Source organism: Pholis gunnellus (genome assembly GCF_910591455.1).
Source record: "Pholis gunnellus genome assembly, chromosome: 17".
Lineage (NCBI taxonomy): Eukaryota > Metazoa > Chordata > Actinopteri > Perciformes > Pholidae > Pholis > Pholis gunnellus.
In genome coordinates this window covers 737,087-864,633 of record NC_136544.1, presented here as the reverse complement: position 1 = coordinate 864,633, position 127,547 = coordinate 737,087, and the positions used below count along the sequence as shown (strand labels likewise).

Below are 127,547 nucleotides of genomic sequence, written 5' to 3'. Positions count from 1 at the left end.
CCAGTGTATAATCTAATCTGATCTCCTTCTCCTTAACTTGCCACATTGATATTATCAAAATCGATATGATGCATACATGTCTTTATCTTCCGGGCTATTCCTCGGACCCTTCAAGTATACTTTTAATAAGAAATAGTGTCTCCTGGAGTTGAAGAGAATTCATGCCGTCTCTGTTTTTCTATTGTGATAAATTATAATTAATTTATGTTCATGTTTATATTCTTTTTTATTTGTTTTGTTTTTTTACCAGCAGTTTCTTGAAGTCAGGGTTGGTAATGTTCTTCAAATTTTCTTTTTCTTTTTCATTTATGACAAAATTGTCATGGGAGGTCAAGATGAGGACCCAAATGCAAGACCACAGGAGACAGAGTCTGGCAAAACAGATTTTATTTCACCAGTATTTTAAGGAGGATGTGTGGAGCCCGTGGTCCGACACAGGTAGCCAAATCGACGATGTGTGTCCCGTGGCACGACACCGGAGGGCAGGCAGATCGACGGTGTGAGATCCCGTGGTTCGACACCGGAGGCAGGCAGATCGACGGTGTGAGGTCCCGTGGTTCGACACCGGAGGCCAGGTAGAACAGCGAATATTCTACAACGTAGTGGAGAGGAAGGAAGTTAGTCCAGGGAAACATCAACCGATAAATCACGGAACAGAGGTAAGACTACCGAGGCAGAAGACGAAACGGACTGACAACCCAGGCCTGCAGGGCCAGGGTTGATAAGCAGCCAGGCGGTGATCAGTGGAATCAGGATCAGCTGGTAACGATCCAGATTGTCCGCAGCTGGGTGCCAATCAGGGGTGTGGCCATGGAAATTGTCTGGAGGCAGGTCCAAGAAAACAAACACCGAGCACATGGCGTACAATAACAAACAGGGGAATGACAGACACATGAGGAGAGGAGATTGGGGGAAAACAGAGGTTAACACACAATGGTTCAGACAGGAATCCTGACAAAAATTTGTCAATACATCAGCAATCAATGAGTCAAATGCTCCGACAAATAATCTGGTATCTGTGGCTGCTGCAGGACTGTAATCATTTCATTTGGCACAAATAACAGCCATGTTTGTTTACGTCCATTATCATCATTTTTGGGGGAGTGGCTTTGGAGGGAGACCTGAAGTGATGCTAACTTGGCAACTTTCTTGCTAGATTTAGCAACTTTCGTAGCTAGTGCTTCTACTTTCATTGCAAAATTGTTGGCAACACTGGGCTGTTGTTTTTTTTCTTGGTTGGATAATTTTAAAAATCTAGCGTGCTCTTGCTAGTTTCTCCAGATAACCAACCTTGCCTTTAAAGGAACAGTATGTACGATTTAGAGACATCTAGTGGTGAAGTTGCAGATTGCAGCCAAATAAATACCGCTCAGCTCACCCCTCCCTTTCTAAGCATGTCGGAGGACGACAGTGAACTTCAGGAAGGGAGAGGTATCTTCAGGCTTTTATTACTGAGCTACTGTCTCAATACTCAAAACAATTGCTTTAATTATATACATTTTTTTTTATAATTTAGGTATTACTAGATATTGTTTTTAGAGCACAGCAAAGTCACTATGTATATATATATATAGTACTTAATATATCACTGTAAACCAATCTCAAATGTCAATAAAATTAATAAGATTAAGTTTATAAAAAATGAAGAACACAGTCATTCCTCCATCCTCTGTCCTCCTTCCTGTATTAAATTTGAATTCAATTCAATTTATTTACTCTGTAAACATCTCCTCTCTGGATAATTTAGTCATTAAATATATGGCATTTGTTGCATTATGTTAATTTCCCATTACTTTTAAATGTTTTTCTAAATATTTTTGCATCACAATTTGTCCAAACCTCACCAAATATAACTGTATTAAGTTATGTTTGAAGATGTACATTTATTTTGTACTGTTTTTATCCTAATTACTTGCCAAATTACAGTTGTATTGTGTGAAGAATTTAAGTATTAAAAGCATTATTTAGTAGAATTAATAACACCCCTAGTGGTGAATAGAAGTTTCACAATGATAAGAATGTAAATTATGTTAAGAGTCACAATATATTTACTTATGGAATGTATGATAGGTTTACAGGATGTTTACTTATAGAAGATATATATGTTTGCAATAAGTTTACTTGTAGAAGTCTTAAACATAATCATTGGAAGTATTGAACCAAAGTATAGTCACATATAGGTATGGGGGTTCTGAGCCATGAGGCAGAGAAAGCAGGGGAGATCGGCTCTTCACGACCATATAAGGGAATAGGTTGAGGGCCAGAGACGTCAAAGTGGTCGCAGAGGAACTGGACAGATGACCAGGACTTATCAGAAGTCCAAGCGGAGCAATGACGGATCGATACAAGGAGAGAACAACACGACTACAGCCAATCACTGATTGACCCGGACATCTGTTTCCAACGTTTTGGGACAGCTTTGACACTTTCCGACTTTCAGGAGGTATATAGAGCAATGTTTTAGGGAGTTTTCTTCAGACCATATCTCCCCTCGTTTTTCAGCACCCGGCTAGACCGGACCTGTGAGTGAGGTGGATGCATGTGGTCTCTGCTCTCGAGAACATACTATCGATAGTGTATTTTAGCTTATATTTGTCATCATCAGTTTACAGTTGTTATCATTTAATTAAATTCTGTTTTGAATTTGGACCGGATCAAATTGCTTTTTGATGCGCCTGCGCAGTAAGAAGTAAACACGGCAGCGGCCTTACGATTCCTCCAGAAACTTCAGCCTCAACAATTGCCATTTAAAACAGTTGCCACTAGGCAGGTCAAGATACCAGACATTTTGTAGTTGATAACAATACCAGAGAAATTCCACGATTTTCAATGCCCCTTTCGATACCACGGTAAAAAACTAAAACAGAAAAATAAATCCCACGTACTTCAACAGACACTCCTTTATGGTTGTTTCGGACCAAGGGATCCACATAGTTGATCTTGCCTGCCTTCCGGTGTCGGTCCACGGGAAACCACACCGTGGATCCTGCCTTCTGTCCAGTGTAAATAAAGTCTGTTCTGTACCTGAATCCTGTCTTATGGTCTTGCTATTGGGTCCGGTCCTGAACTCCCTTGACAGCAATAGCAGAAGATCACCTCCGGGAACCAGGGACAGAATTGAGGGGAACTAATTACCCAGGACCCAAACTTTGGGAGGGTCCTCAAAAAGTCTGGAATTTAAGATTTGTTTTCATCTGCAATTGTGAAGAAAAACATTTGCAAATTAGCATTATACGTACACTATTAGTTAGCTAAATAGACAAAACAGACTATCCCGAAACCAATAATAGAGCCTTAAAGAGTCCTTCTCTCTCTCAAAGGTGTACATGGTTTAGTCCACTCCAGTGGTATTGTGGACAAATATAGTTTGTCTCTAAATACGGTAATTGTGCTGATGCTGAGGGCTTCAGGTGAACTGTGAAGCATGGGCGGCATGAAAAAAAATATATCAGCAAATGCCCCAAAACGGCATGTTTTCGATCACGTGGCAATTTCCTCGGAGTAATTTATTTTCCTCTGTGATGTAGAGGTCAGTGTAGATCTTACTAATCAAAGTCTGCTTTCCAGATTTAGTGGCTTGCTCAAACAAATGCTGAAACTTCTTCCCCAGGTTGGATTTGACTTTCCGCTGGCAATCAATGAGAGTCTCTGAATGAATGTGCAAGAGATTGTATTGATTAAAATGTGCTATTGTTATTGCAGCAAAGCTAACATTTCCAGATAGACAGAAACCAGGACAGGAGCTTTAGGCGGAAGGGCCAATGGCCCCTTGGGCCTCTTCTTTCGGCACCCCTCTGACCCACATCTTTAATGGAGAGGGCTTGATCTCAACTCAAAAACATTTATCTGCACCTTTATTCCTATCTACAATCATTTATATAATGAGTTAAGACATTTCCAATATGTATGGCAACTGACAAAAGCCAAAAGGCATGGTGAAATATTTGGTCTGGAGCTCTGCAAACAAAATTCTATCTCAATATTAACCATTCAGCTTATTGCTGTTGAGCAGAGTAGCAGTCTGACAAAATACTGAAAGACTCATTTGTCATTTCTGATAGCAGACTGTCACGCAACCAATTTAATCCTTTAACCCTACATTAACAGATATTTTTGGGCACTTGGCTGTTCATCAGTGTTCAGTATATTCACCTTTTGTGTTGATACTGTGAACCTGTTAGCAAAACGTTGCTTATTTACACACCCAGCAGTTATTGATCAACTATAGCATTCATTCATGAGTTTCTTATTATCTGACTAAGTCCAATATTCATCCTCCTTCTAGCTCTGCAATAGTTGGGCCATGTGTATTGACTGGAGGCAGATTGCATTCCCAAACATTTGTCCTAAAAATGGGTAATACTATATCTTAACCATGGTCACAGGTGTTGTTCATCACACTGCAGTGTCAGATTTAACTCTGTTTCTATCTTTTTATGCATCCATTTATTTTCTGTTTTTTTCCCTTTATTGTTTTACTTACCTTTGGATGTTGAGCTGATGTTTGATAATCGCTGCACCAAGTCATTCTTTTTGATCAACTTCAAAACCTTAATGGTCACCTCCACTGCATTTTTGTCGTAGGTCTCTATGGTCTCTATGATGATTTGGTCTGCCAAATCCTCCAATGTTGCCAGCAGCTCTAGATGTCTTGCCATGGTTTCTTCTTGCTGAAATACCATTACACCCATAGAAATAGAATTGGATTAAAACAGGCATTGTTTCTATTGTCTTTTGACTTCAAAGAAAAGGGCCAAGGTTGGAGCATTAGACCCAGCGCTACCACTGGCCACCAGCCCGCTGTTTGGCTCATTTTCTGTAACCAGTGTAGCATTGAAGCATGGTAGAATAAGCAAGCTAACTAACTAGCCAGCTGTCTGCTAGCTAGCTGGCTTGCTAATTCAACCATTTTTTAAGGATCATCTGGTGATTGCAATGTGCTTTCCTCCACTGTCACAAGTGTGTGGATAAAGCATTAAGTTGTTAAACGTTACTACTTCCCTGCTTGTTTTAGTCGTTACTGCAAACCCTCACATCAGTTAGTCCACAACTTGTCATTGAGTCGGCTTAGTTCATACGGAAGCTCGCTAAAACTCTCGCGATGGCAACAGAACACATTAAAAGGGCCACTTTGACCATCCTGCTACGGAATGTCTGATCTACTCCTATTCTATTTCCATGATTACACACTGGTAACAATTTACAGTGAGGGTGCATTTATTAACATCCATTAAAAACTGAAACATGTTATGTAGTGTTAAACAGTTGAATGTGTTAGTTATACTCCCAAGTTTGGCACACAAGGTAACACTTAATAATACACACATAATATAAACTAAACTTGTTTTATTCATGATGTGTGTATTTGTTTAAAGGGGTAGTCTAGTGATTTAGTGCTGTACCTCCATAACATAGGGATTCTCAAAAGAGACAAATCACATGCTCAGATCAGAGCATGTTCTAACTTTTAGTCTCTAGCATGGGCGAAGCTCTAAAACACTGGATGACACGTTTCCCATAATGCAACTTCGTATTGTCGTTCATAAAAAAGAGCAAAAGTAGACTGAAGTTCCTCTTTAAGTTGTATGAATGATACTTTGTTATTATGGCAATTGTATAGTTAATTAAACAAATTATATATTTGAAATAAATATCCTCTCTCACACATGATGTATTTACGAGCTATTCTTCATGATCGGATTATTGACTGAGTGGACCTTTGAGTATTGAATACTGACCGCCTGCAGGCTTGAATGGAGGCTCTGACAGGTTTGTAGCTTGCTCCTTTGTGGTGGATGGCAGCTGTAGTCAGCTTGGAATAACAAAAGGTTGGCATGGATCAAACACAGAAAGCATCAAAACAGCTACAAAACAGGACCATAGAACAACTAATGTGTATGCTGGGTTTCTATTTGAACATGTTTAAATGCTTTAATGTTCAAAAAACACATAATTCTTCTCATACCGTCTTTCTGAAACACTCCACTAGTGCCTGTCTCTCTCAGACCCCAGATATCCAAATGTATAGACTGACAACATTTATTTTTCAGAATAAGTCCCCTTTAAGTATTCAAATATAAATCCATGTCTAATCGTAATTATCAAACCATTTAATTAATATAAGGGGTCATCATACATCTACATCGACTGTTATCCACATTATCCGATCTAGAACTGAAAATATGCCCTAAATATATTTCAATAAAAGAAACCACAGTGTTAAATTAGTTCTAAAAGAATGCAATTAACTGTAAAATGTTGTGCACATTTCCTTTCCATGTTAAAGATAACCCGCTGCCACACTGATTGGAAGTAGACTAGAGCGAGAGAGAGAGTCAAGTTTATCTAAAGCCACTCGTCACTGTGACAGCCTCCAAATGCCTTGCAGACCGACATTATGCAACAGTTCCAGTGTTTTTACATCAGCTGGTGTAATAGACAGCAGCAAGAGGGGCCGAGTGGCTCAGCTGTCCATTGTTTTGTTCATTTTGGATTTCTAAGATAATGAAAACACAAAGAGTCTGCCTTTTTAGTCAAATACAGAACTAAGTTCAGTTGTTGCTTTCGATACATTATTATGGGAAAAAATATTGTTTATAGCTGCTTTAAAATTAAAAGGTCCACCCCAAATTGAACAAAACCTGAGCAAAAATGACCCTGACCTGATTAACAAAGTTACCGAGGGATTGGTTACGACCCCTTAAAGGAATAGTGTGGAGTTTTAGTTTAGAGGGTATGGTTTACATTTTGGTTCATATTTATTCTCATTATCTACCCAAGACCTTCCTCGTTGCCAGTGTTTTGGTATATTTTGTAAAAAGAATATAAAATAATAAGTTTAATGAAATCTTAAGTAAAGAGGTAAAGATTAAACACCAAAGTATGGTTTACATTTTGTACTACGTTCCACACTTGGCACACGAGAAGTTTCAGTTGGTTGCAATATGAAACCTCTACGCTAGATGTCACCAAATCCTACACACTGCACCTTTAAGTGACTATTAAGCATATTTAGAAGTTGAAAATGTGTACAGCCTAGTTGCGTAACCAATCTCCAGTCAGTCCAGATACGTGGTACATTTAGAGTCAAATGAGAGAAGTTTCTGGGAGAGGTTTATTCGCGGTTAAATCGCTTATTTCAGGCTAAAAAGTCGGCTTTCACGACAGCCGGATATCAACGGATTAGTGTGTGTGCAATAGGCGGTGGAGGACTGGAAGTACTCCAGGATGGACCTGCTTTAAAGGGCCTGGAGGAGGAACCCTGTGTGGTTGGGAACCTCGCTCGGTTATAAGGAGCAGCTTTAGGACCCTGGCCCTTAACACCCTCAATTTAAAATGCCAATCTGACCCCAATTGCTTCACTAAAACACAACAGGTAATGTCTAAGCCCTGTTATCACATGCAACACCAAGCATGATAAACCAGCAGAGAAGCAAAACAATCTCAGTCAACCAAGTAAGTAAATCACATAATACTGAATAACACCATTTTAACCTTAGCTTGTAGCAGGTCTGTTATTCAAATGTATATCCAATCATTTACTACTGTCAGCCTTTCCCAGGGGAAGAGCTCTCTTACCTTTAGGAGACTACAAAGACATCCTCAGAGACGAGCAATTCATTGCAATGGGACGTTAAACACAGGGTTACCAGTGGAAGCATGGAGACGTAATAAAAAGGTAAACAAAGAGGACGGCAGAGAAGAGAAAAAGAGAAGAGGAACCTGAAAGTTCCCCATATGCAGTTAGTTCCTCAGGGCTCAATGGGTTTTTCATAAGCATCATCAACTTTTCTTTTTTTAAACCAAACATGATGATTGTGCCGTCCTCACTAAAAGATGTTGCAGGAATCGTATTTTTCAGCTAAACAGACAGATTGACATCATGTTCTCCAAGGAACAGACAGGATGTTGTGTTTGGCAGCATTTAATGAAGGAAAATATGTCATTTGTAAAACTGAAAAAGAGCATAAAATTACAAAAACTAAGTGCCTTTGTAAATACTAAATAATATCTTAAAAGATTACTGGCATAAACCAAAGTGGTGTCTTGTATGTAGATCAAAGCGTTCAGCAGCTTCTTCATGTGTGAGTCAAAGATCTGAGACTTGAGATGAATCCTCATCCTTAAGTTCTACTGTTACCATTTAGTTTGGATACAACTTGTTGTATTTCTTAATTCAACCACAAGATGGCACCATGATATGTGAAGCACACACAGGTGACACATTAATGCAGGTGGTACACATTATGGTTTGATCACCAGTGATGGGATTCTATTATAGGATGCCTTGTTATGTGTGAACCTGTTTGGAAATGTATATAAAGTGGTTTGTAACTTAGGGTTCTTGCTCGTCCTCTGAAGAAGACACATGTGGAAACATTGTGCTTTTGATTCAGCTCAATGTTGATGAAATAAATAGAGATTGATGAAGTGAACAGGTGTGTGTGTGTGTGTGTGTGTGTGTGTGTGTGTGTGTGTGTGTGTGTGTGTGTGTGTGTGTGTGTGTGTGTGTGTGTGTGTGTGTGTGCTGTCCTCCTTCAGCCAGAGAAGAGCTCCAGCAGCAGTTTGATGAGGTTGAGTTGTTTCTTTGTTTAATATTCATAAGGCTTTATGAAACTTTAAGGGTTATAAAGAATTAAAAGTGGTGGAAATAATGTTTCAGAAGTTCAGCGTTCATGATGCTTTATACCTCCATGACAAAGTGACAACGATGTTTGAAAGAATAATCTGTTATTTCTTGCAAGACAAAAGACAAGAGAGCAAGAAGAGGACAAGAACAGAGACTACAGACCAGTTAACATCATTCAGTCAGTGGATGAGAGAACAGCTTCATGTTGAGTTGTGGGTTTCATTTTCCAACAGCAACAAATGAACCGCCCTCAGTTTCAGCACAGTCATATGTTCTGATGACCAAGGGGGCTCCTACATGGCCGTCAGTGATGCGTCTGTTGTGAACACGGATCCACAATGAGAAAGGTTCCACAGTGGGGTTCCTCTGAGAGAGAGAGGACCCCTTCTCTCCAATGGAGCAGGGCCCGAATACAGGACTGTGTCACAAGCAGCCTCACACTCAGGTGAAAGGAGTTGAACCCTCGTTTCTCCTCCAGTTGACCTGTTGCTGAGGCTGGAGATGGCTCTTCTACTAATTCACTGTGAACCCACGGGACTGAACATAAGCCTGCACCACCTTTGTCTCCTGGATTACTTTGATTTAAACCGAGGGCACAGATTACCCAGTCATCCAGATGTGGCAGATTTTTTGACATGCTCCATCTGAAGTGGGGCTAACGCAGCCGAGTAAAGTTAATCGGTGCCAGTGAAACAGGAAAACTTGGCGCTGGAAAGCAAAGTGGAAAATGGTCTGTGCTCTGGGCAAACCGGGGAATATGCATCTTTAAAATCGAGGGACCGCTCTCCTGCATCTCATTAAACAGAATGACTGTTCTGAGATAATTGCTTGATGATAATTTGCTTTTACATTCATTCATTCGTTAGATTATTTTGTGTCATGTGTTGTAAAGGAAGTGGAATGGCTTTACAAATGCGACAGGATTCTCTAAAGGAATATTGTAAATCAAACGTTTCAATAAATGAATTGTATTGTATAAAATGGCCACATTTGTCCATCAAATCAACACCGTATACAACTTTATTTCCCAAACCACTCACTTGTTTAAATAAGGTCTTCAATAGAGTGTATGGGCTCAATTATTCCACAAGGTGGAGCCATGTGGTGTGAAATTATGGCTGAAGATCATTTTCCAGTAGTGCAATATCATTTTATGTAAATCTGACCGCTTAAAAAGGCAGTTTTCAAATCTAAAACTCACACCTCAGCAAAAAATCCAACTCTCTGGAATAAATATTTCAGTATATGAAACCATAATAAACCAGGTTGTGCCAAATAAGCTTTTATCCAGTTGAAATTGTAATCAATGGCCCAACATTGTTAGTCTTTAATTATTTGAGATCTTTTGAGGTAACAGGTTTTGTTTTTCCATATGAATTGAAAGTAACCGAGTTCACCTTTTCAATCATTTGAGGAGAAACATGAAGAGAATGATATGGATCAATTCATTTAGTTGTACCTCCTACTTCTGAATTCTGTCCAGAATAGAAAGATCAGTGCTGCTGATGAAGACATTTTCTCATTGTACCTATTTTGTCCTCTATATTTATTTGCTCTCTTTTATTTCTATTTCATTGTTAGACATAGGAATTTGTATTTCAGTTAACAGGAATGGATTCCTCAACACAAGGATAAAGTGGTAACAGGTAAAACATTATTCTTTTTATTATAAAAAATATATACACTACCATTCAAAAGTTTGGGGTCACCCAGACAATTTCGTGTCAATTTTCAGTTTCTTCGCAATTTCTCGCATGGAATAGCTTCATTTCTAAGAACAAGAATAGACGGCGAGTTTCACATGAAAGTTCTCTTTTTCTGTCCATGTTGAGAGTATTATCCAACCCACAAATGTGATGCTCCAGATACTCAACTAGCTCAAAGGAAGGCCAGTTTTATAGCTTCTCTCACCAGCAGAACTATCAATTAGTCTTCTAAGGCGATTAGAACACTGGAGTGATAGTTGCTGGAAATGGGCCTCTATACTCCTATGTAGATATTTCATTAAAAACCAGACGTTTCCACCTAGAATAGTCATTAACCACATTAACAATGTATAGAGTGTATTTCTGATTCATTTAATGTTATCTTCATTGAAAGAAACAGTGCTTTTCTTTGAGAAATAAGGACATTTCTAAGTGACCCCAAACTTTTGAACAGCAGTGTATACACATTTTTTTTTTTTGCTCTAGGTCCACAATTTTTTTCCTGACAGATCAGAAACCTATATTCCCAAGGCAGTATGCGAATATTATTGTAGCGACCCTGTACAGCGAGAGCTGGTAGTAGAGGGGTCAGGCTGTCACTCCCCTCTCTCTGGCCAATCACGGGACGCACTGTACACGTTAGTCAAGGTGCGTGCCTGTGATTGGTCGAGCAGAGGAGAGGAGGGGGTTACCTGTTCTGCGTCGGGAGCTAGTCAAGGTCGTTAGACCGGAACCAACGAAGAAGAGTGTTGTTGAAGACTGTAAAAGACTGATAATGTTGGCTGGAGTTGCTCGGCACTAGTGTTGACAGTTTGTGTTAATAGACCTCTTGTAAGGACTTCACTCTGTCTCCGACTCGTAAGTGGAAGATTACATTATTAACATTGTTGAAATGATTAGCAATAAATATACATTAATATGCAAATATCAACAATCATCAAAAACAATATTATAATATATAATATTATTATTTTTTAAACGTATTAGTTTTATAACACAATTTATTTTTGGCGAAATAATGCCGCTCTCAAAGCATCTGACCAGTTACACCAGCATGAAACTTACGACATTCACACCAGCATAAGCAGCGCTTTTGTTTATTGCTAACTAGCAAAAGTTAGCATGCTAACATTCTTCACTAAAATCGGATTTGCATCGTCATTGTGTGCATGTTGCCACGCTGTCATTGGCTTTTAGCTTGTCCCCGAGGACAGCCGCTCACTATCGTCTTGTCACAGTGTCGGTTGTCATGGTGCTTACTGATGTTGTGGGTTTTGTGGTCATCCTTGATTGCGACTTGAAGACACATCTGCTTGGTCAGTTGCGATCCACAGCACCATAGAAGCAAAGTGAAGATTTTACGTTACAACTTCACCTACTTCCAAGGTCCAATGAGGAAGGCGAAAAGTCTGAGGTTAAAACACCGGCATCACTCGTGCACAGAACGACTTTATCGTCAGACCAACGCATTCCGGCATGAGGCCTTCATCGGGGTCATCCACACGTTGTTCTGTATACAAGTGTTGCTGGAGTTTTTGACCTCTTCGTGATCCACAACACCGCCAACACCCTTAGATAGAACCTGGTATCAAGTCTCACCGTCTGAGCATTGCCCAGAGTAGTGAGTTGAAAGAACTCGTCCCCGACTGCATCCTTCTACACTTTTGTAGACAGTGCTCCTACATTTTATAGTGAGCAGCACCAGCAAATATGGCAAACACACATACACTTCATGTGTATATCAAGTGAAACACCAGGCGGAAATCCAACAACAATAAAATCTGAAATTACACTGCTGTATAATCTTTAATTGAAAAAGGGCTCGAAAATTATATTACCTAATAATAATCTTTGATCTGTAATAAAACCATTTCCTTCATTGGCTAGCTACAATTTCCATTGGAGTTCTGCTCATGATGACCCCATATATCTCCATGTCAAATATAATGTAATCTTACTGTACAATTTTTGAGAAAATTAGCTCAAATGCCATTTTGATATAATTTCCCTATATTTTACATTTTATTAAGACAAATCCTTAAGAGGTTATATCAACGTTTCACTGGATTGTTCATGATGACCCTCACTATGCCCATGTATAATTTAATGAGGTATTACTGTACAATTCTTGAGAAAATGTAAGTCAGTCAGCTCAAATGACATTTTGATATTCATAATGTCCCCATATTTGAAAGGTTATAAAAACAATTCCAGAAAAGGTTATATCAAACTTTCACTGGATTGTGGTTGATGAGGACCCCTACTATGTCAAATTCCATGAGATGTTCCTGTACAATCTTTGAGAAAATGAAAGGAAAAATCAGCTCAAATTACATTCATTTTCAGAATTTCCCTATATGACCGGTTATAAATACACATCCTTAAGAGATTACAAGAAACTTTCCTGCCAACAGAATTGCTGTCATATATTGTGCAGTTAAGCCTTGATAAAGACATGCCAATGCTTTACTTGGACCATGACTACGACAGTGTTAGTATGAGGCTCTACAAATCTGTTGCGTACTTAAAAAGTAACAATCCCAAAACAATCAGTCATTGGTTAGGATTGTTCCAATTGAAACAAATTTCTGGCGATTGATAAGATGACAAATGTCCTCTTGTTGGCATTTTATGTTACATGAAGGTATCGAAAACCAGGTATTAGACGGGCCCGGTGCTAAATTATTAGACTGAGATTGAGAAGCCTCACCGATACTGGTGTTTTTCCATTGGCAATTTTTTAAGTTTTGGTGTAACCTATCATCACCAAAACACTCAAAATTAATATATGTATTTTACTTATACTTTTCTTATATTTATATTACTATATAAAAATGGATTTATTGAATCTGCTGTCCGAAGTGTCTCATCCACCAGCTCCATGTTTACACAATCACAGCACTCAAAGCCTTTGTGTTCGTACAAAAATGTTCAAACAGAATCCGTCTGTCTGTAGTTTACCTCTTTATCTTAGTTTGTGCTTGTAAACTTGTGTGCTGGCTGAGACGAAGCAGACAGGAGCACAGCAGACAGGACTGACTGATACTGTCTGTGTCTCTTCTTTCATCTTCACTCAAGAATGTGATTTATTTTATTGACGTTTTAGATTTGGTTTCCAGTGAGATATTAACGACTTTATGTGATGACTCTGCAGTTGTAAACATGACTGTTGCTGCTCTAGAAACCAGGTTTAGTTATAACTAAATTATAAATTCTTCTAATCCTGTTATGAATTCATCCGTTTTTAAAATTGTATGCGTTATTAAAAGCAATAATTTACACATGAAAGAGAACAGAGTACTGATAAGAGTAGCTCCCGGTAGTAATACAATCCTAAAGATACCTCTCCGTACCTGAAGTTCACCGACACACTTGGAAAGGCGGAGCTGAGGGGTATTTGGCAGCGTGCAATCTGCAACTTCACCACTAGTTGTCACTAGATCTTACACACTGGACCTTTAAACGTGCTCCTATATTTTGTGCTGATGCTTCTAAAACTTTCAGTGACCCAAATAGAATTTATGAGTGAAACTTTTGAAACTACATTAAGCCCAGGCACTGGTTTTATACTCCGACAGTGGTTCTAAATCTACTGCTAGTTCTATTTTATTTGATTATAGCTACCACTTGTTACTGCATAATTAATGGCTTATTAATTTAAAGAACTAGAGCAACTGGCTCTGACGAATCAATACGATTTTGAGCTGAAGCCTCACTCATCTAACGTAATCAGGTGGACCAAAGGTGACACAGGAATAGATTTTCACTCCTGTTCCATCCCACTCCCACAAAAAAATCTCCCAATCCCATGACAGGGTTAAAAAAAAAAAAAATATTGTCCTGTCCCAATACCGGAAAAAGGAATCCCGTCCCATGTTTATTCATATTAGAACCGCATATTTATACATTAGAAACTAGAGATGCACCAATTTCCTGGCCGACTCTGATTTTCTTTACATACACCATTTTGGCAACTTTTCTTTAATGAAAAAAATCTATTGTATGTTTGGAATTTATGAATATTGAGTAAATAGTATATATATATATATATATATATATATATATATATATATATATATATATATATATATATATATATATATATATATATATATATATATATATATATAGATAGTATAGTCAACTATCTAAAACTGTTTTTATGTATTTATTGTTACAAAACTATGAGTCAGGATCTATTTACATGAATGTAAAGGTGTATTATATTTTATTAAAGGGGCATAGCACCTAGCTTAAGAACTCCAATATGTCACTTCCTTGTCTCCCAAAATGTACGTTCCCAAATTAAAACGGAGCTGCATCGTGAATCATTTTGTTGTAATTCAAGTTTGCTTTTGACTTATAACTTTCAAATGAGTCTGTGGAAGTGTACGGAGAGTCAGGGGTTTTCATCCAGGACACCGCTGTTTGTGTCCCGTGTGAATCAAGTACTTTTGTTGCCTAAACATAACCAAGTATTTTTGTAGCGTTTCTTATTTATTCTGTTTAACCACGTGTTTCCCATTTTTTTTTACTATTTGGAATGGAATAAAATATGTTTCTCCATCTGACTGCGCACGGAGCAAGAGATCCCTGTACTGTCCACAGAAGAGATGTAGAAGGATAATGTTGTTGTGAGGCGGGAGGCCTCGTTCCTGTTCCTATGAAAGTTCCTCAGAGTAGCAAAAATAAATTAACTTCCAAATATAAAATTACAGATCTTCTCGTGAGCTCCCACATCTATGGTCTCAGAGAGCATAGAGCGCACTAGCGTTTCCAGTCGGCAACCTCCGGTTCTGAAGAGTGAAGCCGATTCAGAAGTGTCTTAAAACTTGCATTCTCTCTACTGACCATCAGGGGGCGACTCCTCTGGTTGTATAGAAGTCTATGAGAAAATGACTCTACTTCTCTCTTGATTTATTACCTCAGTAAACATTGTAAACATGAGTTTATGGTCTCAATCTCTAGTTTCAAGTCTTCTTCAATACAGCATGATGTTCATTTAGTAAATGATGGTCCATTTAGAGTCAAACAGACCATAAAGCAGGGTATGCTTTAGGGCGGGGCTACTATGATTGACAGATCACACATCAGAGCCGTATACAGCGTCTCTACGTCACTCCTCCACATTCCAAATATGGTTGCGAAAAAACATGGCGATGGCCGTAAACCAAGGCGACGGCGAATACGCCGAACTCGAGGCTTCAAAACGGCAGTCCACAAACCAATGGGTGACATCACGACGACTACGTCCATTTCTTATATAGTCTATGGTTCAGCCTCGTTCTCATCGTCTATGCTTTTTATTCACATGAAGGAAGGAAAATAAATGGATTTGCTATTAATGCATTTTGCAACTCTTATGCCATAACGATGTAATTAAGGGCTATTCAATTTGATTTAGCTAAATAAAAATTAATGCAATTCTTTTGATGGACCCGAAAGTTGAAATTCCACCGTTTGGCCACTGTATAAATTTTGCCTCAAAGCCCAGGACTTTTTTTTTTTTTAAACACTGGCAATAATCATTGTGCGGCATGTAACACTGACAGAAACAGCCTCTGCTGTATAAGTGACTGATCCGATTCATTGGTGCATCTACTAAAGTATTGTTGCATTGATCCCTGTTGCCCCTGCTGCCGCTGACTTTTTTTTCCCCCAGTCATGTGATGAATAGTAAAGTTGACTCCCATTTTGCCGGAAAAAAGTCAGCCTACATGTACAACGTTAGGGCAGAAAGCGAGTTTGTTTAAAACCGTGTCAGTATTGAGGACAGAGAAGACTCTCTGAGTGTCTCGGAGCAGAAGAGCCGACAGTGACAGTAAGGTGTTATTACTGGAACACAGAAATGACAGAACAGGACACACAGGCTTCCTCACACTTTTCCATGATAAAAAGTCAAAAAAAAGTGAATACCGCTATTCGACTACACAGCAAATAATTCAATGACAACAAAAAGAAAAAAGGGGACACGATGGCTATAGGCTAGTAAACATCTGGTGTGTGTCCGCAGTCTATTCGACAAATTAAAAAGTACTACAACACCTGATTCCAGGATGGTTTTGGAACATCTCCACCACATTTAATTTGCTTTCTCTTTTTTTTTCTTTTTTCATCGTTTGTTTTTTGTGAAAGAAAAAAAAACGAAACAAAATAAAAAGGTAACAAAAAAAGGTTAATCCTACAATGAGACTTATTTTTTTTTTTCTCAGCTCTCTTAAAACTTTTCTAACTCGTAATATTTTCAAGTCCAATAGTTGTGACACTGGAAGCAATGCATACGTGTGTCAGTCCTTCTCTCTCCGCGACTGATAAAAGGAGGAAGAGGGTGTCGGGGGCGTGATATGTCGGAGGTCATACATGGTGAACAGACAAGTGTTGGTGGGGGGGGGGGGGGGGCCTCCCACGCCTCGACGTTGAAGTCTCTTCGTCTTGGAGGTCGGGGGGGGGGGGGGTGTAAACTGGGACGCTGCCAATCCAGCACAGCTTCACTCACTCCGGTGGCCGGCTGGCTGCCACGTGGGGATCATTGGTCCTTACCGGTTTGTTGTCAGAATCTTCTCCCCCTCAGACTGTGCCGGAGCTATCTGGCCGGGGAGGAGCTGCTGATATGTCCACTCGGATAAAAAAAAAAAGACAAGAAAAACTGGGCGTTTTGGGCGAAGAGAACTGTGCAACGGGAGCAGCAGGTTTACAGCTCTAGCTTAAAATAAGACGCAGTTTCTTTTTGGAGAGTTTGTCCCACTGGTCACCTTCCGTGTTGAAATTCTCTCTCAAGCTCTCGCAACTGGCACTTTTTTTGTATGCACAACTAAAAGGCAACAACAAGAAAAGCTCCTCGACTCGGGAGCTCTTGGTGTGGCCTTTCAGAACGGCTATGCACACTTCCCTTTTAGACGCGATCGTACGTGATACGACCTGCTTGAAGCCTTAAACCTACCGCGAAAGTGAGAGACTGAGAACCTGGAGCCCATTTTAAGGTGCTTGTTTGCCATCAAAACCCAAAGTGAATTTCAGAGTCTAGTACAGATGTACCTCGGTGCTCATAGTCGAGCTATGACGAAAAATACACCTTCCGACAACTCTTTTTATTCATTTCTCTTAAGAGCAGATTAAAAATGTCCGCTGGCTTTTCGGTCAGTTTTAGAGGGTGCTCAAACCAGCAGACAAGACACCGTGTTAGTGAAAAAACCTCCGGCACACTGGTCCGTAAACTTATGTTTAAAGTTGAATTTTTTACATTTTATTAGTTTTTATGTTAAGTTTAACTAAGACAGGTGTGTTTTTTAACTTTAGCTTGTCTCCTGCTTCTGGCCTTTGAGCTAGGCTAACCACATCGCAGGAATGCGTAAGATGTGCGAGCCCAGTTAAAGCTGCGCTGATCAATATTTGGATTTTTAACGACTGATCGATTGTGTAGTGTGAAAGGTGTCAACCGACTGCTTTTTACGTGTGGACAAACATTAAATCGTGCAGCTTATGTTTTCAAACGAGGTTAACTATCATCTGACGTGTTGTGCGCTAACATGCTAGCACGGAGCCCACTTCCTGTCGGTTGTAGCGTACGCCGAGGTGTAAGCAGAGGACTGGAACCTAAAAATCTACAGCAGACGAGACGAATGCAGCGCTATATCTCTTTGCTCAGCACGGAAGGTGACCGGTGTGCCGTTCTCCCAAAACTTGATGCTTGCATCCACACCACTGCTTGAAAGTGGAACGTCACTTGTTTTGTACAAGTCACAAAAAATAAAACAGCATATTTTCCGTACTCTTTTGGGTGCTCTGGCTTCAGTTTTCTGATATCTCCTCCTAAAACCCAAATGCATATCGAGGTGAAAGAAAAATCACTTGTGATTTGTCTCGCATGAGTCCGTCTCTTGAGGAAAGTGCGGCGGGGCCCTTGAGGACTGGATCAGATATGAGAAGCCTACATGGCAGCCCGGAGACGAGCATTGATGATGTCGATGACGATGATAATGGCGCCCTGCTGTACAAATGAAACGCTTTAGTGTAGATCTGGTGTGGAGAACTGTAGCAACGGACTGGTGCTGGGATCTGGCAGCGAGTTGAGTCTCAGGGTACAAAGGGGTTTGAAGAAACACTTCAGAGGTCATTATGACACCAAAAAAAAGAAAACGTTCAAAAAACGATCAAGGAGGGGAAGTGGAGGGACTGAGATACATGTTGAAGGGAAGAGGGGATAGATCATAACAGCTGTGCATCTCAGCTGTGCACGAGTTGAAGTCTCAATGGATCCGAGGAGGGAGGGGTTATGAGGTTTCGTCTGTCAGCGAGACAAAAGAGTCTGGACGGATACGAGAGCGTTCGACCGTTCATATAGTGATGGACTGAACAAAGTAGAATGAGGGGAACGAACAATGGGAGGCAGTGCCAGCACAGCACTGGTTTTGGTATATCGGTTTTGGCTGCGGTCGGTGCGTCGGTCAGGGCTGGAGGGTCGGGGGGGCTGGGAATCTCTTGTCATGCGGGGGCGGGGTGGTCGAAGGGGTCTCTGTGAGGTCCTCGCCTTAACTGCCGTAATGCATGGTGTTGCTGGGGATGACCATCGGCGAGGCCATGGAGATTGCAGCGCCCCCCATGGTGAACTGGTTGGTGACGGGATAGTAAGTACCGCTGCTGCTGGGACCCGACTGGCCCGTGGTGGCTCCTGGGGGAGGACAAACAAAGCATGATGGCGTTTCCAACTGGAGATGGTCCATTTCTGTGAGGCAGCCTGGTGCGTTTCTCTACTCTGGTGTTTGTTTAAATAAAGTGTTAGAGGACGTACCCTGGACAATTCCTGTGCTCATGATGGAGCCCATCCTGGAGTGGGTGTGGTTTACAATTCCGGTGTTCACTGTGACCAATCAGAGAGGGGAGAGCACAGTTAATGATACGTGCAGCGCTTCAACACATTTTAGCTTCCTGTTTTTAGCTACAAAACAAAATGGTGGGAGCCCTTAAGAGCCCCTCACAAAACACAAGAGTAGTTCAGCCAATCAGACGGCAGAGAGGCTGTCGAAAACACCTTCACGTGTAAGTGTGGTCGCTGCGGGAAACATTTGAAAAAGCTGAAACACTGTCGGAGCTGTTCAAATGGGAAGTGGGAACTGAAGCCCTGAAAGGAGTTGAAGTGTAGGGGGTAAAGTGTGAGTGGGAGGTGTCAGTTGAAGTGAAAGTGCTGAGGGAAAGAACTGCCAGTTCAAGTGAATAAACTGAAAGATGGTGTCAGTGTTGCCCGGTGTACCGATACTAGGTCTCAATACCCAAAGCAAACACCTTTAATCGTTGGTGAGAGAACATCCGACTGGCCAGGATTACTTCCGTTGTGCATCCTGTTACATTGCTAAATGCCACTCTTACAAACCATTAATGTTTGTGCATATTCCCAGGGATACGGTGGATTCCTTAAGTATGCAATTCCATTTCCTCAATGGATAGTTTAAGTAATCTTTCTTTATTCCATCCAGGCATTAAAACCCTTCTTCTCACCAGACACCACCGTCTTTCTGATGACCGTGAAATGGAAAGAAAGGAAAAGCAGCCCATCGAGAGTAACAAACACTTGTAACTGTTAATGTGACCGGCAAAAAAAGTAATAATTCAGAAGTATCAGACCGGCCGCCGACCGATTGGTGCATCTCTAGCAGCGAGATATTTAGGCAGGGTATTGTATCAAAGTCGTAATTTCTGGTATCGTAAGAACACTGGTTAGGAGTGCATTCAGTGTGACCAGTGAAAATTAGAAGAACTGATGTCGGGTTTTTTTTTTGTCATTCAAAAAGGCCAAAACCTGAGACAAAGATTTGAAGTGTGATTTGAAGTGTTAGCATTAAAATGGGTTGAAATGTCAGCCGAAGGGCAAGAGTAAGAGATGAAAGAGGTTGAAATGTCATTAAAAGTTAAAAGGGAGGAAGCATATACTGCAAGAGGTATTTGTGGAAAAATGTAATTATCAAATTATAAACACCGTCAAATACTGAGTTACACAAACGCATTGTTAAACTGTTGATTAGTAAAATTACACATTTGACATTTATCAATCTGAGACTAAACATCAAGTAGAAAAGGTTTTGAAACACTGCGCCGCTTCACTTGTCATGAGCTCACATATGTCGCCACATTTCTACAGAACAGAGGTGGGGGAAAATGTTTGGTTAGCCATTGTTTTCTCCATGATACATACAGTGCTGCAGAGCTGACTGGAGACCAGAACACTTCTGTTCAAACCGCCGGTCTGCAACGTCATGCTGCGCTGCAGACCCTCTCTCAGTCGCTCTGCGCTGTGCTGTGCTCCCCACTACGTTAAGTACCATGAGATGTTGAGAAGTCGGGGGGAGTGCGATTCGTACCAAGGGGGATGAGGTTGTTGTGAGACACCGCCGGGCCGCTGCCAATGACTGTGCTGAGGTCATAAGCTGCAGGCATCCCTAGAGGGGGAGACACAAAAAACAAAACAATCAACACGTACTACAAAGAAGTCATCAGATTCAGCGTTATCAGTAATTACAGCTCTTCTTAGTGCAGGGCCTGGTGACACCATGTGACTTGGGAGAGGGGGAGCGAGAGGGAGGGGCAGACCTTGCAGAGTTTCAGAATCCATGCGGAGGGATGGGACGGCAACCGCTGGTTTGCAACATGGCAAACATGGTTATTAATGTTTCAAAATTCAGATTTAGAATACATTGTGTTTTGCATTTGTCCGTATGACCTGTAGATTGTTTGCAGTGTTACTTTAAAGTTACCGTGAGGAACTTTAATGCTGATGCCTCTGTATGACCTACATGAGTAAACGAGACCATCAGCGAGAAACCTATTTCTCTCTCATTATTCTGCTCTTCATCGAAATGATGCAGGTTCACCAGAAACTCTTCAAGCTCAGACTCCAGCGGAGCCAGCGACACGCCCGCCACGGACGGACCCAGATCCAGCTTTGCTACAGTCTTGGACCTGCAATTGGAGCTCCAGAGGGGAACCAGAACCAGGACTGAGCGGAGCAGACTGTCAGACCCTGCTGCAGTAAAACCAGAGGTCTAAAGAGAGCCTGGTGCTTGGAGACACCAAACCTTTTTGTCCCACAGCAGTGCAACAGTGTAGCTTTTTGAATCATGTCATTAGAAAATGTTGTCATTTGGGAAAACAAGGCAGAACCTAAAGCTGAGGCCTTACAGGTTTTCACAAGTTCAGGTTATGGGGAGCTCCAGGTTATGGGTTAAGACATATAAGAATAAAGCGTGCTGTAAATAAGTAATACTCTCAGTCAATCAAGTAATTAATACATTTTTCTCAAATCAGTTTTAGTAGTTTTGGGCCACTTGTGGGGACATAAATTATTTGGGAAGATCTTAAACATGCAGAACACAAGCTTTTCCTCTGTGTGGAGAAAACCTTGGTAGACTGTGGACTACAGGCCGATCCACAGCTACGGACACGGATTCCAACTCAAGGTGACCACTAGTATCAGTTAAGATCTGAGTGTGTTGATATCTGAGCTTCCCTCTGATTTGTTGACATGCGCCTATTAGTTGATGTTGTTGTTTACTAGTGTACAAGTTATCTGTTTGGAAAATGTATTACTCCGTACCCCGGTAAGGTGAACTAACTGTAGAGTCCTTTGACATTCCCAGATTCTAAACGTGTCGAATCGCTCTTAAATTTGCATATTTATTGTGTTAATTAGTGTCAAAATTGACACACAAAAATGCAAGAGCAGTGAACGGTATCCGTGAGCAGAAAAGCCTCCCAACCTCGCCTTATGGCTCCTGTCCTTTGAATGGTCACTCTGAATACTGACCATGAGCTTTGATTGGCTGTGTGACCACTGACAAAGTCAACTCTGTGACCCTCACTGGCAACTAAAAGCTAACTAGCTGAGTTATAACATAGCATGACCAGTGGGCCGGCAAACTACATTTAACTTGATTGCACATGCTGATTTTGTAAGTTTGTCCACTGACAAAGAAAGGAACGGTCTATAATTGTATTGGTAGGTACACACACATATATATATATATATATATATATATATATATATATATATATACACACACACACACACACACACACACACACACACACACGGAAAGTATTCAGACGCCTTTACATTTTTCACTCTTTGTTTCATTGCAGCCATTTGCTAAAATCTAAAAAGTTCATTTTATTTCTCATTAATGTACACTCAGCACCCCATCTTGACAGAAAAAAACAGAAATGTAGAAATCTTTGCAAATTTATTAAAAAAGAAAAACTGAAATATCACATGGTCATAAGTATTGGAAACAAAGAGTGAAACATTTAAAGGGGTCTGAATACTTTCCGTACCCACTGTGTGTGTGTGTGTGTGTGTGTGTGTGTGGCCACATACACACTTTATTAGGCACACCTGTTCAATTGCTTGTTAACAGAAATAGCTAATCAGCCAATCACATGGCAGCAACTCAATGCATTTAGGCCTCTAGACGTGGTGAAGAGGACTTGCTGAAGTTCAAAGCGAGCATCAGAATGGGGAAGAAGGGGATTGAAGTGACTTTGAATGCGCCATGGTTGTTGGTGCCACACGGGCTGGTCTGAGTATTTCAAAAACTGCTGATCTGGGATTTTCAAGCACAACCATCTCTAGGGTTTACAGAGAACGGTCCGAAAAAGAGAAGATATCCAGTGACCGAAAGTTGTTTGGACGAAGATGCCTTGTTGATGTCAGAGGTCAGAGCAGAATGGGCAGAGTGGTTGGAGATGATAGAAAGGCAACAGTAACTCAAATAACCACTCGTTACAACCAAGGTATGCAGAACACACAACATGTGGAACCTTGAAGCAGACGGGCTACAGCAGCAGAAGACCACACCGGGGGCCACTCCTGTCAACTAACAACAGGAAACTGAGGCTACAATTCACACAGCCTCACCAACATGTGACAATAGAAGATTGAAAAACGTTGCCTGGTCTGATGAGTCTCGATTTCAGCTGGGACATTCAGAGCTAGGGTCACAATTTGGCATCCAATAGAGCACCTTTGGGATGCGGTGGAATGGGAGATTCGCATCACGGATGTGCAGCCGACAAATTCTCGGTTCGGTTCAATACGAGACAGTGGAGCCACGGTTCGGTACGTTTTCAATACAGCAAAAAAGCAGAAATGCCAAATCCTCGCTGGTGACACTCAAGAGGGCGTGTCTGAAGCGGTGTGTAGTTCGTGACATCCGACCATCTGTTGTCAGAGCAACAGCGGGAGCTTCGGACATTTGATTCTCAATAACATTAAGCATGTTCGTACAGCCTGGTTTTCTGCTCCAGAGTAGGGTCTCATATCCGCGGCTATAAATATCGCTGTGGCGATTGCTTTAGCCCCGTTTGAATCAGTAGGGAACAGCTGCCTAAGCCGGGGTGCCTCTTATAAACACATGGAGGATCGCCGTCATCTACCAGTGTTTAGGTGTGTTCACCTGATACAGCCATCCCCTGATTCATGTTGTAGGCCGTGCCCGTGTTCCACATGTTCTCAGACGGGGAGGTGTAGTGTGAGCCAGGAGGGGGGTTGGGGGTGGTGCCTGTGTACCTGCGAATACAGACACACACACGTTTAACATGGGAGAGGCGGACAGTGCTCCCCGTCTTACATGTCAAACGGTGCCATCCGGATCCAGGTGTGTTGCTGGGGTCAAGAGACCAACTCACCTGAAAAAGGGGTTCTTCAAGTCCAGGAGGTTGCTGGACTTTGATCCGGTCTGGTCCACCTGGGCAACAATACTGATGTCGTAGCTTTGTCTGTTGAGAGGGAGATCATTGAGAGCATGACATGAGGAGAAGCGTACCACTCTCGTGTCTGTACAGTAATCATGATGCTACAGCTAGCAGACGATTTCTAAGTAAAAGGTTTATCCCCAGAAATCACGCAGCGTTTATGACATGCATTACTTCTGTCTGCTACTTTTGCATACGCAAAGCAAGAGCACATCCTGAAGTGTGATTCAATGGATTGCGCTGTTCTGTGGCTTATGACTGGCCAGAGTTGTCAAATACCACTCTTACAAACCATTGATGTCTGTGCATATTCCCGGGGAAAATGTTATTTCATGAATGGATAGTTAGGTTGCTGGACTGTTTGGAAGACAGAACACCAAATTGGTAAGTAAGTTAAAGTAACAGATGTATTTTCCTCCCTGTCTGCCCGTCTGTACGGTGGACAAAGAGCTGATAGTGTTGAGTCATATATTCCACAGATAACTTTTGTGGGGAGAAATAAAGTGAAAGCGGGTCAGATGTGTATACCACTTGTCTGCTTGCTGTAAAATCAGCTGCTCCCGGGGCCGCAAACTTAAAGCCCACATTTTCTAACCCTATGGCCGGAATAATGCATTGAATGTTTTTACATGGAGTGGAGAATTACTTTCTAATTAAAATATCCCAAACCATCGAAATAATGAATATCTTTTATTTTACTTAAAGTCTGTCTGGCATTGAATGGCCCCCGCCTCTGCTGGTCTCGAAGGGGCGCCTTTAACAGTTATTTAGATTATTATCAGGAGTTCAACACATGCACGCAGATATTTTCAGCAAAAGTGGCCATCATGGCAACGATGCAAAGCGGTTATGTTGGCCGACGTCCCCCACCTGGTCACTAACCGGACCCCAGCTCCACAGACGAATAGTTTGAAAATCGTCCCACTGGATGCCCAAAAACCACAACATGAAGCGTCTGACATGTAGGAGTAAGAGGTGGACCGACATGCTGCAGAGGACTACGTTCAGAAGCGTCCTACCTCTTGTTGGCCATCAGCATGGCAGTGCCGGACAGCGTGTCGCCAGCCTTGGTGAAGAGGGGGGACTGCAGCAGACAGCGCACCTGGTACCAGTGGGTGAGGGGCTCCGTGGGTGCTGTGGACAGCCATACTGTCATCCTGCAGAGATACGGCGCAAGGTCAAGACGACTGTGTGGAGCTAACTCAAGGCGTTTCTTTAGATTCAAGCCACTCATGCGTTTAACAGTAACTGGCGGACTTACGATGATCCCATAAACGCCACATCAAACCAGAAAGCCAGACCGTGCACCAGGCCTGAGTGCATCATGTGGAACTTAAAAGGAATCTCTATCCTGGGACCCAAAAGAAATGGCAGAAAGAGACATTAATTACATTGGGTACAAGTATACATTTTGCACACACAAGCATTTCTACACACACACACACACACACACACCTGTAGAGATCCTCTTCTTTGGCCTCCAGGAAGTTGACTGTGTATTTGACCGACTTGGCCATCAGAATACGGATATCAAATGTGTCCTGTGGAGGAGAGCACAAAAACAAATCCAGATCCGCACGACTCAAGTCCAACACTGTCACACGGCCAGTGTAAAAAAAACCTGTGTGTGTGCGTGGTGTATGACGTACCACAATAGGCTGGCGGAAATACTCGTCCACTGCTGCTCCCCGCAGGGCAGAGAGGTCTACACCATGGAAGGAGGGCTGGTACCTGAGGGCCAAAGAAGGAAGTCACGTTACATTTTTAAATTGGTCCCACTGATCACAATAAAAATATTGAAAATAACGACAAGTTAAGTTGGCAGTGAAGACCAATCAGTGGTCTGCAGCAGTTTATTTATCAATGGAAACACGGAAATAACCGTTCTAATGTGTAATGAACTGAACCGCTTTGTGGAAACATGACTTTTGACAGTTATTTTGATTGTTCTGCAATCAAACTGTGGCCCCTCTATCCCACCCTCTTCCCCTCCTCACCAGAAGTTGGCCTTGGTGAACTGCTCCATGTAGAGCTGCTCATCTGTGAAGGGGGCCAGGTGGACGTCACCGATGGTGGGGAACATTTTACCTGAAACACACAACCACCGAGGAGGCCAGTCAAAAACAAGACTGATGTACTGGCAGCAATTTACGACACATGAGAATTAAATGTTCTAAACTGACATTGAACCATGGACTCATATGTACTTGTGTATACTCACTGTGGCCTCACATATACTTGTGTACTTACTTTGGACTTATCATGTTAATTAATCCAATGATATCTGAAACAGCCGGCAGAATTGCAGTGCTTTCCAAAGGTGTTTCTGCTGCTCCTTTACTAACTTTCACCGCCCATCCAACCATTTACCACATCATTTCCCATGTGCCATTCTTCTGTACCCAAAACCTGCTCACCATTGGGTTTGAGGAACTTCTTGGCATGCAGGTAGCTCTCCAGCATGCGCTCATTGAACAGCATGTAGCCCATGGGCTCTGAGATGATGATGTCCACCTGCTCGGGGAGCGTCACCTCCTCCACCTTCCCCGGGATGACAATCACGCGATCACCCAGACGGTTACTGTTCACCAGCACCTGTGAGGCAGAGCACAACTTTATACAAGGATCTGAAATCCTGCCTCAGAATAGAGCGACCCATCAACCAGGTCATTGAAAACATATCAGATTCAGGGAACTGATGTCAGCATTAATCGGTGTGTGTGTGTGTGTGTGTGTGTGTGTGTGTGTGTGTGTGTGTGTGTGTGTGTGTGTGTGTGTGTGTGTGTGTGTGTGTGTGTGTGTGTGTGTGTGTGTGTGTGTGTACCTCAGCGTGCTGTGCCATGGTGCTGGCCTCCACAGCGTAGACCTTCCTGGCCCCAGCTTGGGCTGCAAAGAAAGAGAGGATCCCCGAGCCACAGCCAACATCCAGCACCACCTGTGAGAAAAGAGAACAGGATAAATTACAGGCATATTGTGCCAATGTGCCCTCTGTATGACTTGATACCAACTTCTAACACTAATAACGGTCCGGCCACAAAAATACCTCCGTTAATTAAACCAGTGCTCTACTTTATAACAGCGGTGGTTATGTCCAAGCAAGCAACGTTCGCCTACACTCTGTAGCATCCAGGACTGGCTTTCACACACAGAAGAGACACTTTACAGTTCAGGTTCCAGTCGTAAAAAGGGATTCAAGTATCTTGTGACCTCAGTAATGTAGTCGGGTAATGAAAGGCTCTTGGAAGTAACGCTCAGTTATTACTGCAAGTAGTAAGCTAGTTAGCCAGACATGCTAACATTTGCAGTTAGAAGAGATAAACTGTTTAATTCATTCCTTACACTTTTGCTCTTGTTTTGTGTTTTGGAAAGGCAAAAAAAAAAAAAAAAATGAAAGGGACACCACCATGTGAGGTCTCTAAAGCCATGTGCCTTGTTACAGTTGCTAAACTATGACAGGACAATAATTGTTCGTTAGAGGGAGGAGATTAGCAGAGTAAATTGTTTAAGACTAATAAGTATTTGTCAAGTTTAAGCTGCTCTTTAGCACTCGTTAATGTCGGTCATATTTTAGTCCGTCTGAAGATTAAAACTGTAAAATCAGTGACTAACTCTGAATCTACGTATAATTAAATGATGAATCTGTCATCTGTACGGTGGTGTAAGGATACCTTATCCTTGAAGTCGGTGTGGTTCTGGAGAATAGCCCGTTGGTAAGTCCCTGTCCGAACGTAGTCCTGCATCATGTTCTGTTGCTGAGAGAGGTAGCCATAAAACTGCAGAGAGACAGAAAGCCATTATCGTCTATATGAAGTCAATGTCGTATGAGTCGACACAGTGAGGACAGACGAACGCATCACATTTCAACACGTAAAATACAAGGCTGCAGTCAAAAACTAGGACCAAGTGATTTTCAAACATGCTCTAAAGGAAGAAAAACACATTATCCTCTAAGTCTTTAAGTATTTGATTGACAGCTGGATCTGGAGGGACCCAGAGACGCAACGTCAGCAAACCTGTTCTGGGAACTGTAACTTATACACCAAAGACATTAGTAGTGGTGTTGAAGATTAACACTTACATCCCCTGGACAACAACTTCCAGTTACACAACTCGTCTCTTCAAATACACACGACACTTTAATAACACACTTGTTTTAACATACTCGGTATTCGTTTGTTTGTCATGTTTTGTTGTAAATATTTCTATTTTGAAATGATGTCTTTTACTATTGCACTGTTCATTGTCAGTTAGACAAATGATATGCACAGACAGCAAACGTCTTTATGACACCGACAGGAAATATAAACTCAAAGGTTGTGTAGGTGGTAGAGAGTCCTTTTTTATTTTTTGAGTATGAATGGTTTGCAAAATAAGTCATGTTTGGTACATGAAATGGCTTAGCCAGACGGACAACTGAAAGGGCAGAAAGAGACAAAGATCCTGCAGAGCAACAGTTGAATGAGAATAGAAGAAATTCCCGGTCAGTGGTAAAAGGAAGTGAAAGCTCAGCATCGAAATGTGTTCACATTTAAACAAGTTCCTGTTACAGTGTTTCCAATAATGCAGTCTATGACAAGCAGAAACATTAGCAAGTGTTAATACTTTGCCACAATAGACAATGAAGGCTAGAATAGAGTTAGCACTACTGAATAGCAGCTGAACAGACAAATCAGTTTAAACCTCTTTAATCTAAGTAGACTGCACAGGGACCCAAAACAAAACGACCACCCAAAATATTTAAAGCCCCAATGCAAGCATCGTTGTGTTTCAATAATGATTGACGCTCACTTCTGCTTTTATGAACGAGAAAAAAAACTGAAAAATCTAAAGGGATTTGGGGGGAAATGGTTATGACAGTATTCTCCCCAGGCTTCTTCTCTTGGGGCAGTGTCTCTTTCTTCATTTGGAGTTCTAATTAGCACCCTTCATTTACAGAGAACATCTGTACACTGTGCAAGAGTTGTGTTCCAGCTAGACATTTCCAATGCTTCATGGACCTGAATTAGGGACACCTTTTAAAATAAAAAAAATGTATTTTAAAGAATGTTAAAAATAATTTATCCTGATAAAGAACAAAGCCAGCAAGGGGGTAATTAATAAGGTTTGTCATTAAATGACAAAAATGAATCATTCTCATGTGTCAGTCTGCTGTATGTACTTCTTGGGAGCCTCTCACCTGGAAGTACTGTACAGCAGAGGAGTCCTCTGTTCTGTCACTGAAGACTGAGCGCTCATTGACGTGCCCACGACTGTTCTTCAGGAGGTTATAAAAGGACTGAAAGTCTGCAGCGGGACAGAAACACACACGTATAAGAACAATGCACTTTACACTGGACCCTACATTACACAACAGCATGCATACAATGCAGTCATAACAGTTATGTTGAATGTTTGAAGTTTATGTTTGAGCTGAAAGGTTACTTCAGTTCCTTTTCACGAAGCCCAGCGTTAACGTTGCTGCGTTCACACCAAACACGATTAGCGCGACGTGAATCGCCCTGCACGCGCCGAAGAGGGGGCGTGGCTTTTCGCCCTGAAAGCCGTCCGCAATCAACCGTGGAAAAAATAACCTCTATTTCTGCTTAGTACGTGTTGTGAAAGTCCCAGATATCACGGGGAACTAAACGCCATCATGTGTGACTGGGTTCATAACATAGTCCGGAGGAGCTCCGTGGATTTCATCGAGCTGTATTCACTGTGTCTAGCAAGCAACACGTCGGCTGTTTACTACAGCTGTATGAACACAAAATAAACTGATTTAGCTGTGATTTAACGGCAATAAACCGACAAAAAGGGACTCCGAAATAACTACACAACGATGCCCATTTGTACTTGTTTTCTCAATGGAGCTCGGATCGATCAGTGCTATTCTATGCTAACATTGTAGCAGCTCCATCAACACTCACAATAACATCATCTAGACGTAAATACGGCAGCGTCTATTCATTGTTTGCACCATATTTGAGGGGATGTACGGCATGTTTCTGTTTTAGATATTGGTTAAGGTCGTCTACTCAATCAGGGATATTGAGAACAGGTTGTTTCATTACTGCAGCTGACCTTTGTACTGTTTTTCATGTTCGTATTTTCAAAGAGAAAAATATTTTTAGATGAGGATTAATGGAAGACAGTGTCTTGGGTAATGTTGCCTGAGTCGAAAATTCCCAATTAAAGAGCTGCTAACGTTAGCTTCTGATAACATCCAGGACCAGTGAGAGAGGAAATACAACACAGTGGAAGTGGTTCTGTTTAAACGTAACCTGTAAATCCACAAACTAATGTAGTTAACACACCTGCTACTGTAAGTAGTAAACTATGGGCATACTAATGTTGGCACCTTATGTTAGAGCAGATAAACCAACCGTTTAATCATTTCTTTACACAGATTTGCTTTTTATAAAAAAACAAGTACTGTCTCTGTTACTACAGCTCTAGAGATTCAACATTATAGTAGCACATGGTAAGTGTACCCAGTGTGTGGGAAGCACAGACTTACTGCTTACATAACGTTGACATGTTGGCACTCTCTGGGGTTATAAACAGAGAAAACTAAACCAATCCACCATTTTCACACGGTGGCCATAGCTATGTAACCGTCTGGCTAGTATCTGGGAGAGCGTGACGTCAGACACACGGCTGCCTTGTGAACATGGTGAATGTCATGCTGGAGCGGGGGATTTGAAAACGGCTACTGAGAAACAGATATATATATATATTAATATATCACCTAAATTCTAATCACTACTTCAATAATTCACATTTGTTCAATATTTCCAATGTTTGGTTTGACAGAACAGTACTTCTTTACTGGCAGTATTTTTGACCTAAAATCATGATGTTTCCACATTTTGGCTCATATATACTGTGTGTGTGTGTGTGTGTGTGTGTGTGTGTGTGTGTGTGTGTGTGTGTGTGTGTGTGTGTGACGGATGTACAGCGTGTAACAGCCGTATTGTATTTGGGCGTGTGTGTGTGTACCTGCAGGTGAGGAGAACTGCAGCAGGACGCTGTTGCAGCCCAGTGTGATGATGAATGACTGCTTCCCCACACGGCTGCACTCCGTCTCCCTGGAAACCGAACACTTGAACACACTCGCCTCCTCTCCTGGACAGAAAAAGAACAGAAAAAGTTAGGACAATAAGAGACATGCTGGCCTCCAGCCACTGAAAATAAAACCTGTGTGCCGAATACTGCTGGAACTTTACGTGTATTTATACATCTTTGAAGTCGACGATGGCTCTGGAGGTGACGTTTGACTGCCTCGCTAACACAGAGCACTGAAGACGATCTGTAAGAGGCTGAGTCACTTCGGCACTGATTTGACAGCCTGCACGTTCAGCTTAAAGAACATGCTTTGATTTGTATTTTCATTTTGTGTGACATCTAAAGAGTTTTCTTGCTGTGAGGCACATGTTAGGCCTGACATTTCCATTTCAGATTCAACCCACCCAGCTCCTGTGTGGGAGAGCTGAATGAAATGCATCTCCAGCCTCTTCATCTCCCTCCGCCGCGCTCACACTGTGGAGGGATATGCATGAATGATGAAATGTTGTCCTTTTTTTAAAGAGCTTGAAAAATATTAAGTAAAAATACATTTATATATTTCTACAATGTGTCGACGCGAGACAGACTGCGTACAACCAAAATACCCAGGTTACAGCTGGCGCTCTGTACGTTTGTAATCGTCAACGAATCCTAGAACAACATCTAAGACCAAAAGTGTTTGTCCATCTCTCAATACTCACCGGCTTCTTACTCAGTCTGGTCCCACTGGTTCCTACTGAACATGGAAATCCTCAATAAAAGCCTCACAAATATTAAAGTTTCTTAAGGCTCAGTCATTTCCTACAGCTGGTCGCTGTAGTTTTTACTCAAACAAGAAGAAATGATGGCGTTTGTTGAGAACTATTTTCAGCTGCGTATTAAGCCACATTTGGTGTCCAGTGAGTGTTTGTGGCAGCGAAACGATGTATGTGGGATTGAGTCAAAAGGAACTACAGTGTGTGTGTGTGTGTGTGTTTATGGTGATGAAAGAACATGTCACCCAGTGAGACAATGTGGCTCACTGACGTTTAATAATTGTTGACAACACAAAATAAAGCCAAAGCGATTGCGATGCATGTTTTCAACCATATAGCTTTACTTTTGCCACAGTCGATACTCGCTGTGTGTGTGTGTGTGTTTGCATCCATTTCCACTTCAGGATAGAAACCTGTGAGAGATACTAACGCTGCTGTCACCAGTCACAAGAGGTAGCTTTTTTTTCTTTTTACATACCATTGCATTTGTCAACCCTGTGTTGCGAGACCGGCTTAATAAAGATGACCTGAATAATGCACTGCACTGTAGAAGCACACACCTCCCGAGATAGAACAGGGATGAACAAACATTTGATGGGATAATCACTCTCTCGAACTAAAACTGGAAAGATGGATGATGAATGAACACCTCTCAGCCCCGTGCCAATACGTCTCCAGGCTGTGAAAACCTTGTCGTCGTGCAGCAGGCCCGACACAGATGCACAGAGCGGCCTGAGCTAATCCAGCGCCTGTTGAGGGATTAAGTGCAGCACTTCAGATTAAGAGAGAAGCATCCTCCGAGTTCTCCAGCGCCAAACCAACCACGTCTGCCGTCGACCGTGACAAGACAGCTCGTAACAACGTGAGAAAACGTCTAACTCGATACAAACGGGATCCAGGACTACGTACCGGCAGGTGATTCACTTTGATAATTGGATGTTAATGGTGCCCATGTCCCCCAAACACATATCTGATCTCATCAAACAAGAGCCAGGAATGAGTTGGCAGAACTCCAGCTGAGGATCACTTTGCTTCACTACTTTTACCGTCATCACCATAAAGCAAGATTACTAAACTAACAAAAACTGACATCAATAAAGCTGTGGAAGGAAGCGACGGACAGAGGGGTGATGTCAAATATATACACTTTTAAATGATAAACATGTTTTATTATCATTCTTCCCATAAAAGATGACATCCTCTGGGTTATTTTTTTCCACTTAAGACAAAAACATTCTACAACTGTCTTCACATGTCGGGTAGAACTCACCGAGGCAGTTCAGCTGACCTACATGTGTCAAATCTGTGGACTTCCTCTTTGATGACTGCAGGATATAAATAGATAGTAGATCCAGTTTTGATGAAGACACCTCCCTTCACTTCTGCAATGCAGTGAACCCTGACCTAATGAGTTGGTGCATGTTTGAAGAGACTAATCTGAATATTTCTAATAAAGTAATGAACTAAAAGATGTATCATAATCAACTTAAACGTCTCCTTCAAACAACTGTATTTATTAAAGTTTCTCCCCAAAAAACGACAATTCACAAGATTACATGTGAACACATGCATACATGAATGCAGCCTCAGTACGTTAGCAGTTATACATACATCTACACCACTTGCAGTCTCTATATTTTGATATCCATCTCCTAATAAACTCGCTGCTCTTTTTCTATTTCCCAAAATACTGCCACGCTAAAGATTTAAGGCACGTTTTGACAGGTATGACGCTGGACTGTTGTTCCCTTGCAGATCTTCTTTTCAACACGCCACGACTCTCACACACAGAACAAACAGGTGGCGCACGTCTTAAGTTACTCGTGAGATTTGTTTTCACAGGGATACAACACAGGAATCAGGACACCATAGCTATCGCAGCTTCTACAGTTCGAACTTTACTAATCTTACTGTAGAATGTAGAACACATCCAGTTCAACTGCAACAGTGACAGGATGTTTACACGCGCAAACAGCTGCTCAGCTCACATTTTTTAAATCGATAAGAACATTCTCTTGCATCCAACTGTTACTACATCTATTATATTAACTCTTTCCATGCGTATTAGGTAGAGATGCACCCATTGGCCATTTTCCAATTTCTGATTTGTAAAAGTCTGACCAACTAATTCTGATTTCTGCCGATTCCGGTTTCCTTTCTAATAACAATGAAAGACTGCAAAGCTCCAGAACAACTAGTTTTACAACCGTCATGAAAATGTATTGCACTCACCATTAACCAGTTACACTTACAGTTAACCAGTTTACATTTCTAGCTTTGTGTACATTCGCTTTTTGCACCTTACTGATAATCTTTATTGTTTATATATTGTGTACTTTCACTCTTTCCTACTTTGTACTAAGCAGACTCACCAGATGGTTTGTTACACAGAATCCTCTGAGACGTTGTCTTTGAAAAAAAGGGCAGGCACTTAAAAAACTAAATACTTGGCAAATTATTGGATGAACCATCTGTCAATCAAACTTTTGCGGCCTCCTGTCGGGAGAAGATATGTTTTCTGGTCTCTTCTTTCAATGAAGAGATGCTCTCCAGCTCTGATATAACTGACGTTATTGCAGCATCGCTGCTAACCTCTTTAGGAGCCGCCATTGTCTCTGCATCACACCTAAACCACTCTGGAGCTGCCAGTGATCCTCACACAAGCTGAGTGGTAGCTTGGACACAAACGCAATGCTTGAAGCCTGACGAGATGGATTTTTGTGATATCGCACCAATCTAGCTGCAACTGCTGCACAAGAATTTCCCTCGGGATAAATCAAAGTTCTTTCCAATCTTACGCTTTGTTAACCTAAAGTAAACGTCCTGCACCTATCAACACTCTCCCCCTCCTAAACTTCACCGTCGGACATTATCGAGAAATTGATGCAGCAGAACCTGCGATGTAGTCTTTTTATTCAGCACATTTACCTCCTTGCCTACGTTACCCACAATGCATCTGAACAGTTGGGTTCGGGATTCTGATGTGTTATGCTGTGGGGCTGTAGAGGTCTGGTAAGATCATTTCTTTCTAACTCCACACCTCCAGATTTCTTTTTAAACTTGTAGTCTTCAGACCCAACCTATGTTAACTGAAGTGACATCACTTAAAGGACATTTATCAGACTTCATGGAGTTCCCTCTGGAGACACCAAAGACTGCATTCTACTTGTTAGGAGTTTCAAGGATTTGTTTGTTGTGCGTTTCCTGTCCAGAAATAGAATGACAGACATGTAACTCAGAGGCTTCTTTACACAGATGACAGTAACAGACACATGGTGACTTTAAATGGTGAATAATAACGGTGTGTTTGCCCATCTTCTGCATTCTTTTTACTTTTAAATGACATAATTTGTATGTTTTCTACGACCTATATTCCCACACGCGCAGTTTTAACTTCATGTTTTAATGTGTGCTGCCAGAGATGCGTGGGGGCAATTGTCTCAGCGCCATACAAAGATCCTCCAAAGGTCTACAAATGAACGTCGGTGTGCTTTTCTTCAACTTCAGCATTTGCAGCAGAGTGGGGGCTGCGCAGCTGTTTCTTTTCAGCGGGACATCCCATTGAATGAGAAAAGCTGCGGAGGGCTGAAGCGTCCCTGACGCTGCCTCCACGCAGGAGGGAAAGTAGCCGGCTATTGTTCCAATGAGAACAAAGATGAATGCATAAGTAATGAGGGCCCGGTCTCTCTACGCCACTCAAAACGATAAGACCGCTTTAAGCAACAACAAAAAAGTAAAAGCGTTCATAAGTTGTGTTTGTTTACAGCTCTATTACGGAGCTAAATACAGCGCTATAGCAGCGGCAGCCGACCGGACCGCGATGCACGGCGACGGGTACCGAGTGATGCCCTCTGGTCCAAACAAGCTAGTTAATTAACAAGCTAGAAAACTGCCAAATAATATCACCTGGGTCTCTCAAGCACAACCTGGTACAGGATGAATTTATATTAGTTATGCGACTAAATAAACGTTCGAGAGACATCAAGGGCAAAATACGTTAGATGCTAGCAGTTCGGATGCACGTTAGCTCCTCATTGCCGAACCCGTGCTAGTGGCATTGTTTAGCTAGCATTAAACTACACACAACTTAGCTGCGCTGCTTACTGGTGGAACTAACTAAGCTGTGCTGTATGCGCTCAATTTAGTCGAGATCTCCAACGCGGTGAACTTGTGTGGGAGCTCAGAGCTCAGGGTTTGCAAACAACAAGACCCCCTCGGACGAGGAACATTTTTTGAGTTTTAAGGGTTCCCTCGTGATAGGTAGGGGGAGGCGACGTTAGCTTCTTGGTGGCTAAAGCTACGTATGGCCGGATTAGCCGTGAGCATTAGCACTGGCAGTTAGGACAGGCCGAACATTTGAGGAGCAGCTGCGGGAAAAGGTCAACTCACCATTGGAGAGATTGATGAGAGCAGCATCGTGAGTGCTCTTGACTTCTAGCCGCAAGGGCTGCTGCTCTGAGTGTCGCTGTATGTCTCCATTCGCGTCTCCGATGGAGAGGAGCCGCACGCCGGGGAACACCGAGACCGCCATCTTCGATCTGGAAGTAGAGACAGGTCGGTGGCGCTCACATCCAACCACGCACTACTCTCTGTTGGAGGCAGGCCGGGCATCAACGTGAGAAGGCGCCCCAGCAGCGCCACCTCTCGGCTCAAAGTGGGTACTGTGTAAACACGGGCAGCATACGTCATGACTTCCTGCAATCCACGAGCTCTCAAATGTTTTCATTTTACCCAAGATTTGAAATAATAATAAATTACAATTTAAGAAAATATTATAATACAAAATATATATATATACATATATATATATATATATATATACATATATATATATATATGTGTAGCTAATCACAACATACTGTATAAGAGTCAACAGTCATAACATGACACTTGCTGAATTCTTTATAGTGCATTATTTAAATTATGTTTAGATCAAATATCTTACTGACTCAAGTCTCATTCATCGTGATACATCATACATCATACACTACTTGCAGATTTATTTAATGCTTTATTCCACTCATTGATTTGGTCAATGATACTGAGCAAGGTCAGCTTTATGTTTCAAACACAGGTCATGCTGAGCCTAAAGTACGCCGATATGTTTCTACGACAGCAGATAGAAACATCTTAGAAAACAGAGTGCTGAAAGGTCTTGAAATTCCAACTAAAAACATGATTTATGTGATTTTATTTTACCAGGGAAAAAGAAAACAGATGCAAAATTGATGCCATGGTGACTTTCAATGGTGAATAATAATAAAACATCTGATGGTTAATAGAATCCTTTTGAATTATGAACACTCTGTTGGTGTTAAACACCCAATTTTAAAGTATGAAAGAAAACAAACATGTAATCCAATTTTTGTATTTTTTTTATCTGCTTTGGGTGACATTCATAAATAGTAATAAATAAATCAGATAGGAATGTGACTTTCATAGGATTTTCTAGTCATTTTTATCCAATAACAACCATTGAAAAAAAAGTGTAGTTCTACTGTAAAATCAGAAGTTTTACAAGTGGTCCAAAATTGGACGTGGCACACAAAACAGAATTAGCATTAAGGCCTGTTGTGTAAACCAAAATCTACAATAGAACCCTGAAAAGAGCAATAACACAATACCCTGTCACAATAAGCACACTGCATTTACTCAGCATCATTTATTTAGCTGCTCCAGTGACTGTGTGTGTGTGTGTGTGTGTGTGTGTGTGTGTGTGTGGTCTTGGCTTCCTCATCTTCAGAGACAGAGGGGCACATGACAGAAATCCATATTGGAATCAGGCGTTCGTTTGGATGATTTGCACTCCTTCACAGCCCTGAGAAGACAAGAAATACATGAAGCTGGAGGGGAGGACGGGTCTTGTGCTTAAGAGACAGCGGGGTCATTGTTCAGCAGCAGGGTGAGGCAAATTACAAAGAAAAGTATTACGAAAACAAAAAAAGAAGAATCTCAAAATAAACTGATGAAATCAAGCAAAGCGAGGAGAGCTGCACTCACGCGTCAGAGGAGGACACATGACTTGGGAGGCCTGAACGGGTTATCGCTGGAGGGCACCCCGGTGAGGAGGGGGTCCTTGTGGGCATTTTGCAAACAGAAGGTCTTCAGTTCTGCAGCGGCCTGAGAAACCTGGATTCCATACATCATATCGTTTGGTTAAAGAAAGGCGATGTCATATGTGTGCGTTTAGAAATGAGCAAGAAAGTCAGCCACAATAACACCATCCATAATTCTCAAAAGTGTGGCTGATTCTGCTCAATCATTTATTAAATTAATCAACAATAATAGCTATTTACTCTGTATAGACCCTTCCAACCTTTATCAACTAATTAGAAGGGATATCATATGGGTTTGGTGTACGTGATGTGACAACAGTACATGTAAAAGCATTTATGAACTGGCTCAAAGCAAGTCTGTGTCACAACAATCATGTTAAATGTAAGGTCATTTCAGTTAAAAAGTTACATGTACAGTTTATAGTTGTGTCAATATTAACATAGCAATAGGTTATATGTCAGACAGAATATGAACATGTTACAGTTTACCTTGCACCACATCAATCCATTGGACCTTCATTGTTTATGATTCTACCATATTGACAACATCACCATTTTCTTGAAGTGAAATTCTCCTGTGATTTGTATTCATTGTGGTTGCTCTCAGACAGCATATATTGGCCTGATGCTGGGTGGTTTAAGACCTGCACTTGAAAGTAGTCTGACTTCTGTTCTAAAATAAGTAGCCAGCCAAACAATCCCAGCAGTCACACAGCAGCACAATCAACAAAGCTATCACTGTGCTGCACTTTGTTAGCTACCATCTCACTGCACACCAGGAAGGCACACTCTGGCGTTCACGTGACTTATGGACATCATGTAAAAGTGTTTCTTAAGTATGAAGTAATATGGTCAGTTAGAAGAGTTTGAATAACAGAAGTTTCTGTTTAAGCTAGTTTTTAGAAACCAAAAGACACGACTTTAAACAGCAACTAAGAGGCTAGGCTACATGTTTCTGTGCGTTACAGCTATATTACCCCAAAGGTACTGCAGTTGACGCGTTTAAGGACAAATAAACGGTCGATAAGTTTAAGAACTCCTTAAATCATTTGTTTGTAACTCAAATAAATTCCAAGTAGGAAACATGGGATGAATGTTACATAGTAAAACAGTTTGGAGTAAATTAAAAAGTGTGTTAATTGGCAGTGATGGATAGGAATTCGTTTCTGCACGCGGCACATTAAAAGAGTTGAAGCGCTTTAGAGCGGGAGTCACGCGCACTGGAGAGGTGGTAGTTTAGTGGAAGTGTTGCGTTGAGTGGACGTACCTTTATCCGGCGGACACTGGCCTCGAGACGAAGCTGCTTCACCGCCTTCTGGGCGATGACTAAACTGCTGCTGGCGGCGCTGTTGTTCGACATGACTGAGTGCGAACAACGGCAAAAGTGGCCAAGTAGTCAGTTACGTTCATGTTTCAGTGCCAGGCTGGAATAATGCACAGCTTCCGGTCAAAACCTTCAAAATAAAGAGCCCATTCACTCCCTTTTACTCGCCCTACCCACTCGCACGCGCACACACGCGTCATTGCTTGACTGTGTTGTTGTTTGTTTCTTAAATCACATTAAGCTTAGCTACTGCAATGGTGGAGGAAGTGTTCAGTTTTTTTTTTTACTTATCCTAAAAATAGCAACACAATATAATATAAAAATTACTCTGTTAGGCTAAAAGTAAGTAGGTTGATTATTCAAAATACTCATAACACTCAGAAAAGTACTCATAATACAGAAAAGAAAAAATAATGTTACGGCCTATCAGATATTAGGCTTGTATTGGATTACAGTTAGTGGATGAGGTGGAGCTAATTTGAACTATTTATATATGTTGGGTAGTTAAAGATATAACTGTGCATCATATTTTATAAACTTAGTTTCTAAGTATTCTATGTAACATCGTGATCTACATGTATTGGAGAATGGACTAATGTTTAATTATTATGGCTATTGTTTAAACATTATGTTGAGTAATTGATGCTCCCTTAAGTCTGAAGAAATGTAGTTTGTAACTGTAAGAAATAGGATGGCCAAAACAAAACTATCATAATAAATCTCAATCTTCCATTCAGTTGACCGGATTATAAATTGAACATTTCAAACAAACGAGAATGTGTACAGTGTCAGGAATATATATATATTATATATAATTTACAAATTTTTTTTAGCTAGCCGGGACCTAATAGTTTGACAGAATCAGGACAAGATAAAGACTGGACATACTAAAAATGATCATAAACTGAATATGTGTGTATGTTGCATATGTATGGCGTGTGTTGTCTTATATGCCGGTGCCAATGACAAATTTACATTAGGTGCAAATCTAATGGGCAATAAAGTAATCTAAATATGAATTTGAATAAGCATTTAAAACAAATAAAGACGGTATATTAGCTTGACACCGTGTTTGATTTATGAAACATGATAATTAGGGGAGACGGGATGATTATGTGTAATAGTTCATCCCATATAACAAGCTATGTATCTATACTAAGGGTAATTATGTAGTATGGTATTATATGGGCCATTCTACCGAATTAGTTCAAAGTGCGGTCCCACAACAAGAAAAACTATTTAACAAAACAATTAAGTATTCAGACATAGATATTTACTAAGAATATGTTATGGTCTGTTTAAACCCAAGGCATTAAATTAGATAGTGATAAGCTAAATATATACAAAATCATCATTTATAGGGTACTTTCTATTGGGAAGTAGCTGTCCCAAACCCTGACATCTAAATTTCAATTTCTGTAAATAACACTTAAAACAATTTTTAGATTTTGTTCAATGGTGTAATTTCAAAGAGCTTTATGATTAAGTTTAAACAGAAGTTGTAAGATTTAGATTTATTGTGGGTTTAATTTTAAAATTAAAAAACTATACTCCAAAAATCATGTCCCCATTTTTCATGTCACTACCAAAACACAATAGTTTTAGTCCACTGGCAGCCCAGAGCACCTTTTGGAAGATTTTGAGAGAGAAATGAAAGCCAAAGTGTGCAAGCACCTCATCAACATCCATCACCAGTACACACAGCTACAATTCCTGAACAGATCTCTGAAAGAACACAAAGCTATTCTTCACATTGACTATGCAGAAAACTGGCAGTGTAAATATGCAAAGGAGGTGCAGCAAATCCATTTTGGAGCATCCCACAGGCAGACTACACTGCACAATGCTGTTGTGTACACCACAGATCGTACACTGACATTCTGTGCCTTGTCACCTTCCATGAAGCATGATCCTCCTGCCATTTGGGCTCATCTTGAACCAGTTCTTCAGTTCCTGAAGGAGAACAATCCGAGGATCCAAAAGCTCTTCTTCATCAGCGATGGGCCGACCATGCAATATAGAGGAAAGAAGAACTTCTATCTCTTGAGCATCATTCCTTTCCAGATGGGAACTGGAGTTTCCTGGAAGCTGGTCACAGGAAAGGGCCTGCCGATGGCGTTGGAGCCACCATGAAGAGAACTGCTGATTCACAGGTAGCCAGGGGTACTGACATACCCACAGCGAAAGCCCTCTATGGCACACTCCTTCCTCTCACCAAAGTCAAGCTCCTCTACGTGGAGAAAGACCAGATAAACAGAGGAAGCACACTCCTTCCAAAAGAGCTGACCACCATCAAAGGTACACTGAGCATTCATCAAGTAATCTGCACTACGCCTGGCACGATCCATTATAGAGTGCTCAGCTGCTTCTGCAACAGAGAGGCCATCTGTCACTGTTTCCACCCATCGTCCACCAACATTGCACCACATTGTACAGCCTGGAAGAGATGTAAGAACATCTGAACCAATAGCCCCAGAAGATGGAAGCCATTCCACCTCAAGCTTTGGGTGTGAAGGGACTCTCTGTCCAGTTGATGACTTCACAGAAGACATTGTTGGAAAGTGGTGTGTCATCACATATGACGATGACCCATATCCTGGAATCATTGAAGACATAGAAGAAGGTGATTTGTACATCTTTTCTTTTTTCAATGATATTTCTCTCTTTCCATTCATTCTCACTTGGTCATCTTCCGTTCTCATATTCCCATTCCCTTTGAATCAAACTTTATTTTATAGTCTTATAAGATTCCAATACAAGCAATACTTATCATATCTCGCCCTATGTCCTTTTATTTTACTCGTTATCTGTCTGCAGGTGCCCTTGAGGTCAAATTCATGCAAAACATTGGGCGAAACCCCTTTTATTGGCCGTGACTAGAGGACAAGATCTGGTACACAGTGGACAAGGTCGTCACCTTAATCCCTCCACCAGAAAACGTCACACAGAGGCATGTCCAGATCAGCCCAAGAGTGTTCACCGCAGTATGTGAAAAACTACATTTGTGAATGGATTTGTGATGGTGTCTGACACTGAACCCTCTTAAACATATAGTACGACATAATCAGTTATTTGTCAATGTTTTCTTGTTCTCTTCTACTGAACCCACTTGGGTAATTTTCCATTGATAAGTAATGTTGTACTTTAAATGGTTCTGTATGAACAATTGTAATGTCTTCAAAAATAAAATGATTCTATTGACCACAAAATATTTGTGTTTGTAATATTCCCAACCTAAGGCATGTTATGAGTTAAGATTAAGCAATAAGGTTGAGGAAATATGATACAACCTTGCAAACAAAATACTGTGGTCACAACCGAAACAGTGCAGTCACTACCGAAACACTGGATGTTTTGTAAAAAATAAAGTATATTGAGTTATCAACTAAAATGTTATGATACTGATTGGTTTAATGTATGTTCAATTTTATCAATCATCAACTATGGAATCAATATGATCAGTATTATGCATTTTACAAAGAAATATTGCATTGAGATTTTGATGAATTGTATAAATTGAACTTAGAAATTTGGTAAAAATGTAATTTGTATTGATTTAATTGTGAAAACCTTCAAGAAATATTTGTAAAAATACTCTTCAGAGAAGGGAAGCAAACACAATCTTAACAGGTTAATAATAATACTTTTTTACTATAGAGTATTACTATGTTTCGGTAGTGACACTTTTTGTGAGAGGAAAAACATTCCAACAGTCTGATAATACAATATAAAAATTGACGGTTCTTTTACTAGATATGTGTACTTTAGATATGGTACAATATATATATACGGACAAAGTTTTGGGAATAAAACAAACAAAATTTAAAAATATTTCCAACCTGACTTTGAACCAATTCGGTAGAATGGCCCATTTAGTGTAGTATTCAGCGGAGAAAGTGACGGGAATTTGATCCATGGGTGAAAAAGCATTGAACCCCTCCCTGTAGAGGGTGCTAATGAAATACATTTCAGAACAAGCGGCTATTAATCTAACGAAGAAGAAGAACGCGGTTCAAAGGTGAAGTTGGTTAAATTTGGTTCCGGTGTATCTTATCTGGGGGTCACACAGAAGGGGAAAGAAACCTAAAAGACTTCAAAATGCTGTTACGAGTGAGTACACGCAGCAGTTTGAGGAAACCGTCCCGTTAACGGGGGTCACACATTGGTGTAAATAAAACCGTTGTCACCGTTGTTATTACAGCTCGTCTCGCTGCGCGTGTTAGCTAACTAGTCGCTTGTGTAACGAGGCTTGAACGCATCACCTCTAAACCTGTCCGGTTACTGATAAACGCTACAAACGCACGAAGTAACGTTACGGTGCTTTTACCAAAACGTAACAACTAGTCCGAAATAAATCCGTGTGTAATGACACAACAGTGTGGTTGTGTAAGTTGGTTTTCATGGTGGCCACTGACAGGACCAAGCGTGAATGTACCTGCTTCAATGGAGTAAACAACAGGCTGTAATGATGCCGTATTCCCAAAAAACTTCATCTGCGTTGATAAGCGAAGCAAATAAACAAAGATATGCAAATGATCTCTCTAGAATCAGAAACTGTTTATTGCCAAGTACGTTACACATACAAGGAATTGGTTCGGTGATTTGGTGTATAATAAAATAAAAAAGGTGTAACAGTAATCAATTGTCCTGAGGATGTAAGAGTCAGTCAGTGGGCGTCCCGGGCTGATAGACCGCAGCCTCCTGCCAGAGAAGGGACTCAAACAGTTTGTGTCCAGGGTGAGAGGGGTCGGCTACAATCTTTGTTCCCCGCCTTCAGAGTCCTGGAGGAGAACAAGTCGTGGAGGGACCACAGATTTCAGCCAATCACCTTCTCGGCAGAGCGAATGATGCGCTGCAGTCTGCCCTTATCCTCGCGGTGGCTGCAAAGTACCAGACGGTTATATTTTATACAAGTTGTTATACACAAACAACTTATCATATAAGTCAATGTCAATAGAAATGAGGATTGTTAATACGTTATAAGCAGTTTGCGTCATATCATTTTAGCCCAGATTGTGTTAAATTTACACAATTATGTAAAGCAGTAACATATATATTTTATTACCAACCTCAAGAAATGACTTGCAATGCAGATATATGCTTAGTTAAGCATTCAATGAATTCAAGTTATCTATGAAATATATTTGATATATGTATTGTATTTATTTGGATTATTTTATCGTGTGTATCTCTTCCATATGTGTATCCATTATTTACTGTTTAGTCCTTTTGTCTTACATGTCAAATATGCAGTAACAGCTAAATAGAAGCCTGTGTGTGTTTTCTGTCTTCCAGAGAGTGTTGCACATCGGAGGCTTGACGCTGAAGCACAGCAGGTCCATCCACCACAGTCCGGCCTGGAGGAGTCCCCTCATCCCCATAGTTGTGGAGCAGACGGTGAGTTTAAGGCAGTTTCGAAGGCAACATCAGGGAGAGCTTTCGGTTTTAAAGGCTCTGCTCACACGAGCATTGTCTTTGGATCATAAGATAACGTCAATAGGAAACCAAACGTGTTCAAAGCAGATTTACATCATTTCATCCAAGTATAGAAATGAAACAAATACAGTGGCTGGGAAAGTAGGCCATTTAAAAAGTTTACATGCACAGATTTTCAGCATTCGATAGAATTGTTTTGTTGGGGTTCTAAAAAATATTTTTTGTTTCTTTTCCAGGGTAGAGGAGAAAGAGCTTATGACATCTATTCTCGCCTCCTGAGAGAGAGAATCATCTGTGTAATGGGTCCTGTAAGTGTCTCCCTGGATGTGATCAACAACCAACTTTTTATTGATTTGTTGATTGATGTTTTCAAAGTGATTTTATATAACTTTGCTCTTCCTCACTCAGATCGATGACTCTGTAGCCAGTCTGGTTATCGCCCAGCTGCTTTTCCTGCAGTCAGAAAGCAACAACAAACCCATCCACATGTACATCAACAGTCCCGGTGAGCCGCTCAGCGGAGGGCTGGACAAACGCATCCGAACATCCTGAAAATGACACAAACGATGCACGTCAGAAAACCATAGAATACAAATGAAAATAGAATAAATTAAATCGATTTCCTTTTTACTTTAGAAAAAAACTCAAATTTTGCACCACCATCAATTCTTTTTAAAGAAAAAAATCTATTTTTGAGGTGGAAAAACAAAAAGACAAACTTAGGCTTTTACATTGAAACTTTACTATTTTCCATTTTAGGAGCTTTTCCTTTTGGAATTGCTGTTTCATAATATTTCTTTTTTCGCTTCCCTTTTTCTTTATAGAATTTCATTGTGGCCTAATTATCTTGAGGTGTACAACACAATAATAGTCTAATTACCAGTTTCCCCTTTTAAGTAAAACATCTGGCATAAGTATGACCTTTAAAATGACTAAATAGATTTTCTTTACTCTCCCCCAGGCGGTGTGGTGACAGCGGGCCTGGCCATTTACGACACCATGCAGTACATCCTCAATCCCATCTCCACCTGGTGTGTTGGCCAGGCAGCCAGTATGGGCAGCTTGCTTCTGGCGGCGGGAACGTCGGGCATGAGGCATTCACTGCCCAACGCCCGCATCATGGTCCACCAGCCTTCAGGAGGCGCCAGGGTAAGGTGCCCCCCCCCCCCCCCCCCCCCCCCGGGTCCTTTGATGCTGATCTGAGACGGTGGTCACAAAGTCTGTAAAGGTGATCATTTTAGGGTAATAAGAATAATCAGAGTGCTGTGTGTCCAGGGTCAGGCCACGGACATCGCCATCCAGGCCGAGGAGATCATGAAGCTGAAGAGACAGATCAACAGCCTCTACGCCAAGCACACGGGGCAGCTGCTGAGCACCATCGGTAGGTTCCAGATCCTCGACTTCGAGATGTTTGTCACAGAGAGGTGAAGCCTTTAGGCGCAACCTTTTAGTTTCAGTCACAGATAACTGGTCCAACGCTGGCAGAATAGACGCTACTCACTCTCTGCGCAGCTTTGAACTCTTGCACATGTAATGAATGTTGAGCTTCCCATTCAGACATGCTCTTGGAGCTGATCAGGGGCTGAGTGGGTGTTTTCCACACTAATGCTGCCATTCCTGCTCATCTTCTTTGTTTTGTTCTGTAAAACACAGTCAAGACCCAGTTGAAGACTGGTGGTCTTCCTGGGGGCTTTATAAATGAGCAACTGTGTGCCAGTATGTTAGCCAAAACAACTTTATCAGGTAAACTGTATATCAGTGTTGTGTGTTCTGCTGGGGCCAAAAGAACAGCAAACATGTATGCAGCTTTAAAGCTAGCGGTTGGTAAACTTGGGAATAGGACATTACAGCACTAAAAGTACACAAGAACTAAGTAGTTATAAAAATGAAGGTATGAAGATTACAAGCAGAGAGTTTTCAGTTGTGTGAGCTGGGAGGACATTTGGGGGTGCGGTCACAAAATTAGGGAGTGTGTCTTTAACATACAGTACGTTGCCATTTGTCAACATGAGGTTTAAACTCACATGTACATAATACAATAATCACATGGTCTGTATATCAACTGTAAATGGCTCCAATAGAGAGGTTGACATCAGCCAATCACAACAGCTGAGCGGGACTGATTTGCATGTCGAGGTATTCACAGGTGTGTTCATTTCTTTCCCGTCCTCTAGAGGGCGTGATGGAAAGGGACCGCTACATGAGCCCCATAGAGGCGCAGGACTTCGGTATCATCGACCGGGTCCTGGTCCACCCGCCCCAGGCAGGCCAGGACGAGCCCGAGCTGGTGCAGAAGGAGCCGGCATCGCCGACCAGTACCCCTCCACAACCAGAGTCGGCGGCCCCGGAGCAGGCCCTCCCCAGGACCAACGCCCCCTCCTCGTACAAACCCGAGCCGTGAGGCCACCGCAGATACTTACCTACAAGCCGATACTTGTAGAGTTCCTGAGGACGAGGCGGCGCCCCCGCGGCGTGTTTCTCTGGTCTTAGGTGGCTTCTTTTCTTCCCCCTAACCAACACATGCAGGCATCAGTGGCTACAGTGATCAGAGAAGGTCCTCATAGGACGTGAATCCAATGTATTGTACCTTTTTTATTTTGTATTACTTTTGAGACGGTGATTCCAGATGTAATAAAAAGTCAAAGAAGTAATGACTGAGAAGCAGTCGGCCATCTTTTTGACTCCACATACAAGTTGATCTTAGTGCTCGCGAAGTGAAAGCACAGTGATACAAGATGTTTTATTGCAATGTAATGAGGTTATTCACAGGGGAGGAAGCCTTTCTAGACAACTAAGACAGCCATCTTGTTCTGTACCCGCTTGCTGCAGAGACGTCTGCTGAAGAGTGGAGGACCTGTGTGACCTGTATTTGACCTGTGATGAATAAATGTGATCATTTTGACCACAATTCCCAAAACGCCGACTCCTTGTTCTTGATCCATAACGGTCTCAAATTCATCTCGGGATCATCCCAATCACAGTGACTGGATTCTGCTGCACAGTCACCCTGGTGTTTAAAGTATGTAATTATTCAAAAAGTGACAATAAAGAAATGCAGGTTTTCACTGTGTTTTTAAAGGGTTCTGTGATTTGGTGACACCTACAAACTACACATCTTTCACTCTAGTGGCATTTCATATTCAACCCCTCAGCTCCCGGATCACCTCCTGCACGACCTATAAAGAGCCATTACATTGTTGGAGCCCAGGCCTCACGTTCAGCCTGGAGAGAGCTCTGCAGCCTGGCAGTGATAGTCCTAATAGTACTGCAGGAATAACAAATTAAATATTTTTTAGGCCAACCAGGAAGTTAGCGTCACACTGGTACCCTCGACACAAAAGCCAACGGGTTTATTCAGTTTAATTTTGGATTATTGCAGAAAATAACCTCAGAGGCAACATTTATGATACTTGCATGTTTTGTTCAGCAAGATAACCTTCACAAGTGAACACGGCGTTTGTTTTTTGGATGCATTCGCCAGAAGTGAAAAGCTAACGTTAAGCTAAAGACACGCTACAGCACGGTCGCATGAGCGCGGGTACACAAGCCTGCAAAGGCGGACTAGTCGGCGTGATTTTAGTGGTCTGTTGGCAACCGCCTTAAAAATGCCTCACAACTGGTGTATTTTTGACATATATCATAGAATGAAACGTGAAAACCAAACACCCATCGAATTCCAGACGAGGGAACCCAAAGTTCAGAAATGCTGACTCATGTCTGGGTTTTAGGACTCATTCCTGCAGCTCTATATGGGGAGTAGCAAAACATTCAAATAATTTGCACTAAAATTTAAAAATCAAAAAGATTTATATACATTGGTTTCCGGCTTTTTTTGGGGGGGGGCAACTTTTCCCTTTGACAAATACACATAATACCACACTTTAGACCTTTATTCAACTATTCCATTAGTACTTTTCCTGTCAGATATCTTGTACTGGAGCATGATTCTGATGACTGAAAGCCTGCTTGTGCTCCATCTGCACAAGTTTGAACAAATGAGATTTCGGCTTTAAAGACATTTCTTACACATGCAGGAGGGGAATGACATATTTAGTAAATCAACAAATCAACTATAACTCCTGTGGCAGCATGCGCCCTACAGTGTGAATAAATATTCATTTTGAGTGCTTTTGCGGAAGAACAGCGACTGAGACAGATTGCTCAGAAGATAAAAGATCGTATTTACAGTATTTCATGAAAAAATACTATTAAAACACAGACAAGAACACCACTGCATCTCTGCAGACACCAAGAGAAAATATTAAAAATGTACAATGATGTGCACACAATGGCAGAGTGGTTAGATCAAATGAGGTTATTAAAAACAATAAGGCTGTAAAAAAATGTCAGTGCAAGAGGATAATAGTAGGCAGGCAGTGGAATCACTGGCATTTGACATGTCTGAGCAAGTTTAAATGGTTTTATCAGTAAACTAATTGGGTTAACCAGAATACATAACAGTATGAGAAAAAGTGGGATTTTATTTTTTTGCAGTTGGGAGAAAATACAGAGTTGGATATATTCTTAAAGCACTGTAGATATAAAATCTTCCTTTAACAATAATGACAACTTCCCAACATATTAAAAAAGTAGGATTAATCCCGTTTCTCGTTGAATGTCCTAAACATTCACATCCATATGCACAATATTAAAAAGCGACACGCGACCGACACACACACACACACACACACACACACACACACACACACACACACACACACACACACACACACACACACACACACACACACACACACACACACACACACACACACACACACACACACACACACACACACACACACACACACACACACGCACACACACGCGCACACACACGCAACATCACATGAGCGAGCAGCTGCTCTTTGCCGAGGTGGTCCAGCGCAGCCAGCTCAGCTTGGTTTCTGTGTACGGCGGGTAGCGCAGGCCGTTGAGTCTCTCCAGAGCCCAGCCACGCAGCATGCAGGCCCGCCGGTGGCTGAACGTCTCGAAGCCCCAGCGGCCGTGGTAGCTGCCATATCCGCTTGTCCCTGGAAGGAGTGGGCGAGACCATAACGCCAGTCAAACCAGTTTTTTATTAAATGTGCACACAATGGCAGAGTGGCAAAACTTCAACGCTCCGGTCTCTCTTCACATTATTAATCGGGCTATAAATGACTTGGAAGCATCTTTAAGAAAGGCCTCTCTGAAGATGTTCTCTCACAGTGTTTAATAACAGGAAGACATCTAAAAATAAAGTAAAATGACCATTATTCATTTGTTCTGAGGCCTTTGTAGCTTAATTTGATTTGAGATAATGGTTCTCATACAGAGGGTGGGACCTTGAATATATAGAGTTGACCTAAACCACAATGTCTGCGTCCACATGTGTTGTAGGGTCTGCCTCACATAAATGTCATCATCTCTCCATGTCAGTCCGTAGAGGCCGACTGTACAGAACCTAATGCCGTCTGCTGGATTATGTTTTGCCAGTGAGAATGTGGCTCACTGTTTTATATTGATTCATCTTAGGAACGACTAGAATTAGCACCTCGCGGTAGTACACCTCCATATACCGTTAGACATCCGTGTGAAATTAGCATGTGAGTTCTTGAGTTATGGCCATAGACTGTATATACGAAGTGGACGTAGTCATCATGACGTTACCCATTGGTTTGTGGACTGCCGTTGTGAAGCCTCGAATTTTGCTGCCGCCTTGAACATCATGCTGTATTGAAGAAGACTTGAAACTAGAGATTAAGACCATAAACTCATGTTTACAATGTTTGTTTAGGGGATAAATCAAGAGAGAAGTAGAGTCATTTCCTCATAGACTTCTATACAACCAGACTTCTTTTTGCAACCAGAGGAGTCACCCCCCCCCCCCCCCCTGCTGGTCAGAAGAGAGAATGCAGGTTTTAAGACACTTCCGTGTCCATGGAGCATGGCTAAGTTAACTAGCTAGCTAGCAAACCAATGTAACGGCGTGTTGGCGATGTATAACGCAAGGCGAGAGATGTAGTTCCCTGAGCGGTTTCACACAAAACTAAGACAATTCGAGAAATCTACGACAAACTGCGACTTTCCTGACGTGCAAAATTATCTTTTTGAATTGACAAACATAATTTGTATTCATTCATGGCAAAATTCAAAAGGGATCAACAAAAATATTGGCCATTGACTACTGTACATGTTATTTACTGTACCAAAGCATTTATAAGTTTGTTGTTAGATTTTTATTATTCTGCTAATGTACAGTGGCAAAAAAATGGCAACCATATTTCCGGTTTGGTGCTTGGTTGCCAGCATGGCTACAACTTTTAAAAGTAAGTGTTGAGCCCTACCTGATGGGTTGTTTTGCTTGTTAGTAAATAATTGTTGCGAGTCAGTAATTAATTAGGTCATCTTAAATTTACCCAGGAATTCAAGATACAAAACCTGATTTTGTAATAACACCCAACAGTTCTCCTAAAGCCCACAACTCTCCAGCTGGGAGGAAACTTTGAGAATTAGGGATGTGGAGGAGCTTTATGCCAGCGTCACTACCTACCTACACCTCCAAAGGGCAGGGTCGGCAGGCACATATGGATGATCCCATCATTAGAGCAGAATCCTCCACTGCTGGTCTTCTCCAGAACAGTGTTTACCACCTTCAAAAAGAGGGGAGAACAATGGGACGTCAAATAGATAACACAATAAGTCCACAGCTACGATGCAGGACATTGCAGAGCTCTGTGTTCTTACAGAGGACTCGTCGGAGAAGACGTAGAGGGCTAGTGGCTTCTCTTGGCGGTTGATTAAGGCGATGCCTTCCTCCAGAGACGCCACGGTGAGGATGGGCAGGATGGGGCCGAAGATCTCCTCCGCCATCAGAGCGTCGTCCTCGGCCACGTCCACCAGCACTGTGGGAGCTGACAGAAGACATTACCACATTAAAGACATAATTATCATGCTGTGTTATCCCAAATATTTTGGAGAACAAAAAAAATACACAGAAATCAAGAGTTTTACGGTTCAAATGTTCTTTTCAATTCAGAAAGAGCGTTACTAATTATCCGACAGACTGAAGAACTCTTTTCTACAGAGAGGCATTTCTGTTATTGACCTGAACTGATAAAAATGGGGTCGGCAAAATATTATAAAAACAATAGACTGTATATAGTGGACGTAGTCATTGTGATGTCACTCATTGGTTTGTGGACTGCCATTTTGAAGCCTGGAGTTTGGAGATTTCGCCATCTTTGATTACAGCAGTCGCCATGTTGTGTTTTTTTTTCGCAATTGAACGGATGTTACCATATTTTGAATGAGGAGGAGTGACGTAGAGACGCCGTATACGGCTCTGGTAGCGGCAGCGACCTGTCAATCACAGTAATCCCGCCCTAAAACATACTCTGCTTTAAGGTCTATTTGACTCTAAATGGACCATCATTTACTAAATGAACATCATGCTGTATTGAAGAAGACTTGAAACTAGAGATTAAGACCATAAACTCATGTTTACAATGTTTACTGAGGTAATAAATCAAGAGAGAAGTAGAGTCATTTTCTCATAGACTTCTATACAAACTTTTTTTGCAATCAAAGGAGTCGCCCCCTGCTGGTCAGTAGATAGAATGCAATATTTAATACACTTCCTCATTGGCTTTACTCTGCAGAACCGGAGGTTGCCTCCTGATAAAACCACTTTTCAATTTTCAAGAATGTATTAGGTAACTTTGAACTTCTTTATGCCACAGTGTTGCCCTTGCGACCAATATAATAGAGGACCAAATATCTTTTGTTCAACATATTGGGACTCCATTTTTGTAGCGTTCAAATGAGGAAATAAACACAATCATCATCTTAAATAGGAGAAGCTTATTTCGTTAGAGATGAAACTCACTTTCGTGCAATACGATACACTCAGCGGTTTCAATGCTACGGTGTTACTTGGTCTGGTGTGACGGTGGCAAATATTCAGCTAATGCTATCTAGCTTTAGAAAGATAGCGCTACATAACTGACATTAGACACAGAGTCAGTTCTCCAATTCTCTTCTCTACCATTGCAACACTATATTATAGCATTTACCATTACCCTATAATTGTGACTTGTGGCCGCTGATACTTTACCGTCGCCCTCGTCCGTGCTAACTTTAACGCCATTCTGAGAAAAATGAACGTGCAGCGGTATTGTGTGTTTATCAACCGGTCAGCTCTGGGACACTATCTACAAAAGTGAACCTAAAGTCTGGACAGCAATACTTAATACTATAGCTTTTCTTTTAAAAATGCTTTTAAAAATATATGCATTCTACAGTTTTTGAAGTTTACTGCGAACCCACCTATGTACTTGTCTTCCTGGTCGCTCTCTCCTCCCACCACAACCTTGCCAGCGGACCTCTTGAGCAGCTCCATCAGTCGAGTCCAGTGTCGGGGCGACACGATGCGAGACATGTCGGGGCTGTTCTGAGGCTCCTTGCTGTAGAAGTCCTCCAGGGTCTGGCGCAGCGCGGGCAGCAGGGCGTCCCTTGTGTCGGGCGAGCACAGCACGTAGTCCGGAGCAACGCAGCTCTGGCCGGCATTGAAATACTTTGACCACACCAAGCGGCGAGCAGCGGCCGCGATGTCCACCCGGCCGTATATGAAGCACGGACACTTGCCGCCCAGTTCCAAGGTCACTGGGGTCAAGTGGTCTGAGGCAGCCCGCATGATGATGCGTGCCACAGCCTGAGAACCTAAAAAGACAGTGTCCAAAGTGGAAAGGGTTCATCCTCTGGCGAGCAAGACCGTGGTGAACGCTTCTGGTGTTGGATGGAGAATGGACCGACAAAAATCGTGATCCTTTAGTGCCAGTACTGGACCTGTTAAAAACACCACCGATGTATGAAGACAACATCTAAAGTTGCGCATTACTTTCGGTTGCTTATTGCAAACTAAGTATTTACATTTTTTATATTAAATCGTTTACTGTTTTACGAAGCCGGTTGACTGGATTGATTTGCACATAATTTGAATGAAAGGTGTGTTTCATCAAAAGGAATAAAATGATTCAAAGCAGAGAGGCTTTACGTCACCGTCCGGCTTCAAATTGAAATACAGATGTTCATTTATTTCAGAGGGGAAATGAACAAACACAGATTAAAGAGAGAGACTGTGTAACCTTAAAACAGTCTTACTCTTACTCTTGATGAAATGGTGTAAGAGTCATAAGCAATTAAACACCCTCAGTCAATTCAATACACTCCAGTAGCCTTTGGTGGCTAATGTTTATAAAGTAAAATTGGCTAACATTATTCTTAGCTTTAAGTAGAAATAGCTGTATACTGTTACACTACCGTTTAGCATGTTTCAATATTAGTAAATCAGGGAAATTCCTTGTGCCACACAGCTGAAATCTGACCAAAGATTTAATCATGTTGCACATTTGCACACCCTAAATTATTCAGTTGATATACAGACTTCTAAAGACTTCTTACCTGTAAGTCTGTTAATTGCAGAGCGATGATTTAGATCAGAGCATTTGTTTGTTGTATTTGTGATTTTTTGACCAGTGTAAAGGACGCACACATCTACAATGGAAATACAATGGAGACTCTTACCCGTGTAGAAGATGTGGTCAAAGCGATTCTGCAGAAGTGTCGTGGTCTCCTCTGCTGCACCACGAACAACTGTGTAACAGTCCTGCCACAATAAGAGTATCGTCTTACCGAGTGTCAGATTCACTGTGCCAAGCGCCGGCCGATCGGCACAGATAGATCGATAGATAGATCGATAGATAGATAGATAGATAGATAGATAGATAGATAGATAGATAGATAGATAGATAGATAGATAGATAGATAGATAGATAGATAGATAGATAGATAGATAGATAGATAGATAGATAGATAGATAGATCTATCTATCTATCTATCTATAACTCCTCTTTGTCAATTAAATGTTAGGAGTGTTGCACAACATGGACCTGCTCTGCACATCCATGCTTCCCCCCCCCCCCAACTCTCAAATATCAGGTTTGTTTTCGGCCTTATCAAGCATCTGTTTGGCTCTAATGACAACTGGCCATGGCCTTCTGTCAGATACATTAAGTGCAACATGTAAGGAACATTTGACAGAAAAAGAGAAACTTGTCATAAGCATAGAAGACTTTTCCCACTGCTTCACTAAGTAGTTCAGCCTGTTTTCGTCTAGCCTATATTTACAGGTCTATTCCAGGAACAAATGGTTCCAACCCCAATGACACGACAGACAATTATGTAAATTCTCATGTAGTTCCCACAAATAACTGAATGGTTCTGTATTGACTGCATTTCTTGGATAGTTTTAGAGCTCTACAGAATGCCTTTTGTAACAGTCAAAGCTTCTATTGAGGTTTTTGAATGAAGCTTTGAATGCCTCGTCATATTAAAAAAGAAGGGCAAAATATGATTTTGCGTTATTGTGGTTACACAAATGTAATTTATGGCGCTGTTAGATTGCTGCTAGACCGCAATCCAACAGCTGCGTGCCTCCCTTTGTGAGCGGCAAGCGAGAGCAAAATGTTTTTGACCACACTGAAATGTTGTTGCACTGCGTCACTCACTGTGTTCGGTACAGCCCTACATAGTTTCTGGATATAAACCACACTTACAGAAATATTATCAAGAACTTTAGATTGTAACTGAATTCGGTCTTTACCTGAGACAAATATTTGGGTATGAGCTCTGCCATCAGACGGTCTGTGTGGGCGCTGACCTCTGAAGGCTTGATGACGGCACAGTTTCCTAGACGGAGACACCATCATTCAGTCAGTAAAGACAGCAGTGATCGACTCGACACAAGTTGGGTCTTCACATGTTTAAAAAAGTGCTTTAATGCTGTTTTAAACCCAAATTAAGCTCCTTAGGCCTCTATTGTCCCGTTCTGATAAAGGCCACATTTACTAAGACAGCTCCAGGCTAAGTTTTTTCAGACAGCCTGCGTTCTACACGTTGAACTGGAGCAAAGTTTAAGGGCGTCCTTGTGGATTCAAAAGAGTTGAATGAGAACCAATAATTACTTTTTACAGAAGAATGAGGAAATGAATGTTGTTTGCCCTTATCAGCATCAAGTACAGACATGTTATGTTCTTTCTAGAACAGAATGTTATCCAGGTCTCGTCATGATTCCGACATCTGACAAACGAGAGTCAGCTGCAAACAACCCTCGTGTTCACATTCCATGATTTTCACGTTTCTGTGAACTTAGGTTTGATCAGACGCAGAATGAATACAATGCAGTTTAGCAAGAAACCCTTGAACTTCACCCAACGCATTTAGCAGCTAAAGAGCCAGTGTCAGAGCAAAAAGAGAAGGTGAGTGTTGGACTGACATTGAATGACATTGTTGCCTGTGTCTGCTGGATACAGTTTGTGAACAAGTTCAAATCAATGAGCTAAATGAGGCCCCAAAGCTCCACGGAGCTGAAGGGCCTCAAATGGGATTTGATCATTTGATTGTTTGTAACACTAAAAAAAGAAGACACAAATATGGAGCGATACAGCTTTAAGTCAATATATAGTGTATATTCTGGTGATCATGGGTGTGGATGATACCTGCAGCAATGGCTGAAACCAAAGGTAGGAGAAGGAGGTGCAGCGGGTAGTTCCACGGCCCGATGATCAGCACCACTCCCAGCGGCTCCCGCCGTACAAAACAGTCATCTAGCTTTGTGGCCTGAAAATGAACAAAGATAAGAAATGTATTATATCGCAAAAGAGAAAAAAATTAAAATAAACCTGATGAAATCACGAAAAGATAAAAAGAAAAGATTTTATCTGTCCCTTGTGAGTCCCACAACTTTATGGAAGTGCAATACACATTCAGCAATGGCTGAAAAATCTTCTTCTTTGAGGACCCCCAGTGATCTCACTTCACAGCTTAACTGCAGTGACGTAGAAGTGTACTCCAGGGTGTGTCAGTACACCGTGGCATCACATTTGAGTCACTGCTGGGTGTGGTCACTCTTCAGCCCAGCGCCGTGGTCATTTTTGTGAATTAAAAATCTTTTGGATTTTTGTACCGTTTGTGGAAATGTCTTCATGTTATTTTGTGTGACAGACAACTTTCCACAGTAAAAAAAAATAAAATTCTAAAAGGTACAAATAATCGTTAAACCCTACAACCAACTGGCCACTTCCAGCCCCGCCCCGTCCAACCCACTATGTAAATCCTCCACTAACTTACCGGTCACTCTCCCAATTCTCCCTCATCTCCCCCTCAGATCTCAACACCACGTCAATCATATCGCAAAAAATGCCTTCTTTCATCTCAAAAACATTGCCCGTCTACACCCCTCCCTCTCCTCCACAGCCACTGAAACACTCATCCTCGCCTTCATCACCTCTCGACTGGACTACTGCAACAGCATCCTGTACAGCGCATCCACCAAAATCATCAACACACTACAATACATCCAGAACTCAGCTGCCCATCTGCTCTCCCACTTCACCAGAGATCACACCATCCCAGTCCTTCAAAACCTCCACTGGCTCCCCATACAGCAAAGAATCCAGTTCAGGATTCTCCTCATCACATACAAAGCCCTCCACAACCCTGAACCCCTTCATACCTTTAGACCTCCTGCATGGACACGCTCGCAACCGCAACCTCAGATCCGCCGACGCCAACCTCCTTACCCCCCCCACTCTGACCTGGGGGGACAGGGCCTTCACCATCGCTGCCCCCTCCCTCTGGAACTCCCTCCCCCTGCCCCTCAGACATTCTCCGCCACTTTCAAGACTGCATTTAAAACTAAAATATTTAAATCTGCTTTTAACCTGTATAGTTTATTATGTATGTTTGTTTTGTGCTGTTCCTTACTCTTATGTCATCTATTTGGTTTATATTATAACTACTTCTATTGTGTGTAAAGCGTCTTTGAGTACCTTTTAAAGCGCTATACAAATAAAATGTATAATTATTAATATGTATGTATATAAAAGGTACTCGACACCCAGTTTTAATAAATAAATAAATTGTTTAACCCACCAGGTTTTTGCTGACGTACTCCGGCTGTATCCAGCTTGTCAAGTTAGCGATGGCAAAGTACAGCTCGTTGACCACGATATCCACCTCGGACATGATGGCCTCAAATTTTGGCTGACAATAAGAAAAGGGAGGTTAGTGCTTAATGAATCATAGCGGACAAACAAATCATATAATGTGCTTCAAACACCCTGCAAGTGTGCATGTGTGCCTTAAATGTACACATTTAGCAATAAGCAGTCGTAAAGGTAGTCAACGTGTGTGTGTCTGTGTGAGAGAGAGAGTGAGAGTGTACCATCTTGTACCTTTGCGAGGTCTTCGTGCAGTGCCTTTAAAATCTGCTCCTCGTTCTCTTGGATCATGGACATGAGCTTGTTCAGCTGAGTCAAGCGAAACTCCACCGGTATCGTGACGCCCGAACGAAACACCGACCGCAACCTGTCCACGACCTGGCTCTGGGTGTCCATCCTGTCACATGGAACATACAGAGAAATAACATTTCTCCTCTCAGGTAACTTGAAACGAGTACAAACAAAACAACACACATTTGATAAAATAACAGCCAAATGATTATCACAGCAGTTTTGATCAGCTACTATGAAGGAAGTGATTCTGACACTAGTTCGCTTACATTAGCTGAATAATGAATTAAATGTCTTGTTGCATATGTTGTGTACTTATTATGTTTTCCTTTGTACATTTCCCAAGATGATCGATGCAGCCCTGTGGAACAGAAGGCCTGTTGATAATCTCAGCAGGATGACGTTGTACTTGGCCGTGCCCGTTAAGTGTGTGACGGACTGGAGGCCACCTGTTGTTAAGGCTACCGATGTGACATTCATCCGCATTTACTCCGCACAGTGTTGATGTTGGCAGCTAGATATACGATTTGAAGGATTTTGTCTCAATGCGCTCGTTTTTTTTTGCGCACAGTCCATGGTCCTTTGTCTGTGGTTCATGATCAGTGGAATGTCAACCAGGCGGCAACCTCCGGTTCTGAAGAGTGAAGCCGATGCGGAAGTGTCTTAAAACTTGTTTTCTCTCTACTGACCAGCAGGGGGCGACTCCTCTGGTTGCAAAAGAAGTGATTGTATAGAAGTCTATGAGAAAATGACTCTACTTCTCTCTTGATTTATTACATCAGTAAACATTGTAAACATGAGTTTATGGTCTCAATCTCTAGTTTCAAGTCTTCAATACAGCATGATGTTCATTTAGTAAATGATGGTCCATTTAGAGGGCGGGCTTACTGTGATTGACAGGTCGTTGTCACTACCGGAGCCATATGCTGCGTCTCTAAGTCACTTCTCCACATTCCAATTATGGTAACTTCTGTTCATTGATTACCAAAAAGAAAAAAACAAAGAAAAAAAAAAACCACACCTGGCCACGGCTGTAATCAGAGACGGCGAAGTCGAGGCTTTAAAACGGCAGTCCACAAACCAATGGGTAACGTCACAATGTCTACGTCCACTTCTATATACAGTCTATGATATCAACTGACCCCCACTTACAGAACTTGATTACTTATGTTAATGTAAGGTACCCAGGTCTGTTCTTAGATACTACTGGCACTACTTTAATGGAACATGGATGCTGACGTGGGGGATGCTAATTATGTCACTCGGCGCCAGCAGTTCCATCGAGTTTCTCCAGAAAAGCATAAAAAGCTAGACTCACAAGTGTCCTCCATGTGGGAAGATGGTATCGCTGCTCTCTTTATCTCGTCTCTTGGCCAATATACCGGATTCCACAGAATTTCGAAAGAACAAATGCCGCGACAAAACCCCGTTGCCTTTTCTCTCCCGAGGATGGAAGATGTTGATCAGACTGATGTTCTTAAGGGGTTGTTGGCAGGTTTCCCTGTTCACAGAGAAATGTCTCCATCTGCATGATCTTACACAGTCGTGCAATTTGGGCAGCAATATGTTTTACATAGTTAACGGTTGTTTGCTACTTTATTAAGCCTCAGAATGTTAAATACAGATATTTTAAAGATAATCATAATGGAACCAATTAATATGACAATGCAATTACATATTACATATATTCAAATGTATTCTGGGGTGATTATAGTTATTCATATGATTAAGTAATCCGGATTAAGTTAGGGCTATAATTACTACCCAACCCTTATGGGTAATATAATTAAGAAAAGCCTCATATTAGTTAAAAAAATACAAATTAAACAGCAGGTAAATGAGACCGGGATCACAACAGGGACAACGGGATGCATCATTACAGTGAACCAGCGCGTGCGGAGGAAGCTAGTTTATAAACTCACAGGTGCTAATTGTTATGCAATAGTAAATATATGCAGCCGCGCGATGGCTGCGCGTGGCCAGAAATACGGCAGACCAAACGAAACGCACGTGTAACGTTGTCAAATGTATTTCACAACTATGAACAAGCTAATTAAACCAAACATGAATCTCAGAACAAACGCGTCAATCTACCTGTTGAGTTTGTGTCCCGCGCCGAAGACACACCGAAGACAGTGAGTTGGTATTTCCGGGTGTTGGCTCTGATTAACCTGCCGGTCGACTGCGCGACATGAGGGGCGGGAATGTTTTGGGGTTGATCCAGACAAACCAGCCTTCAGACCAGTCAGGCGAGAGAGCCGTAGCCCAGCTGCGTTGGTTTGGTTTCACCGTCGGCTGGGACACGTGTGTGTGTGTGTTCCCACACTCTGGTGAATCTATCTGCATCAATTAATGGTGGAAATGCCTTAAAGTATGTAAATGAACGCTCATAATTCAAGGCGACAGGTGACAACTCAAAATATAAAAGAATTATGAAATATATGGCTTTAAATTTAAAATATATTATTCCCCCGTGGATCAACATTTCTCATCAGTCAGTGTGATGACTGATGAGTCATCATATAGGCATGATTTACCCATGTCCTGTTTGTCTTTAACCTCTTTAAATGTGCATGTGGCACTTGCTCAAAGGTGCATTTATTCATTTGAATTCATTTATTTAAAAAACTGATTTAAAGCTCTCGTGTTTTTTCAGCAAGACTTCTGCTCGTTTAAAACCTTTCTGCACATTGAAAACAAGTTGGGTTTAATGCGAACAAGCTGGAACAAGTACAGGATGGGACAGTTCCGTCCTCCCAGGACAAGGGACATGTCCCCACTGGTCCATAACCGGTGCTCTTACCGTGGCTTTGCGTGTTCAGTCCGGATCTCTGTGTGTGAACAATGGTAATTATTTATACTAATTGTCCACGCATTAGATAGACTGTACAAACTTAACTGTTCATTGAGCTGTAGCAGTTTGCCTGAGGCGACGCGTGAACACTCAACCCAACAACCTGTTTTATCGGTTGATCCACTTTTTACCCGGATCGTTCAGACGGTTCTGGGTCTCGGTCACAAGCTTGTATTTCTGTCCATATGTGGGCACGTCTATTACTTAATGACAGTCTTAATAGTTTAAATAAATGCACTAAAAGACACAAATTGTCATGGAGCAAGGTGGGACATGATGGTGTGTTCTTTCACACTACGTATCTACATCTGCAGACTGTCACAGTGCACTGGAAACTCTGATAATATCGCATCTGTTCGGCTTCTGACAGCAATGTTCAGTTGTGTTATATGGTTTTATCTGAACTGACCCTGAAACTCAGTCACGGATCAGCACTAAAGAAAGAAGGGAGCAAATAACTTTGAGAGATCCCTGATCACGTTGTTATGCAGCTGATCGTTGATGATCCATATTGGCAGATACAGATCTATTTTTGTTTGGTTATAGCAGCTAGTCTACAACGAATTTCAACCACTCTGACGTCTGTAAAATACTTTGTTATAGTCATTTAAAGTGGGGTTTTCTTCCTAAAACAATTCAGATTAGGAAATAAAAGATTGTATTTTTATGGGTTAAAACAAATATTGTCAGTAGTTTTAATGACTTATAAGAGCTAATGTAAACAGCTCATAATTCATCTCTAATATCCATTTATGTTACTGTGAAAACATCTTCCAACAACTACCAAACCGCGAGGGGGTGCGTACCAATCGACAGTGGTCCGTTACACCACTAGTATGCAGCCAAGGTGGGTACGCGCGCCTCATTAAACCAAACCTGAAAAAAAACTGAGCATTGATACAAAAACTTTATTCTCACAATATCAAAATTGACAGACCTACAGTGATTTGTAGATTAAAAGGAATTAAGAGAAAACGATGAGTATAGTGACTCCTGTCGGCCAGGCGCTGCGTGTGTTAAATAGTGACGCACATAACTGTTAAACAGAAACATAAGAGCAAAAAAAGTGGGGGAATAAAGTCATCTTGCATTTAACCCCGACAGCAACAATTATACAAAAATCGGAAAAAAAACAAAGAAAATGTATGCATTGAGGGAATTCCTCGAGGGACACTTTGCCGATTTTCAACCAGCTGTGTGTGTGATTACAGGTTCGGGTCGACACACACACACACACACACACACACACACACACACACACACACACACACACACACACACACACACACACACACACACACACACACACACACACACACACACACACACACACACACACACACACACACACACACACACACACACACACACGGAAAATCAGCAAACGTTTCCATTTAAATTCTACAATTGTTTAACTTCCTACATTAAAAACGAAGAAAAAAAACTCTTTCCAGATACTTCTAAAAACTAAATGACGATGTTTGTCATGGGAAAAAAAACACTACCCGAGTGGTGAAGCTCAGGTCGAGGGGGGGGGTTGTATCTACAGCGGGCGGAAGGAGAAATGGAAGAGGAGGCTTAGGGGAGAAAGGAAACGATGGAGGAGAAGTGACAACAGTCATGAGGCCCAGCGTCCACCCTTCACAGTGACTGTTCCGTCAGCCTCCGGGCAGCGCGGCAGAAACCCAGCTCTCCCAAAGCTGAAGAGGAAGAGGAGGAGGAGGAGGAGGAGGAGGAGGAGGAGGAGGAGGAGGAGGAGGGAGGGGGGGGGGGGGGGGGGGGGGGGGGGGTTGGCAGTTTTTGGTTGTTTTTGTCTAACTGCTCTGAGTTCAGTCCGACAGGATGATGGAGGAGGGCGGCTGGTGTGAAAAGGTACCGGAGGAGCTGTTTTTTCCCCGACACATCGTGGCTGTCCACTCAGAGAGACTTCACAGGAAATAGTCGGCTACAGGCTTCTTGGAGGGGATGCCTCTGGTCTCCTGCGGTGCCGCCTCGAATATGATGAACTCCCGCTGTAGATGCTCGTCCAGCTCCAAGATGGCCGCCACATTGCCGCATCTGATTGTGTAGAGGTAGGGGGAGAAAGAAAGAGTGTTAGGACACTCGCATAACTCGCAAATTACAGAAAACGAGGCTGTCTTCTAGACCACACACTGAAGAATCTCTCGGCCATGATGAACTCAGCACCTGCAGACACAGTACTGGTTGGTCGCGAGGCGCATTGACGATGAGCCGGAGCGGCTTTTGGCGGTCAATCCGCCCAATCCCAACGTCCCCCGTACAGCCTCAAACCCTGAACCCTCAAGGACTTACTGACGTCACCTGTGAGTAGGGTTGGGTACCGAAACCCGGTGCCAATATGGAACCGGTACCTATACGACCGATACCTACCGGACCGAAACGCAACGCAGATTTCGGTGCTTCCTTTCGGTGCCTGAGCCGATTGAAATACTTTTTTTTAACACTACTCTGATGACTCCGTCCTGGCAGCAGGTAACGATAGCTACCGTTTGTATAGCTACAGCAGCTAGCTAGCCATCAACCTTGTAACAGAGAAAATGCCGAAAGGTAAACGGTCAAAAGTGTGGCTGTTTTTATTTTGAAAGTCCGTTGCTCACTGGCAGCGGTGGAGGAATGGAGACTACTGGACATCGCTGCGGTAAAGTTAGCAGACACTCAGGTCTCCGTGGTCAACTCAGCAGACACTTACATGTTAGTGACCTATACGCTGAAATTCACGGTAAACGCATTCAAACAGCACAGATCGGGAGCGAGCGAAGGACTTTGAAAGTTAGCGGAAAGATTTAACGTGAGACAACATCCGGTTTCTTCAGAGGAACATCCGATTTTCAGAATAAGATGCCAACAAAGTATGAATTAAATTCACATTAAGTATAAAACATGCTACCTGCATCTCGTGAGTTAAAGGGAAAATACACCTAAATTGTGCGTAAGTGTGTCTTTATTCTTTGATCGCTGGGTAACCATCATCACCTCTGAGTTACAGCATTATATTGATGAACAGTAGAGCTGCATTCACATGCTCTGTCATGAAGACGACACACATTTAGATGAAACGTGCTGAAACATTGTATTCCTGTTGCACAGCAGTGGAACGTTTCACATGAAGTCACACACTGAGCACAGATAGTGAAGAGATAGAACTGCTCTGTGTAAAGGGAATACTGCTGTTAAAAAGAACCTTATTTGTTTAAAGTGTTTGCAAACCAAATGTAATTGCACTTTTGTTCATATAGCAGTACTTTTAAAATAAAAGTGCACAATACACTACCTTTGAATTAATTATTGAACTTTGCCATAACAATGTGATTAATCGTAAAAATTCCATGCGATTAAAAATTGTAAACGTTGCCCAGCACTAATATGTATAGTATACTTTAAACAGTTAAATATATTGTTAAATTTGACTTGGCAATAAAAAAAGTATCGGTTCAGGCACCGTTTAGGCACCGGTATCGTTTTAAAAGTATCGTTTTAGCACCGGTATCGGAAAAAACCCAAACGATACCCATCCCTACCTGTGAGTGGTTGAGTGTGAGAGGCTGTGAGGGCTTGAGATGGTGTAAATAGGAATGGGACAGTACTTTGCTGCAACATATCACGTTACCATGAAAACGACAACAAATATGATGTATAATTGTGTGTATTTATTTTACACTTTGTACGTCTTCCAGGCTCTTTCCTCACAAGATGAAGTAACTTCATATCATTTATTTACTTGTTTTTGTCAAAACAGCTTCAATGACAAAATCAAATATTTTATGAATAAATAAATAAATACTCTGATTTCATGTTTTCTTTAACCCGTAATGTTTCAGAGTAAATGTAATATTCCAGGCTGAACACACATGAGCCATCCTTTGTTTACCTTTTTTATTTTTACGTCTCCATGCTTCTACTGGTTACCATGTTTAACATCACATTGCAATGAATTGTGGGTAATTCCCTGAAGCATTGTGGACTTTGCTGACTTAGGGAAAGGATTCATAAAGGGCTCAAAATGTCTGCGAGAGAGCCTCAAACACTCGATGATTCGACAGTGGGACAGAACTAAACCCTCACGGACTTCACGGGAGCGCGCCTCAAAGTCCGTGAGGGGGGACGTTGGGATTGGGCCAGTATCAACACCACCGAATCCTCAGGAATAGCTCCTCAGCCATAACCCATACCTGCTTACATCTGGTCTCTTTTGAATGGTAAGAAGCTAAAGAATACGAGTTCATTGTAAGTAAACTAAATTACCATTCAGGGAAAAATGCCGAAAAATAAATAATTTGAATCCTCGCCTATTATAAAAATCTAAAGTTCAAAAGGCAACATCGCCGTTAAAATCAAGATCCCACAGACAAAGAAGCAACTGAACGTCTGACTCGTTGAAGTCAACTGGAACTATAAATCTGAAGAAAATACACTGAAATAAAACATTGATACAATAAAGATATACTCAGGTGGTCTCACTGATACTTACTGTTAACTAAGAGTTTTACTTCAAAACACTATTCATGTTCATATAGCCATGTGACATACAGCACATCTCCCAAAAACATTGAAATAGCAATAAACACAAAGAATGATGATGTGACTGAAGAGCTCCATGTGTTGACATTCTGTCAGTTCAAACAGGGACCATGTGAGTTTCGCTGTGTCGACATACCTGTAGCAGTAGTTGGGTGCCGACCACACGGTGAGCACCGTCTCGTTGAAGTGCCACTTGTAGCCCTCCATGACCAGCTGGTGCGCTCGACAGATCATGTGGATGTCGTTGGCGGCGTTGAACTGCGCCACCACGTCGCTGCCGAACAGGTAGCCGGCGCCTCTGGGACTCACCCCCCACCCTGTGGTGTCTGAGGGGGAGAGAATAGCAGTCAGGTGAAGATCGGCTTCCAAGGACACGGTTACACGCTCGTCTTTTCAACGGGACTTCTGTCGCTCGATCGCGTCGGCACGCATTAAATGTCAAGTGTGTACGCTGCGAGATGGGAGCATTGGGATCCGATCAGCCAGACCACATGCCGAGGTGGGCCCGGCTCGCATTGAGTTGGGATCTCAGTGAGGTGTGGACAGCATGTTGGCACAATCCAGACAATTTATAGAATGTAGGTGTTACATCGTCTTCTGGGGATGGAGCCCAGCTGAGACCCGAGCCGGCCTCGAGTGCTTCATGTCTCCTGCCGCTTGATAAAAACCCAACATTCCCCCCATTCTGTTGCTTGACCAAAAAAGATTTTCTAAATAAAATAACAACGGAACTTTACTTTGAAAAATATTTAGGAAATTAAGAAGCATTTATCCACCAATTTACAGCCGCTCCTTTGATGTCAAAATATATATAATCACTGTCCGACCAGACAGGTCGCATTGAAGTGTGGACACATGCTCCAATCTGCCGCATCCCATGACAAACATCACATTGTAAAGACAAGTGCAACCACGGCCTAACACGGCATCGGGCAAAGGATTGCTGTACATCCCACTACACGTCCGCTCCAAGTTTTCCCTTCATGTTTCCATGAGCAATCACAAACATACGAGTTATTAATTCAGCATTTAAACGGCTCGACAGGATGCCTGCATACCTTCAGGGTCTGACCACAGGAGGTCACACATGGGCCCGTCATGGGGAACTTCCTGTTTTCTGTCAATGGTCCGGATCTGGTCCAGTGTCTGGATGGAGGGAGACAGGCCGCCGTGCACACAGAAGATCTGAGGGACAAAGGGGGGAAGTGTGTCAACTCAACGGACGGAGCTCATATGACGGCATATGAACCGAGAAGTTACTCAACCAGCTATCAGAGTAGTGACACCACCACGGAATCATTTCCTGCATCCAAGTTCAAACGGAAATGTTCTCTCACCTTGCCGTCGATGATGGCGGAGAGGGACAGGTAGTCGAATATCTCCGTGCAGTACCTCCAGACCGTGACCGAGCCGTACTTGCGGAGGCACTCGTCGTAGAAGCCGTAGACCTGGGTGATTTGCCGGGACTCATGGTTCCCCCGGATCAAGGTTATCCTGTCTGGGTAGCGCACCTGTGGAGCAAAGAGACGAGCATGAGGGCGATGCCATTTCTCAAAACCTCTTTTTCATAAACACATTTGTGAGAAACAAAATGTATATCGAGTGTACCTTAAGGGCTAGGAGAAGCAGGAACGTCTCCACACTGTAGAAGCCTCTGTCTACAAAGTCGCCCATGAAGAGGTAATTTGTCTCTGGGACGTCGCCACCCACCTATCACGTGAAAGGAATCCAGACCAAGTGGTTAAACAGTGTTTATGTACATTTATAGTAGGACCTGACCTGTATCAAGCTTGACCTGGCACCAGTTAGCCAGGAGTGCTGCTCAACAATACAGAGAAAGAGCCCAACAACAGACTCCATCAAACTACTAGAGCATGTTTGAGACCCACCATGCTACAAGACTTATCTACTCCTCACTTCAGAATCAGATGTGGGCATTCTCATGACAAATCACATTAACAAAAACAAAACCTCCCTTTTCCATGTAGTACAATATGATTTGGATGCAGCAGATATTTCAGCATCAAACAGGCGGAACAATGCCACTGAAGTACTTAATGGGCTGTCATTAACTGCAGCTGTAAATATGTCAGACTTTTTTTAACCGACTGAACTGCAGTCTGCTGAACACAGCATTGAGGAGAGGACAGGAGAGGTTGTAAAAATGAGAATAGCTTAATATATAAAGCAGGTTAAACTGCTTGGAGTTCAGAGGGTTAAAGAGCGTTTGTGTGTTTTTTTAGGACATTGCTGATGGTGCACTGGTGTTATCACCGTCTGCAATGAAGTAAGGGATGACATTTCAAACAATTATCAGGTTGCGATCATCATAATAGTATCATGATGAGCAGCTAATCATTCTTTATGACGGCCGTTCAGTATTGTATATTCAGCGTGTTGCACTTGAATAATGTTAACGTGTTGAAATACAAATGTGACAAACAAAGACCTTTACAAATCTGGAACATTAATCCCATCTTTCGTGCAATTCATTTGCACGTCACTATATTTTTTTCAAGCTGCTGTGTTTCTCATGAATATTCACACAAAACCTGAATATTACGTTTGTTAAAAGCGACGTAATATGTGAGGACGATTTTTCTGAGCTTTCGCACTGAGAATAAAGGCATCAAGCAATCACACAATAAAAACTATACTGGACAACAACAGGGAGGCTCCTTATTACAGACCAAGACGGAAAACTTTATTACTCCTTTGAACTTCGACAAAGGCAGTGGAGACCAATTCCACTCCTTCCCTAGACATATAGACCACGTAACTGTTTGCCAGAGGGAACTCAATAGAACAATAATAAAGTTTCCATCTCAGACAGACTGCTAGACGCTTTTCTGGGTCAATGGGTCAATTTATTCCCCCAAGCCCACAAAGTGTAAAGGCCTCAAGTCTGCAGTGAGTAGTGTATAAAAAGAAACGGAAACTTACTCTAAACAGCTCCTTCAAGTCATAGAACTGACCATGTATATCACCACACACCTATGAGGGAGAAAAAACAAACAGGAGAAACATTACCACATTTAATCAACTTTTGGTTCAATCGTAAGCAAACAAGAGCCAAAAGAAAAGGTGACTTACCGTGACAGGAGAGTCTACTCTCTGAACATTGCTTTCTTCCACCAAAATCTCTCTGAAAACACACAGAAATAGGTCAACTTCCTGTTTGTAAGTTATTTCACAGGGAGGGGGGAGACATCCCAGAAAAAGAAGCCCTCGAGCTGCTCCCGGGTGTCATACTACCCACTTATTCCAAGCGGGTTTTAAGATACTATCTTTAAGTGGGTTCTGGAGAAAATAAAAAACGTGGGTATTGCCTTGTTTTTGTTTAATTGGTACATCATGGGGCATTCAAGAGTCAGTTTTATTGACATCACATTTGGCATGCATTGTATCCCCCCTCAAGATTAGTGTGTGGTAAATATTGTATACAACATGTAGTAGAAGGACGCAGCTTAATACATTGCTTTAAACTGCGTCTTTGTGTGATGCATGGATTCATCTAGCAAGAGTCAAAAACGTCGGATGAAACACTACTAACATATTACCTGGCTTTGGCACACAGTGCTTTGACTTCGTTTTCTTTAATGAGCTCACAGCGTCTGAGCTGCTCTATCTGTCGGTCCAGGTCGCTGATGTCCCCCATTGTGACACACATAGGGAGAGCTGCTCACACACTACGGTCACACACACACGCCGGGGTCAGTCCAAGAACCGGACAGCCACAACACACTCCTTCCTCGGAAATAGTCAGGGCCCTTTAACACCCGCACGTCCGCCTCTGGCTGGGAGGTTCAGAATAAGAAACTGAAATGGAGGAGAGAGAAAAGGCTCAACAATTCAACAACGAATTTGAGTAGCAGGCTAAACAATGCAACTTCATTCACATTAGCGGAGAAGCAGGTTTAGCTAACGTTTGCTAACCTAACTACTTGTTAACTTGAACTTGAGTTGCTAACTAAACGATAAGGTTATTTTATTCATAACAATGGGAAGTTGACGTTGCGTTATTTGTTTATTTAACGTCACAGTGAATCCAGCTGAACAATGCACCAGAGGAAACTGACGTTATTCGTCCAGGAATGTGAGGCCTATGGGCGTAGCGAGCTAACAGTTAGCACGCTAGCTTACATCACTGCTAACGACGTCAGCGAACAACTGATCTTTTGATAACTTAGCCAACCATTTTGATTGGGAACTTGTCCCAATGGTTAACGCCAATGTCTACCAACTTTATCCCGGAAAAACTGCACACGTTTAGCGTGTTAGTGGAAATAATTGACATATTCAGCTTGGTAGCCGAAATGCTGTACGTTAGCTCGCTAACCACGGCTGTCGGGACACCAGACGGCGTCAACACTGGCTAGCACTGGCTAGCGCTTCTCAGCTAATGTGGCGAGCTAGCTAGCTAACGCTAGCAACACACATCACAACGGATCACACAACGCCGCCAATTCGACGAAACCTGAGTAGGCGTACATACTGTTACGTGAATGATATCAGAACGGCGGCAAACAAAACATGTATATGTTTCATTCCAGGGAATTGATCCACCGGCTCCTCTTCTTCCCCCCCCGGTAACTATCGTCTTTGCCGGTTCACTCCTGCCGTGCTCATGAACACGAACGACTTGACTGTAACTTCCGGTGTAGGGAACGCGCACTGCTCGGCGCAGCCTGGGTTGAGTGCGTGGAGAGGACAGTTCACAGTTCAATGAAATGAAGCGTGAATGAAGACGTTAGGGATCTAATGGTGAATTAAAGTCCCACTCCAGTCAAAAATGTATTTTACAATCTTTGTGAATGAGTATGCGCAGATCAGATCACAACCAGCAGGAAACCTGTGACGTAAAAGCTGAAGCCTCCAGCGCACTGAGAATGGATTTCTCAGTGAAGTAGGAGATTATATATGAAAACCAATATTTGTAATTTCATTTAAAGGAAATGTACCTTTCGTTGTGGATAAAAACACCAGACAGAAATTATTATTCAAAGCAGTTTTTTTTTTTAAATAAGCATTTCTAAAGCGGATCTCTAAAGGTTATTTTTTGCTACACAACCACATAATTCCAAAAATGTTTAACTTAACTAAATTAACTATTAGTATAATTATGTGAAAGCTTGAGCTGGAGATCAATCAAGATAAAATTGTCAGCAATTTTGATAATTGATTAAATCGCTTGTAATTTCTCAAGTAAAAATACCCAAATTCCCCTGGTTTCAGCCTCTTACTTGTGAGGATCTGCTGCTTTTCTCTGTGATAAAAAACTGAATATGTTGGGCTTTTGGACGGTTGTTTGGACATAATTAGCAATATGAAGTCACATTGGGCTTTACGGAATTATAATGGACGTTTTTTCACTATTTCCTGACCGACAATGAGTTGATTAATCAAGAAAATAATCATCAGGTTCTTTGTTAATGACAATAGTCGTTAGTTGCAGTCCTAATGGCTTTGAATGAAACCTTTGATATAATAATCCAAAGGTAGGGGGCAGATGTGTGTGTTTGAGAGACTCGCTAACAGATGGTCCAACTTTATCATTATCATGTTGTGTCATTTCAAATGGCCAGCAGCAACAATCACAGTATCCTACTGGCTAACTGAATAATGAGAAAACCACATTCTGGAATTGCACTTCCAAATTTATTTACATTTTGTATTTTACATGATAATTAACCATTTTCTGTCAAATATTTAAGCCTTTGATTCACACTTAAAATGTTTTAAATATTGAAAAAAAAAAAAAAAAAGCACAGGCTTAAAAACCCAATCAGTAAGTTGCAACTACGGTCTGGAATGTTGACTTAAAAAGGACCGGCATCAGTAGATTTATTGGAAAAGAGTTTGGGAAAAATATGACCGTCTCATCCAGAAACTATCAAATCATTCATCTCAAATGTACTTGTGGTGGCGTGGGCGTGGTTTGGCTCAGCTGCAGAGGGGACTGAGTGTGGGGACGGAGTGGTTCAGGGAACGGTGCCGGTAAGAGGCGTAATCAGCCTCAGCTGTAGGCAATTACTAATTGTATCTTTCCCCGTTAAAACCATCAGTAAGGACGAAGGCGCGACACACACAGGCGGGCCGAGCGACGCTGGGAGCGAGAGACCGACGGGCAGGATCGCTCACAGCTGGGCGCTGGAACCCACGGCGGCAGAGCGCCCGGCCGAGACCAGCGTGAGCGGTGAATAAATAAAGACATTAAGAACCGCTCTCTAACTGTGCTGGCGTCATTGTGCCTCTAAGAACCCCCACGGTAACAGGGACATGTTACAGTACTATTATCATAAAATGTAATAAAGTTAAATGTGATGTGGGACTGGCCAGATGTGAAACTCCTTTGGTCTAGAGTTGCTATCTGATGTAACCAGAACCTGTGTTCCTAGTTTATCGCGTGTTTTACTTCTAAATCATGATGGAGGAAGTGTCGCTAAGAAATCTCATTAGACTTCTACTTTTAGGTCGACAGCTGCCAAAAACATGGGAGTATGAAGGTGTATCTATGTACTTTTATTTTCCTTTTTATACTGGTATATATAAATATATTTCAATATTCCATTTTTCTTCTTTTTTTTGTTGGTGTGTGTTGGTTTGTCTATGGGCTGGAGGAGGGGTGATTCTAAAGACTGGAGGGGAACATAAGAGCTCTTTGTCGGGCAGTCATGAATGTAATAATATACAAGTGCTTATGATCCATGTGCAGTATTACAGATGGATGTTAATGCTAATGATTATAGTGTTATCCTCAATCTAACCACCAGGATTGAAAAATAAAAATTGCATCACAAAAAAAAACCATGTTGACAGGCATACCCTGAAATATGTCCCTACAGTCGATTGTTGCGACACCCTTTCACTGACTTCATTTAAAATAATAAGCAATAATGCAGCTCTAGATATCGTCGTGCTTTCCACAGTGTTACAGGTAATAAATAAAATATAAAATGCTAATCCAAATAGAAGATCTTTGTTATCTCCGGTACACCGTTATAGTAAGAAGGCAAAGGACCCGTTTCACAACAATACCAGTGACTGAGAAGCAAAACAACATAACAAACACATGTCAGTCAGCAATAACCCAATTGAAGAATACACAAGGCACTATGAAACTATTTCATCTTCTAACCTCTGGATCTCCTCGTTCAGAGAGGAAACTCTGTTACCATGATGCCAAAAATGAATGTCATGGGGCTGTCAACAGTCAGTACTCTTTGGTGGTGTTCAACATTAAAATGTCATAATGGCGTAACAGAGATTAAATATGAAACGTCTCATCATCGTCACACAAGTGTTGTTGTGTTAAGTGGCACTAGGTCATATTGCGTAAAGGCAGTGAGAAGTAAACACGTAACGTCATCATAAATAATAACAAGTAAAGGTCAGTAAAATGACTGTTATCTTACAGGAATATGTTGAAGTATTCTCTTCAAACTATGTGATAAAGATACGTTAGGTGCTATTTAAAAAAAAAAAAGATGCTATACTCTATCCCGTCATTCAGAAACACTGTAAAAAGAAAAAAACCGAAATGTTGCAAATAGTCTGATGATTAAATAAACGCTCGGTTGCTCTGAGATGCGTGTTATAATCGTACCACACTTCTTCATATTGTGAACATTGACCTATTATTGTAGGTCTGCAAAACAAGCTTTGGAGCCTTTCTGCACGATCAGTTTTATAGTCTCTTAGTGCAGTTTGTGCAAACGAGCAAACTCCAAACACATGGATTGGTTAAGGACACTTCCTGTTGAAAACCGCTCGTCATATTTGTATGTAGGAGTAAAGTCTCTCTTTGTAAATAGAACACACCCACGTCCTGGCTTGTTCACCCTGCTGGTCGGTGTGTGGGCTGAGGTCAGAGGGAGCAGAAGTATCTGTGGACGGGGAACGCGGTGAATCCGGCCAAAGCTATGCCCAGACTGTCTCCTACGCTGGCAGCGGCCATGGCGAACTCCCTGTGTCTGACTCCGGTCTGTGGGGGACAAAAGACAGACGTCAGGACGGACATACACCGAGACCTTTAACGCAGAATGATGAACGGCACGGCTGCAGGGGGAGTGCGATGAACCGGAGAGCGACTGTCTCCACAGTTAATCATCTGTTGAGGAAAAAAGATACAACACCGCCGCTCTCTCCTCCTCTCGTCTTTAAAAAAAGAGTCAAGAAGCCGACAGCAAAGCCTAACTTCACTTTTAATGTTATCAAATTAAGAGAAATGCTCTGCACTTCCTTGTTTTATGAATGAAGTGGTACACAAGTTGAAGCAGCGTACTGTGTGTGTGTGTGTGTGTGTGTATGTGTATGACCAATCAGTGGTGGTCATTCCTGCAAACCCCACCCTGAAAGTTCCCCCCAGACTCAAACGTCTTAAACTAGCTGAACTTTTCCTCTCAACTTTTTGGTTTGCCAGTGAAAAAGGCATTGCAAAAGTCCGATCTGCTGCATCCCAAATGACTGTACATTCAGCGGCTGTCAGCTGTGTCCGATCCCCTTTCACTGTGCCGTATCTTTTGAATGCTGTGAAGCTCACATCAGTGATTCAACACCTCCTGCAGATGTTTCTCTCAGTGTGAAACATGTGCAGGAGGTGTTCACCTTCATAAACACCAACTTGAAACGATAAAAGTAACAGCTATGTAGAAGCATTTGGAGGCGAAAAGAGGTAAGTTATGCCTGGAAGTGTTAAGTTTGCATTAACAGCTGCTTTCATTGGCACATGGATACCCTGAAGACAGAAAGTGGACCTGACCTCCTTGCTGATGAAGTAGAAGGTGTTGACATACGCAGCTCCGCCCAGCAGGCCCTCGTAGAGGACGATAACGAACACCAGCCAGACGCTGGGCAGGAACTGGAAACGCACTGCGAACAGGAGCAGCACCGCGTTCACCACCTGCGGGGGGACGGGGGAGAACGGAGAGACTGGTGATCGATGCTTTGATACAAAACGTGGGTCAGCGGTTACAAGTTGAACCTTTAGAAGTGATGTTGCACCTTATGGCGAGCGATCTGAAATAACCATGCTAATGTAAGCTAATGTTTGTGATGGCGATTTGGCTATTTTCACTCACTGTTGATCTGATACGGGGCGTGTTTGAGACGATGGCTGTACAGAGGAGCGCCATTGAGGCATTTTTTAGGAAAACAAGATGACGGCAGGTGATGTGGAATTTTCTGTTGCTGTCGCTATTGTGTCAGTATTGAACAAACTGGACGGAATATTTGCACTAAAAGAAGAACAATCAGATGCACTTAAATGCACAGTATGTCATTTTCACTCATGTGACAGATCATGTGACACCACGAGTGCACACAGGTGGACTTAACTTCTTATGTGACCTCTGAAGGTAATTGGAAGCACCAGATCGTATTTAGGGGCTTCATACCAAAGCAGGTGAATACATATACAGTGGGGAAAAAAAGTATTTAGTCAGCCATCAATTGTGCAAGTTCTCCCACTTAAAAAGATGAGAGAGGCCTGTAATTTTCATCATAGGTGTACCTCAACTATGAGAGACAAAATGAGAAAAAAAACAACAGAAAATCACATTGTCTGATTTTTAAAGAATTTATTTGCAAATTATGGTGGAAAATAAGTATTTGGTCACCTATATACAAACAAGATTTCTGGCTTTCACAGACCTGTAACTTCTTCTTTAAGAGGCTCCTCTGTCCTCCACTCATTACCTGTATTAATGGCACCTATTTGAACTCGTTATCAGTATAAAAGACACCTGTCCACAACCTCAAACAGTCACACTCCAAACTCCACTATGGCCAAGACCAAAGAGCTGTCAAAGGACACCAGAAACAACATTGTAGACCTGCACCAGGCTGGGAAGACTGAATCTGCAATTGGTAAGCAGCTTGGTGTGAAGAAATCAACTGTGGGAGCAATTATTAGAAAATGGAAGACATACAAGACCACTGATAATGTCCCTCGATCTGGGGCTCCACGCAAGATCTCACCCCGTGGGGTCAAAATGATCACAAGAACGGTGAGCAAAAATCCCAGAACCACACGGGGGGACCTAGTGAATGACCTGCAGAGAGCTGGGACCAAAGTAACAAAGGCTACCATCAGTAACACACTACGCCGCCAGGGACTCAAATCCTGCAGTGCCAGACGTGTCCCCCTGCTCAAGCCAGTACAGGTCCAGGCCCGTCTGAAGTTTGCTAGAGAGCATTTGGATGATCCAGAAGAGGATTGGGAGAATGTCAGATGGTCAGATGAAACCAAAATAGAACTTTTTGGTAGAAACTCAACTAGTCGTGTTTGGAGGAGAAAGAATGCTGAGTTGCATCCAAAGAACACCAAACCTACTGTGAAGCATGGGGGTGGAAACATCATGCTTTGGGGCTGTTTTTCTGCAAAGGGACCAGGACGACTGATCCGTGTAAAGGAAAGAATGAACGGGGCCATGTATCGTGAGATGTTGAGTGAAAACCTCCTTCCATCAGCAAGGGCATTGAAGATGAAACGTGGCTGGGTCTTTCAGCACGACAATGATCCAAAACACACCGCCCGGGCAACGAAGGAGCGGCTTCGTAAGAAGCATTTCAAGGTCCTGGAGTGGCCTAGCCAGTCTCCAGATCTCAACCCCATAGAAAATCTTTGGAGGGAGTTGAAAGTCCGTGTTGCCCAGCGCCAGCCCCAAAACATCACTGCTCCAGAGGAGATCTGCATGGAGGAATGGGCCAAAATACCAGCAACAGTGTGTGAAAACCTTGTGAAGACTTACAGAAAACGTTTGACCTCTGTCATTGCCAACAAAGGGTATATAACAAAGTATTGAGATGAACTTTTGTTATTGACCAAATACTTATTTTCCACCATAATTTGCAAATAAATTCTTTAAAAATCAGACAATGTGATTTTCTGGATTTCTTTTTCTCATTCTGTCTCTCATAGTTGAGGTACACCTATGATGAAAATTACAGGCCTCTCTCATCTTTTTAAGTGGGAGAACTTGCACAATTGGTGGCTGACTAAATACTTTTTTTCCCCACTGTATATTATATAGAAAGCCTTTTTCATTTTACTTCTACTATTTTGACTGTTCTGTGTAGGCCGGTTACATTAAATCCACATTATAACATTTTAATTCCAGGTTATAGTGCAACAAAACAGGAAAAAACGCCAAGGCGGGTGAGCACTTTTGCAAGGATCTCGTATTAAAGTGAAAAGGTTTTTACAGAGGGAATTTTGATCTGTAATCCAGGCGGGTCTTTGTACTTTATTTCTCACCTGAAGCACAGAGAGAGCCCACAGATTCCTGATCTTCACACAGCACAGCGATGACCGAGACACCAACACACCAACTTGGTACAGCGTCTGGTACCTGAGCGCACACACGATCAAGAAGTCAGTTTGAACTCCACGTCCTGAGACAACTTAAATAAAGTCGTTCCTTCAGAGTAATATTCTAGTGAGAACTGACCAGCGATACTGCTCTGCATGGGACAGGAAGAATTTGGGGAAATACAGGAGCTCCATCTGGGAGAGGAAACGTCGACATTGTTCTGAGCTCAATATTACCACAAAATCTTCTGTATTTCTAACAACAGTGAGATGAATGGGATGCTGGGGGGGGGGGGGGGGGGGCACCGGAGGACTCACCAGGCCCTGGTTGATGAAGTACTCAGCGAAGTAGACCAGTCCCAGGGGGAACACGAACCTCAGCAGGCCCTGCTCACAGGAATCAAGTGAAGTAAAAGTACAACCAGGCAAATACTTCGATGAATAGAGAATAGTTTTTAAACTTACTTTGATGACATGAAGTTTCTCTGTGAAGGCGAGCGGTCCGGTGGTCCTGTCCTCTGCTGCATTGAAGGGGAGGAGAACAGGTAAGCTGTACTTACAATACAGCTTACAATACAATACATTTCAAATAAAACTTCCAATGTATGTGGTCAGATTGTATGTTATGACACCACACACTTCTGTGTTCTTGTGCTAAATGTAATTCATGGTGCTGTTAGATTGCTGCTAGACCGCCCCACTAACACATGCATGTGTCTTGCTGCAGAAAGCAGGAAACAGTTTTCCAGAGTTTTTCAAAGACTTAATGCAACAAATATGGATTGAAGCAGAGTATTCCTGGGAGATCAAAACAATGTGAATTTTGGAAATGAATACATTTCGGACTGAGAGCTGCGTCACTCGCTGTGTGTGTGTGTTTGAGAGAGAGAGAGAGTTTCTGTAAGTTATTAATAATAATAATAATAATAATAATAATATGAATGTCAACGTTATGAATAAAGCTTTGATCTATTGGGTACAGGTTATGGACTGATTTGGATTGAAATATATTAAAGATGAAATAATAATGTTGACATTGCAGCATTAAGAGCAGACACACTGAGCTGTTTGAATAGAAGACACATTGTTATTAATGTTTTTAATGTTCAGGTACTCTAAATAATATGTTCACACTCTTTTAGCAATGTTTATTGGTATAACTTTAACTGTATTTAAAGGATAAATGTGCTTGCCGTCAGACTAAGTAGCCACGCTAAGCACATAGCATGGAAGCGGGGGGGGGGGACTGCAGACCTAGCAGTATCAGAGCTATCTGTATTAATTACAAACTGAGTTTAAAGTGTAAATATCTGTTTTGGAGTTCAGTTTTCACCGCTGCACAGAGCGGATAACATCTGTTCCTCCCCACAAACCCCACACACAGGTTCCTGTGTGTCCAATCAAACCCAGATAAAACTATTGGGGCCTTTGATGTATCAGACCTCACATCTTACCACGTTTTCACTGATGATTAAAAAAAGTCCACGTGTCTAATGGAACACATGTCTTCATTGCTATCGGATTAGATTGCAGCAATGCACTGCGACTAGGCCTTCCAACGTGTTGCTCAACTGCAGCTAACTCAACACAAGAACATATGTCGATGTGTTTCTAAACTCTTTTTATTCTTACTGGATTCGTTCACTGTGTTTTCTTTATGTCAAATGACCATCGATCGCACTCTGTTTCTATCGTTCGCCTCGATGTACCTGGTGTTGACTTCTCCTGCTCCTCTTCCTCCGACTCATCTATCAGCGCCCGTCTGTCCTCTGAGCCCACAGCCGTGTACTCCGTCTCCCTGACCCTCCACTGAGGTAATGAAGGCGGGAGAACCAGCAGGAGGAAATAGCTGGTGGTGGAGTTGGGATAAGCACAAAATAACATAAATACAAAAATAACAGCCGGGTTTAAAAAAGCTAGGACTGAAAACAGGGTTGAATTGATCGGCATGCCAAACTGTCTACAAAGTAAAATAGTAAACAATAACACAGTTTATAAAGAGTAGTCTCTCTCTTTGGATTTCTTTCATATTTACTGTCAATTAAAAAAAAAATCATAAACCAAAACGTGAAAAGGTGCAGCAGCTATTGTAACTGTGCAGCTCCGGCTGTCCATAGAGTGAAATGTGTTCCATGCATGAGCACAAGAGTCTGTCCGTCTATACTGTGTCTGGACGCACGCGAGTCAGAACTTCCACTAAGATGAAATGGGACCATATTTGTTCTCACATCGTAGATGCTCATCAGCTCTCTTATCTTTGCGCCTCCGTATTACTCACCTAAGCAACATAGCGACCGGCACCACCAGCATGAGGAGAAGCGTGACCTGTGGTGACAGGCCGGCTTGGGTGAGGCCCGAGTAGAGGAGGGCTCCGGCCACTCCGGCACCGCCGGTGCCTGAGCCCCAACATCCCAGCACGTCCCTGAACGACCAGCGAGTAGTGGATAGTTAGGAAGTGTATTTAATAAGGCCGATACATTACAAAAGGTAGGCCGATGCAGTGGAGAGACCGTTTCAAAAGCCTCTTCCTTCAAGGTTCCTCTGACATCAGGGATTTCACACTCAAGTGTCAAAACTAACCCAAATTCATTCACACAATTCTGAAATCAAGGCAGTCAGATTTTCCTTTAAGGTCTCCAGAAAAAAAAACAATTTTAAAAACAGAAAGAAAAGGGTTCAAAGGTTAGGAATATTACAAATTAAAACACCCATGGCAAGTACAAATTATAGGAATTGAAGTAATTTACATTTGCTGTAAATGAAATAAGGTGTTTAAAAACATACTGCCTGTCTTTAACCTGCCTGTTCTCAGTTATTAAAGGTTTTTTAACTATTATCGTCATAATAGAATGCAGTCCTGTATAAAGTCCTACTGTTCGAGCCAGTTTCCATCAACAGACTAGTAAACCTTACACTTGAGGTACTTCTGTTGCCGGGAGAAGGTTGTGTGAGCCCGAGGATGGATCGAGTGTTTACCTGCTGAAGTAGACGGTGAGAGAGAGGAAGGACAGTTCTCCCAGTCCAGCGCCGATACTGGCGAAGATCACACCTAGGAAACAGAGCGGGAAGGACAGACGCTGGTGAATGATCACAGAAGGCTCATCGCTTCGTCCGACAAGAGAAGAAGAAGCACATTTAGACTCTAGTCCTTCAACCTGTGGCTCACTTTCAGCCAGGGACAGGGACCTTCATATTATTAGTTCCACTAATTCCACAAAAACTAAACGGTCCATGGAAGGTGGTAATGCTCACACACTTAACATTTGCTCAGCTGAGTCAGTCATTCACTTCTACCTGTATGTAGTTAGTGGAATTGTTTGCTCGATCGCAAATTGAGATTTGGGACACTTCCTCAATAATCGCCATTTTTGTGCACATGGTGCACAGAGAGTCGGAGCAACAAGGGTAGTAAATAGGGGCCCTTGGGGGCCTTTAAACAAAAACAGAGATTCCGCGTGGAAGAGAAATCACAGCAGCGGTTCATCCGTGTTGCTACTTTGCATTGTGGTCCTCGAGAGAATTCCAGGATAAACTCGAGGGAGCTTCGCTCCTTTTCATGTATCGAATGCGTGTTTGTGATTCAAGCAGATCATGAAAAACATCACGTGTCTCGCAAACTATAGTAGTATATATATATAGTAGTATATATATATATATATATATATATATATATATATATATATAAACACATTATCGGTGCCTGAAAGGTTATTTATACCAGTAATTCACCAGCTTTAGATTTGTTTGCTACAGACTAAGAGTATGTAAATACATAAACCTGACCTCAAACATCAGCTCACTGATCAGTCCTAGCATGGGGATAATAAACTTCTAGCAGCAGGTCACGATAAGACTAACATGGTATCATAATTCTGCAACCGTTCAGATAAGAGGACAGGAAATGAAAGTGAGCAAATACTAAGATGTATCTCATCCGTCATCAGAATGCTTCACAGTTCCACCACCAAGAAGAGATGAATATAAGAAGAGCTCTGAGAAAAAAAAAAAGAAGCTTTACCTAGAATGCTCATCCACACGGCTGAGGAGAAGGACACGAGGAGGAAACTGGTTGCTGCCATGATGGCGCAGAACAACACTCGGAAACTGGAGAAACAAGAATCAAAGAAGTACATTCACAACACAGTAATACTCATGTAGTACATAAACATAACAGGGCCGTGCTTTTTTTTGGAAGGTATTCTTATTGCTCTATTCACTCTGCAATGACTTAGAGACGGCCCTGTATACAAGTGTGTGTCTATATATATATATATATATATATATATAGACACACAAACACCTGTGGTACAAGTACCACGGAAGTGTTTCAGGTTTTAAAAAGGACAATTTGAAGTATTTAACATGAAACGCTGTTGCACTTTACTTGTATTTTGCCATTTTCAGAATTAGTTTTTCATGCACTGGTCGATTTTGAGATTCTGGTCTATTTGGTTTCCATATCACGTCTTCTTACAGACTAGTGGAAAGAAAACATCCAAAATACACTCTCAGGTCTTTATTTTACTACTTTCTCTATTTGCATCTGTAGATTCCTCTTCAATTCACCAGAAGTTAGCATTAGATAATGACCTATTTGCATATTTAAACATGACATTTCAGAAAACAAATAATACAACAAATAATTGTCTTAACGTAAGTAATCAACTGGGGAGGTTTCATGGTGATATCTATTAGTAATGTTTTTTACTCTATTCACCTGTAGTGTCTTCAACATGTCATTTTACTAAACATGTCTTTGAAGGACGTTTTCTCTCTTCAGCAGCTCTTACATACACCAACCGTTACAGTCTCATTCCCCTAAACAGTTTCTGTCACACATGTAGAGGAATGCATAGAATAAGATAATAGTGTGCTTGTTTTTTTTTTTGGCACAAGGCAGTGATTACTGTATGCACTTTGATCGTGACTCATTTCACATTAAAAACTGAAATGTTATGCACTATTTACTATTTCTTAAGAGTGCCCCCAAAATGTGTAAATGCCCCATTTTTTTTAAGCAAAAGTAGTTTGGCTAAAGTAAATGTATGAAGACAACAGGTAAACATGCAAGAAGAATTTACATCGACCAGGGGAACATTTTTCTCGACTATGTTCCAAATGGGCCTTCATTTGGCTACTATTTGAAAATTGACTGTAACAAAAAGTAAGACGAGGCACTAAAAGTGACCACCACATCACACCACATCACATATGGAATGTTCTTCATTTTCTCATGAACCTGTGAGACCTATTTCCTTACCCATAAGGCAGTTTGTGGATCACAAAGGGAGCAGACAACTTGATGACGAGCGTTGGGAGGATGTCAGCTAACAGCACAGCCTGAGGAGAGAAGCATCGGAGCCGTCACTCAGACCAAAGGTCCTCTTTGAAAGCATCAGTGTTTATATGTCAAACACGATGTGCAAATTAAGAGATGCTGAGGGGAAAATAACATTTATGTTCTGTGTTCACGCCTCACCGTGTCATTTAGCCCCATAACACCGTGGCATTCTGCCGTACTGGCAGCTGAAGAGACTTTCCATTCTGGTACTTTCATTTCTAGTTTGTCATATTAGTTTCAGTACCCGTTTACTCGTCTTAGTTTTTGCTGGCTTCAGAAAAGAGCATATTTAAAGAGGAACTAATCCCCAGAGTTTGGGCTAAAGCACCTCTACCCTGGAAATCCAAAGAACATGAACTAACCATCAACAATGGCAGTGCTGGGGGGGGGGGGGCCTGATTATTTTGACTTAATGTGCTGCAGAGGGACTGTTATGGAGGCAAAATACAGTATAAACTTATAAACATTTGAATTTATACGTCACCTGGCTCCAGCTCAGCCAATAGCAAAATTCAAGTGCAAGATCCGGGTTTCAACCAGTAGCACATTATAACACAATATGTAGAATTCAAATACTTTGCACTAAAATGTCAAGATGTAGACCTGAACAACACGACTAAATAGCATTGCGTTACAGTGAGAGAAAGTAGTTCCGGGGTTTAGCTAAAGGACAGTCTCTCCACTGCTAAATGACGGCTGAGGAAATGTTGCCAAAATACAGCCAACATCTCTTTTGTGAGAAGCTAATATTTCCCTGTCAACATACAGACTGGTGAAGGTTATTCCCTGTTGTGTAGTGAGTATCCATTTACCGCAGTGGAGACAGGATTGCAGTCATAGCGGCTACTGTTGCTACTGTTTCCACCTTGGAATTCCACGGCCGACGTGGCTGAAGTCTATATATACATATAGGGAAAGAAAAAAAGGTAAAAAAGTGAAATACTTTCTTCTCGCTTCAAGCCATACAAGGGTCACTGCAAGAGACAAAATATAAATACAAATGTGCCTTCTTACAGGTAACGTGCCGTTTTCGGACTCTTGTTTTTGGAGGATGTCGTGGGCGGCGCTCAGCATGACCACATACGCAAAGTTGTTGCACAATCCAAGGAGCCTGGGGGGGAGGCAAGGCTTACACTTCAATGTCAACATTTGATAATGGACTGTTTTACTGACTCATTGGAATAGGATACCCTGCTCTAATATTGATTTAGAAAGGTACACTTATTACTTAAGCATAATGTGAATTGGTACCTTTTGTGACATACAGTACTAGACTTTCACCAGATTGCAAAAAGTATTTGTAAATAATAAACAAAAGAGCATTTTTTCCTCTGATGTTGTCGTATATTTCTTTACAGTGACAAGCAAGTCAACAATGATCTGAAACAGTTTGGGGAACAATAATTCTATTATGTATTTAAGTTATCAGGAGCCTTACATTTCTTCACATCAAATAGAAAGCTTCCTTTTGCTTGAATGTGAACGTGTGGATGTAACGCTACTGATGCTAACAGGAAGCTGTGGGCTTCATTGGTACTTTAACGTTTAGCTAACTCGTTTCATAGTTAATCCTCGTTTACATATGTCACCTTGTACAATGTAACACATTCAGCATAACGTTAGCTGTAAAATAAATAAATGTCGGCATCAGTTTAATAGTGTTTGTCTCAATAAACGTGGTTGTTTTTCCACCGTGGTTCTTAAAAAAAACGAACAGTTTTAAGCTTATTTAAAACAAATGGGACACTCACCAAAATCCACTCCGGTTGCGCCATTGTGTGCAAGTACCTACAACCAACAGATAAACAACACCTTTAGCGAATCTTACAACAAGTATAATGTAGTTTGATATTTATCAGTCAAGGGAAACGAACTGCTGACCCACCGTTAGTGTCAGGGCGTTGAACGGGCTCTGCGTTGACGCTGGCCGTCTGCTCCATGTTTACACAACAGCGCACGAGACAACGAACCGAACTACGTCACCGTCACCGGGATAACGTTGGTACCGGACTAAAGTCGGTACGGGAATAACGTCGGTACCGGGCTAACGTTCGTACCAGAATAACGTTGGTACTGGGCTAACAGCTAAAACTACTTAAAATACATCGTAGAGTCAACCAGCTCCCGCGGTAGATTCGCCACTGTGTTTTCTACGCTCCAGCCAGACTGTACAGAAGTAGACAGCACCAAAAAGCGGTGTTTCATAAAATAAGTTCTCGCTGAAACAAAACCCACCCTCAAACGTTCCCACTCAGTGATGCTATTTAGAATACACATTTAGCCGGTTGCTTTCACGTTTATTAGCACGTTACAGTATTTTGTAATATCAAAAAGACATTACTTTAAAATTATTTTTTAGTTATTAATTATTTGTGGCTTTTAAGGCAGCACTTACTATATGTAATGATGCAATTATGACTTGAATTTATATTAAAACCTGCTTGTGAATGAATCATTTGACAGTTAATGGATGCTTTATAACACGGTAAGGATTATTCAGTGCTATCATACAGATATTATACTGAATTATAAAGTTTTCATTATTTATGGACCCTCATGGACACTTCACATGCTTTGTATGAGGAGTTCTAATTGTTGATATATATATTTTAAATTAACAGTAAAAATGTATTTAACAAAATAATCAGAACTTTCAGATGTCCCCATATTTATATTTATATATTTTCAACTACATTCGAGTGTTTGTACGCTGCTCATAAATGTTCAATTGGGAAGGTTAAAATAAAGTGTTACGCAACAACCTACAGGACTTTAAGAAAAATAGTCTGAGCAGCAGGTAGACAAAATATGAGTATGAATACAATGATAATGATATTCTTGTATCATCATTAGGGTCAGGACAGATGGGCAATACATACAGTACTGGGCTATGTTCATACGTCATACTTTACACTAATATACTTTGCATTAAACTAAGCATTAATGCATCAAAAGCATCCAAACTGTTCACTGTATACTCAATCTTATCAACTTATAAATCTCTGAGGTGCATTTTAAGTTAAAAGTATAATATAACTCTCTGAAATGAGGTGGGGCAAAAATACAGAGCCTTAAGTGGAAATGCTCAAGCAAACTATCGTATCTTACTTCACAGTACTTGAGTAAAAGTACTTTTCCACGTGTGGTCTGAGATGAAAAGGTTGGCTGATAGTGCTGATAAGAATTTGATAAAGCTGCAGCCTGCAGAGACACCACTTCACTCCATCGGCAGCCATGGCCTTCGGTGCACTTCTCGCTGTGCTGGTACTGATCCACAACACTGGAGGTGAGAACGACTAACATGAGAATATCATTCTGTGGTGATTTATCTGCACTCAATTAGTGGGGGTTGGTGAGTAAGACGAGGCATAAAAAGTATGCGTTAGCCTGGCTCTGTCCATTTAAAACATGAACTCACAGAGAGCATCTGTCGTTTGGAGTTTTATTGCAAATTCACATTTGAAAATGCAGATCTCCTTAAACACACCGTGTTTAGTCCTGTTTTGGATTTTTTTGCCTCATAGGGAATTAACAGTCGAAGGCTTAACTTCCCGTCTTTGTTTCTGAAAACATTGGCTGTGAATATGACATAATCATAAGCTAATAGTTTTAACATGTCCATTAATTATGCGTTAGATCTCGTTTGTGTAATCCACATTGACAGATACGTAAAAAGCAACACATTGTAAAAACAAGGTTGCCTGGCAATCTCACGGAGGAAACACGATTACTTCTCAGTGCCAAGAAGAAGTCTGTTACATATCCCCGTAAAACTACAAGAGGTTACTTTTACTCTTCCCTTTTTATTGGAGGGATTAAACAATAATAATGATAATTAGTGGGATGGTGGATTTTGTTACCCTCCGACCGAACCAGGCTAGCTGTTTTATGTTTTAAGTCATCATGCTAAGCTACGCTAACTGGGTGCTGACTGTAGATTTATATTTACTGTACAGATATGAGAGTGATATATCAATCTTCTCATCTAACTCTAAGCAAGAAAACAAATAATCCTATTTCCCAAAACTCACTTTAACCAGAGATAATATTAGAATTTTTCAAATACACATCTGTCTTGGCTGCGCATTGCAGCATATATTGGTGAAATATCTGTAGATCAGTGGAATAGTGTGAAACCAATTGACTAGACCGTGTCTCACATGTTCTTTACGTTAACTCTCACGTTACGTGATTACATGGTTTCGTGGTTTCCGTGGTTCCATTATTGCTTTTTTTTTAGGTTTGCTTGGGGCCGAGGTGAGGAGCTCCATCATCGGGGGGCAGGATGCTCAGAAGAACGGCTGGCCGTGGATGGCCCACCTGAACATATCTGATGGTGTCAACAGGTGGCGCTGCGGCGGCACCATCGTCGCCCGTAAGTGGGTGCTGACTGCTGCAAGCTGCTGGGATACGTAAGTGTGTGTGTGTGTGTCGGTTTTTGCACGTGAGCTTTGTAGCAACTCGTAATGAAATAACTGTGCATATGTAATTATTGAAATGTAATAAAAGCTCATAATGTAATTATCAGCATATAATGTAAGAAAACCATGGGCGCATAAGGTTTTAACAGTTTTGTGTTATAATGAAAAAATGTTGACACTTTAAACTAAGCAAAGAAATTGTTGAATAGTGTAATAAATTCAGGCATAGTGTGTTACTTTGCGATTTTAAAAAAGGCATTTCCTTTTTTCTTTTTTTGTAGTATGCACCCTTCTAACATTGTATTAAATACAGGTTTCCAAAGGCATATTTACTCTTAAGCCAATGTTTATTTTGTAATGTGTTCAACAAGATTTTACAACCAGAAACACAACAATTTATTTTGCAAGGATCATATTGGTTTATAATTCCCATAGTTGCAGTATTATATATATGTTATTATAAGTTACTATTATTATAAGGGTCACTGTTTGCTTTTAGTAAAGTGGAAAAATAACATTAAATCTATTCAAGAACAATACAAAGCACTGCGTACTTGACTTTACTTAAAGACAACAATAACCACTTAGAGTAATATATAATCATATTATAATGCATTATAAAAGAAGATTATAATGTATTATAATAATGGGAACTATAATACACGATAATACATTAAACTACTTGACCTTATAAGTCACTATAAATTGCTTTATGGTGCATCATGATTACCACTGACCTGTACTACAACAGAATGTTACGACCCAGAACTCAACCCAAACAACCAGAATACAATAATACCCAACGCCACTGGAAAGTCAAACTCAGTTAACGTTAGTCTTTATGTTAGAATGTTAGCATTCTAGGTTTAAAACCTTTTTTTCCACTTGTCATGGAAAAACTAGAAGGGTTTCTAGGTTTCAGGAGGAAGAAGGAACTTTATGTTTTACGTTCCAGGCACCTTGGTGTATCAAGACCACTACATTTTAATGAATTTACTCAAATCTACTCATTCTCAATTTGGACATTTTAATACAATTCATGACAACAAAACTCATAAAAAGTACTGTTGTCTAATCTATAACTACATCTTTGAACGTTAGAATATTATGCAAAATATAATAAAAAATATAATAAAAGGGCTTGTAACCATGTTGATATCTTGTAGGGAATATGTAGATTCTGAAAATAAACAAAAAGTTCCACCCTTGATCTGAAATGAATTGCAGCATCCACATTACAGCACAACACCTCATCCCTCTAGTCTGTTAATAATGAGGCAAAACAAGGCAATGTTTATATGTCCCCGAATACTGCGTTTTATATCCATAAATGTGTGTGTTTGTGTTGGCAGAAGTCCTCCGCCTAACCTGAAAAAATCAATGATTTGGGTGGGCTCACACAAACTGCAAAAGGAGTCCGCCGGTTACATGGGCGTGGAGTTTTTCATGAACCACCCCGACTACCGGGCCCTGAGCAGCGGCTACGTGAACGACCTCGCTCTGGTAAAGCTGAAGAACCCAGTGAAATTTTCATACCGGGTCGAGGCAGTGAGTCTGCCCAGCACTGACGACACCTTCGATTCATCGTCCGAGTGTTGGATCACCGGCTGGGGGAACATTGGGATAGACAGTGAGTTCTGCACATGAAGCAGCATATAAGGTGGTAAAACTGTATGAGGACCAATGAATACAAACACACCAATGAATTGTAGATTCATGGATGGCTTCGTGTGTGACCCTGCAGATCAGTGTGACACAAATGGGCTTCTAAACAGGATTTAGAAATACTGAGCTCATGAGTTGAAAAAAATAATGAATTTTTTAATTTAAATGTTCTTTCGAGGAGACATCTCCGGTAATCAACAACTGCTCATAAACACAACGGCACAAAGCATGATGCGCAAGAGCAGCAAGTTGCGGTTTGATGGTCGTGACTACTTCCTGAAGTCCTCAGATTGTTTTTCCTTTTTTTTTGTTTGTTTTGTTTTTGTCCAAATAAATCATCTTCTTCTCATCCCCTACAAGACATAAATATATATTCTGCTTTGAATAATAATGTATGATTCTTCCTCTAAAAAGTTGTTTTAAATTCTGGCGTACGAGTTTCTCAAAATGGGAGTACTACTTAGCCGAGGGGTACTTTGGAGTACTGCAGGGTGTACAAAATACTTGACGCGTTATTGAGCTTTAGAGGCACAGACTGAGCTTCATAATAATTATTTAAATAAAGTATTTGTATTAAGATTATAGTTCTCCCTCACTCTACTATAAGTTTTGCCACAATTTTAGTAGTTTACACGATCATCCTAATAAATAATCAAATGTATGAAAACACTGTGCGGGTGTGCAGGGCCTTTATGGCGAAATAGCTTGTTAATATATGATGTATATAAATAGAGCCAATATATGATTCATTTATTTTTCGAAATGTGTCGTAACACAGAATGGTATGCTCTCTTCTCTCAAGGCTCAGTTAACCAACAGGATGATCTTGGTTCATTCAATTCCTTCAACAGGAATACATCCTGTATGCCTGCCTTACTTTGGTCGCTAATCGATCATAAACCATCGCCTCCTGCTCCACACTTATTCTCGTTGTGTGTGTGTGTGTGTGTGTGTGTGTGTGTGTGTGTGTGTGTGTGTGTGTGTGTGTGTGTGTGTGTGTGTGTGTGTGTGTGTGTGTGTGTGTGTGTGTGTGTGTGTGTATACAGCTCAACTGCCGAGTCCAGAAACCCTTCAGCAGCTGAAGATTTCCATCATCCCTCACAGTGACTGTAAGGCCAAGAATCCTGAGCTGACTGCTGACATGCTGTGTGCAGGGGACAAGGCGGGAGGGAAGGGCGCCTGCAAAGTGAGTTCTCCTATTTAAGTCAGTTGAAATATTCAACTGTGTGAAGGGGGTTTGAGCCCTAAAGGTTGGGAAGACTGCACTATTAGTTACTAAAAGAAGCTCCACCACAACCAGCAACAGTAAAATGATACTTATGCATTGATGAATCAGTAATCACCATCTAATAATGCATACATAATAATATGCATGTGCTGTATGTGTAATGTGCTGTTGGCATAATTTCACACCCTGGCTCCCCTCCAAGCCAACGGTTTTTCACGTTCTTGAGGCATATTTTGAATTTCCAGGGCATGAGCGCTTCAGCAAAAACTCTGGGGCTTAGTTACTCTCCTATCCCAGTAGTTCTTCCACCACTGAAAATGATTAAAATGTCCCAACTACTGACCATTTCCTCCAAAACGACCACATGTATCTGCTGTGCGTCAACTCAACAAGTTCAAATGAGGAAAGAATGCAAAGTGGAAACACTTACACAATGAGTGTGTTTTTCTTTGTGCTTCCAAAGGGGGACTACGGCGGCCCGCTGGTGTGTCGTGCAGCCGGTGGCTACGTGCAGGTGGGCATCATGAGTTACGGCGATTGTGGTGTCCCAGGCCACCCTGGCGTCTACACCCAAGTGTCCAAGTATGTGAGCTACATCAAAGACTACATCAAAAATGGCGAGGAAGCCTCCGACTGAGATGTCAACTTCGAAGAAGCTGAAGACCCGCTTTACTCTTTTATTGCTTCTCCCCTGAGCTGCACTCTCAGTCCCCATTGTCCCTTTATTACAGTGGACATGCACTCTGGTTTCTTCGTCTTTGCATTAAAGCATCAATTATAATGTCACGACTGAGAACTATTTTTGATGAAACCCATGTGAGGTGAATTCTCACAGCATTTAATCCCGACTTTAGACAAGTTAAACCCAAACCAACACACTTCATGAGACAGATGATCTGTGATCAAATATAGGTTCCTCTGCCTCTTTTAGATCTCCTAATGACATTTGCAAGATTCCACTGGGCCTGAAGAAAATCAGCCAATCGGAGCAGAGGAGCCGCTAACGCAGCTAGCAATCACCGCTCGTGAAATCCGATCAAACTGTCAAACAATTGAAAAGGCCGCTCTGTTGAAACACGCCCACCAACCACGTCATGTTGTTATAGAGTATCTTTGGTATTTGTGAGGAGTATTTATTACCTTTTCAATTAACCTGTGAATCGCCTATGCTAATTGCACGCATGCACTTAGCTAGTGCTAACCGCTAGCATACACAAATCCTAGCCTTGCATGTAAACTCAAATTCATGTTTGATCAGCGCTGCCAAGTTTTGATTGGTGTCTAAGAGCTGCACAAGCTGTGATTGACAGATGCCCTAAAGACTCCTTGCCTCTGATTGGTTGTTTTCCTTCTGGCCTGGTGGAATCTTGCAATTACCATTAGGAGCACTAAAAAAATAAAAATCAGTGGAACATGGTTTTTTTTCACAGATTATCTCCTGTAATACTGTCAGAATATAGTGACAGTTTGTCAGCAAATATGAAAAAAAAGTGATTTTAATAAAGGTTAGTAACTGCAGTTTTAAAGGCTCTGAAAATAGTTCCTTCCTGTTTTTTATGTTTTCATCTACGCCTCTTTCGCTGGTTTAACGAAGGCGTGTGTAAACTGACAAACCGTGATGTCACCAACATCCGTGCACCAATCAGGATTATCAACATCATATCACACCGCGCTTGTCCTGATGAAGCAGATCAGCTGAGTTTCAGAGTTTAGTTAATAAAACCTAAAGATGATTTTCTCAGCAACTTTTTAACATTAAATATTCAAATCAAAAAAAGTCAAGAGGAACACTTCTAGTTTTCAGGGTGCTTTAAGTGAGATGAGCTAGCTTAGCACAAAGAGTAGAATCAAAATAGAATAGCTATCCATTAAAGCAAAGAAAATATCTTGTTAGCAAGTAAGCTAGTTAACACATCTCTTTTGATAGAGCTAGGCTAGCTTCTAGTATTTGTGCTAAGCTAGGCTAAACACTTACAGAAATCACTTTGATATACAGGGGAGAAAAAAAACAGTGCATGCACGATTACACAGGTAGCACCTTTAAATAGACCTTGTAGTCACTACCTTGAGCTCTCCACTTTTTAAAGTTTATCTCTGGATCGGCAGCGGTACTTCTCATCTAAAAGGCACATACATGTCAATGCACTGCAGGCAAACTTTACTTCACCTCAGTAACAAATTTGGCTAAATGATGTTGGAACGCCTCGTAAAATCTTTGTCTTAAAAATAAAAGATGCCAGAATGAGTTGAGAAAGTCTTCCAAACTGTCCCATCAGAAAAAAAGGCGAAAAAAATCCCAAATTAATCCACATCACATAAAAATAAGTTGTGTTACTTTATGGTTTTGGTCTGCTGATCAGTGTCCATCAGAGTCTCTTCCATACCGAGGTTGCTTAGCAGCTGTTCAAAATGTTTCAAATTAACTTGTGGTCAGAGAAATGACCTGAAAATGGCTTAGGCTCACCCAGGTGGGACTCTTTGACATGCGACAGCTGAGTGCTGCATTAACAGGAGTGTGGTTTGTGCATGTAGAGACGGCCTTAGTCCCGCTCATAGTGGCAGCTGTGTCTCGGACTGCACCTGCAGCTCTGTACTTGGATCTGAGGGAGGCTGAGGAGAGTTGCTGCTTCTCTCCGTCTCTGTCGCACATCCCTCCTTCCTCCCGTCCTCCTCAGCTTTCTGTTTCTCTGCCCTGGTTTTGAACCTCAACCCGTGGCCTGTCAAACAAAGGTTGGATTAGTTCTATGGAACAAATCTAAATACATCTTTTGTTTTTGCACTGGTCTGGACCACAGCCTGTAAATAAAGACGGACGGCATGACAGCTCGATGAATACAGAAAGAAAACTGAAGACAGCGTTTGAGGCAGGGCCCTGTTCATTCCTTCAGAGTATAAAATGCAGTTGAAATCATCCGTTCTCATTCATATTAACAGAGGAGGGAAAATAACTCTTTTGATTTGGCTATTACTGCATTTAACAACTTTAAGGACCCAATGATTTAAATGGGGGCTTTTCAAGTGTTCGTACTGGGAAGTTGATTTAGATTTTTTTTGAAAACCATCCCCCGATTGTCATATTTGTACAGCGGGCGGAAGTAGAAACGTGTCGTCCATCTTTATATACGATCAACGGTCTGGACCAAACAAACCAAACTACAGGTATGAGAGAGACCTTCGTTAGACCTTGAATCTCGACATTAATTTTTACGATGTGCGTCACCAATTAGCAGTTCAAAATGTATGCATCCCATTGACCAAAGGTTCCAGCGACTCTCTGGGTGTTTCTCAAAGTCAAGGAAGGATCCGTCATCCGCTGAATTTCAAGGACGCTAGATCATGGAAGGACCCGACCTACAAAGGACGCATCCTTGACTTTGAGAAACAAGCTAAACTAATCAGATATAATTGTGATTCGCACTCATGTCATATTTTCTGACAGTGTTATCTGTGCATGAACTGACTTGGGCAGTCGGCCACCTCCTTGAAGGCCTTCTTCTTACAGCAGCCTCGACACAGGTTGAAGACACATTTGTTTCCCTGCGGAGCAAAATGTACCGCATTAGCTGCTGGAGATCAAACCAACGCTCTGGAAATGTCCTCCTGATTCTTCGGTTAAGCTGAACAAAGCCGAAGGCAACACGTACAGACCTTTGGGTTCCCACACTGCTCACACTTGATGTACTTGGCTGTGGGGGAGAGAAGAGGGACACTGTTTTTAAGCATTCTACTTGTTTCAAAGAGGAACTGATCAGTCTGAGGGGAACGCGACGGGTCGGACTCACGCTTGTGCTCGGGACAGAAGTTCTTGTGGGGGTTTCGGGATCTCTTCTTCTGCTTGTTTTTGGAGAGCGTGTCGGCCGTCGCGTCCGAGTCCTCCAGTGCCCTCTTCTGACACACCGCCTTCTTCACCTCTGGGCCCTGGCTGTTGCCGTTGGCGACTGGCTCCTTTGGCCTGTATGGAACAGTAAGATTAGAGAACTTTTGACCGGTGCTCGCGATTCTTCTTCACTTTTATATTTTTTCTGCCCGCAGTGAGACTGCAGCTCACTCGACGTCGAGTCAATGGCTGTATAACTGTATGAAAGTGAAAAGATCATATAGAGCAAAAATCTAAAACAGCAAAAGACGGTGACTCACGCTGGTCTCACATACGGCTGGCAGATCCAGTGGGGGAACGGCAGGCCGCCCTCCTTCTCCTCCGCGTCCTTTCCTCTGGCGATCTCCTCCTGCACAGACACACATACAGCACAGCTACTGGTACAACAATTCTCCATCACATCATCAGTGTGGGCAGTAATTATGAGTATTATATTCAATCCCAGCTATTAGATTCCCCTAAATCCTACACACTGGACCTTTAACCTTAATGTATTTCATAAATGTGTTATAAAAGTTTCTTTTGATGTTACTAGAGGCGTTATTTATCTCAGATGAGGCAGATAATACAGTATGACTCCTCTTATTGTTCGAGCATTGCGTTATTGTGGTACTGCTGTCCGTCCACCACAGAGTACAGACCAATATCTGGGTTTTGTAAAAAGAGCCATATGCAATAGGGATTATTCGGAGCAGCTCAAAGTCGACCTGTTCCTCCTCTTTCTCCCTCCGATGCTGCTGAGAATTTAGCTACAGAACGACAGAATTCACCGTCTCCGCTTCCTCAGTGGATCGTTTTTAACTCTGCTGTGTCAGGTTACCTGGCAGCGCAGCCTCAGCTGTTTGCTGACACCGGCCAAACCCTCGATGGTCTTCACCTTGGCCAGCTCCTCTCTCAGGTCCTGGTGGATCTGTAGCCTGCGCACACACACAAGGTCACAAAAATCTCTCAATTAACATTCATCAGAAATGCAAGATGTGTTCCCAGAATACAGTCCATACACTACAAGGACAAAAGTCAGTGAACACCCAGAGTAGTTAAAGAGTGCAGGAATGAGTCCATAAAACGGGAAAATGAGTCCACATTTTTGCATTTGCAAAGGTTTCCTCCATTAGATGTTAAATAAGGTTAACACAAGCTTAAGAGATATTAAGATACATAACCTATACATATATATGTATATATACACACACACATGAAACGCAGCCGCTCTGCAGCATTCCTCTCTCCGCACAGCACAGTAAGTGAAACTAGAAAATTTCGCAAGAAATTTTGACAGTGTGGCTTCTACTGCCGGAAGACGTCGCAATATATAGCTAGACAGGCCGATGTTACGGTTCGATTGAGTTATCGCTTCTCTCTTTTCTGCATTTAAAATCCATACTCTTGAATTTAATCTTGTATAACGGTTTCAATTTCCTGTACATGTGAGTTTTTCACACACCAAGCCGGATCAAGTGCTGTCTGTCTTCAACAGGCAGTTAAATATATTGTCCACCGTTAATGGTGTTAGCATTGGAGCTAGTTTTCTTATGTGTGGTGTTAGCATTGGAGCTAGTTTTCTTATGTGTATTGAGAGGGACCCCTAGTCATGGTCATTACTTTATAACAATGAACAACCCACAACTAACGCTCTTTAACAGAGCAAATCACAACGACACAACAGTCTGTGACACAAACAATTTGTAACACTAATAATTTTACATTTATAAAATTACACCGCCGAACTGCATGCTGGGTACAGCTCACTCGCCTGCTAGCACAACAGTCTGCTAACAGCTGGGAGAGGCTCCGTCGCTCCAGTAAAGTTTTTCACATGATCTGCTCTTCAACTCATCATTCCTCTCATGTGTTCATATCGGAGCAATAGGAGCTACGGTTATGGGGGTTTGAGGATTTGTTTGAGAGGTGTTTCCCTGCTTTTTCTCCATGAACAGGCTGCAGGCGCACAGGTGATTCTGATTGAGCTAATTAGTGAACGGAGACTCACAGTGTGTGTATGTGAGTCTATGAGCCTCTGTTCACTAATTAGCTCAATCAGAATCACCTGTGCACCTGCAGCCTGTTCATGGAGAAAAAGCAGGGAAACGCCTCTCCTCACATTACGTGATGCCTACTAGTACTGCCTTTGGAAATGATGGGAGCGTTCTCTATTTGAGATAAATACATTTGTTTGAGAAGCCTTTGGAAATGATGGGAGCTAACGCTCCCATCATTTCTGTACGAACCTCATTCTGAGCTTCATGTTAAGATACAGTTAATCTATGGGGCTTTTATTTTGAAAGGATGGGACTGGGTGGGTGAGAGAGGGGGAGAGGAGACATATTCATAATGTTTGACACAAACACAAAGGTTATTAAATGACAGGCTTCATCACAAGTATTCCAGTTAGGATTCACTCTGTGGGGCTTTTATTTTGAAATGGGAGGGGGGGGGGGGGGGAGACAGAAAGATATAGAGAGACAGAGTGAGTGAGTGAGACAGGCAGGCAGACAGACAGACAGAGAGAGAGAAGGACAGACAGAGAGAGACAGACAGTGTGTGTAGAGAGACAGAGAGAGAGCCTGCGTGTGTGCGTGTGTGTAACTGGTTGCCATGGTGAGGACGCACCTGGTGTTAGAGGCAGACTGATTAAAAAAACGTTACAGTAAACAGTGATTTTGAACAAAACTCCTGCCTCCTTTTAACAAAAAGTAGGAGTCTGAGTGCCAAAATATGGATACCGTGAGAAAGATAAGACTCTTGCGAACATGGTGATGTGCTTTTTTATGTTAGTGGTGTTAAAAATGTGAGCTCCGGCGCAATATACAAAACTGGTACCGTCTGCTTTCTTTGAGAAATGAGTGGTCAGATTTAACATTGGTCTCTATGGAGCAGAAAGTTGGTTTTTCCTCTCAATTAAGTCATTTTCTGCCAAATGTGTAAATCTGTGGGATTCCACAATCACTTTTTAACGAGAAGACAGGATTAGCTACTGTATGAACTAAAAAATATATATGAAGAGTGTAAATTGTGGAGTCGAAGGCAAAAGACAAATATTTTTTTCACAAGAATCTGAAGCTGCTCTTCACTCTAGCGGTGACATCACGCACTCTAAGCTGCGCAATACACACCCATTATAAAGACAGAAGAGGACTGAAAAAATCATAAAAGTTAAAATGGGACAGTTCAAAAAGTATAAAAGATATAAAAAAGATTATAACATACAATAATAGCTTAAGATTTTCTCTGTATTTTAAAGTTGAAATGGTGTCTGTAGCTGAAAGTATGAGGAAGTTGAAGGATTTGAAAGTTGAAGAATTATTTGAATTATTTGAAATATTTGAAAATATTCTCCATAGAAACCCATTCAAAAAAAAGTTGAAAAAAGCTTAATAATTCAAAAAGTTTAAAGATTAGAAATATGAAGAGAAATAGCATAAATGTCCTTAAAGAGCTGAACATTTTGATACTTGAACGGTTTCTGTAGCTTAAAATATGAAGAAGAAGATGCGTTTCAAAGAATGGGGACGGAAGAAATATAAAAAGAGGAACTAGAAAATGCATTTCCTGCTGAAAATGCGTTGGAATGCTGAAAGCTGAAATTAATTGCAAAAACATTGCTGAAAATAGATATCCAAATCAAAAAAAATTGCAAAAAGCTTAATAATTCAAAAAGTTTAAAGATTACAAATGGCTGAAAATACAGAAATGGGAGACTACCTGTCTGAAAAATGTTGTAGCCTGAACGCATTTAAACTGCACTGCTGAAAACCCTTCTAGTTGAAATGTTTAACTATGGCGTCTGTAGCTGAAAGTATGAGGAAGAATAAGGCTTTGAAACTTGAAGAAGTTTAAGAGGATTTGAAGATTTTCTCCAGATATCCAATTAAAAAAAGATTGCAAAAAGCTGAATAATTCAAAGTTTAAAGCTTACAAATATGAAAAGTCATATCACTCCTCTCCTGAAAGAGCTGAACATTTTAATATTTGAATGGTTTCTGTGGCTTAAAAGATGTCAGCAGTAGCGATATTTGTTTTAGTAGTAGTAGAAGTTGTAGTTCTAGTAGAAGTATTATAAGTAGTAGAAGTATTAGTAGCATTAGAATAAGTGTGTTTGTGGGGGGTCCTCAAAGTATCCAAGACCTGAATGACTGAATGAGAGACACAGAGAGACAGAGAGAGAGAAGTGTATGTGCGCGTGTGTCTGTGAGTCTGTGTGTTTATCAACATTGCTGATTACCTTAATCACGAACACCTGTGTGCCAGCAGCCTGTTCATGGAGAACAGACAGGCAGACAGACAGTTACATGGACTGAGTGAGTGTGAGAGAGAGACAGACAGCCAGACAGACAGTTAGATGACTGAGTGAGTGTGAGAGAGAGACAGACAGGCAGACAGACAGTTAGATGACTGAGTGAGTGTGAGAGAGAGACAGGCAGGCAGACAGTTATATGTACTGAGTGAGTGAGTGAGCCAGGCAGACAGACAGTTATATGTACTGAGTGAGTGAGACAGGCAGACAGACAGTTATATGTACTGAGTGAGTGAGAAAGGCAGACAGACAGTTATATGTACTGAGTGAGTGAGTGAGAGAGACAGGCAGACAGACAGTTATATGTAATGAGTGAGTGAGTGAGACAGGCAGACAGACAGATATATGTACTGACTGAGTAAGTGAGACAGGCAGACAGACAGTTTTATGTACTGAGTGAGTGAGACAGACCGACAGACAGACAGACAGACAGACTGAGACCGTTAGATGGACTGAGTGAGTGAGACAGGCCGACAGACAGTTATATGTACTGACAGAGTGAGTGAGACAGAGAGGCAGACAGACAGACAGGAGGTCTAAAAATGCCTTTGACTGAATATCTCCAAGTCGTGTGTGTGTGTAGAGAGAGAGCGTGCGTGCGTGCGTGTGTGTAACTGGTTGCCATGGTGAGGACGCACCTGGTGTTTATAAACATCCCTAATTAGAAACACCTGTGTGCCAGCAGCCTGTTCATGGAGAACAGACAGGGAAACACCTCTCAAACAAATCCTCAAAAACCCCATAACCGTAGCTCCTATTGCTCCGATATTATTACATGAGCGGAAGGATGAGTTGAACAACAGATCCTGTGAAAATTGTGTCTGTAGTGTAAAAAATGTGGCTAAACTGGCGATGTAGAAATGGGGGTACCGAGTTCTGTGGAAGATGTTTTTGCAGCAAGATTTAACATTGGTCTCTATGGAGCAGAAAGTTGGGTTTTCCTCTCAATTAAGTCATTTTCTGCCAAATGTGTAAATCTGTGGGATTCCACAATCACTTTTTAACGAGAAGACAGGATTAGCTACTGTATGAACTAAAAAATATATATGAAGAGTTAAAATTGTGGAGTCGAAGGCAAAAGACAAATATTTTTTTCACAAGAATCTGAAGCTGCTCTTCACTCTAGCGGTGACATCACGCACTCTAAGCTGCGCAATACACACCCATTATAAAGGCAGAAGAGGACTGAAAAAATCATAAAAGTTAAAATGGGACAGTTCAAAAAGTATAAAAGATATAAAAAAGATTATAACATACAATAATAGCTTAAGATTTTCTCTGTATTTTAAAGTTGAAATGGTGTCTGTAGCTGAAAGTATGAGGAAGTTGAAGGATTTGAAAGTTGAAGAATTATTTGAAATATTTGAAAATATTCTCCATAGAAACCCATTCAAAAAAAAAGTTGCAAAAAGCTTAATAATTCAAAAAGTTTAAAGATTAGAAATATGAAGAGACATAGCACTCGTCTCCTGAAAGAGCTGAACATTTTGATATTCGAACGGTTTCTGTAGCTTAAAATATGAAGGAGCCTTAGCGTGCCAAAAAACGTACGGAAGAAATATAATAAAAAGAGGAACTAGAAAATGCATTTCCTGCTGAAAATGCGTTGGAATGCTAAAAGCTGAAATTAATTGCAAAAACATTGCTGAAAATAGATATCCAATTAAAAAAAAATTGCAAAAAGCTTAATAATTCAAAAAGTTTAAAGATTACAAATGGCTGAAAATACAGAAATGGGAGACTACCTGTCTGAAAAATGTTGTAGCCTGAAAGCATTTAAACTGCACTGCTGAAAACCCTTCTAGTTGAAATGTTTAACTATGGCATCTGTAGCTGAAAGTATGAGGAAGAAGAAGGCTTTGAAAGTTGAAGAAGTTTAAGAGGATTTGAAGATTCAAAAAAAGATTGCAAAAAGCTGAATAATTCAAAAAGTTTAAAGATTACAAATATGAAAAGTCATATCACCCATCTCCTGAAAGAGCTGAACATTTTAATAGTCGAACGGTTTCTGTAGCTTAAAAAAGGGAAAAGTCCTCTCAAAATCTCTAAGACTAAATGAATATATGAGAGACACAGAGAGAGAGAGAGAGATAGACTGAGTGAATGAGTGTGAGAGTGAGAAAGAGACAGACTCAGACAGTTAGATGGACTGAGTGAGTGAGACAGGCAGACAGACAGTTATATATACTGAGTGAGTGAGACAGGCAGACAGACAGTTATATGTACTGAGTGAGTGAGTGAGACAGACAGACAGACAGACAGACAGACAGACGGTCTAAAAATGCCTTTGACTGAATATCTCTAAGTCGTGTGTGTGTGTAGAGAGAGAGCGTGCCTGCGTGCGTGTGTGTATCTGGTTGCCATGGTGAGGACGCACCTGGTGTTAGAAGCAGACTGATTATTAAGAAGCGATTTTCAACAAAACTACCTGTCGAACATATGCTCTTTATACCAAAACCAGTCAATCTCAAAAAACATCAATCTCCATTGATATCTCCAAAAACATCAATCTCCATTGATATCTCATTCAAAAAAGATTGCAAAAAATTGAATTCAAAACGTTTAAAGATTAGAAACATGAAGAGATATAGCACCCCTCTGCTGAAAGAGCTGAACATTTTGATATTTGAACGGTTTCTGTGGCTTAAAGAAATGTCAGCAGTAGTGATATTTGTAGTAGTAGTAGTAGTAGTAGTAGAAGTTGTAGTTGTAGTAGAAGTATTATAAGTAGTAGAAGTACTAGTAGCATTTGAATAAGTACTCGTTGTAGCAGTAGTGATTTTTGTAGTGGGTAGCAAAACTTGTAGTTATAGTAGAAGTATTATTACTAGTAGAAGTATTAATAATTAGAAGTAGTAGAAGTAGTAGTATCAGTAATTGTAGTAATAGCTATAGTAGTGGTCGTGGTATTTAATAAAACAGTAGTAGTAGTAGAAGTAGTAGTAGTAGTAGTAGCAGTCTTACTAATATATGTAGTAGTATTAGTACTGGTGTAGCATGAATAGCAGTAGTAGTAGTAGTTGTAGTACAAGTAATAGTAGTAGTGGTAGTAATAGCAGTAGTGGTAGTAATAATATTGATGGTAGCAGAAATAGCAGTAGCAGGAGTAGTAGTAGTAATACTAGAAATATTAGCAGCTGTAGTAGTAGTTGTTGCAGTATTAGTAAGAGCATGAATTATTTCAACAAAAAAGCCTAATTTTAAGCTTAATGTTTAAATACAAATAATCCATAAGGCTTTTATTTTGAAAGGGTTGGACTGGGTGGGGGAGAGAGGGGGAGAGGAGACAGAATCATAATGTTTTACACACATAAACAGAGGTTATTAAATGACAGGTTTCATCACAAGCATTTCAGCTTAAATTCACTCTCTGGGGCTTTTATTTTGAAATGGGGGGTGTGGGGGTAGGGAAGAGGAGACAGAATAATAATGCTAGATAAACACAGACAGGTTATTAAGTGACAGGCTTCATCACAAGCATTTCAGTTAGAATTCATTCTGTGGGGCTTTTATTTTAAAATGGTGTGTGTGTGTGTATGTGTGTGTGTGTGTGTGTGTGTGTGTGTGTGTGTGTGTGTGTGTGTGTGTGTGTGTGTGTGTGGGGGGGGGGGGGGGGGGGGGGGGGGGGGGGGGGGTGGGGGAGTCCTCTAAAAGTATCCAAGACCTGAATGAGAGACACACAGCGATAGATAGAGAGAGGAGTGAGTGCACGTGTCTGTGAGTCTGTGTGTTTATAAACATCCCTAATTAGAAACACCTGTGTGCCCGCAGCCTGTTCATGGAGAACAGACAGGGAAACACCTCTCAAACAAATCCTCAAAAACCCCATAACCGTAGCTCCTATTGCTCCGATATCATTACATGAGCGGAAGGATGAGTTGAACAACAGATCCTGTAAAAATTGTGTCTGTAGTGTAAAAAATGTGGCTAAACTGGCGATGTAGAAATGGGGTACCGAGTTCTGTGGAAGATGTTTTTGCAGCAAGATTTAACATTGGTCTCTATGGAGCAGAAAGTTGGTTTTTCCTCTCAATTAAGTCATTTTCTGCCAAATGTGTAAATCTGTGGGATTCCACAATCACTTTTTAACGAGAAGACAGGATTAGCTACTGTATGAACTAAAAAATATATATGAAGAGTGTAAATTGTGGAGTCGAAGGCAAAAGACAAATATTTTTTTCACAAGAATCTGAAGCTGCTCTTCACTCTAGCGGTGACATCACGCACTCTAAGCTGCGCAATACACACCCATTATAAAGGCAGAAGAGGACTGAAAAAATCATAAAAGTTAAAATGGGACAGTTCAAAAAGTATAAAAGATATAAAAAAGATTATAACATACAATAATAGCTTAAGATTTTCTCTGTATTTTAAAGTTGAAATGGTGTCTGTAGCTGAAAGTATGAGGAAGTTGAAGGATTTGAAAGTTGAAGAATTATTTGAATTATTTGAAATATTTGAAAATATTCTCCATAGAAACCCATTCAAAAAAAAGTTGAAAAAAGCTTAATAATTCAAAAAGTTTAAAGATTAGAAATATGAAGAGACATAGCACCCCTCTCCTGAAAGAGCTGAACATTTTGATAGTTGAACGGTTTCTGTAGCTTAAAATATGAAGGAGCCTTAGCGTTTCAAAGAATGGGGACGGAAGAAATATAAAAAGAGGAATAAAGAAGAGGATAACAATAGTTGGAATGCTTGACAGCATTCCAACAATAAAGAAGAGGATAACAATACTTGGAATGCTTAAAAGCATTCCAACAACTAGAAAATGCATTTCCTGCTGAAAATGCGTTGGAATGCTAAAAGCTGAAATTAATTGCAAAAACATTGCTGAAAATAGATATCCAATTTAAAAAAAATTGCAAAAAGCCTAATAATTCAAAAAGTTTCAAGATTACAAATGGCTGAAAATACAGAAATGGGAGACTACCTGTCTGAAAAATGTTGTAGCCTGAAAGCATTTAAACGGCACTGCTGAAAACCCTTCTAGTTGAAATGTTTAACTATGGCATCTGTAGCTGAAAGTATGAGAAAGAAGAAGGCTTTGAAAGTTGAAGAAGTTTAAGAGGATTTGAAGATTTTCTCCGGATATCCAATTAAAAAAAGATTGCAAAAAGCTGAATAATTCAAAGTTTAAAGCTTACAAATATGAAAAGTCATATCACTCCTCTCCTGAAAGAGCTGAACATTTTAATATTTGAATGGTTTCTGTGGCTTAAAAAATGTCAGCAGTAGCGATATTTCTTTTAGTAGTAGTAGAAGTTGTAGTTCTAGTAGAAGTATTATAAGTAGTAGAAGTATTAGTAGCATTAGAATAAGTGTGTGTGTGTGGGGGGTCCTCTAAAAGTATCCAAGACCTGAATGACTGAATGAGAGACACAGAGAGAGTTAGAGAGAGAAGTGTATGTGCGCGTGTGTCTGTGAGTCTGTGTGTTTATCAACATTGCTGATTACCTTAATCACGAACACCTGTGTGCCAGCAGCCTGTTCATGGAGAACAGACAGGCAGACAGACAGTTACATGGACTGAGTGAGTGTGAGAGAGAGACAGACAGGCAGACAGACAGTTACATGGACTGAGTGAGTGTGAGAGAGAGACAGACAGCCAGACAGACAGTTAGATGACTGAGTGAGTGTGAGAGAGAGACAGACAGGCAGGCAGACAGACAGATGACTGAGTGAGTGTGAGAGAGAGACAGACAGGCAGACAGACAGTTAGATGACTGAGTGAGTGTGAGAGAGAGACAGGCAGGCAGACAGACAGTTATATGTACTGACTGAGTGAGTGAGAGAGACAGGCAGACAGATATATGTACTGACTGAGTAAGTGAGACAGGCAGACGGACAGTTATATGTACTGAGTGAGTGAGACAGACCGACAGACAGACAGACAGACTCAGACCGTTAGATGGACTGAGTAAGTGAGACAGGCAGACAGACAGTTATATGTACTGACAGAGTGAGTGAGACAGAGAGGCAGACAGACAGACAGGAGGTCTAAAAATGCCTTTGACTGAATATCTCCAAGTCGTGTGTGTGTGTAGAGAGAGAGCGTGCGTGCGTGCGTGTGTGTAACTGGTTGCCATGGTGAGGACGCACCTGGTGTTTATAAACATCCCTAATTAGAAACACCTGTGTGCCAGCAGCCTGTTCATGGAGAACAGACAGGGAAACACCTCTCAAACAAATCCTCAAAAACCCCATAACCGTAGCTCCTATTGCTCCGATATCAATACATCAGCGGAAGGATGAGTTGAACAACAGATCCTGTTAAAATTGTGTCTGTAGTGTAAAAAATGTGGCTAAACTGGCGATGTAGAAATGGGGTACCGAGTTCTGTGGAAGATGTTTTTGCAGCAAGATTTAACATTGGTCTCTATGGAGCAGAAAGTTGGTTTTTCCTCTCAATTAAGTCATTTTCTGCCAAATGTGTAAATCTGTGGGATTCCACAATCACCTTTTAACGAGAAGACAGGATTAGCTACTGTATGAACTAAAAAATATATATGAAGAGTGTAAATTGTGGAGTCGAAGGCAAAAGACAAATATTTTTTTCACAAGAATCTGAAGCTGCTCTTCACTCTAGCGGTGACATCACGCACTCTAAGCTGCGCAATACACACCCATTATAAAGGCAGAAGAGGACTGAAAAAATCATAAAAGTTAAAATGGGACAGTTCAAAAACTATAAAAGATATCAAAAAGATTATAACATACAATAATAGCTTAAGATTTTCTCAGTATTTTAAAGTTGAAATGGTGTCTGTAGCTGAAAGTATGAGGAAGTTGAAGGATTTGAAAGTTGAAGAATTATTTGAATTATTTGAAAATATTCTACATAGAAACCCATTCAAAAAAAAAGTTGCAAAAAGCTTAATAATTCAAAAAGTTTAAAGATTAGAAATAATAAAAGTCATAGCACTCGTCTCCTGAAAGAGCTGAACATTTTGATATTTGAACGGTTTCTGTAGCTTAAAATATGAAGGAGCCTTAGCGTGTCAAAAAATGTACGGAAGAAATATAATAACTAGAAAATGCATTTCCTGCTGAAAATGCGTTGGAATGCTGAAAGCTGAAATTAATTGCGAAAACATTGCTGAAACATTGCTGAAACATTGCTGAAGTATGAGGACGTTGAAGGATTTGAAAGTTGAAGAAGTTTAAGAGGATTTGAAGATTTTCTCCATAGATATCCAATTCAAAAAAATTGCAAAAAGCTTAATATTTAAAAGATTTAAACATTACAAATGTGAAAAATCATAGCACCCCTCTCCTGAAAGAGCTGAACATTTTGATAGTCGAACGGTTTCTGTAGCTTAAAAAAGGGAAAAGTCCTCTCAAAATCTCTAAGACCTAAATGAATATATGAGAGACACAGAGAGAGAGAGAGATAGACTGAGTGAATGAGTGTGAGAGTGAGAAAGAGACAGACTCAGACAGTTATATGTACTGAGTGAGTGAGTGAGACAGGCAGACAGACAGTTATATATACTGAGTGAGTGTGTGAGACAGGCAGACAGACAGTTACATGTACTGAGTGAGTGAGACAGGCAGACAGACAGTTATATGTACTGACTGAGTGAGTGAGACAGGCAGACAGACAGTTATATGTACTGAGTGAGTGAGTGAGACAGGCAGACAGACAGTTTTATGTACTGAGTGAGTGAGACAGGCAGACAGACAGTTATATGTACTGACTGAGTGAGTGAGACAGGCAGACAGACAGTTATATGTACTGAGTGAGTGAGACAGGCAGACAGACAGTTATATGTACTGAGTGAGTGAGTGAGACAGGCAGACAGACAGTTATATGTACTGAGTGAGTGAGTGAGACAGGCAGACAGACAGTTATATGTACTGAGTGAGTGAGTGAGACAGGCAGACAGACAGTTATATGTACTGACTGAGTGAGTGAGACAGGCAGACAGACAGTTATATGTACTGAGTGAGTGAGACAGGCAGACAGAGTTATATGTACTGAGTGAGTGAGTGATACAGGCAGACAGACAGTTATATGTACTGAGTGAGTGAGTGAGACAGGCAGACAGACAGTTATATGTACTGAGTGAGTGAGACAGGCAGACAGACAGTTATATGTACTGACTGAGTGAGTGAGACAGTCAGACAGACAGTTATATGTACTGATAGTGAGTGAGACAGAGAGGCAGACAGACAGACAGGAGGTCTAAAAATGCCTTTGACTGAATATCTCCAAGTCGTGTGTGTGTGTAGAGAGAGAGCCTGCGTGCGTGCGTGTGTGTAACTGGTTGCCATGGTGAGGACGCACCTGGCGTTAGAAGCAAACTGATTAAGAAACGTTACAGTAAACAGTGATTTTGAACAAAACTCCTGCCTCCTTTTAACAAAAAGGGAGCCAAAAAATAAGGATACCGTGAGAAAGATAAGACTCTGCCGAACGCGATGATGTGTTTTTTATGTTGGTGGTGTTAAAAATGTGAGCTCCGGCGCAATATACAAAACTGGTACCGTCGGCTTTCTTTGAGAAATGAGTGGTCAGATTTAACATTGGTCTCTATGGAGCAGAAAGTTGGGTTTTCCTCTCAATTAAGTCATTTTCTGGCAAATGTGTAAATCTGTGGGATTCCACAATCACTTTTTAACGAGAAGACAGGATTAGCTACTATATGAACTAAAAAATATATATGAAGAGTTAAAATTGTGGAGTCGAAGGCAAAAGACAAATATTTTTTTCACAAGAATCTGAAGCTGCTCTTCACTCTAGCGGTGACATCACGCACTCTAAGCTGCGCAATACACACCCATTATAAAGGCAGAAGAGGACTGAAAAAATCATAAAAGTTAAAATGGGACAGTTCAAAAAGTATAAAAGATATTAAAAAGATTATAACATACAATAATAGCTTAAGATTTTCTCTGTATTTTAAAGTTGAAATGGTGTCTGTAGCTGAAAGTATGAGGAAGTTGAAGGATTTGAAAGTTGAAGAATTATTTGAAGTATTTGAAAATATTCTCCATAGAAACCCATTCAAAAAAAAAGTGGCAAAAAGCTTAATAATTCAAAAAGTTTAAAGATTAGAAATATGAAGAGACATAGCACTCGTCTCCTGAAAGAGCTGAACATTTTGATATTCGAACGGTTTCTGTAGCTTAAAATATGAAGGAGCAGAAGCATTTCAAAAAACGGACGGAAGAAATATAATAATAATTAAAGCTGCAAGCAGCGATGTACGGGCCCTCGCATCCTCCCGCACGTCGGGGGTACTGGCAGGAAGCCGGCAGAAGCGGCCATAAATATCTGCGACCATCAGACAGCGAGCCCACAAGGTAGACGTATTTGTAATGCTTGGACTGTGTGACACTGGAAATTATGTAGTGCAAATATTTCACCAGTTCCTGTATCCACTATGTGGCGCTAGAGAACACGCGCAAACATGCATTATGTTGCTCTATATCAAGTATAGACCACATCGTGTAAATCCAATTCAGTGTGTCACATAACGCTGTCTTCCTGTTGCCAGTAGGTGGCACTATGACTTTAAGTGGAAATTGGCTCATAGACATCCTCAGGCCATGACTATTATCAAGTATGGCAAGTTTGGAACAGATTTGAGCAAGTCCAGTGGAGTTACATCAGCTTGTTTAACGGTGAATCACTTAAAATGGCCGCCATGCCACGGCTTTGCCATTCCAGCAAACGTAAAAAAAAATTTAACTTTTAATTGCAACAGTCTTTAGATTGTACTGACCAAATATGAAGTGGATCTGACAAAGTCCCTAGGAGAAGTTCGTTAAAGTATAGCGACTAGAAAGCATGGGAAAATTCACACAAAAATCAAAATGGCCGACTTTCCGTTAATTTTAGAGCATGGTCGCAAGACATTTTTTTTTAAGTATTCATATGATACACGTGCCTACCAAATTGCATACATGTAGGTCAAACATAGCGCTGGGGCTGCATTTTTGAATATTTGTAGGGGGCGCTATCGAGGCAATTTGAAAGGGTCAAGCCAAAAAGCCATATGAAATATTTATTTCCATCACCTATGACACCTGTGCAAAGTTCCAAGGCTTGTTGAGCATCCTAAGCCACAGAAAAATAAGCTTCATTTTACATGGCGAATGACGCGTTGCCACGGCAACAGCGTTTAACGACAACTCACAATATTCATGATGAAGCATCATCATTGTCTTACAAATTACCTTACCATATTTGAGAGTGATCTGGGCAACTTCCTAGTCGAAGTACATCAAAGTATAAAACTTGTCATTTCCTTGTGCCAGTAGGTGGCGCTATGACTTTGTGAAAATATTGGCATGGAAATGTGTTCAGGCCTGGACCAGCATCATGCAAAACAAGTTTGGGGCAGATTGAATAAAGTACCTTGTAGTTACAACAACTTCCTCTTTCATGGCGAACGGCACGAAATGTGCCTGACATGGGCGCCACATAAAACGAAGGTCGTTCAATGTCAGTACACCATTTCTGTAACTTTTCATCATGAATGTCTTTAGATCATCTTGACCAATTTCAAGTTGATTGTATAAATTCTGTGGGAGGAGTTTGTTAAAGTACAATTCCTGAAAACAATGAAAAATGCCTCAAAATGCAAAGAAATGGGAGTATTACTGCATCGCCCCCTAAAGGTTGTATGGAATAAAAATTTGAGGGTATGTTACAGGACACAATGTGAACATATGCTACAGATTTCGTGGTGATAAGCCACATGGTTTTGAAGTTATATATATTGCTGTAGAAGGCCAATTCCTCATGAAATTCATTGGTCCATATATTCTTAATGCAATAAGATATCAACAAACTTTTCATAACTGTTGATGATAGATATCCAATAATGATTCACAGCAAGTTTGGTACCAATCAGACACGGGGTCTAGGAGAAGTGATTTTTTTTTTTTTTTTACAAAATTCAAAATGGCGGAAGATTTTGGTAGGCGGAGCTTAGGGTCCCAAGAGGATTTTTTGTAGAACTCATTCAGTTGCTCATGTCTGTAAAATCTTAAGTAATTTGGACATACGGGCTGTCGGGGCTTGCCTTTCCAACTTCTAGGGGGCGCTAGCGAGTCATTTTGTCATGCTCGAGCATTGGACCCATAAAATATCAAAATTTCCCGCAGTCCTGATATGCTCGCCAAATATGGGGAGGTTGGGGACATGTCAGATACCCTTAAACGCATTTTCATCATAGGGAAGAATAATAAGAATTAAAGCTGCAAGCAGCGATGTACGGGCCCTCGCATCCTCCCGCACGTCGGGGGTACTGGCGGAAAGCCGGCAGAAGCGGCCATAAACATCTGCGACCATCAGACAGCGAGCCCACAAGGTAGACGTATTTGTAATGCTTGGACTGTGTGACACTGGAAATTATGTAGTGCAAATATTTCACCAGTTCCTGTATCCACTATGTGACGCTAGAGAACACGCGCAAACATGCATTATGTTGCTCTATATCAAGTATAGACCACATCGTGTAAATCCAATTCAGTGTGTCACATAACGCTGTCTTCCTGTTGCCAGTAGGTGGCACTATGACTTTAAGTGGAAATTGACTCATAGACATCCTCAGGCCATGACTATTATCAAGTATGGCAAGTTTGGGACAGATTTGAGCAAGTCCAGTGGAGTTACATCAGCTTGTTTGACGGCGAATCACTTAAAATGGCCGCCATGCCACGGCTACGCCATTCCAGCAAACGTAAAACTTTTAATAACTGTTAATTGCAACAGTCTTTAGATTATACTGACCAAATTTGAAGTGGATCTGACGAAATCCCTAGGAGGAGTTTGTTAAAGTATAGCGACTAGAAAGCATGGGAAAATTCACACAAAAATCAAAATGGCCGACTTTCCGTTAATTTTAGAGCATGGTCGCAAGACATTTTTTTTTAAGTCTTCATATGATACACATGCCTACCAAATTGCATACATGTAGGTCAAACGTAACGCTGGGGCTGCGTTTTTGAATATTTGTAGGGGGCGCTATCGAGGCAATTTGAAAGGGTCAAGCCAAAAAGCCATATGAAATATTTATTTCCATCACCTATGACACCTGTGCAAAGTTCCAAGGCTTGTTGAGCATCCTAAGCCACAGAAATAATAAGCTTCATTTTACATGGCGAATGACGCGTTGCCACGGCAACAGCGTTTAACGACAACTCACAATATTCATGATGAAGCATCATCATTGTCTTACAAATTACCTTACCATATTTGAGAGTGATCTGGGCAACTTCCTAGTCGAAGTACATCAAAGTATAAAACTTGTTATTTCCTTGTGCCAGTAGGTGGCGCTATGACTTTGTGAAAATGTTGGCATGGAGATGTGTTCAGGCCTGGACCAGCATCATGCAAAACAAGTTTGGGGCAGATTGAATAAAGTACCTTGTAGTTACAACAACTTCCTCTTTCATGGCGAACGGCACGAAATGTGCCTGACATGGGCGCCACATAAAACGAAGGTCGTTCAATGTCAGTACACCATTTCAGTAACTTTTAATCATTAATGTCTTTAGATCATCTTGACCAAATTTGAAGTTGATTGTATAAATTCTGTGGGAGGAGTTCGTTAAAGTACAATGCCTGAAAACAATGAAAAATACCTCAAAATGCAAAGAAATGGGAGTATTACTGCATCGCCCCCTAAAGGTTCTATGGAATAAAAATTTGAGGGTATGTTACAGGACACAATGTGAACATATGCTACAGATTTCGTGATGATAAGCCACATGGTTTTGAAGTTATATATATTGCTGTAGAAGGCCAATTCCTCATGAAATTCATTGGTCCATATATTCTTAATGCAATAAGATATCAACAAACTTTTCATAACTGTTGATGATAGATATCCAATAATGATTCACAGCAAGTTTGGTACCAATCAGACCCAGGGTCTAGGAGACGTGATTTTTTTTTTTTTTTTACAAAATTCAAAATGGCGGAAGATTTTGGTAGGCGGAGCTTAGGGTCCCAATATTATTTTTTATAGAACTCATTCAGTTGCTCATGTCTGTAAAATCTTAAGTAATTTGGACATACGGGCTGTCGGGTCTTGCCTTTCCAACCTCTAGGGGGCGCTAGCGAGTAATTTTGTATGCGCGAGCATTGGACCCATAAAATATCAAAATTTCCCGCAGTCCTGATATGCTCGCCAAATATGGGGAGGTTGGGGACATGTCAGATACCCTTAAACGCATTTTCATCATAGGGAAGAATAAGAATAATAATTCCTACAGATACAATAGGGACCTCGCGGACCCGACGTTGTCGGTGCTCGGGCCCTAATAATAATTCCTACAGATACAATAGGGACCTCGCGGACCCGACGTTGTCGGTGCTCGGGCCCTAATAAAAAGAGGAATAAAGAAGAGGATAACAATACTTGGAATGCTTAAAAGCATTCCAACAATAAAAAGAGGAATAAAGAAGAGGATAACAATACTTGGAATGCTTAAAAGCATTCCAACAACTAGAAAATGCATTTCCTGCTGAAAATGCGTTGGAATGCTGAAAGCTGAAATTAATTGCAAAAACATTGCTGAAAATAGATATCCAAATCAAAAAAAATTAAAAAAAGCTTAATAATTCAAAAAGTTTAAAGATTACAAATGGCTGAAAATACAGAAATGGGAGACTACCTGTCTGAAAAATGTTGTAGCCTGAAAGCATTTAAACTGCACTGCTGAAAACCCTTCTAGTTGAAATGTTTAACTATGGCGTCTGTAGCTGAAAGTATGAGGAAGAAGAAGGCTTTGAAACTTGAAGAAGTTTAAGAGGATTTGAAGATTTTCTCCAGATATCCAATTAAAAAAAGATTGCAAAAAGCTGAATAATTCAAAGTTTAAAGCTTACAAATATGAAAAGTCATATCACTCCTCTCCTGAAAGAGCTGAACATTTTAATATTTGAATGGTTTCTGTGGCTTAAAAGATGTCAGCAGTAGCGATATTTGTTTTAGTAGTAGTAGAAGTTGTAGTTCTAGTAGAAGTATTATAAGTAGTAGAAGTATTAGTAGCATTAGAATAAGTGTGTTTGTGGGGGGTCCTCAAAGTATCCAAGACCTGAATGACTGAATGAGAGACACAGAGAGACAGAGAGAGAGAAGTGTATGTGCGCGTGTGTCTGTGAGTCTGTGTGTTTATCAACATTGCTGATTACCTTAATCACGAACACCTGTGTGCCAGCAGCCTGTTCATGGAGAACAGACAGGCAGACAGACAGTTACATGGACTGAGTGAGTGTGAGAGAGAGACAGACAGCCAGACAGACAGTTAGATGACTGAGTGAGTGTGAGAGAGAGACAGACAGGCAGACAGACAGTTAGATGACTGAGTGAGTGTGAGAGAGAGACAGGCAGGCAGACAGACAGTTATATGTACTGAGTGAGTGAGTGAGCCAGGCAGACAGACAGTTATATGTACTGAGTGAGTGAGCCAGGCAGACAGACAGTTATATGTACTGAGTGAGTGAGAAAGGCAGACAGACAGTTATATGTACTGAGTGAGTGAGTGAGAGAGACAGGCAGACAGACAGTTATATGTAATGAGTGAGTGAGTGAGACAGGCAGACAGACAGATATATGTACTGACTGAGTAAGTGAGACAGGCAGACAGACAGTTTTATGTACTGAGTGAGTGAGACAGACCGACAGACAGACAGACAGACAGACTGAGACCGTTAGATGGACTGAGTGAGTGAGACAGGCCGACAGACAGTTATATGTACTGACAGAGTGAGTGAGACAGAGAGGCAGACAGACAGACAGGAGGTCTAAAAATGCCTTTGACTGAATATCTCCAAGTCGTGTGTGTGTGTAGAGAGAGAGCGTGCGTGCGTGCGTGTGTGTAACTGGTTGCCATGGTGAGGACGCACCTGGTGTTTATAAACATCCCTAATTAGAAACACCTGTGTGCCAGCAGCCTGTTCATGGAGAACAGACAGGGAAACACCTCTCAAACAAATCCTCAAAAACCCCATAACCGTAGCTCCTATTGCTCCGATATCATTACATGAGCGGAAGGATGAGTTGAACAACAGATCCTGTGAAAATTGTGTCTGTAGTGTAAAAAATGTGGCTAAACTGGCGATGTAGAAATGGGGTACCGAGTTCTGTGGAAGATGTTTTTGCAGCAAGATTTAACATTGGTCTCTATGGAGCAGAAAGTTGGGTTTTCCTCTCAATTAAGTCATTTTCTGCCAAATGTGTAAATCTGTGGGATTCCACAATCACTTTTTAACGAGAAGACAGGATTAGCTACTGTATGAACTAAAAAATATATATGAAGAGTTAAAATTGTGGAGTCGAAGGCAAAAGACAAATATTTTTTTCACAAGAATCTGAAGCTGCTCTTCACTCTAGCGGTGACATCACGCACTCTAAGCTGCGCAATACACACTCATTATAAAGGCAGAAGAGGACTGAAAAATTCATAAAAGTTAAAATGGGACAGTTCAAAAAGTATAAAAGATATAAAAAAGATTATAACATACAATAATAGCTTAAGATTTTCTCTGTATTTTAAAGTTGAAATGGTGTCTGTAGCTGAAAGTATGAGGAAGTTGAAGGATTTGAAAGTTGAAGAATTATTTGAATTATTTGAAATATTTGAAAATATTCTCCATCGAAACCCATTAAAAAAAAAGTTGAAAAAAGCTTAATAATTCAAAAAGTTTAAAGATTAGAAATAATAAAAGTCATAGCACTCGTCTCCTGAAAGAGCTGAACATTTTGATAGTTGAACGGTTTCTGTAGCTTAAAATATGAAGGAGCCTTAGCGTTTCAAAGAATGGGGACGGAAGAAATATAAAAAGAGGAACTAGAAAATGCATTTCCTGCTGAAAATGCGTTGGAATGCTAAAAGCTGAAATTAATTGCAAAAACATTGCTGAAAATAGATATCCAATTAAAAAAAAATTGCTAAAAGCTTAATAATTCAAAAAGTTTAAAGATTACAAATGGCTGAAAATACAGAAATGGGAGACTACCTGTCTGAAAAATGTTGTAGCCTGAAAGCATTTAAACTGCACTGCTGAAAACCCTTCTAGTTGAAATGTTTAACTATGGCGTCTGTAGCTGAAAGTATGAGAAAGAAGAAGGCTTTGAAAGTTGAAGAAGTTTAAGAGGATTTGAAGATTTTCTCCAGATATCCAATTAAAAAAAGATTGCAAAAAGCTGAATAATTCAAAGTTTAAAGCTTACAAATATGAAAAGTCATATCACTCCTCTCCTGAAAGAGCTGAACATTTTAATATTTGAATGGTTTCTGTGGCTTAAAAGATGTCAGCAGTAGCGATATTTGTTTTAGTAGTAGTAGAAGTTGTAGTTCTAGTAGAAGTATTATAAGTAGTAGAAGTATTAGTAGCATTAGAATAAGTGTGTGTGTGGGGGGTCCTCAAAGTATCCAAGACCTGAATGACTGAATGAGAGACACAGAGAGACAGAGAGAAGTGTATGTGCGCGTGTGTCTGTGAGTCTGTGTGTTTATCAACATTGCTGATTACCTTAATCACGAACACCTGTGTGCCAGCAGCCTGTTCATGGAGAACAGACAGGCAGACAGATAGTTACATGGACTGAGTGAGTGTGAGAGAGAGAGACAGACAGCCAGACAGACAGTTAGATGACTGAGTGAGTGTGAGAGAGAGACAGACAGGCAGACAGACAGTTAGATGACTGAGTGAGTGTGAGAGAGAGACAGGCAGGCAGACAGACAGTTATATGTACTGAGTGAGTGAGTGAGACAGGCAGACAGACAGTTATATGTACTGAGTGAGTGAGACAGGCAGACAGACAGTTATATGTACTGAGTGAGTGAGTGAGAGAGACAGGCAGACAGACAGTTATATGTACTGAGTGAGTGAGTGAGACAGGCAGACAGACAGTAATATGTACTGACTGAGTGAGTGAGAGGGGCAGACAGACAGATATATGTACTGACTGAGTAAGTGAGACAGGCAGACGGACAGTTATATGTACTGAGTGAGTGTGAGAGAGAGACAGGCAGGCAGACAGACAGTTATATGTACTGACTGAGTGAGTGAGACAGAGAGGCAGACAGACAGACAGGAGGTCTAAAAATGCCTTTGACTGAATATCTCCAAGTCGTGTGTGTGTGTAGAGAGAGAGCGTGCGTGCGTGCGTGTGTGTAACTGGTTGCCATGGTGAGGACGCACCTGGTGTTTATAAACATCCCTAATTAGAAACACCTGTGTGCCCGCAGCCTGTTCATGGAGAACAGACAGGGAAACACCTCTCAAACAAATCCTCAAAAACCCCATAACCGTAGCTCCTATTGCTCCGATATCATTACATGAGCGGAAGGATGAGTTGAACAACAGATCCTGTGAAAATTGTGTCTGTAGTGTAAAAAATGTGGCTAAACTGGCGATGTAGAAATGGGGTACCGAGTTCTGTGGAAGATGTTTTTGCAGCAAGATTTAACATTGGTCTCTATGGAGCAGAAAGTTGGTTTTTCCTCTCAATTAAGTCATTTTCTGCCAAATGTGTAAATCTGTGGGATTCCACAATCACTTTTTAACGAGAAGACAGGATTAGCTACTGTATGAACTAAAAAATATATATGAAAAGTGAAAATTGTGGAGTCGAAGGCAAAAGACAAATATTTTTTTCACAAGAATCTGAAGCTGCTCTTCACTCTAGCGGTGACATCACGCACTCTAAGCTGCGCAATACACACCCATTATAAAGGCAGAAGAGGACTGAAAAAATCATAAAAGTTAAAATGGGACAGTTCAAAAAGTATAAAAGATATAAAAAAGATTATAACATACAATAATAGCTTAAGATTTTCTCAGTATTTTAAAGTTGAAATGGTGTCTGTAGCTGAAAGTATGAGGAAGTTGAAGGATTTGAAAGTTGAAGAATTATTTGAATTATTTGAAATATTTGAAAATATTCTCCATAGAAACCCATTCAAAAAAAAAGTTGGAAAAAGCTTAATAATTCAAAAAGTTTAAAGATTAGAAATATGAAGAGACATAGCACCCCTCTCCTGAAAGAGCTGAACATTTTGATAGTTGAACGGTTTCTGTAGCTTAAAATATGAAGGAGCCTTAGCGTGTCAAAGAATGGGGACGGAAGAAATAGAAGAATAAAGAGAAACAGGATAACAATACTTGGAATGCTTAACAGCATTCCAACAATAAAGAAGAGGATAACAATAGTTGGAATGCTTGACAGCATTCCAACAAAAAGAGGAATAAAGAAGAGGATAACATTACTTGGAATGCTTAAAAGCATTCCAACAATAAAGAAGAGGATAACAATACTTGGAATGCTTAAAAGCATTCCAACAATAAAGAGAAACAGGATAACAATACTTGGAATGCTTAACAGCATTCCAACAATAAAGAAGAGGATAACAATACTTGGAATGCTTAAAAGCATTCCAACAATAAAGAGAAACAGGATAACAATACTTGGAATGCTTAACAGCATTCCAACAATAAAGAAACAGGATAACAATAGTTGGAATGCTTGACAGCATTCCAACAATAAGCCCGCAGGATTACAGTCAGTGTGCTTTGGCACAGGCAGTTCTACTGCCTTTGTGCCACAAAGCCACACTGAACAAGTAAGAGAGAAACAAGCGCAACAGTAAATGTCAGCGAAATACAGTTAAGACTCACACGGAGCTGAAATGAAACCAAACTCCTGATGGATGCAGAGTAGTTCAGGTCTTAGGACAAAAGATATTTCCACGCCTCTCATGCTAACCATAGACTGTATATAAGAAGTGGACGTAATCATCGTGATGTCACCCATTGGTTTGTGGACTGATGTTATGAAGCCTTGAGTTTGGTGATTTTGCCGTCGCCATCTTAGCTTTTTTGCAGCTTATGAGCAGAAGTGATTATATTTGTAGTGTGGAGGAGTGACGTAGAGACGCTGTATACGTGTCTGGAAGCGGCAGCGACCTGTCAATCACAGTAAGCACGCCCTAAAGCATCCCCTGCTTTATGGTTTGTTTGACTCTAAATGGACCATCATTTACTAAATGAACATCATGCTGTATTGAAGAAGACTTGAAACTAGAGATTGAGACCATAAACTCATGTTTACAATGTTTACTGAGGTAATAAATCAAGAGAGAAGTAGAGTCATTTTCTCATAGACTTCTATACAACCAGAGGAGTCGCCCCCTGGTGGACATTAGAGAGAATGCAAGTTTAAGACGCTTCTTCATCAGCTTCACTCGACAGGTTTCCTCCTGATGCTAACCGGACATTTCCTACTGCTGATAATTCCCGTTCAAAGCACTCAACTGGTGAGGCAGCCACAGGTACACGGTGTATGTTTCACTGTGAACAGATGAACCGGTTGCTCTTCTGCTGTAGCTGCTCAAGGAGTGTTTGGAGCGCACTTGCTGTTGCCACAGTAACCGTGTGTGTGTGTGTGTGTGTGTGTGTGTGTGTGTGTGTGTGTGTGTGTGTGTGTGTGTGTGTGTGTGTGTGGGGGGGGGGGGGGGTGGTGTTGCCAAATCAACCAGGGCTGAAACCTAAGGATTCTGACTTTAATGGGTAATTCTTGATTCAAACCTCCTCGTTGTGCCACAGACAAAGCTGAAAAGCATGGGAGAATCGGGAATTCTCATCGTTAAGGCCATGCTTGTGGAATCGGCTTTAAACTTGGGTCTTGAAATATTTGCTATATATATTTATCCTATTTCAACCGCTTTAATTGCAAGGTTCATTTATGTGAATTGTTTAGTTTTAAGCTTGTACTAGAATTGTTTTTACCGTGTATGCGAAGAACCCTGAGATTTTGTTTTGTGTATTTGAAATACTGCGTGTGCTGTTTCAATTAAATGTGTTATTAGTATAATATAAGGATGAGTACTATGTTATCTATACTGGACTAATAGCATGGAGAACGTAGTTTTGTATTCAAGGTACTAAGGTACGGGCATATGCGCGCACACACACACACACACACACACACACAGACGGAGATACATACGTGTGGTGCCACATCTTGAAGAGGTGAGCTCGTACATAGGACAGAGTGCAGGGGGGGTGTTGCTTCACCACCTCCAGATATTCGTCCGCCATCTCCCACACGGGAGGGCTGCTTCCTTCAAACAGCGCCGGGTTGTGGAGGTTCCCCTCTAAAGAAAATAATGATACATAAGTTTCAAAACGGTGTATATCCTGAGCACGAATGTACATTAGATATCATCTGTTAACACCCCTGAACTAAAACAGTGTGTAATGAGACGTTGTAGACCTGCACTCATGACTCCCTGCACTCCCGTCTCCTGAATGCAGCGCTCCACATCACTCAGGTGCTGAATGTTGCCGTTTGCAAACACTGGAATATTTACTGCCTTCCTGCAACACAAAAAGAAAAGAAAAAAACACACCAAACAGTTCATGAAAAGATTTTTCCAGGATGAGGCAAACATTAAAGGGACAATTCACATATTTTTACATCTTACCTGTAGTGCTACTACTACTAAAAACTCAACAGCGATGATTCTTTCCAGAAATCACTCTGTTACTCAAGATAATCCACCAGACCTTGTTGTGAGCAGTTTCACAGAGGAACTATTTTTTTTCAACCATACATAACTCCAACACTCTGCAACTCGCACCAAAACAATCTAGATTGATGACCAGCGCTACAGGCAAGAGGAGAAAAAATATGTGTTTTTGCTTTAGGGGAGACCTGTCCCTTTAAGCACTGTGAGCCGACTAAATCATTAGTTTGATGCCATCGCGAGGGCTGGTCAAATGTTTATGTTCTAGATTAGTGAAACAGAGTGATGGCAGCTCACCGTACTGCCATGATGTGCTCCCAGTTAGCGATGCCCGTCACGGTCCCTTTCTGGTCTTTGGTCCGGCCGTGCACCGTCAGCAGCTGGGAAGACATTTGACAAAGCCAAAATTCAGGACTAGTTTGACACCTTTCTAATGCTTCCTGAAACTGGCAGATTTTACAGATGAATATGAATAAGTTCCATATTTTACATTTCTAAAAGGACAGTTCATCAACCACTGTTTGCACATTGATCACACCTGACACCCAGCTTTCTCCAGCATCTGGGCATAGCGGACTGTCCTCTCCAGCTCCTTGAACACACGGATCTTGCATGTGATGGGCACCGAGAGCTTTTCGTGCGCCAACCTGACTGTGACATACAGAAGGGGGGGTGTTAGCTGGCAAGCGGCACTACGCTGGTACATTCTGACACAGCTCATCCCAGAGTCCTACAATCAATTAAAGGCACACTTACCCATTTTCTCTAACAGCTCCCACTCGTCTTGAAGGAAAACTCCGTAGTGCCCTGAGAAACAAGCGTCAAGACAGGTTTAGTTTCCGTTTCGCTCGGTCTGCATGCAGGTCAGCGTCTTCTCTGACACAACCACCTATGTCAGTATTCGGGGGGTTCATTTCGGTGTGAACTGTGCGTACCTCTCTTAGCGATCATCTGCGGACAGCCCAGGTTGAGGTCGATAGCATCGCAGTAGTTCTGGGCCAGCAGAGCGGCCTGAAGGAACACCTCCGGATCGTTGGCACAGAACTGACACACAGGTAGAGCAACACTGAGACTTACTGGCATTACATGAGGAACCATGTTAGCGGGTAACTCCGGTATTTTTAAATCTTTCTTTTTTCCCAATGTTTTTGTGTCTAAGTGACTAATGGGGACAACAGTTTTTGAATTGGTCCAGTATTGAGAGAAAACGCAGCAGCCGATAAACAAGCTGCGATGTCATCGCTCGGGCCACCGACAAGCTCAGATTCTTATTAGAGTGGTATATGGTTGAGCTTGTATTTAGTCTTCCGACCACTCAAAGTGCTTTAACACTACATGTCATTCACACACCGATAAATACGAAGGTAGCCCCGCCCTAAAGCATACTCTGCTTTATGGTCTGTTTGACTCTAAATGGACCATCACTTACTAAATGAACATCATGCTGTACTGAAGAAGACTTGAAACTAGAGATTGAGACCATAAACTTATGTTTACTGATGTCATTTTCTCATAGACTTCCATACAATCTGACTTCTTTTTTGAGCCGCCCCCTGCTGGCCATTACATAGAATGCAAGTTTAAGGCCTTGCTTTACAGAACCAGAGGTTGCCGCCTGGTAGAAACGTGAGTGACAGTTGGAGAGAGGAGTGCCGGTGTTGTCAGAGTCTGTTGTATCGGGATACAGAAAGCGTAGCTTCGTGTTTTCTAAAAGATTTTCAATGTCATGGCTGGATATTTATTCCACAATGTAGATGCGACGCAGGATTTCAGAACGAGACTTCTCAGAGCGAGACTTCGTTAGATACCAGAACAAACAGGTCGGATCAAGCGAAACGTAAAGAAAAACGTTTTATTTCCCTGTAGGGTTCTTTCCATAATGTAGTCAGACACTTTTAATAACAATATCAGTCTGTCAGTGGCAAAAACAAGCACTTTTAGTGGACGAACATTGACGGTAAGGAGTTGCCCTGATTGATTACATTAAAGCCTGTTTAGCAGCAGCAGATGTTGTTACTTGGGAAAATAGGGTCCAAGTTGAAAAATACCAAAGTTACTCCTTTAAAGTAAGAAAAAAATCTATGTTGACCTTGCCCGTGTGGATGCTCACCTGTGTGATGAGAGGTCTGTCCTCCTCACACACCTCATTGTAGAGGTTTTCCCTCCTGTAGTTGGCGTCGCGTACGAACACCTGGGCGTGCAGCATGGGGGTGTAGCAGAGCTGGGCGCCATGCCGGCGGCTCAGCAGGCGCCAGGCCAGCTCGCTCTGGTCCACCATGGGTGCCACCACAAAGCGGGCCTCCTTCAGGGTCTTCCTCCAGAACTCGAAGCCCTGAAGCTTGGCCATCACAGTCGACTTTGCCGGACCAGGAGGGGGAAAAAAAGACCATTAAAGACATAATGGACAGACTAAGGAGATAAATAAAATAAGTGAATAAAGTACACTTCCGGACTTTGTTGTGGCACCCAGTAGTTCCGCCACATTTCATCCCAGCTTGCTGTGAAAGTTTTGAAGATGAGCTATTAACTGTGTTGAATTTCAAAACATAAAAGCTGATGATAAAAATTAAGGATTGCACCTTTAAATGTGCAACCTTTTACTACCCCAGAAATGTTTGGGTCTGTGGATTTTCTCTGGCACTTGAACGTCTCTTTCCAACACCAGCATTAGCATTCTATCGGCTCTACTCATTCCCTCTATGTTTTGATACGGTGTGGTTAGCTTACTTAGCATTCCTTTAAAAAAAATACATTTCTTGTTTTTTAAGTTAGTTTAAAGGTTTCAACCAACACATGGACTTCCCCCCCAGGTGTCTAAACGTACTGCCACTGAATTATAATCATTGCATTGAGCATGGTTTAGCTAACGTTACTTGTTCGTGTACTGACGTAAAGCAGAGTTCCTAAATGCAACGTTAGCCAGCGACACACGTAGAATATTGTAGCTTAACTAGCGAAGTTGTATCGTCAGCCTCGCCAAATGTGTACTTGTCTCCCGAGGTCAGCATGATCTAAGTTGACAGCTCAATATTTTGTTGAATATTTCTGCCTTTGACTCACCGCCTGCCTCCATAGTTAATAGCATATAGTTATTCGTACTAGATAAAACATAAATATTGTTGTAAACGTGTTTCTTGATGTTAAGGCTGCCAACTTCACACCTGACCAGGGACTACAGACGAGAACTAACCTCCTGGCTAATTCTACTATATTTACAGTCATGTTTATTTAAAAGGACGGCCCCGGAGAAGTACACTGAAAAAAGCTAAATAATAAAAAGCTGTGCCTGAGCTGTACTGCTCTTTAGCTAGCAGAGCTAACTGCAGTTAGTTGCCATGTAGCACATGATGCACCACCGCGGTACAGAACTAGAACATGTAGCACGGTTCTGTTTCTCGGGCAGCTTCCCCCGCTGCTCTGGTCACGTTCTCACTGTAACGTTACGTCTCCGTATAGCGTTACATTTTCATATGTTGTCGTTTCACCTGTAATATTGTGAGGTTAGTGGAGTATTCCTTGCGCAGCACTTTCCAAATGTGTGCAACGGCGAAATAGGACCGGTGGGAAACTTTACCTGGGTGCGTTCTTCTTCTTTTTACAAATAGTAGTTGGTATCCACCTAATTTTCTGTATGGTCGCCCCCTTATGGCGTGCTGTACAGAACCAAGATGAAACGGTGGGTGGAGAAGACAAATCCTAATTATTAAACTGTATTATCAGCTAAATGTGCTTTAAGTATCAGCGGTAGAAAAACATGTTCCGTGTGTACCAGTATTATGGGGTCAGATCAGTCTCAATAATCGCAAATGCACACAGATAGACTCACAAATGCAAACAGCAAGATTCACAAATGCAAACAGAACAATTCACAAATATATTCGATTTACAAATGCACACAGAAGGATTTACAAATATATTCGATTTACAAATGCACGCAGAACAATTCACAAATACATTCCAATGCACAAATAAATAAATTACGATTTATATCCCTCACCGGCGTGTCCAGCGCGATTCACCGATTCACGCGAATGAACACAAATAGTCCCCCGGCGAGAACGGCGGCGCGATTAACGCGGCGCGAATCGTGTTTGGTGTGAACCGCAGCATTACGCTAGCAGCCTAGTGGCCTCATTGTTTGTACCATATGGTTTACACACACATAGTTTGGTCCGGTCTCTACTGATATGAGGTATCGTAGAGCTCTGGGTGAACACAGACGGCTACAATATGTATGAATATGTATGAAGCTGCGCTCATGTGATTGGTTGAAAATGAGGCTGACATCTGATTGGCTACAGACAGGTCTATGTTGAAAAAAACGCATTTGTGAATCCAGCGACGGCAGAACAGTCTCATAAATCCGTACACGAATGTGAAGCGATTTGCAAATGAATGCAGTGCGATCCACACACAAATACATACAAATCCACACACAAATACATACAAATCCACACACAAATACATACAAATGCAGAAATATATTTGTGATTTTTTTTTTTACATTTATATAAATCGTAATTTATTTATTTGTGCATTGGAATGTATTTGTGAATTGTTCTGCGTGCATTTGTAAATCGAATATATTTGTAAATCCTTCTGTGTGCATTTGTAAATCGAATATATTTGTGAATTGTTCTGTTTGCATTTGTGAATCTTTCTGTTTGCATTTGTGAGTCTATCTGTGTGCATTTGCGATTATTGAGACTGATCTGACCCCATACAGTATAGGTGGAGCGGCCAGTCTAATCTGTAACAATATCATGTTTTGTACAGTATATAAAATCAGAATTAATTTTTTGCGTTACTCCAAACATCTTTATTCACAACCATCTCCCGCTTGACAGCTATACAAATGAACATTTGGGATTTGAAATTTCAACAGGAACACAGACAAAATATTATATATTTATTAATAGCCAAACAAAACAAGACCAGCCCATGTCATGAAGGGCTTGCTAATAGTGCTCAGAAGAGACACACAGGAAGGAGACTTGACTTATGATAACATTCTTTTACACTCAGGACAATTGCACAATTGGGTTAACCTGGATGTTTATCAGAATATGTATTTGTTTTCACAAAAAAACTATTTAGTCTGTTTGGACTGACATCAGTGACATTCAGTAGGAATTTGTACATATGTGTGTGTGTATATATATATATATATATATACATACATATACCCTGTATATATGTACCAGGATCAGATGTGAGGTTTTCTGTCAGACAGAGACAGATGTATCACAAGTAGATGCACATATACTGCACATTTATATCACAGTGAGTCACATTTTTATAAGACACAACTAAATAAATCTAGGAGAGCACATGATATTCAGCTGTTTACATTAGAATAAAATAATCTATGACATCTGATAATAAATACAATATTTAATTTAATGACCAGTCATATAGAAGCGTTACAAAAATAAAATACATCTTTTTTTCCAGCATATATTGCAGGTGCATTGTTAAAGAAACACACCATTGTTTTGGTAACTTGTCCAGCCGACCAGCCTCACCATTGAAAGACTTTATGGCCTTTTTCTAAGCTGAGTGACACTTCACACAAAGTCCCACGCGCTGGTCTGCACTGGAAAAAAATCATCCATCACCATGGATACTGATAGATACATCACTCACACAGCTGTTGAGTTGAACAGTGAGTGTGCTATGAAATAGATACCAGACTGCCTGTACTATAACAGCAAGAGAGCGATGTTTTTCTCCTTTCACACAAACAGTGCATATCATACAAGCATGTGGGCAACATGAGTTCAAAGGAAAAGTATTAATTAAAGTAATAGTTGAGTATTCAATTTAGCGATGCTTCCTCAAAGTCTGTTTTTCGCCCCACTAGAGGGTCTGTCGGCCTGAATCTCGACAGCTTATCTCTCTTTTTTCCTGTGAAACTCTTTGGCCACAACGTTAGCTTTCTGGGGACAAATTGTCAACTTGCTAACCTCAATATCGGCAAACCACAGTCACGTGCATGCGGTTTTCCCCCCTTACCGTATCACAATCTCTTAAGTTTAGATGTCACATCTCATCTAAGAGAGACATGGTGATGAAGACCATAACAAAGATGTGGAGAATATTCAGGCCCTGCTTAGAACCCGAGGAGGATTCACAAAGCTACTATACGAGACCAACAACAAGCATGTAGCAACAATTAGCAACCATTTAGTACCGATACGACAGAAACCACTTCTCACTTAAAACATCAAATCCGCCTTAACTGTGAAAGCACAGACCACAGTAGAATATACTTTGATGATACCAGGAAGTGAGGGGAGCCTTTTAAATGTTTTCACAGCAAACATTTACCATTTTAAGCATAAATAGCAAGCTGTTCCTACTTACACAACTAAGCTGTCCTGACTATTAGATGTGTATTACACATTCTAAGCATAAAAGCAGTCTTTCATTTTTAAAGAGTTAGGATGATAGACCGATCGTTTTTTCATATTGTCAACAAATCCAATGAAAACGCCAAAACTAACTGCATGTTAGGCTGAGGCATGGTTTGCTAATCGATAGTTAGCAAGAATGCAAACTAGCTCAGAAAGTGACTGTGACTGACCAGTGTTAGCATGTTCCTGGCTGAGTTGTGTTAGTAGTAGCTAGTCGTCGCTATGCCACTAGCGGTTTTTAAACTGTACTTTTTAATTTGATGTCAAGAGAACCATTTTCGCAAGAGTTCCAAAAGAGTTGTTCCTGAAGGGCTGATGTTCTTCCCATTCTGGAGAACCCTTTTTGGTGTCTTTTGAGTTCTTTGTGAGACGAAGGGTTTCATTAAGAACCCTTTTCATCCAAAGAACCCCTTTTGGAAGAAAGAGGTCTTCAATGATTGTTGAAAGCGTTTCTGTTAAAAGATCCTCCCATCCAACACCCCCCCCCCCCCCAAATGCTGTGACTGTGAACCGTGATTGTTGTGGATTGCGCTGCAACAACATCAGCCCTGACAATTTAAGAGGTCTCATGAGGAACCCTAGGCGATTCCTAGATCAATCCAATGGAATATAAAATGGTTTTGGAAGTACCACCTGGGTGGGTTCTGGACAGAACTTCCAGAGAAGATTCTTGGTGGAACCAATAAACCAGATACACAGTCTCTCTAGAACCTCTTATAGGAGGATTTGGGTGGCACCTTTCACAGATGTTTCCAGGTAGAACCTTTTAAATTTGGAACTAGGTAGAACACTTTGAAAGAGATTAAGATTGAACATTTATAAATGGTTCTACCAAAAATAAAAAGTGTGTTCTTTGTTTTGTCCAATTGGGAAAAAACAAAGAACGATACATAGTTCTAGTTAGCACCTTTATTTCTAAGAGTGTAGGATAAATTGATTATTTTATTTTTAATGTGTTTTTATATTTTACAGGGACAATGCACAGAATATTTATTTCACCACAGGTAAAACCTCTGTAGTTATGGGATTTTCATGGGATTTACCGACACGAACATAGAATATCGTCAAAATCACCCCTTGACTTTATTTGCTGGTGGCTACATCAAAATAAAACTATTGACATAAACAAGGCAGTACTAAAACTGTGTTATTCTATGAAATATCTAGTGATAAAATATTGCTGACATAACATTTACTATTTCATAAGGCAGTAGCACCAATCAGCTCCCCGCCAGACACTGGAATGCACAACTATCCAATAGTGTCATTATAACACTTCAAAGTTCACTTCATCCTGCTGTTTCTTTTTTAAATAAAAGGCATGAACATAGACTATAATCTCATCTCTGATCACAGGGATGTTTCAGGACTAGTGGCCATGTCGCCATTTTGTTGTGGCTCTTTTAAGAACCTTTCCACTTCCTGTGAGTCCACTGTTATACTCTTTGGCCTGACCTCCTCTACTCTCTCTTTGTCTGTCTCCTCCTCCTCCTCTATGACCTCCTCCTTTGTCTCTTTCTCTTGCCCCTCTCTTGCTCCCTTCTCCTCTTCCTCATCCATCTCCGCAGGCTTGCCGCAAACCTCTGTCTTGGCATCGTCCGTCACTGTGATGCACTCAAGCTTTTCCGCCGAAGCTGAGGACTTGTTTCTGATGAACAGGAAGTTACAAGTGGCCAGAACCACGGCCGAGAGGACCACCTCGCTTCCTGCCAGCAGGAAGACCCACATGTAGTTCTTGGTGGCATCGAGAAGGCGGCCTGGCGGAGAAACAGGGAAACAGATGAGAGGATGAAATAGAAAAAGACATACAGATATAATGCTAGTTTACATACTCCTTCTGTATAAACATCATACATCCCGCAGTACTTACAGTGGATTTGTCACACCAAGTCTGTCCAAGTATAGCAGAAATGCCCTAACTCTAATAATAACAGGGGAGAGGAACAAGGAACATATGGCTAGTTGACTGGATTTTTGGTTTGGTGTGAGTATATCAATCCAACAATCCAATATGTCACCATGTTGTTTTTTTTGCAACCAATGAACAGAAGTTACCATAATTGGAATGGCAGAGACCTGTCAATCACAATGTAGCTACGCCTATTTATTAGGTCTATTTTACTCTAAAGGAGATCATAATTTACGAAATGAACATCATGCTGTATTGAAGAAGACTTGAAACTAGAGATTGAGACCATAAACTCATGTTTACAACGTTTACTGAGGTAATAAATCAAATTAGAAGTAGGGTCATTCTATAAAATCAGACTTCTTTTGCAGGTCAGTAGAGAGAATAGCAGTTTTAAGTCACTTCCACATCAGTTTCACTCGGCAGAACCGGAGGTCAATCCACATAGACCCCTATGTTGAAATGCCCAACTTAACAGCAGAAATACACATTTACAGCGCAAAAACAGTTGTGGTCTCTATAGCTAATTTCCCCGTTCATGACAAAATGTACATGGTGTGCATTTTTATATAACTCACCATTTAAGTTATACTAAGGCTTAAAGTAATGCATAATTAAGGGTGTGGTTGCTTTGCATGACATGGTTGCTAACAAGGCGTTGCTATCATAGCATAATTGATTGTTCGGTTGTTCAAAAAGACACTCCAAACAGTCGGCTGCTCATCTTTTTCCAGTATGCACATTTAGTATTTAGCTTATTTTTCACTAGAAAAAATTAGCACCCTTATATCACAGTTAAAGTAACTAACAGATGCACATAGTTAGCCAAGCTAACTAGGTAGTGTTAGCTGTTACCTAGCTCATCCCTCTTAAATATGTTAACTTCTGGTTCCAAAAAACAAGATGGCGTGGGTCAAAATGTCAAATTTGAGGCTTCAAAACTGAAGTGCACAAACCAACTTCTATATACAGTCTGTGGGTTAACCTAACTACAGGAAATATAACCACCGTTGGTTCTTATGGTTCTAGTTAGCACCATTATTTATAATAAGAGTGGAACCTACTATCAGCAAAAACCTTTAAGATGAATTATGTCTTTGTGCTGACTGACCTGCACCAGGTGGCCCCACCAGCACAGCAATGGCCTCCATGAGCAGGACCAGGCCGATGGCACT

The 127,547-nt window shown here is 41.2% G+C and overlaps 8 protein-coding genes and 1 long non-coding RNA gene across 13 annotated transcripts in view; 2 read left to right on the top strand and 7 right to left on the bottom strand.

Moving 5' to 3' along the window:
- Positions 1-2,919: 2,919 nt before the first annotated feature.
- LOC306709758 lies at positions 2,920-7,660 on the bottom strand. The gene is made up of 4 exons (XR_013767488.1): positions 7,579-7,660; positions 5,739-5,812; positions 4,484-4,670; positions 2,920-3,194 (listed from the first exon to the last, which is right to left on the bottom strand). It is a non-coding gene; the product is annotated as an uncharacterized lncRNA (long non-coding RNA).
- Positions 7,661-15,181: 7,521 nt separating this feature from the next.
- carm1 (coactivator-associated arginine methyltransferase 1) lies at positions 15,182-36,408 on the bottom strand (the record flags this gene model as incomplete). Of its 2 annotated transcripts, none has more annotated exons than XM_079177511.1 (16): positions 15,182-19,003; positions 19,124-19,192; positions 20,688-20,765; positions 23,778-23,890; positions 24,010-24,099; positions 25,095-25,232; positions 25,337-25,426; positions 25,531-25,616; positions 25,725-25,806; positions 26,073-26,163; positions 26,493-26,670; positions 26,900-27,010; positions 27,744-27,848; positions 29,252-29,358; positions 31,054-31,179; positions 36,264-36,408. In XM_079177511.1, the coding sequence occupies 16 exons, from the start codon at positions 36,403-36,405 to the stop codon at positions 18,864-18,866; spliced, it is 1,746 nt and encodes a 581-aa protein (XP_079033637.1). In that variant the 3' UTR covers positions 15,182-18,863. The 2 variants fall into 2 exon arrangements, with proteins under 2 accessions (XP_079033637.1, XP_079033636.1); XM_079177510.1 differs by having other exon boundaries at positions 20,649-20,765; positions 36,264-36,405.
- A 6,846-nt stretch (positions 36,409-43,254) lies between these two features.
- Positions 43,255-47,642, top strand: clpp (caseinolytic mitochondrial matrix peptidase proteolytic subunit). Its single transcript, XM_079176907.1, has 7 exons — positions 43,255-43,364; positions 44,550-44,651; positions 44,927-44,998; positions 45,099-45,195; positions 45,652-45,839; positions 45,966-46,071; positions 46,865-47,642. Exons 1-7 carry the CDS (start codon positions 43,353-43,355, stop codon positions 47,089-47,091), a joined length of 804 nt encoding a protein of 267 aa, XP_079033033.1. The 5' UTR covers positions 43,255-43,352; the 3' UTR covers positions 47,092-47,642.
- Positions 47,643-48,580: 938 nt separating this feature from the next.
- Positions 48,581-60,169, bottom strand: aldh3b1 (aldehyde dehydrogenase 3 family, member B1). 2 transcript variants are annotated; one of them, XM_079177512.1, is made up of 10 exons: positions 60,116-60,169; positions 57,965-58,127; positions 57,663-57,773; positions 56,228-56,348; positions 55,333-55,418; positions 54,255-54,336; positions 52,998-53,390; positions 51,417-51,583; positions 51,223-51,322; positions 48,581-49,723 (listed from the first exon to the last, which is right to left on the bottom strand). In XM_079177512.1, exons 2-10 carry the CDS (start codon positions 58,124-58,126, stop codon positions 49,536-49,538), a joined length of 1,410 nt encoding a protein of 469 aa, XP_079033638.1. In that variant the 5' UTR covers position 58,127; positions 60,116-60,169; the 3' UTR covers positions 48,581-49,535. The 2 variants fall into 2 exon arrangements, with proteins under 2 accessions (XP_079033638.1, XP_079033639.1); XM_079177513.1 differs by lacking the exon at positions 60,116-60,169 and adding an exon at positions 59,340-59,520.
- Positions 60,170-61,763: 1,594 nt separating this feature from the next.
- Positions 61,764-70,044, bottom strand: LOC306709464 (serine/threonine-protein phosphatase 4 catalytic subunit B). Its single transcript, XM_079177628.1, has 9 exons — positions 69,910-70,044; positions 68,975-69,233; positions 68,508-68,559; positions 68,358-68,408; positions 67,023-67,124; positions 66,752-66,925; positions 66,473-66,599; positions 65,551-65,740; positions 61,764-62,933 (listed from the first exon to the last, which is right to left on the bottom strand). Exons 2-9 carry the CDS (start codon positions 69,082-69,084, stop codon positions 62,804-62,806), a joined length of 936 nt encoding a protein of 311 aa, XP_079033754.1. The 5' UTR covers positions 69,085-69,233; positions 69,910-70,044; the 3' UTR covers positions 61,764-62,803.
- Positions 70,045-71,059: 1,015 nt separating this feature from the next.
- Positions 71,060-84,232, bottom strand: cln3 (CLN3 lysosomal/endosomal transmembrane protein, battenin). Of its 2 annotated transcripts, XM_079178278.1 has the most exons (15): positions 83,952-84,232; positions 83,818-83,854; positions 83,081-83,177; positions 82,879-82,962; positions 81,986-82,065; positions 80,744-80,829; positions 79,702-79,774; positions 79,004-79,147; positions 78,435-78,574; positions 77,191-77,246; positions 77,044-77,112; positions 76,865-76,920; positions 76,672-76,765; positions 74,176-74,316; positions 71,060-73,398 (listed from the first exon to the last, which is right to left on the bottom strand). In XM_079178278.1, the coding sequence occupies exons 1-15, from the start codon at positions 84,004-84,006 to the stop codon at positions 73,282-73,284; spliced, it is 1,329 nt and encodes a 442-aa protein (XP_079034404.1). In that variant the 5' UTR covers positions 84,007-84,232; the 3' UTR covers positions 71,060-73,281. The 2 variants fall into 2 exon arrangements, with proteins under 2 accessions (XP_079034404.1, XP_079034405.1); XM_079178279.1 differs by lacking the exons at positions 71,060-73,398; positions 74,176-74,316 and adding an exon at positions 75,914-76,104.
- A 1,068-nt stretch (positions 84,233-85,300) lies between these two features.
- Positions 85,301-90,166, top strand: LOC306709991 (mast cell tryptase-like; the record flags this gene model as incomplete). The annotated part of the gene is made up of 5 exons (XM_079178342.1): positions 85,301-85,352; positions 86,307-86,478; positions 87,840-88,117; positions 89,199-89,338; positions 89,844-90,166. 5 exons carry the CDS (start codon positions 85,301-85,303, stop codon positions 90,015-90,017), a joined length of 816 nt encoding a protein of 271 aa, XP_079034468.1. The 3' UTR covers positions 90,018-90,166.
- Positions 90,167-90,276: 110 nt separating this feature from the next.
- dus1l (dihydrouridine synthase 1-like) lies at positions 90,277-121,594 on the bottom strand. Of its 2 annotated transcripts, none has more exons than XM_079178328.1 (14): positions 121,533-121,594; positions 120,158-120,403; positions 118,983-119,091; positions 118,804-118,854; positions 118,586-118,698; positions 118,345-118,427; positions 117,795-117,898; positions 117,528-117,675; positions 94,078-94,174; positions 93,518-93,606; positions 93,163-93,332; positions 93,029-93,066; positions 92,842-92,917; positions 90,277-92,097 (listed from the first exon to the last, which is right to left on the bottom strand). In XM_079178328.1, the coding sequence occupies exons 2-14, from the start codon at positions 120,392-120,394 to the stop codon at positions 91,931-91,933; spliced, it is 1,482 nt and encodes a 493-aa protein (XP_079034454.1). In that variant the 5' UTR covers positions 120,395-120,403; positions 121,533-121,594; the 3' UTR covers positions 90,277-91,930. The 2 variants fall into 2 exon arrangements, with proteins under 2 accessions (XP_079034454.1, XP_079034455.1); XM_079178329.1 differs by having other exon boundaries at positions 91,976-92,097; positions 93,025-93,066.
- A 4,219-nt stretch (positions 121,595-125,813) lies between these two features.
- The window catches only part of slc16a3a (solute carrier family 16 member 3a), a gene marked incomplete at both ends in the record, with an annotated part of 4,325 nt that continues 2,591 nt past the window's right edge, over positions 125,814-127,547 (bottom strand). The window contains 2 exons of the mRNA XM_079177160.1: positions 125,814-126,220; positions 127,484-127,547. The exon at positions 127,484-127,547 is cut by the window's right edge and continues 117 nt beyond it. Coding sequence (XP_079033286.1) covers positions 125,814-126,220; positions 127,484-127,547 — 471 coding nt within the window. The remainder of the gene's footprint in view (positions 126,221-127,483) is intronic.

Coding starts and splice junctions, on each gene's coding strand:
- aldh3b1 (XM_079177512.1), bottom strand. CDS start 58,126: ATGGACACCCAGAGCCAGGTCGTGGACAGGTTGCGGTCGGTGTTTCGT. Junction 53,391..54,254: donor TGACCACATCTTCTACACGG/GTAAGAGTCTCC, acceptor CTGTCTTTTTAG/GTTCTCAGGCTGTGGCACGC. Junction 49,724..51,222: donor CCTGCCCTTTGGAGGTGTAG/GTAGGTAGTGAC, acceptor CACTCCTTCCAG/GGACAAGCGGATATGGCAGC.
- clpp (XM_079176907.1), top strand. Junction 45,196..45,651: donor CATGTACATCAACAGTCCCG/GTGAGCCGCTCA, acceptor ACTCTCCCCCAG/GCGGTGTGGTGACAGCGGGC. Junction 45,840..45,965: donor AGCCTTCAGGAGGCGCCAGG/GTAAGGTGCCCC, acceptor CTGTGTGTCCAG/GGTCAGGCCACGGACATCGC.
- cln3 (XM_079178278.1), bottom strand. CDS start 84,006: ATGGAGCAGACGGCCAGCGTCAACGCAGAGCCCGTTCAACGCCCTGAC. Junction 82,066..82,878: donor GCAATCCTGTCTCCACTGCG/GTAAATGGATAC, acceptor TTCTCTCCTCAG/GCTGTGCTGTTAGCTGACAT. Junction 73,399..74,175: donor TCTACTTCATCAGCAAGGAG/GTCAGGTCCACT, acceptor TGTCCCCCACAG/ACCGGAGTCAGACACAGGGA.
- dus1l (XM_079178328.1), bottom strand. CDS start 120,394: ATGGCCAAGCTTCAGGGCTTCGAGTTCTGGAGGAAGACCCTGAAGGAG. Junction 93,607..94,077: donor AGCTGAGGCTGCGCTGCCAG/GTAACCTGACAC, acceptor GTGTCTGTGCAG/GAGGAGATCGCCAGAGGAAA. Junction 92,918..93,028: donor AGCAGTGTGGGAACCCAAAG/GTCTGTACGTGT, acceptor TTTGCTCCGCAG/GGAAACAAATGTGTCTTCAA.
- LOC306709464 (XM_079177628.1), bottom strand. CDS start 69,084: ATGTGTGTCACAATGGGGGACATCAGCGACCTGGACCGACAGATAGAG. Junction 67,125..68,357: donor ACTTGAAGGAGCTGTTTAGA/GTAAGTTTCCGT, acceptor TTCACGTGATAG/GTGGGTGGCGACGTCCCAGA. Junction 62,934..65,550: donor GCACCCAACTACTGCTACAG/GTATGTCGACAC, acceptor CTACACAATCAG/ATGCGGCAATGTGGCGGCCA.